Source organism: Drosophila yakuba, chromosome 2R, assembly GCF_016746365.2.
Source record: "Drosophila yakuba strain Tai18E2 chromosome 2R, Prin_Dyak_Tai18E2_2.1, whole genome shotgun sequence".
NCBI classification, from domain to species: Eukaryota; Metazoa; Arthropoda; class Insecta; order Diptera; family Drosophilidae; genus Drosophila; species Drosophila yakuba.
This window is the reverse complement of record NC_052528.2, coordinates 19,942,235-20,078,067: the sequence shown is the minus strand read 5'-3', so window position 1 is coordinate 20,078,067 and position 135,833 is coordinate 19,942,235. Positions and strand designations below refer to the sequence as shown.

General features: G+C 45.2%; 5 protein-coding genes and 1 long non-coding RNA gene across 27 annotated transcripts; 2 read left to right on the top strand and 4 right to left on the bottom strand.

Moving 5' to 3' along the window:
* Positions 1–7,221: 7,221 nt before the first annotated feature.
* On the bottom strand, positions 7,222–8,311 carry LOC120321070 (spaetzle-processing enzyme). 2 transcript variants are annotated; one of them, XM_039372396.1, is made up of 4 exons: positions 8,061–8,311; positions 7,951–7,996; positions 7,748–7,884; positions 7,222–7,685 (listed from the first exon to the last, which is right to left on the bottom strand). In XM_039372396.1, exons 1-4 carry the CDS (start codon positions 8,284–8,286, stop codon positions 7,243–7,245), a joined length of 852 nt encoding a protein of 283 aa, XP_039228330.1. In that variant the 5' UTR covers positions 8,287–8,311; the 3' UTR covers positions 7,222–7,242. The 2 variants fall into 2 exon arrangements, with proteins under 2 accessions (XP_039228330.1, XP_039228331.1); XM_039372397.1 differs by lacking the exon at positions 7,951–7,996 and having other exon boundaries at positions 8,061–8,235.
* A 15,449-nt stretch (positions 8,312–23,760) lies between these two features.
* LOC6531527 (actin cytoskeleton-regulatory complex protein PAN1) lies at positions 23,761–59,309 on the top strand. The gene is made up of 7 exons (XM_002092290.3): positions 23,761–24,308; positions 28,467–29,358; positions 31,520–33,453; positions 52,853–53,037; positions 54,804–55,032; positions 55,668–55,760; positions 57,971–59,309. The coding sequence occupies exons 2-7, from the start codon at positions 28,543–28,545 to the stop codon at positions 58,485–58,487; spliced, it is 3,774 nt and encodes a 1,257-aa protein (XP_002092326.1). The 5' UTR covers positions 23,761–24,308; positions 28,467–28,542; the 3' UTR covers positions 58,488–59,309.
* Positions 59,310–59,818: 509 nt separating this feature from the next.
* Positions 59,819–115,555, bottom strand: LOC6531525 (PDZ and LIM domain protein Zasp). Of its 21 annotated transcripts, none has more exons than XM_015195897.3 (16): positions 113,299–113,489; positions 101,600–101,726; positions 80,801–80,952; positions 80,570–80,726; positions 79,277–79,410; positions 78,519–78,613; positions 77,592–77,832; positions 75,931–76,125; positions 74,750–74,858; positions 71,916–73,043; positions 71,177–71,321; positions 70,391–70,597; positions 62,374–62,503; positions 60,895–61,078; positions 60,602–60,841; positions 59,819–60,525 (listed from the first exon to the last, which is right to left on the bottom strand). In XM_015195897.3, the coding sequence occupies exons 2-16, from the start codon at positions 101,708–101,710 to the stop codon at positions 60,448–60,450; spliced, it is 3,306 nt and encodes a 1,101-aa protein (XP_015051383.1). In that variant the 5' UTR covers positions 101,711–101,726; positions 113,299–113,489; the 3' UTR covers positions 59,819–60,447. The 21 variants fall into 21 exon arrangements, with proteins under 21 accessions (XP_015051383.1, XP_015051373.1, XP_015051388.1 ...); XM_015195887.3 differs by lacking the exon at positions 77,592–77,832 and adding an exon at positions 76,868–77,252 and having other exon boundaries at positions 62,374–62,704; positions 71,916–72,233; positions 113,299–113,488; XM_015195902.3 differs by lacking the exon at positions 77,592–77,832 and adding an exon at positions 76,868–77,252 and having other exon boundaries at positions 71,916–72,233; positions 113,299–113,488.
* Positions 82,631–100,324, top strand: LOC120320992. The gene is made up of 2 exons (XR_005560536.2): positions 82,631–93,072; positions 94,155–100,324. It is a non-coding gene; the product is annotated as an uncharacterized LOC120320992 (long non-coding RNA).
* A 1,847-nt stretch (positions 115,556–117,402) lies between the features above and the next one.
* LOC6531524 (chymotrypsin-like protease CTRL-1) lies at positions 117,403–119,814 on the bottom strand. Its single transcript, XM_002092287.3, has 7 exons — positions 119,583–119,814; positions 119,028–119,073; positions 118,827–118,975; positions 118,193–118,714; positions 118,073–118,121; positions 117,879–118,006; positions 117,403–117,828 (listed from the first exon to the last, which is right to left on the bottom strand). Exons 1-7 carry the CDS (start codon positions 119,785–119,787, stop codon positions 117,467–117,469), a joined length of 1,461 nt encoding a protein of 486 aa, XP_002092323.2. The 5' UTR covers positions 119,788–119,814; the 3' UTR covers positions 117,403–117,466.
* Positions 119,815–125,894: 6,080 nt separating this feature from the next.
* On the bottom strand, positions 125,895–134,231 carry LOC6531523 (paired box pox-neuro protein). Its single transcript, XM_002092286.3, has 5 exons — positions 133,855–134,231; positions 130,047–130,542; positions 129,318–129,458; positions 129,167–129,246; positions 125,895–127,285 (listed from the first exon to the last, which is right to left on the bottom strand). Exons 2-5 carry the CDS (start codon positions 130,057–130,059, stop codon positions 126,236–126,238), a joined length of 1,284 nt encoding a protein of 427 aa, XP_002092322.1. The 5' UTR covers positions 130,060–130,542; positions 133,855–134,231; the 3' UTR covers positions 125,895–126,235.
* Between the last annotated feature and the right edge of the window lie 1,602 nt (positions 134,232–135,833).

Below are 135,833 nucleotides of genomic sequence, written 5' to 3'. Positions count from 1 at the left end.
TTAAACGAGTGGCATAAGCACAATCTGGCAAACTCGGATTACCACTAATGCCGCACGTATGCATAGATATATACATACATACATACGATTCTATCTGGAATCCAGAGTATAGTGCATATATGCCAATGCTCCGGGAATGACTTTATCGGTACTCAATGGCTCAATTGTTGGACCAGCCTCGGTGACTTTCGCTCTTAGCCCTCTCGACACATATTCGCATATCCGCACATCCGCATAGCCACATCCGCAGCTGTCAGTGGAGCCAACAGCAAGGGCACTTCGAGTGCAGTCAGTTCAGGTCGAGTGGTCATTAAGCGGGATCGATGGGTTGGCATATGGTCACCGCTGCTTGAAGTGCTCGAAGTAAGTAGTATTCAGTAAAAGGACGTACAAGGTATTGGTGCAATTATGTGTCCACGATTTGATTTAATTATACTACTTCAAGTATATTCACATACTCAACATTTTAATAATTATTCATATTTTATCCCACCATATCCGTTTCAATAGTACGTTTGAGCTCAGAAAAATGTATGTAGAAATCTATGGAATGCTTGGGTTTTGATAGTTATTGTGCTTGGACCTTAAAGATTTATCTTTTATATTTAACATCACATTCATGCAAAATTGGCCAGAGAACAGACTAGTGCTGAGTATGGATTAAACTTCCATTAGGAAGTGTCCTTTGTTTGCTAGAAGTTAAAGCCCAGACACAAGAAGATTTGGCTTCGCTTCAATTCACTTCACCCGAGTTTGGCTGCGAAATTGGCATATAAGTGGTTGAGCGACTAACAGGGAATATCAAAAATATTGCCATAAAATATGCCAAGACAAGCGCCGCAGCCCCATTCCCATCCGCATACACATCCGCATCCGCATACACATCCGTATCTACATCCGCACGCTGGAACCACAAGCAGTGCAGATACGAGTTTCAGCGTCTTGACAGCCAGCGATTGACATGGAACAGAGTTGGGGGATGGGGCACTAAACTGGGGTTCCGTTGGAGACAAGGTAATGAAAAATATTTCCATATTGCAAATAAAGTCAGTTTGCCAACGTGGCAACCCTAAAACCTATTTCTTAACCCTTGTCGACAGGCCGCAGGACGAAGAACGTAAAACGAAGGACAAGGGACGTGGAGTGGCCCTCCTTTACCTGCTGCTGCTTCTCCTGCTGCTGCCGTTCGTTGGCTTTTGTTTTGGCAGCCTGGCATATTTCAATTTGGGACTCAGGACGACGGGGCCCGAAGTTTATGCAAATTCATTTCAAGTTTCCTGACGCAACAGCATTATTAAGCGCAGGACTGGCGACCTCCGACCTCCGACCTGCCAACCTGCCGACCTGCAACCTCCGGCCACGACGATGATGATGCCGATGATGGAGATGTTGCACTTGTGCACACGTACACATATATAAGGTACATACTTACTTACTTGTTGACCTGCTGCCTGGCTGTGTGCCAGTACGCAGTTGTTGTCCGCAAGTGTCGGCATCTGTATTATTACAATTATTACGTTGATGTGCACGGCTTCCCTTTGTAGCGGTTGCTTCACGTGTGTTTGCCTGTTTGCGGTTGGCAGTCAGTTGCTGCACTCGAGTCCAGCACGGCGTATACGCAATTAGCCATATTGGTCAATATTATGCCAAGTTACGCGCAATTTCGCGGTCCTGGCCATCATTAGCTTTGTGCACAGTAGCACAGTAGGCAGCGCAGTGCAGTGAGCTCAGTGCCATCAAATATGTGCTTATCCAGCGGATATGTATTGGCCCAAGGGAATGATCCGGGCGCTGTAAATTTGCCACTCGCTTCGATTCTATATATTTTTTTTTTAATTAAGTTTGGAGCTGGCAAAGTTTTGCCTTGGCTTAAACAATGGACGGCCACTCGAGACTTGTTTTCTTTGTTGGCAGCCACCCTGCCAGCCAAGCAGTGCATAACTTGATTAAATTTCACTCCTTCCCGGCGACTGCAGCCATAAACCACGCTCGTTTAATTTCAATCCAAAGTCTAAGCAGTAACAAGAGCCAATTCAATAAAAATTAAAAAGGAAAGCTACCATGGTGGGTGGGGGGTGGCTTAGCGAATGAAAGGGATGAAGCAATCACAGGAAAGCGGCAAATAAACTTGAAGAAAATTAAAAGTGGCAGCCAAGAGAAGCAGACGAAGCACACTGAAGTTGCCATCCAACTTTGATGGAGGCAGCCCCAGGATGGGCAAAGGACCACGGCCTCGATAGCAAAATGAGAGGGGGTTGAAGAATGGGGCTTGGGGGGCAGAGGTTCCGGAAACGTATCGACTTAATTGAACAAATCGCAGTAAACGAGCCGTAAATTTTTAATATGTTTCGGTTTGCGTAAATAAAAGCTGACGCAAACTTCCTTTTTGCCTTGCCAAAGGACTACCGCAAACGAACGGATAAGAGATCGAGTCCGACTTCGTTTAGGTAATCGATTGCGTCAGTGAAGCCTGGCGAAATTAATAAATCAAATAAACGCCGAGTGGCAGTGGCAACGGGCCGAGGTAAGCTCATTCAATTAGCAACTAGCTCCTGCTCCAGGCTCACTTAATTACTTCTGACGTCTGCTGACTGATTAAAACACAAGGCTCGGGCTAGGAAAAACACAGCATTACCCGGATTCGGACCCGGACCCGGACCCGGACACTACGGACACTCCTACTTTAAGCTTTGACATTTCGGCATTAGCCGGAGGGGCAGGAACAATATTTTCTTTGCCCAGTCTAGCGCAAGTCGATGTGTCTGGGCTGCTGGTTTATTTGCCTTGGATTTTTCCTTTTCTGCCTGGAACTCAAGTGTTAATCCAGCCAGCTGGCCAGACATCCGGCTAACCGGAATGCTGTTTTTGTTTTCAGACATCACTCCTCCACTCTTCTCCTGGCATTATAGACATCTTTAGGCACTGCCACTGGCTACTGGCTATAGGCTAATCCCGCAGAATCTGAACAACGTGATCTCGCATTGATCTCGCGTGATCCCGCAAAAAAAATGTGGCACAAGATATATGCATCTCACACATGTGGAAAAAGTAGAAAGGAAAATGTAACCGAAGCGTAAAAAATGCCCGACAGCGAGTGCGGGTCGAATTGTCATTGTAATAGTAATTTATTGTTTGCAAAACTTTGCCAGCAGCTCGCACATGTCGACACCAGCGGGTGGAGGCAATGCTGAGCAAAAGCAATGCTGAGATGGAGAAAAATGGCTGTGGGACAGCGTTTGACATTTGACATATGCGAGTCGTTTGACATACAAGCAAATTACATGGAACTATTTGTCTTGTCGGCTAAATCGCATAAGCTGCGAGCGGAATCCGGAATCCGGAATCCGTAATGCGGCCACATAGCCAAAACCGAGCTGAGATCCTGCATCTTTGCACGGCAAAACACATTGAGTGGCATACGGGCCGGATGAGTAATGTTGCAAGTGTTATTCGAGGCGTTTGGGCAGTGTAAGTGTTTTACGAGGCGTATGAGCAATGTGCTTAATGCTTATGGCACCCACTATCGGCCACTCGGCACTGGCAATTCATAATTAACCAGCAGTCTGCTGTGTGCCGCACACGGGGCGTATGAGCGATGCGTTGCACTTGGCCGACCAAGCAAAGTCATTCAAAATGTCCAGCACATTTTGCCGGCGCAACTTTTCCCATTGTTTGGATGTTTTCGTTTTTGTTGTGCTGCATTTTGCATTTTGCATTAAGTTAAATGTTTTAATTAAAATGGGCAAACTTTTCCAATTACGGGGTGGACCGCATAAAAATTATCAATTCAAAAGCAGTGGTCTTATTTTCGCTCTACATTTTTTCTTTCGACAGCACATTACGCTAAATGTGCCTTTTTGGTCACTGTGACTGCGACTGTGACTGCTTTGCCGGCTGTCACAATTCGCGTCACTGTGAAGTTCCTTATTGCGAGAGGCAAATTAATTAGGTGCAAGAGTGTTGGCAAAACTTTCATAAACTCGGTAAGTCTGCTAATTGCATCAGAGAGCGTGTTTAACTTTCGAAAACTGTAACTTAAACGAGGCTAATTAGTTGAAGCACAGCCATCTTAAAGCTCGCAGTAAATTCCGAACTGGGTAAGGAAACTGCATCGATAATAATAATAAAAATAATAATAATGATAATGATTAAGAAAGGCATGTGCATGGCTGGGCATTCATAACAGAGCTGGAAAAAGGTCCTTCCTGTTTCGTCCTGCACTTCGCTCACCTGGCGCAGAGATTAAGTTTATGTGGCGCCGTGTCGTCCATGTGATTAAGTCTCGGCCGCACTGCAAATTGCTGGAGGAAGCCGTGCGCTTTCGTTGCAATTAAGCCGCAGCTGCCACATAATGATAAAAAGAGGGACCTCCTGGCATAAAGGAGTGGCGACTGGCGACGGAGGAGGGGAGCACACTGTGATGGACTGCGTTTTAAGCCAGCCTGCGAGCCTGGCAGCCCCAACAAATCCACTCTCTTACTAGTTACGGCCAAGATTGCCGGCAGTTCCCCGGAGGCTTTATTTTCTTTTTATTTTGCATGTGGCACAAGGACACTTTTGGCTTTCTAACTGGGTTACCGTCCATCGTTGTGGCTCGTGAAAATTAAAGCCATCATCGTGGCACCAGTCCTCGACTCAATTGTCAGGCATTAAGGCAATGTTGCCAACTTTTGATTGCTTCGCAGTGCCAGGCAGTTGCAGCTAGCATATGTGCAGTCGAAAGTTTTTAATAAGCAGCCAAGTTGGTGGCACATTTTCGCCTGCATTGCGATGCCAATGCCCACGCACCTGAGCCATCCGCAATGGCCTGGCCTTAATAATAATTAGCACTTCAGCTAGCAGCTCCCGCTGCTGGCCATTTGGCATTCCGGCCGGAATGCCGGAGTGGTCAAGAGCCATCCTGCATTGCAGTTCTGGCCGTGACGTGGCACGGAATGTGTTATATATAGTACTCCTCGTACTGGGTGAAATCTGCGCCTGTGTTTCAAGATTTCGCTGCCCATTTATCAACCAAGAATGCGCTGAAAGTTTTCTCATCCCTTCTCCACTATAATTTTTTTTTTCCATTTTTTTGGTTTTTTTTGATTTTTTCCCCGCTTGCAGTGAATTCTTTTTATGCTGCTCGGTTATTTTTTTTGTGCACTTTTTGGTGGGCAAATGGTAACGGGTTTTAACGGATTTGGCTTGGGGAAAAGGCAGCGCATTGCACAATTTTAGAGAGATGCCTTTTTCGGTTCGCTTTGGTGGCAGCAACGTGCAGATTTATTGCATTCAACTTTCGTGTGACTTTCACAACAAACTTTTATGTCTTGAAACTTTTCAAGTTTACTTAAGCAACAAAACTTTGTCCTCGCCCATTCAGATTTTTCCCATTCTCGTCGAATTTATTGCCAAAAACACAGCCATCCAAGCTTAAGCGTAGCCCAAAATGAAGTGTTCGTAATATGCCATGAATTATGCGCATTAAATTTTCCAGTGTGTGCCATAAAAGTTTGCGGTTTTTCCGCTGACTCCCGCTGATTCCCGCTAATGAGGCGATGATGCGTGTGGAGTACGTCTGCATCCGGCGGAAATGGGTCTCTCGATTGTCATCGTAAATCATTCGATTGGCAAGGCGAAATATCGATTTAGTGTGACTGCTACAACGGGCATAGCTCGCAAACTCGCAAAGCTCGCATTAGAATTATTAAAATTCCTGCTGTGGTTTCTCCTTTTTTTTTCCACATGCCACACACACAAAACCCACAACCACTCCGTGCCGAAGTATCATGTATAGGTATGGCTTTCACTTGGCTGACTGTGCCATTTGGCAAATTAAAAATATTGCCACAGGGACGGAAGGGGCACGCTACTCGACAGGCAAAAAAACAAAAAAAAAACCTTGCAAAAAGAAGATGAAGAAATAATAAAAACGTAACCAGAGTGGAAGTGGCAGCCACAACAGTGGCAACAAAAAGGAGCAAACATACCATATTTATGCCAAACAAAATCAATATCGAAAGTGGCACACAAAATTGCCGTAAAGCAGAAAGCACAAATTTCAGAGCAGGGCAGTCGGATATTTGAAATATTAGCCAGGCCCAAATATTTTCGCGGTGCTCCATATTAACCAGCATTCGATTCATATCTCCTATGCACAGTCAGCAAATGAGAAATTTAATGCAAGTTGTAACTTAAATATAATATAATATAATGTACTTAAGCAAATTAAATTCGTTTGTCCTTTCCACGTGAGATCAATCAGCCAACTTAATTGTGAATCACATCGATACAGAACATTGAAGTCTGTTGCCAAAGTAACTGCCAAGCCATTTAAATGCAGGAAATTGAATTTTGAAAGGCTCCCATCGAACGCTGGATGGATGCTGGGATGCTGCTGATGTGAATGATACGAATCTGTGGCAACAACTTGTTGTTGGAGTCGGGAGCGGTCCTTCAGTGGCTTCGTCCTTTTCAATTAGGAGCTCCCATCTCGACAATTTCCCGTTCGTTTGCAGCACGGCGGAAATTATGGCACGCCCATTTTAATCATTCGCCATTTCCGGCGCACAAATACACCGTCGAATATGTCGAGCGAAACTAACGAATCTCCGGATCTCCTGGATCTCGATCTGCTGAGCTGGCAAAGTTACGAGGGCAATTTGGGCATCCCACCTGGCTGACTGGCTGGCTGGCTGCTGGGTTAGTTGGTTGGTCAAAAACGCAGGCAGGCCAGGGATTTGGCCTCTTTCAGGACGGCGCTAATTGCACTTCTTAACAGGGCGAAGGTGGCCGAAATGGAGGTTAGTCGAAACTGAAGGGGGGCGGAGTGCGACAAATTCCGTGGGCACAGAAACCACGCAAAATTTATGGTTTCAATTAAAAGTTTCACCATTTCCGTTCATTTGCGGCACAAACAAGCAGCCAGCGGCAAGTGGCAAGTGGCAGCCAGCCCCACTTGGAAGGTTAAGAGGGAAGCCGATGGGGAACGCAATACGGTAATGAGCCTGGACAAAAGCGAGCCCCAAAAAACTTGTTACTTTTGCAGCTCAGCGCTTAGGAAATGGACAAAGTTTTGACCATCCGGTCGGCAATAAAAATGTGAATTATGAGAAATTTCTAGCTGCAATTTACGGCTTTGTGCCAAAAAATACAGCTCATCAATCGGTTAGTTTTTTCCTTTTTTAAACCGATAGTACTCGTACTATGTAGAATGTAAATAAAAGCCGCAGTGAATTTGGCAATATAATATTTATTTATATTTTATTTACCGAAAGATCCTCTTCGAAACTGGATCTTCGGAGGACTGCGTACCGTGTAGGTGTTTACCACCATAAGAATCCAGTCAATAAAGCTTGATATCCGGGTATAAACTCCTCCATTGCGGCAATCCGCACTTCCAAAACTTGTGATACCAAGTTGCACGTATCGCAGAGACCCCTCCATATTCATCTGATGAACCAACGGACCTCCAGAGTCACCCTCACAGGTGTCCCCGTCCGGATGTCCTGCGCAGATCTGGCTCTCGAGTAAGTTCATCCCAAATAAATTATAACACTCGGTTGCATTCAGTTCGTTCAACTCTATGGTTTTCAGCACGCTCGATACTTTCTCGTTTTTCGTTCTTCCCCAACCGGCAGCCCGAAAGGTTTTGACATTGGGCACTTTTGTGGGATCCGTGATGATGCACACGGGTCTGATGAAAGCTTTGTGAGATAACTTGTTAGAAAATCTTTTTAAACAAAACAATGGCTTTGACTAAAATTACCATTGAACTGCACCTCTGGTTGTATTCGAAGTAGCCCTATATCGTTACTGTAATCATAAGTTTTGAAGTTCTTGTTCCGAAAGGCCTTGGTCACTGCATAATACCTTGCTGTACTATGTTCTCCTAGACGCACGCCACTAGAACAAACAAAATTTTATATAAGAAATGTTTTTTATTCTGTTTTGATGTTGAAAAGGACTCACAGTGTGTGGTCTCTTGCGATGCAATGGGCAGCACTCAAAACGAACTCTTCAGAAAAGAGTGACAGAAAGAGTGAAATGAAAGCTGAACTGAACTAATGTATTTGTCTTACGTTTGTGAATGAGAGTTCCCCCGCATACGAGCTCAACTAGATCCTCATTATTATATTTGAATACATATGCCATCCAAGGATTATTTATGATTTCACCATTCTGACCATTCATTATTCTGTATGTAATGCCAGGGTAGCCGCAATACGACTCAAGGAACTGTGACATAGCCCCTTGCCAGAGCAACATGATATTGATCGTGAAAAAACCCAACTGGATGGCCAGCATTACTTATCTCGCTTAAAACACGGATGGTACTGCTGGCACTTTCATTGAGCTCATTGAAAATACCCTCGCATTCAGCTGCTTATAGAGTATAGTATAGAAGTAGCTGACACTTATTTTATAAAAAGTATAAAAATATATGTATTTTGATAATGTGTACTCTTTGTAATCGAGCTCAGTGCATGTATGTGTGTGTCTGAAAATGCTCGGATGTGTAAGCACTGTTTGTCATATCGTCACTAATTGAAGTGCAAATATTGATGAGTGCCTAGCAAGTGCAAACGCGCTTCGCTAATTTGCACAATTCTCGCGTTCCGCCGCATAATGCGCCGCAAAGTATGCCACGCCAAGTCAATGCCACGCCTGGCAAACCACCCGCCCACATTCAACATTCCACCGCCCACCGCCAATGTGCCACGCCCACTGACTGAGAAGCAGATACGAATGCAGCTGCAGAGATCCAGAACAGCCAACAGAATTGCGATGGGCGACAAACAGACTAAATGCTGGCACAGCCAGACTCAGCGGAATTTCAAATTTATTCAAATCAACTCGTTCGAGGGGCGGAAAAGGGTGAGGGCGGTAGCGGGGCAATGAGCAACGGCAACCGAATGAATCATTCAATTAGGCATCAAATATTTACAGCAGACGTTTAAATATTGCGACAGACAGATCAAGTCGGCTTGATATGCCCGCAAAATCTCGAGCTCCAACTCCGGCTGAGCTGAGCTGAGTTCAGTTGAGATTTCGAGATTTCCTCGAGAACTTTTCTAATTGGCCGCTAAGTGCGTTCGTTGGCCCTTGAGCTCTGTCTTCCCCATTTTCCAGGACTCGACTCGCTGTAACTGGAGCAAATCGGGGGTAAAGAAGACAGCTGCATTTTGACGAGGGCACCGAGAGTTCAATATGCACACAGCATAAATAAGCAAATAACTTGCCATTGTTTCCCCCTCGATTTTCCAGCCCAAAGGCAGTTGCAGTCCCAGTTTTTGTCTCGATTCTCTGGTCTGGAATAGTTTTCTTTTAGATTTATGAGTTTCTCCAATACAAAATAGTTGTATGAATTCCCCTCCCCTGTGTGTATATATGTGTGCGCTTGTGCGCTTGTTCAATTCAAATAGTTTGATTACAAAAGTTTTTCCATTGAACATTGCTGGCATTCGAGCAGGTGGAAATGCTGTTTTGCATGGAGACTGCTCTTTCAGCATTTCTCTTTTTGGGTTGAAAATATTAATTTAATAGGAGGAATAAAGTGGAAAACGCGCTCTCCTATTTCTGCACATTTGTGTAATTTAATTGGATTTGATTTGCAAACATTTTACAGGCAGGCAGGCAACCAGTCAACGTGGCCACGCCAAGTTGTCGCTCAAGAACTTGAGCACTCCAAATATTTTCATAATTTTTATCACGATTGTAATTCTCGCCGAAAAGTTTTTGCATTCCCAAAGTTGCGCTGGGCCAACTTTCGTGCCCGAGAAAACTTTTGCCTGCTGACAATGAGCTCACAACAGATTTCTGAGTTAATTTCCAGCATCATTTTGGCTCTTCATCCGCTCCCAATTCCATTCGCCGATGCTGTTGCCATTGCTGCTGCTGCTGCGCTTTGTATTGTGTGCAAGTTTGTAGGCAATAACAATAACAATTGCCAGAACACGCTGCACGCAATGTTAATAAGCCAAATTATAGAGCCGCAGAATGGGCTGAATGCCCCACGTTGGGCGCCAGCTAATTGGTGCTTAACGCGGATACTTACGAGCAAAGTTGGCTTTAAGCCGCCGCGCCTTATCAATGTCGGCCCAAATGGATCTCGCTGACAGACAGCAGAACAATGCCATTAATCAAGCGCCCTCAAGGTGCTCGCTCAGGTTCTGGCTTTCAGTCCCGTTTTCTTTTTTTTTTGTGCTCTACTACTCACCGAAATCCCCAACTCACATGTCACATGCATGGGTTTGGGGCCCGATTCGATTCCGCCCACTTTGGATACCGCATGAAGCGACAGTTTTTCCTGCTCCTCGCTTTTCACTTCCAACTAAAAAAACAGAAAAGAAGCAAAAAGAGGGAAGTCCAGCAGCGGCGGCAGGACTTTCCCCGCCCCTTTGGACCCACAAGTGCTGACAGCGATAAATTCTAATGCCGGGTCAGCACTGCCAGCGACCACGCCTTCGATTCCAGGGCGCGTATGTGAGTGTGGGCGTAGTTGACCAAAGCATGAAAAATGCTTTCGTTTCCTTTGGTTTTTTCCTGCTCCTTGTTTTGCCGGAGAAATGAATGAAGAAAGGAAGTTAACTGGCATTTGGTTTTTGTTTGCCAAGGAAATATTTTTAGCACGTGTTTGGTCAATTCCTCCTCCTTCAAGACCCACCCACACAACCACCCACTTACAAGCCAGCCACATTTGTCACTTTAAATGCAATTTGACTTGTGCCCAATGCGCATAAGTTTTCCCAGACTTTTTTTCTCGACCGCCATCCCATAGCCATTTCTGTAGCATTTTCCTAAGGCATTCTCCCGGCAATTTGTCGTGTCTTGTTTGGGCCAGCACATGGGCAACTTGGAAAGGAGCGGCTAACAGGGAAAATAGGTAGCCATGCACTGGGGAGCGCTTAGAGAAGAGCTCAGCAGAATCAATTTTAAAGTGCTTCTCCGGAAGCCTGCGCAGATATTTATTGTCTGCCCTGGAATTGCGACAATTGTCGACATACCGAGTCCGGCGGGTCGAACACTTTTCAATCTGCATACAAAATCAGCGGCGCTGACAGTGGCCAAGCCAATTATTCCAATAGTTCCCAATAGTTATTCCCTCTAGTTTCATGTTCTTCAAAGGCAGCTCAATCACTTCATTTGATTTCTATGTCTACAAAAAAGGAAAGGAAACGCGTTTTATCATTGTGTTATGAGTATGTATCTCTAAAGTATTTGAACTCCAATCCTAGCAATCCATCCCCTGTGAACCCATAACTAATTGCCACCTGATGAGCAATGAACTCGACTGTTAAGCTGTCGATTGGCGAAAAGAAAGAGCTTAAGTTATTTAAATACGCACTGAACTGGCAGCAAATTACCCCAGCCCATGTGCAACGCTTGTGGCTTCATTAGGTTGCGTCGTTGAACGTAGCTGTATCTTGGGTGTTCAATGAGCCGGAAATGTCTTCATTATGATTGCATATGACCCCGGCTAGTGAGAGCGGGGGGAGGGTGGTGAGCGGAAACGGAAGCGCCAAACTTCATTTGTTGTCTGGCTGCTGTTTTTGCTGTTGCTTTTGCCACCGCTTTTGCTGTTTACCAGAAGTGCGTACGAGCGTGGCAATTCGCTGAGCGCACAATCTCAGCCAGCCATGGGGGCGTATGAGTGATGGCGGCAGTCATGCAAACTGACAGTTTATTTACCCAACGCCATCATTACCGGGGCCAGTCAATGTTTGCCGCAGGAGTCAGGCAGTCAGGGAGTCATGTGTGTCGGCTGAAATTATCGCACGGTATGAAAAAATGACTGTGATTTATGCAATTATGTTAACAAAATATTTACTTGCCCACAATTGATGGGCAATCCCTTTTATGCCCCACTGCCAGGATAACCATTAGAAAGACATTAGCTGGCAGCCCCTCTCAATACTCAATCTTGTGAGTTGCACGCAACGCAAAGCCACAAAAAAAAAAAATATAAAAAAAACAAAACCAGCTTAGCTTTATGGGGTCGGATCATCCGCTCGCCTTTGTGGTCAGGAGCTAGTTGGCCATAATGAACTCCCCTCGGCGGATCAGCTTCGGCAGCACAGCCGCAAAATGGAAAAGGGGGGAAAAACTTTGTCGTGCTTATGAGTGAGTGCTAGAGCCCCAGTTTCAGTTACAGTTTTTCCGACAATCCCCTGGTCCCGGTGCCCGGGTATTGATGCCACTTCACATCGACTTGTCAGGAACAGCCGCTGGCAAGTTTTGTGATGTGTCAGCCGGTGGAGGGGGAAACTGGACAGGAGGGTACACGGGGACGTATACGTACAATCTAATAAACGAGCTGGCGAAAAAGAATAACAAACTTTCACTGACCTTTTGTGGGCTTGGGGTATGAACTCTGATGAAAAATCTACCCGTACCTTTCGAAGGACCTTCAGCCCACTCACACACGCAAATTGAAATGAATAATAGAACGCTGTGAGCCAAGAAAAACAACCCAAATGAGACCCATTGTTGGTATTTGGCCGGGATGCCTTTGTTCTGCCCAGTATCCCTGGGGTGTGCGTGATGCAGGGCAAACAAACAAAGTGAGAAAAAGTTGACACATTCACTTACCAGATTAAAATGGAGCCAAGGCCACACCGGGGAAAAAACGAGCTGATAGAGTGGGCAAAAAATGGCAAATGCATTAAGGCATCCATATTTATATCAAATCGTTTTTAGTCTGCACTAAGAAGTCCCAAGGGCTTGGATTTCTCGTTAATAAAAGTGCCTAAAAGAATGTAGTGAAAATGAAAAGTCTCTTTCTTTTACTAAAATACCAATAACACAAAGTTCGCATAAACAAATCATTTAATCAGTTTTTCTCTCTGTAGAAACAGCACCTAGATATTAAGGAAAATCGAAAAGCCCAAAAACACACACCTGTGTGGAAAATGGCTTTTATCAAATGAGGCGGCTCCAAAAGATGGATAGAGACCGATGCCTTTGATTTATGGCCGCAAAGTAGTTTTGCACTCCAAAAGTGCGCTACATCAATGTCAGTTAATTGTCACTTATTAAGCCATCAATTGTCACTGTAGTCCGGCAGCGAAATCTTCGACCCACTGGCCCACAACTTAGCATTTGGACAAGGCCAAGACGACAGACGGCCAAGTTCAGCTAAGTTGGCTGGCGAATTGCTCAGCGAACTGTATTAATCGGGGTCATATGCGCAATTATAAAGAATAACGGCGGAGCGGAAGACTCTGGCTTCAATCCCCATACCAGAACCTTCAAAGGCAGCCAAGTTTTTCATGAATTTTCGAGGCATAGCAACAACAACAGAGGAACAGAGGCAGCTGGAGAGACGGCCCAAATTCTCGCATTCGTCATGGCTGGCTGCTGCGTCTGTGGAAATTCACTCGAATGGAAAGCGGAGTTTTCCGAGTGCCAAGCCATACAAATGGCTGTACAACACCACAGCCCAACCCCACAGCGCTGTGCTTTAAAAACTGCGGCCACTTCATTTAAATCGCGTGAGCTGATGCGTTTGATGATTTGTTTTACGCTATTTGTTAACAAATTGATGGCCACAAGCGGCAAAGACAAGGGGAAGTCATAATTTGTACACCCCAACTAGATTTATCATCCACTTCAAAGACGCTCTTGGATTCGTGGGGTTGGGTTGGATTTGAAAACATATCTAATTGCAAATTAGATTCCGGCCAGAGGTCACGTGTCGTGGTCGCCTGTGTTTGCACATGGTAGCCCGAGCCAATCGACTATGAGCCGTACTAATCCCGTAATTACAAATCTACGGCTCGCCGCTCGAGTGACTTTTCCAGCTCTATATTCGCCATTATGATTTCCGCCCTGAACTTGAGCAAAAAATCGATGGCTCGTCCCTGTGGAGCGCTCATAATTTTCATAACGTTGCCATTGCCCGGGATCGATTCAATTCCATTCGATTCGATACGTCTGCGAACTCTTACATGGAATTTCCTGACGATAAGAAAAATGCGCACAAGGGGCATTGAAATTTATGCCCTGAATTTATGCCCCTTCGCATTATATTTCCTCCGGTCCGATTTTCCGATTTTCCCGCTTTTCCTCCTTTTCTCAGAGCCTGCCAGCTTGCCTGCCTGCCTGGCAGGTTTAATAATTTGCCGTTGAAATGCAGCAAGTTGCGCAATTTTCCCGACTTCAATTCGCCGCTGCTGTGGAAAGCGAGATAACGAGTCCTGGGGGAAAATGAAAGGAGGGGTTGTTAAATGCTGATACATCCTTATCGCTGCTAATGCAAATACAGTCCAAGTCAAGTTCAGCTCCTGAGCCCCTGAGTTAATTTATGCAAATTACTCATTTTGCGATTAAATACTTATTCCATTGACAAACACTGACGGCCAGTGCTCACCACAAGGGTAATTTGCGAAATGTAACCAAACCGTACACATCAGCCGCACAGCGATGATGAGATCCTTCTTGCTGATGGCTAAGGACCTTTGGACTTTGGACTTTGGACTTTGCTTTGGTTCCTGGTCTTCGGTCTATAACCTTTGGCCTTTGGCATTCGAGAAATGCGACTAAGACGCATGGAAACCGCATCAAAAGCAACTGCCCAAACCCACAGCAAAGTGAGCCATGGATTGTCCATTTCAGATGTCCCGAGTATCCACATAAATCCGGTTTAATTAATTTAACCTGTCAAGCCGTTTGATTGCATTTGAATGGCTTCAATCGAATGAAGTTGAAGTGTTACATGGCGAGCGTTCGGTTAGTGAAAATGCCTGAAAAAGGGAGAGAGAAAGGGTTTGTAAGAATGTCTTCTCTGTCTGATGCACTCGTGACGAGGAAAATTGATTTTACTTCGCTCGCGCTGGCATTTCATTTCCCTCGCGTGCAGTTCGCCGATTGTTTTGGAATTGATATTGAAAGCTGTCAATTTGCATTTGACATCGTTTTCCATTTTTGCCAAAACTGCACTTTTTCCCTCGACATTTTTGCCTTTTACTTTTTCGCTGCCATCTACGTTTTTACTCCAACGTCCATACATATATATTTTGTTTTTTTTTTGTTGGTTTCTGGCACTTTTTGTTGTGATTTTTCAGTTGATTTGCCTCCCATTTGCATAGGAGTGGGCGTTTTTCGGGTTGGGAAATCGCTGCTTGACTTTGATGTGTTTGACATTGTTTTCGTTTTTCGCTTTTTCCGGGGCGAATGCGTTCCGTGTTCTGCGTTCTCGCACTGCTCCATGGGATGTTTTCATTGCGATTCGCGACTTCCACTCGGGTTTGAATTTGGTATTTGGTATTTTGGGGAGCTGCAATGCCGCATTCGCTTGTTAGTGTCAGCCTGGATGACTTTGTCGTGTCACGGCCCCCATTTATGACGGAGTCCACCCATGAACCCATTAACCCATCAACCCATCAAACCATCGGCAACAGCCCACTGGCCACTCCCATTAAAGCGTTTTAGCCATGAACTCGAAAATTGTCACTTTTAATTATATCATAGCCGGCCGGCCGGCCATCCAATTATTATTATCGCATTATCCGACGGCAAATTACGCGTGTGTCGAACTATAATAGATACTTATAAAGCTGTGCTGCGGCTGAAAAATATAAACGAGCATATCCCCTTTAAATATTTACCGCTCTGAAGAGCTCCAAACGGGCTCATAAATATTTAGGATGCTGCGGGCCCAAAAAAAGATGAATGGCTGGCGTCGCGGAATAAATTGTTAACACGCATGTGCCGCGAAAATAATGCGAATGATGAAAATTAACTGAAAACTTTATTAAATATGCAAAAGTGGGGCGGGCGTTTGCTGGGCGGTGTGGGAAAATGGAAAGCGAGCGAAAGAGCGGGGGACGACGACTGCCAAAAGGAGAGGTAATGAAAGTTGAATGTTTAAACAAAGCGAAGGTCCTTGCCAGGGGGTGGTTGGGTGGATGGGCGAATGGTCGGAGAGGGGGGATGGGAGGTCGGCCTGTTTCAAATCTAGGCTACAACTTTACTTAATGCAATAACCGTGTTATGGGCCCGCCACAAGAAGAGGAAGGAGCCGCCGGAAAGGACAGGCGAGGCCAGGGGTACATGTAAATGGGAACACGGCAGCAACAATTCCCCGGGAAGTCAAGTCAACGACACGCACACACAGACACAGACACACCACACACAGGCACAGATACAGACAAAGACACCACCGACACCAACACCAACACTAACACCATTACTCAGCACCCCACCATTGTGTAGGCCAACAAACACAATCAAATGCATTGGCCTAAGGACACTGCCATGTTGCCAACAATGGAAATTCGCCACGTGCGAAAGGAGCGGGTAAGGGGAAGTTGGAGGGGCTTGGAGCACAGCGGGCTACTTCCCTGTCATTCACTCATTCACTCCCGAACTTCCCGCCGCGGAATTCTCCATGGGTACGAGTTAGTTCCCAGATACCAAGAAATAGCTGGGTAGCACAATGGCTGGCAGACCGACGCGGAATTTACTCATTCGGCGGAAAATATTTCAATAGTTGCTAGGGACAGCATGTCGCAGGCGTATTTATGAAATTAAGTGCTACAAGAATTTATAAAGAAAACGGTTTTGAATAAGGCATTACTGACTCTGAAGTTGGCGCGAGTCAGGGAAACCAATAAGTAAACCAAATGAATTAAAATGTAATATTAAGTAGCAACTTGAAAAAAAATCTTTAAAAATAAATATTTATTGTTAAGAAATATGTGTTGTTTTATAGATACATAGTTAGCTATGTTTATTAGCAGCACATAACAGCCTTTATTTTAGCTGTGCGGTCATTTATCCGATTCAAATATCCGATTTTTTACAACATTTTTTTTTTTCGATTTCGTGATAAAAAATAATCCGTTTTTTTTCGATAGCACTAAAAATATTTGTCTAAAAGTGGAATGGCATACCTTGTTGAATTCGTAACAAAATTCCCTATCGATCCATGTACATACATTAAAATGCTAATTTTTGGCCATTTTTCGTAGATTTTGATGATGGTACCCCTTATCAAAAATTCAAAAATTTTTCAATTTTTTTTTTTCACAAACCGAAAATGTAGGGATATACATATTTAGCTATGTTTATTAGCAGCACAAAACAGTCTTTATTTTAGCTGGGCGGCCATTTTTGGCCAAGTTATGGCGAAAACGCCGATTGAAAATATCAGATTTTTTACCAAATTCTTTTTTTTTTTTGATTTTTTGATACAAAATAATACGTTTTTTTTCGATAGCACTAAAAATATTCCTCCAAAAGTAGTATGCCATAACTCATTGAATTTGTAACAAAATTCCCTATCGATCCATGTACATACATACATTGAAATGCTAATTTTTGGCAATTTTTCGCAGATTTTGATGATGGTACCCCTTATCAAAAATGCAAAAATTTTTCAAATTTTTTTTATTTTACAAACCGAAAAAGTAGGGATAAACATACATTGTTTGAAATGAATATATATGTATTTTTAAGGCATTTCTGATAACTAAACTGAATATAATAACGAGTATTTCCTAGTAGGTGCAAGTAAACAGTGGGATTTGAAACAATTTTGTATTAATTTATATTATTTCCCATCCGTAGAACCTTGACCCCCAGTGCGATGTCAACCGCTTTGCTCGCCATGAAACGCTTTTCGGCTTGGTTATTTTCACTTCGCAGCACCCAATCCCCCTTTTGGCACTCCGTTTGGTTTTTCAGCCCCATCTCCAGTTCCAGTTCCAGCGCCATCTCCAGTTCCATTTCGATTCACGCTCCACTGGCAGTTTGATATATGTGCTTGGCATGCGTCGTCTGCTGTTATATTTCTGGGCTGACTCTGACTTATGATATGGCCATAGCCAGGGCTCTACATAGCCAACATATAGCCACCATATAGCCTAGACATTCGTTGCGAGGAAATGAATTATTGTCGCTCTGTGCAATTTTCAATTTCATAAGCAGGCGTTTGTTGGCTGTTGTTGTGTGTTGCGTAAACGATCTGAACTCTGGGGGCATACCAATTAGGTGGGGACTCGTGGTTGGCTTCGATTTGCTTGGCTCCGCTGTTCGAGGATAATTGCCAAAGTTTGGGGCCGTTGGGCGTGCGCTTATCGGCCGTAAGTGGGATTGTTTTCGACCTCGTGCGAAGGTGAGTGTATTCGTTTGGGCAAATATTTAAATTTGGAAAAATAATGTATTATATCATTATGCTCGGGATGGCGCAATCAGCGGGTGGGTGCTGATCCTGGTCTTGGTTTTGGTCCTGGTCCTGGTCCTGGTTTTGGTCCTGTGTTACTGATTCAGACCGCTTCTGGCTTCCCGCCAGCCTGCCAATTTAATTCGTTTGCATAAATTTTCGTTGTTTTTGTTACTGTTTTCTGCTGTGGGTCACAAAAACGAGCCCTGTGGCTTTTTTATGCCCTCCAAGCTCCTCCTTGTGCTCGTCTTTCCCTCGGTGTGGTTTCAATTTTATTTTTATTATTCCGCTGTTTTGCTATGCAAAATTCGATTTTAATGTGCTGGCAAATGCTTTAAATATTTTCTTCTGCCAAATGCGGGGTGGAAACGCTTTATGTTTTTGTTGGCCAAGCGAAATACACTGGCAGTCGTTGAAAAACATGAACCGCTTGAAATTCGCTTAACTGTCCGGGTGGGTAATTGACAATTAGGCAGCAAGTTGTGGCCATCTTAAAGTTGATCAATAATTCATTAGACCATTGTCGCTCACGGATCCCTTGACCCCACGCCCCACCCCCGCGCCTCTGACCAGTGACCCCTTGCTGACCCCTCAGCAATCGCCGTGGCTCCGCTGGACCTCCTTCGAGGGTCATAAATCATCATTTATATTATTAACAAGGGATCAAAACAGACAAGCCAAACTTCACACACACATAGCCACACGCACACGTGAACACTTTCATATGCATATGCATGTGTGTGTGTGTGTGTGGAAGTGCTACTGTGTTAGTGTGTATGCGTGTTAACCGGAAACCAGAGCAACCGCAAATGACAAGGGAGTATGTCCGTCTAAACTGCTTCCCTTCGCAGCGAAAACATCAAAGTGCGGGGTTGTAAGTGAGGGGGTCGAAAGGGGCGTTGGGGCCTACGGAGGGTTAAGGAGTGGACGAGCCAACGCCAATGTGTAGCATATTTATGGGCGCAACATAAGAGAAATTCCAGACTATGCTACGAGCCAGTACAGTCGCAGCCAATTCACTGATAGCCATCTATTGAGAAAGGTATTTAATTACGATCTTCAAAGGCAGGTTTTCGGGGCAGACCTTTCAGGAGTGCTTTCTGGGAAACAGTCTATGCTTTAAGAGCCTACTGAAACCGGGTAAATACTTGTTGAAGCTGGAGCAATCACAGTTTCTCAATACATTTATGTATAAGCCATTTTTATCAAAGGGAATTTACTGATAAACCACTTAATAATGGTATATATTTTCTGATTTTCCTATATAGTCCTATACATTTACGTTTATGACTCACGGTATTTTTGCTTTATTTAATATTTTCAATTTTCCACTAGCCAAATGACTATAAAACCACTGCACTGTGCTGTACAACTATGATTCAGCAGCTATCTCGCTTCCGGGTTAAACCCTTGGTCGAAATCGTAGTCCGAGTCGGTTAACACTCGCCGGGTGTTTGTTTTCGTGATGGACTGCCTGCGTTTTCTGCCCTCTGGCCAGGATTCGAGGTGAGGCTGCCCGGCAGCTTTGCATGTTTTAAACTTCTGACCTTAATACCTGCGGACCCACCGGTAGCATGGAGCACGTACACTGGAGTTGGGAGCTTGGAGCTTCGAGCATGGTTCCGGACACACGGACACACGGACAGTTAAGGACTGGAGTTGAGCGTGTGAAGCTGTTTTTGTCTTTGGAACTGCTGGCGCTAAGCTTAAAAGCAAACACAGGTGCTCGTGGGTATGAAAACGAGTTTCAGGTTAAGGAAAATCTACTCCGTTTATTCGGTAGTTGGGCAGTCAAAGTTGGTTATATAATCGAGCCTGCCACGATTCTTATAAATGTATAAATTAATGTTTAATCAATAGCAAGCCATAAACCATTACATGTATGACATAAATTTGCGTGCAAACAAAGGATTGCATTTAAAGCTTTAAAGGCTTTAAATTTTAATTCCACTATAAAACTAATTGTGGCAATAAGCCGTTGCTATTTACTTAATACACTTTAACAATATTGAATGCGGGTAAGGATCATAAAATCGATTTAAGAGCGCTGTCACACAGAAAATGGCCGGCAGCCCTGAGCAAACATGGCCGGCAAAGAGCAGCTCGCATTGAAAGCGACTGGCAAACACGATGAATTATGAATATTCTAATTTGGATCTTATCGCACTCATTAACACCTTAAGCCCCAAAGGCAGCGCTTTAGAATTTCCCGCTGAGACAGTTGCCTCCCATATGGATGGGTTAACCCATAAGTTGATAATGGTTATCTCCGGGGAAGTGGAGCAAAAGGCTGAATGTTAGTCAGTTGCTCAGTGTGTCAAGGGTGTGGCGATGGAAAAATGGGTGGTGAAAGTGGCGCCACAGTGGGTGGCATTGGATGCAGTGGCGCTTGTATGGCCCAGCGACAATCGACAATTGTCAATTGGCAATTACCAATTGCCGTTCATCAGTTTTCGGCTTAAATTGAAAGCCTTACAATTGGAGCTCAGGCATGTAATGAAATAATGAAACAAAGTGCAGCTCGAATGGCTCGACAAAGGATGCTATATGAGCAGAGGATGGGGAGGTGCGAACGCAGGACACTTGTGCAGCTTCAGCAAATTTTTAATTAAAATCTTTGTGCTGCCACTGTGCGTGCTTAATTAATTGTGCTTTAGCTGGCTGGTAGCCGCAGAAAGGATTGCCATTCTCAGCACAGGACACTCCTACTTATAAGCCGCCTTTATATTGTTCTGGACAGAAAGGTCCTTTTTTCACATTGGACGTTCAGGTGAGGAAGTCTTATCAAGAATACTTATCACTCGATCTCCTATATTTACTTCTTACTAATGATTATGATCTACTACATTTTTTTGAAAAGAAAACCTTTTTGAACATATGCTTAGCCTTAAATATTTCTAGTATAGAGCTAGCAAATATTGTATTTAAATCGCCAAGACGAACAAAAACACTGAACTGAAAAGCGGAAGTTTTTGCTCCGCACTTCCACTTTCCTTTCACTCTTTTTCTTACCCTCTCACACACACACACACACATGCACACACACAGTCCGTGAGCGAAGTGCTTTCAGCACAAAACAAGTGTAAATCAAATAAAACCTAATAAAATATATAAAGGGGCGAACGCAGGTTGCCACGCGCCCCTCTACACGCCCACCAACCCTTATGCCACCCACACTCACACGTACGCACACCCGCACACACACACACACACACACGCACGTCAGATGGCCCAGATGGGCCATGGAAAAAAATGGAAAACGAAACCTAATTGGCAAACGAATTGAAGTCAGCAATTTTATGTTTTATTGCAATTCTTGCCTTTCAGCCCGCACCAGCGCCCCTATTTCCCACTTCCCATTTCCCATTCCCTTTCCCATTTCCATTCTATTTTACGGTTACCTAGCTGCCCCAGACTCCACGCCCCTTCCACACACTTTCTTCAACTGCCACAGTTGGCTGTTGAGCGAAAGCGTGGATCTGCGGATTCCGATTCATATACAGCCATTTTCCATGCAACGCCAGCGACAGCGGCATCAAAAGGAAAAACTTCTTGCCCCAAGCAGGCGAAATCGCTTAAACCGAAGATTTTTTTTGCCACTGCCGCTGGGGGCAGGGGGTTGGATGGGGGGACAGGAGCGGGACGAAAAGGGGGTTGGAGTTGTCCTGGCGATGCGTCTGCCGGCTGCAGGCCCTTCTACTCCTCCACTGCCCTTCGACCTGCGCATATGTCATAAATGGGGTCTGGGTCCTTCGGCTCACTTGCAAGGGCAGGGTTGTAAAAGCGAAATGGAAGTGGTTAAGGGTACTGCCCTATGAAGGGGTCACACCCACCTACAATCTGCCATATTCCTTTTCCCTTGCTAAGAAACTTATTTGATCCTATATCTAAAACGTTTTTGCAAATACTCATTTAAGTTTTACACCCAAGCAAGGTTTATTTTAATCAAGCCATTTAAGAGATGCAATTCTAGTTCCTAAAGTGTACTTCTCGTGTATATTTTATTGAAATATATAAAATATAAAATATCACATCATAAAGTGGATAGATAACGTTGAAAATACTGCATGTCCTGAATTATAGGGTGTTTCGCGAACGTTTGTACCCCAAACGCAAACAGCATTCCTTGTTTATTCTTTTATCGGTCTTTCCGCGGCAAGTGCGCTGCAATTGTGAGGCAGTTATAGATACGGATATCTGTCTAAGCACACGTACGTGTGTGGCTGTGTGCTTGTGTGCGTGGGCGGTCGAAAGTGCGTGTGTGGTTGTGTGCGTGTTGTGGGGAGGCATTCGTGCGTGTTTGTTTGGCCGCCTCATGCGCTTAGGTCTTTCTATTGAAATTATTTCCATCGATGCCATTTCCATGCGGCGGTTGGGGGGTTAAATTGTTTTGAAGCACGCATAAATTATGGAAAATTGTTGAATATACATAATTTATGGCGGGCAATATCAGAGTAATTCAATAAAAGGCCTGTGCTAAATAATTTATGTTCCAGCTTGATCCCGATCGAGAACCTCGAACCTCAAAAAAGCTCATCTTTGGTGTTTTCCAAACAAGAAAAAAATTATAAATTTGTAGCTTTAGGCGGTGCCCGGTGGCAATAATTCAATTGGAAAGTCAATAATTTATTTTCTGACCCGAGTGTCGAAAGCGAAATTAAATCCAAATTTCAATTGCGCTAACTTTGGGAATAACTCATCGATTTGTTTGTTTTTGGCTGTGCTCCATTGTGGTTTTACTATCCAGCCCATTCCCTATTGCCTCCCCTTTGGATTTTCCGCCCCGCATTTTCCTTTTTCCATATCGGATCCCGGAGGCTGCTCACGCCCGGGCCATAAAACTTTTATATCAACTTATGTACACTTACAACGGCCATTATAACGCATTAAACATAAACGCTGTTTCATGGACCTTCCCTCTCCCCTCCTCCTTCTCCAGCTATCTAATTGCCAATGCCGGCAACTGACACACACATATACACACTTTGCGCTTTGGACTAAGGACTTTGGACCAAGGACTTTGGACCTTGGACCTTGGGCTCCGACATCCGTGGCCTTTGGAAAAGCTAAGGGGGCGGTAATAAATCATTGGCGATGACTGCTGCAGCAACCTTGGCCAATGATTGCGCCCTTCGTGTTCATTAATGATAATTAAAAAAGTTTTATCCATCAGCAGCCGGCGAGGGCAGTTCATTAGATGGATGGCAGCCGTGTCAAAGCTGTGTCGAGAATCGGTTTTAGCCCGGCTTACTAACGCTTCCGCTGGAACAGCTGGTTGCAGGCCTTTAGGCCAAATGCAATTGCATCTCCACTTCGATTGCAGAAGTCATATTTCACAGGCCCAAAAGTAGGCAACATCCAATTGGGTCCTGATTCCTCGGTCCTTCCGCCTCATTCTCCTGCAGTTGCTTTCTGCCAAATGTAAACAAACATTTTGCACACATTTCGTTGGGAAGCGGATGCGGGGCGATTTTCCTGGAAGTGAAATGCACGTGCAGATTAAGTGAGCGCGGAAAAGCGTGCGCAGACTCACCAAAAATCGCAGAGAGCGCGTGTTGAGTTTTCCAAGCCGAGCCAAGTTAGCATTGAAAAGCCCTTGTTCAGTTTCCCAGCCAGTCAGTTCGTTCGCGTTTTCCGTCGCAAAAGCCTGTGCGAGTCCAGTGTTTTTCCGGGCTTCAACGGGACAATTCCCAAAAGTCGTAAGAAGTGAGAAATGGCAGCGGCTTCCAAAAGTGTTGCAGGACATTAAAAGAGTTTACGAGCCGCGCAAATAAACGTTGGACTCGAAAGTGATCTGTGAAACACGTTAATTAAATCAAATCACTAGCATTGAATAGTGCCAAAAGATACATATCGGAGTTCTGTTTACCCCTGGCACTGCGACAGTGAATGGCTTTGACATTGGCGCCACATTTGCATCCGGGCAGGTGTAAATATTCATTTCTGTAGCTGGCAAAGTTGCTGCCTGCTTTTAGCATAATTAAGCGCATCACCACGCCCCCAGCCGCCGCCCCCGCCATTCGCAAAGGACTCGAGGTGGACAAAAAACTTGGCCAGAGCCTTGAAACTTTGAAGAGCAGCCGCCAGTCAAAGCAGCTTTAAGGTCCTGTTTTGTATTTGCCCCTCACATCCGCAGGATCCGCAGGGGCAGGCGAACTGCATGGTAAGTGGAGAGCACCTAGTGCTGCAGTCCTTCTTTGTTTTGACCAAGTTAGCAGCTTGTTTATAGTTGGTTAATTGAAGCCCTGGGAGAAGTAGAAGTAGGAAAAACTTAAATTGAATACCGCACTTGCCGGACTTAATTATGCAGTGCACGGGCCTTGGCAATTTAAGTATCTCCCAAACCCCACCCAAAAAAAAATATCCGAGTTTGGTGCGGATTATTGAGGCATGCCTCAGAAGTCAATCCCCAACACTGATACTCCAGCTTTCGCCAACAAATCTCCCAACTACAGAAGTAATCTCTCTATCACAATTTCCCTGTTCCTTGCCTCGCTTCAAAATCGAAACGAAACTTGAATGGCTTAAGTGATTTAGCAACTCGATCGCATTCGTTTGCGCATTTCGATGCCAGAGCAGTGAGAAAAATTGCATTACTCATTTGTAATAATTTTGTAAGGCAATAAGATTCCTTATTAAAAAACACAATATTTAAGAATTACTTCCACAATTAAAGACTTAAAAGTCTTAATATTATGACTGTGTTTTCTGCACCCAAAAGTTAATGCAGAAGCTAAGAGCATACGCCTTAAATTTAATTTTATTTTAAAATTAGTGAATTTTTAAAGTTAATAATTTATTTTTCCTTCGATGACTGAGCAAGTGCACTAGTTTTCCCACAGTGCATTAACTGGCACGATTTTTTCCCATATCCGATGCTGGTCGGGATTCGTTGCCTACTTTCGGGCACTGGGAAAAACTTTTTAAGTGCCAAAGCAAAAGGCGCCGAATGAAATTAAAAATGGGAAAGCACAAGAAAAAGGAATATCGGCTCGTGTGCAAATAACAGCGAAGGAGCCGGGCTTCAAATTCAATTTGAGGAGTATACTCTCCGCTTTCGCTTTCCTTTGCCACCAACCTCCCGCCCCCCCTCGATCCCTGAAACCCCTGCCACCAACAATAGTTAAGCGGAAATGTACATAAGTCCCTGGGGGCAAAGGCATCACGGAGCCTTGGAAGTGTGTCAAAGTACGTAAAGCTGAGACGAAGGAATCAATCGAATCGAATTGGATGGATTCGCAAGGAAGTGGCGACGAAGGCGTAGCGAAAACCAAACAGCCACGAGCCATAAAAATGGGCCAAAATGAGCGGGTGAGACGTCAAAAGAAATTGAAATGGAACTCAAGCAAAAACTACTTTGTTTGCGATTAGCACTTGGCCGGATTATGGCCAAGAGGGGGGTGGAGGCCACACTCGAAGGACTGGCAGTGTGGCAGGCGTTTGGAAAGCCGAGAGGAAATGAAATGTGTGTCAATATATTGATTGAATAATGGTCTACATATTGACAAACAACTCAAAAGACACTCGACAGTGCCAGACTAGAGATGACGACGCTCAGTCAGCCGGAAGAGGGGGACGATGACAGCCTAGGGGGGGCACAGGAAACGGAAGTTACGCACACACGCACTCATACAACCACTCACATTCACACACGCACACACACTGAGAAGCTGTCGAATCGGCAAATGCAAAGTGAGACATCAAAAGCATTTCGAGTGCCTCGTCATCAATGTAAAGCAGCTGCTGGCATCCCAGCAATATTCGGACGGAGTTATAGACCTCGATCCCCAAGACGGCAGCAAGATGCTCCCTAGACGGAAAAGGGGGCGTGTTGGGTAACACGTGTTCCTTTAATTAGATAAAGTTTGTTTGCATTACAAACATACTGGCAGCAATTTGCCACTGTGCTCAGTTGTCGATGGCAACGATGCTGCTGCTTTTGCTGGCAAGTTTTCTTTTTTTGCAGCACCAGCTTCATCTTCCTGGGCTGAAATAAAAATTCCCCAGCGGCAGAAAGTTCTGGAGCATGATTGACTGACGACGCACGTCTAGTCAAATAAAAATGGCACATAGAAATAAAAAAAAAAATAAAATAAAATATGCCGGCAACTTGGTCGCTCTGTGAATATTTATGTAAATAATTCCATTGAATGGTGCAGTGCTCATTTGGACGACGTTTTCCGCAGACTTTGCGCAGACTTTCCGCTGTGTAAATATTTGAATATTTCTCTGCTTATTTATTTCCTTTGTGGCGATTTTCTCTTTGAATCAAGTTACAAAATTGCTGCAAAATTCATTCAGAACTTCGATATAATTAGGTCTCATTAGTGCTCAAAGTGCTCTAAATTGGGGGAATGTCATTTAAAGCTGCTGCAAATCCCACATAATTTGCAATATAATATTCAACAAACACAAATTCCCCGCACACAACAAGGCCTTTTTCGAATTCAAGGCTTTCTTTTTGCTTTTGTTTGTTGTGCGGGGATTGTTGTTAATTAAAAGCGCACAAAAGTAGGTAACATGCATATTACACACACTCACTCATTCAGCCTCACTCTCAATTGTTGCGCATACGTATTAATTCGGCCCCAAATGCCTTTGTGGGTGTGCACTTGTATGTGTGTGTGTGAGTGTGGGGCTTCCTTTTCCTTCGACACAACAATGCAATGGCGAGCATTGAGAATGATAACAATGAAGGCCGCCACTGCACATAAACTTGCCAAACAGCCAAACAAACACAAGGAAAGTGCGCAAGGCAGCAACAAAAAGAATAAGATGAACAGCAACAATGAAACACACTAACACAAATCTTTATTTAAGCATAACACAAAACACGACGAACGCAAAATAAAGAACGCCAGAAAGAACCCAATTCAATGGTGGAAGCCCACAAACACACTGAAGCCCTGAAAGGAAGGCCGAGAATGGCTGACGGAAAAGACGGCAAGGGCCGGAAGAGAGGGCCAACTGGGTGGCGAGTGAAAAAATTAGAACACTCAAGCGCCCCGGGATATGCAACACATAGCTGGAGCAGCGACTTCGAGGGCCTTCAACTTGGCCCACTGCTGCACTGGCAGATGCATTGTCACACTTAAACTACTACTTGTGGTTAACTTGCAAATGCAATGCAAAATTTATCAGTTGCAGCATTGGTAACTGCTCAATATTTGCTGTGAAATGAAATATATTGCATACTTTTACACAGCTTTATAATTGGTTTTCCAAATCTGTTCATAGTATTGGTCTTTGAGCTTAAGTCATTATTTATTTACCGCGCTTTGTATCATGCAACCAGACCTTTTTAGTCGCATTTTCTCGCAGTGCACTTGCTGTTGTGGCAATGCCATTGCAGCAGTCAACTGGATGGCCAGCCATTTCCGTTTCGATGTCTCCCGTTTAGTCGTACGGCAGTCAAGCCATTCCCTTCCACTCGATGCCAGTTTAAACTTGGCTTGGCACGGCCTAAGCACGCACACACACACACACACACACACACACTCGATTTTCCCCCCTGTGCCGCAAAGTTTTCCCAAACTCCTTTGGGGCACAAGAGGAGGAAAATCGAGAGAGGACGAGTCTGCCAAAAACTTTGCATCGCAAACTTTTCTGTATATATTTTCCACAAAACGGATGCTTGTTTTTCATGTCTGCTGGCTTATTTCGTTTTGGGGTTTTCCATTTTTAGGTTTTTTGGCCCAGCCCATCCCTTTGCCAGCAAAATAAAAAAAAAAAAAAAAAAGCCAGCGGGCATATTCTATTAGAAAACCTCTTTCCATCCAACTCAACCGATTTCAAATGCTTTAATCGCAATTTATCAAATTGGAAGAGGCCGAGTTGGGCTGAAAAGTTTCTGGTCTCGAAATTGGGGCATGGTAAGCGCTTAATTTGTCAGCCATTTGCTTAGTTAAAAGTTTTTCAGTTTCCATTTACAATTCGAGCTGCCTGGCATGTGTTTTTTTTTTCTGGGAACATTGCTGTGTTTCGTTTCTCGTTCAGCAAGAAAACTGAAAGTCTGCATATGAGATATTCGCAAGGATTTGAGAAAGGATATAAGTCCACATGTTTTTTGTCAGTTAGAAAGGCCACTACGGTAACCAGGCAAAATGCTTTTGACCCAATATGAACAAATTGAAAAGTGATCCCAAACTCAGGAAGTGGGTACGATTTATTGGAATAGCTTTGAAATTGACTTGTTCTCAACCAAAGCAGTGAAGGGTTTTTAATAATAATAGTGATGTGAATATAGTTTAGTTAGTTACCAGCTTACAGTTTTTTCTTTTGTAATATAAATCTTTATCTACATATATGATATTATTTTTAGGATACCGCACCATGTAAGCACCTGATGCGGAACAAAGCGTCGCGATGAGGCGTCGAACTCTGGCCACCACTGCAGCATGTCCTTGTCGGAACGGAATACACCCAGCCATGGGCAGGGAGCGGGGGCAGGAGGTGGGTCGGGGGGACTGGCGGGTGGAACGCACCGCCAGCGACCGCCGGACGTGGAGGAGGCGCTCTCCTCGATGCTCTGGACGCCCTACGAGCGCACACCCCTGCCCAGCTCATCGGAGGAGGAGGCCGAGGAGGAGGACGACGACGAGCGGCTCAATCGGCAGCTGCGCAAGTCGCACAGCAGCTACGAGGCCTCGGCCTTGAACCACCCCCACCACGCCCACCTCCCGCTTTTCGCCCACCACCAGCAGGCCCTGGACAGTGGGTCCGCCCTGCTTCTGCCCCCCGTGCCTTCGTTTCCCCCATTTAGTTTAAGCGCCTTCGACGCGGCCATCGCTGGCTACGACCACCTGGCCAAGGTGAGCTTCTCCGCCGGCGGTGAGGGTGGCCGGCGGAACCGTTACTCGTTCCCCGCCTACCAGGGAAGCCCCACCCGCACATTGACCCAATGGTGCTCCACGGCCGCTACTTCGATCAAGGAGCCACCCTCCTACGACTCCCTGTACAACTCCACCAGCTCGAAGATTGGAGCGCCCGCTGCCTCGTCTTTGATTCCCAAGAGCAGCGGGGAAGTGGGCGTGGTGGGTCTCGAACCATGTGATAGATCGCAACGATCGCCAACGAAAGCAGCAGCAGTGGATCCGGATCAGGATCAAGATCGAGATCTGGACGAGACTGGTTCCAGGGCTGCACCACTAACGGCTAATGTTCCCGCTGGCTTGGGTCTAAGGCGCTCCTTTACGGATGACTACATTTCGCAGGTGAGTGAAGTCCATTTCCCCCCAAAGACAATCAATTTGTTTAGGACTCTTTGTTGGCAAAGTATGACCTGGTTTCTATTTAGTGCACCCTTAAAAGTGACACTTTTTACGGGGCATTAAGTGCAACTTCTTTTAGAGATACCCAGATTAAGCTTACCTTTCTAGCCATCACCTAGCGCCCGCTGCAGGTGAAAATGGAATATACCACCAATACACCATCCCTCCGATACTTTCAGCTGCTTAATGGAGCACCATCAAATTTGATGTCAAGGGCTCAGCTCGAAATACTTGGCGCCGCCAATGGGAAACTGTGGGACTCGAGCGCGAAATGGGAGCGCCAAGTCGAACTGTCGCCTTATCGAGCCCATTCACAGCCCCGTACTCCGCGCAGCTACATACATATATCCCCCCGCACCGCACCCCTACCGCTCTATTGTAACCCCGATAAAGGCTAATGCTTCACTTAGGCCCTTAAGTGCCGCAAGCATCCCTCGCCGATAAGCGCCATATGTTGCCTATCAGCATCGAACGTTGGTCTTCGTTCGCAGATGGAGGCGTGGCGGGGGCTGCGAAATAGAGGAGGGGGCGGGGCATTGTTTCCACATATTAAATTTTATATGCATATGCATATAAAGAACGGCATAAAGTACTCGAATAGGGGCTCACATGTGGCTGTGTTTTCCGTGCACACTTCATAATTTGTTTATGTGGCGTCAGCGAAACGGAAAATTGACCGCACAAAAATGACAAACAAGCAACAAAGGCGGTGGGCTGAAAATGTGGGTGGGGATGGGGGTGGTTTAGAGTGCATAAAAATGGTTTCACAGCAGGGGCGGGGGTAGGGAAAATAAACAAATATATCAGTTTTCATTTTGGGAAATCTTATACAGCTATCAAAATACGTGGAGTCGTAACCATCGCACAAAACACCACATAAAAATTACATATTATTAAACGCTTTTACAATTTGTACCTAAGTATGTAAAGAAGAATCGGTTGGGATTTTAAATGGCACACGGATATACCCTACTTTCTTATGTAGCTGTAAACAAATCAGGTATACAGTAAACTCGATGAAGTAGCGATAGCATATAAAAAGATATTTTTATTCTGATATTTGTAATCCAATTAAAGGAACTTCTGTTTCCAAATGAAACATCCAATGTTCTTGGAACTCTGGCATTTCTAATCCAATTCCAGCATCAATCTGTTCATGGCTGGCCGAATCTAATAAGCAGTGACAAATGGCTCAGAGCGACTACTTCTTTAATTCGTGGGGGTACACGAATGTGCTCCACATTTTCCCCCTTTTCCGGCACATATCTCTGCTTATATGCGTAGCTTTGACGACTGACTCATGACGAGAGGTTTATGGACGAGACGTAATGAAGTTGCCGGAGCTTTTCCACTGGCAGGCACCGTTAGCCGAGGATGAGTTTGGTTTTTCGGCACCCAAACCCCCCTCCGGAAAAACCCCCTTCCCCATGAAGCACGCTCGCATGTTGCTGCTGTGATTGCAACGCACTCGAGAGCAACGCAATCGCAGTGCACAAGAGTGAGCAGCATTAGAACAATAAATTCGAGCGGGTTCGAAGGGGATGGCTGGCTGGCTGACGCTAACAGTAAATCACATTATATTTCTGTGACGTAATTAATGCAAGTAACACAGCGTAACATAATTAGAACCCACACACACACACACAGTGCCGAGCAGAGATGTGTGTATAAACATATATCCGCATTTGGCTTTTAACCCACATCATGTCGATGGGGATTGGGTTAGGGTATGGGTTAGGCTATGGGTTAGGGACCAACAGCTTTATCAGCACTTCGCAGGCGGCAGCAGCCACAACAACACCAGCAATTACTTGTGACGGTTTTATGTTTATGCGTTGGCTTAATTAATTCAATTAAGCGCACATTTATGCTCCGCCCGAAGGATCCCGAAACGGGTACCCAGTCGCCGCTACCCACCTTTTTGGCGGGAAAATGCTGGCGGAAAATGAGACCGACTGGCAGCGGGTAATCCCCCAGCAATTAGCATTAATTACGACTGGAAACGTAAATCTTGTCATTCGCTATATGCAAAACGTACTCATGCTCATGCTCATCTCTCAATCTCTTTCTCTCTCTCTCCTTCTGCTTCGCCTCTCTCCCGCAGAAGTGCGCTCCATTCACGCCAGCAACTGCAAGGCAGCACAACAGCAACAACAGCAACACTGAGACAACGGCAACGGAAACACAAAGCCCAGCAACGAATGCAAGATCACAACAAAGCGAAGAAAACCCAACCAGCAGCGCAGCGAATTGCATTATCAATGAACAGAGAGATGAACCAGCAACTGCAACATCAGCAGCAGCTGCAGGAGCGGCAGCAGCGGCAGGGAATGAGGAAACCAGCTCGGTGGCAGTGCAGGTCAGTCAACCTGTTTCCTGTGCCGCCAGAGAGCGGAGAGAGCTGCTGAGAGCCAGCAACACGAGCACGCCAGGGAGTAGCAGCAGCACTAGCAACATCAGCTACGTGAGCAACATCAGCGGCGAGCGCTCGGCGATCAGTCTCTCGGCAACTTTCGGCGGGCCAACATTGTACAGCGCGAACAGCAGCAACCGGAATTGCTACAACAGCAACAGAAGCAGTAGCAACCATCGCCCACTGTACGATTCGAGCAGCAGCAGCGTGCTGCGGCCCAACAAATGTTTGGCAGAACTCGAGCGTCTCTATGCCGAATTTCGCGCGAGTGAAAGCAGATTCGAGCGGGGTCTGAGCCAGTGCCAGTTGGACATTGAAAACGCCAACGCCACCGACACCGTTAGCGAAATGCGTCTAAATGTGCCAGCCACTGCGGCAGCAGACACTAGTTGTAGTAACTCCAACAGCAGCAGCAACAACAACAGCAGCAGCAGCAGCAGCAGTGTGTTTCTCAATGTGTCCGGCAGCAGCAGCACCGACAGCGGCGACAATCAAGTTGTCGATGAGGCTAGGAGCATCAGCAACATTGCTGTGCTGCCAGCAACAGCAACAACCACAACAGCAACAGCCACTTCCAAGTCCTGCCAGCGACAGCCGAGCCTAACGATCCAAGTGAACAACAACAACAGCAATAACAGCACTAACGGTACTAGTAACGGCAATCGGGTCTCGGTGGCTTCGCCCACTAGCATCGTGAACAACAACAACGGCGTGTGCGTTGTCAACTGCAGCTACACCCCCAGCAGCAGCAACAACAACAACAACAACAACAGCAGCAGCAGCAGCTGCATCAGCAACACCACCAACAGCAACATCAGCAACAATAACAGCGTGGTCGAAATCAATAAGTGTGTGCCAGCAGCAGCCAAAGTGTTTAGTGCAAGTGTTCAAAATCAAAATAGGCTCAATAATAATGGCAGCTGCCCAAATGGGGATCAGCAACATGTTGCTGCTGTTACCACGGCCAGCAATAATAATCATGTGCAGCCCGATAACAGTGTGAATATAATCAATGTGAATGCCAGCAGCAGCAGCAGCAGCAACAGCAACAGCAACAATAACCACCCACGCACCTTCACCTCAACGGAATGCCAAACGGATGATCTGTCAGCCAGTACATCATCCAACCTGCAACAGCAGCAGCAGCAACAACAGCATCAGATCCGGACACGCGAGCAACGTCGCAAGGAGCGGCGGGAACGCCGGCAGCAGCAACAGCAACAATTTCAGCCGCATCATGCGCGACGTCACCCGCCCCCACCTCCACCGCCCCAACTACACCCACCACCGCACCTGCACCACCCACATCCCCACCCCCTTCCCCACCCTCATCCGGCCGCCATGGGACTGGCACGCGCTCTACTGCCAGACATCCTCCACGCCCACTACCCGCCGCCCTATACCGCTCTGCCCGTTCCCGTGCCCGTAGCCATGTCCGCTGCTCCACCCCCGGCGACTGCTGTTGCGGCATCTGCTGCGGCAGCGGGACAGCAGCCAGCACATGCAAGTCCGGCTCCTCCGCCAGCGCTGACGTCCGTGATATCGACGGTGCCACTGCCGGGTCCGCTGCCAGCGCCCCTCATGAACGACGGACGCTTCACGCTGCCGCTGCCCATCATGCGCAGGTGAGTTCCAAGCCCACTAGCACTGTCCCCCAATCCCCAAGAGCAACTCTCTTCCCGGACAGCATCGATCACTCATCCGAGCCGTTACGTTCGACCAGGCACTCCTTTGTCGTTTTTGGACAGTCTCGAATTTCGTTTTCCTAGCCCGGTGAAAAGTGCACTGAGAAAAATGTGGGGCAGTTTTAAAGATAACAGGATGCGATTTCAGGACCTCTGTTAATCCTTAACATGAATCTGTTTACAGAGTTGTTATACCGAAAATCAGTTCACGTTATATGTACATACAAACATACACATGTTTCCATATGGTTTGCTGAAATAGTTTTTGTGTTTTTGAGGCGTCTTCAAGTACAGTACACTTGAAAACACTCAAAAGTAAACCCACTTATTTTGGGATAAACATTTAATTCCTTTATAAATATATATATATAAAAAGTAACATAAGCTAGAAATAGCGAAGAAAATAGTATCTTACTAAATGAGATAAAAATGAAATAAGATAGCATTGGTTACATGCTGACTAGATTTATAAAGCAAATTTCGCACTACTTTTAATTACTTGAATTCCATGCAAATCCGAAATGCCTGGCATTTTTCTCAGTGTCCATTTCGACATTTTCTATTACCACATACTGGCTGTTGTGCCGCTCTTCCTGCTTTCGAGTGTTCGTGTTCGTGTTAGACGGGGCCAGACATTATAATGATGGTAATTTTTATGTCAGTAACAAATTTCTTGCATGATTTGATTCTCCACCTCGGCGAGGGACCAGCCCCAAGCCCCAAGTCCCAAGCCCCAAACGAGGAAACCAGGTTCAGGTCCATGCCGGTCCGCCGGGTCGTTTGGTCGCTGGTCGCTGGTGGTGTAAAAATTAATTCTCAACGTTGACAGCTTCCCAGAAATTAACCAAAATGTAGAAAAATGAATGAACGATAGAGAATAGAGCAGGCGAGTGGCTTTAATTTAAAGTTGGAGCCAAAAACAAAGGGCAAGAGTTCGGTACATTTGGCCATTACTCTTGGCTAGTTTTCGCCGAAAAGTTTTGGGTCTTCAGTTTGGGGCTTTAATAACTCATTTTTATTATAATGAGTTCGGGCTTATCTGTAATTGCACATCTAGCGCCGTAGTTTGGCTTTGTGCTAAGCTGACTGGCCATAATTTTGCGATACTGGCAGATCGGACTGGCCTAGTCGCTTTCCCACGCATTTATTGCCTGGAACACTGAAACACTTATCTATAGTTGGGCACTGGCAGAACCAGTTTTCATTTGAGACCGCCACACAAATAATCGATGCCGCGTGTACTCGAACTTGTATCTCTGTTTCGCCATTTGTATCTGTGTCTCTTGCTGTTTCAGTTTCTCAGTTGTTTCATGCGGCTAATGTAGCTGTAGCTGTTGCTGTTGCCGTATCTGACGGATGCGCTATCTGTCTAATGGGCTCCCTAAACGTCTCGAAATGAAACAAGAACCACCACTTCAACTCCCACCGCTTGATCGTTTGACATTTTGCGACAGACGCTGCTCCAGCAGTCAAGAGCAAATCGTGTTTCACAATTTTAATTATGTTTGCCCATTGATGAATAATAATTGCAAAACTGTGTCAGGCCAAACTGAGCGCCAGCATTAGCTATTCTTTGTCTAAATTGGAGGCGTGTTCGCCGGTTGATTAGCATATTTATGAAGAACGAGTTCGAGTTCAAAGTTGGCCCATTAAATTAATTGTTTTTTCGAGGCAAGGGTGGCGTGGAACTACATAAAGGTTGAGTGATTATTAGATTCTACTGCGACTTATCACATATCATGCGGTTTTAGTTCTACAACCGAGCCTTTAAATGGGATACTTCGCTCTAAGCCGCTTACCTTTCTCCCCAAAAGATTTACAGATAATTGGGTCGCTTAATAGAGATTCCTGCCAGTGAAGTGTGAACAGCATCCCTCAATGAAAGGGTTTATATACAGACATATATATAAGGAAAGCGAAGAAAGAGCCCAAACAACAAACCGCAGACATTATCTGCACTTTTAACACCTTCTGCCTTCGTCCCAAATTAACATGCTCTTACACAACGTTTTTTTGCTTTTTTTTTTGTTTTTTTGTTACTTTACCTTACCTGCCCCAAAAGGTGTAAAAAAAGCGAAAGTTTTTCAGCCTCAGCTTTTTTGGGGGATAAAGAGGAGCAGGAGCACTTTGTGCCGACCGGGACCAGGAGTAGAAGGGTCGCCTGGTGGACCGTGTATAATCTTGAAATCATTAAATAACCGAAGGAGAAAAACACAGTCAGCCAACCAACTCAGCCAACAGTGAACCCAAAATGAAAAATGACAACAGCAAAAATAACAAATTCAGAGAGCAATAAAAAGGAAACGTGATGCCGAACTCACGTATAAATCGGTGTAATCATTTCTTTGTTGCTTTGTTTTTCTTTGCGTTTAATTTTATTTTGAAACTCCGACAGAGCCAAAAACAAGAGCCAAGTTAACACAGAGAGACAGAGACAAGAAAGGCGGTAATAAAATCACTCGAGAAAAGCGACGCGGGATGGGAAGGAGAAAGAGAAAGAGAGAGAGATCGAGGACTGCTGTCTTTTTTTTCGACCACTTTCACTTTCGCATTCGGTTTTCTTAGGTTTTTTATATTTTTGTTGTATCTGTATCTATATCTGAATCTGAATCTCCGGCCTGAGGCTAACGCAGGCCGAATGGCCAACAGCTTATCATAAATTTGGCTTAAAGTTACCCAGGCACTCACTCACTCATGAACGATGTGAACTCGAACTTGAGGCATAAATCAAAAACAATTTAGTTAACATCATTTGGACGTGTGTTTCCTTTATTAATTATGGCGCTGCGACTAATTGCAAATTGAATGGATGGACTGCTGTGGATTTTGCTGAGCTGACACTGAAATCGGTCCTGTTAACGGATGAGTAGGGGAAACCAGTTTGCTGGCGAGTGCCAAATACAGAGTCCAAATACCCCGAAACTGGCTAAAATACACAGGCATTTGTATTTGCATTTGCATATGCATTGGCGTTTGCGGAGAAGTGCAAAAGTATCTGCCAGATACGCCAGCTCGATATCAACATCGATGATTCAACATTCAACTTCAACCATGCAAATGGAAACGAAACAGAAACAGAATAAGAAACAAAACAGTCAGAGAGAGACAGATGCACCGGGAGCGAGGGAGACAGCGAGACGGAGACAAAAACCAGATTTCAGCCGAAAACCACCAGGTAAAACCAGCCAAGATCGAGTTGCAACTCCGTGTCGAGAGTCCAAAGAAAGAGACTCGGGGCGATCTTGTCTGGGGATTCTGCAACAATTCGGGGGATGACACACTTTTCCGCCAGCTGGAAAATTGAGTGATTTTTCATAAATTTTCGTTCGCATCTCGGCAGCGAGAAAATCAGAGCCCAAGAGCCAGCACTCGACACTAAATGCTGCCTGCTGCTGCTGTTGATGCTGCTGTTGGTTGTGGATGTTGTCAGTAGAACTGACCAAACAACTTTCCAGTTTTACGGTCTTGCAACTGCCAGCTTCTGTCCTGCTCTGCCCTGGACTCCTGCTGTCCTTCTCTCTCACCGATTTGGCGGCGTTGGGTTTATTTATTTTTATAAGCGAATAAACACAGCCAGCAATCAGAGGAGTTTACTAACACTAACCGACTGCCGGCATACCCTTTATAGGATGTACCTCCACCCATCGACAAAAGTTGTCGCCCGTTCAAGAAGCTCTGGCCGCAAAACGAATCGAAACGGAATGAAGTCAACCGGGAAGAGAACTTACCAAAAGTCAATAAAGCCAATAAACCAAAAAGTTGCCATTCTCCAGTCGAAATGATATGGGTAAAGAGAGGGACTTTGTGCACAGGAAAAATTATTTAGTAAAAGTACATTTGGGTAAATGCTAGTAATGGAAAACACATCCTAGATTGTGGCGTAAAATTATACAATTAATCATGGATAAACTCAGAATAAAATAAAAATGCGCATATTAGATGGATTAGGGATTATCTTTCTTTATAAGTTACGGGGTGCCTTAATTTTTCTCTCTGCATTCTAGCCATACCCATGCCCAACCGAAATGCGGTTGTCTGCTTCAGCTCCGTCTGTTTGTGCCTCAGCTTCTGGGTCTGTCTGTGTTTGTATAGAAAATGCATTCGGGCCAAGTTGAAATGAGCCGGCAAAATGTAGCAGCAACATCGGATGAGGTAGCTGCAGCCAGCAGCAGCCACATCACAAAATAGACGGGCCAAGTCGCAAACAAGTTGCCAACAAAGTGGAGAGAGTTGTCGGACGATGGCCAAAGGGCCGAGAAGAGACAGCCCAATCTTCTGGCTTATTAAATTGTCACCCGAGTGCATTCGATTCGATTCGATTCCATTCAATTCGATTCGATACGATACGATGCGATTCGCTTTGATTTGGGTTGACTGTGGCCCAGAAACCGCAAAATGCCAAATCTAATGGGGTCTCGGCCGTAATTGTGCCACTGCAATTAAGTCCTGCTAACTGTGGTCAAATTGTTTTAATAACTTTTTAACAGCCATAAATGAGCCCGGCCTTGAGCAGTGGGAAACTGGCAGCTTTTTCTCTTTTTTTTCGGTCAATTTTCAGATGGTTTTGGCTGTCTGGTTTTTTTTTTCTTTTTTGTTGACTTGTACGTTTTGGCCATTACAGTTCAATGCCTTGGGCAACGCCGCAAACAAAGCCCGGCCAGCTCATTGTAAATTCAGATTCAGAATTTCGCACAAAAGCCCAAACAAATGGCGGCGTTTGATGCAAATTCGAGGCACACAATACAATTATTCCCATGATGGGCATCATTTTAAAGCAAGCGCATAAATAAACTATAATCATTTGACTTGAAAACCAGCGCATCCAGTGTTTAAAATACTAACTGGAAAACACGTGTCTCTTAAGGTAATTCTATATGACGAGGGTTTCCGTGACAGGATGGAGAATGTCTCGAGTTGAATCCCCTCTAGTGGTTTCCCCTTTCGATTCCTCACCTGGGGTATCGCCTGTTCGAGTCGTTCGTTTTGCTTTACTATATACTTTTTTTTTATTTTGTTTATTTTTGCGGCTGCTGCGGTTTTAAACAAAAGTCCATAATTTATGTTATGGCTAAGCTCCTCTCTCTCTCTCTTTTACAATTTTATTTTGTTTCTGCGGCGAGGCTTTTGTGCAACGAACTGAGTTTGATGGGATTGGCAACAACTGGGCGTGTGTGGCATTGATTTGGGGAGGGGCTATGCTATAAAGTTCAGCTAAGTTCAGGTTTGCGAAAGCACATTGGCTGTAAATGCACTAAAATTGGCATTAAAGCTGACTCAGGAGCAGACCACTTGACCCGCATTATGGCCGGATATGTGGGCGCATTTACCCGTCGTTTGTCCAAATTTGGTTAAATAATCGCGCCATTGGCACATGCTGCAATTAAACCTAAGGCCTACAGCTTACAGCTGCCAGCTCTCGATAATTAGCCGCACATTTTGGCTTTTCAACCTTTTGGCTACGGCATGAGGTAATATTTGGCGAACCAGTTTCGTTTGGCCGACAGATTTTCGGGTGAAAGTTAACGATTTCTCAGCTTGTTTGTTGCGTAGATCTGTGGATCTGTGGATCTGTGGATCTCTTGATCGATGGTCAGTAGGTGGGTGCACACTTACCTATCGAGCGGAGAAACTCCCACTCGCCATGGATCCATTTACGATTCCCTCTGACGCTCGACCTGTTTGGCTTCAATTACCCCGTTCACAACAAATGCCAGTGCTTAAATATTTAAAACCAATATATACCAAATGCGCAAGTGTAATGAGGACGTACAGGAAGTTGACTGGGGAAAGCGCATTTTAATGGCAGCATTTTAGCTTAAACAGTGTAGCGCTTACCGAAAAAACCAATTGCCAGGCAGGCGAGTAGTAGCAGGATGCTACCATCCATCCGATGTCTGAATCGCTCTCCTTCCCCCCGACTGCAGATACTGAAGTCCTGCCATTGCCACTCTGCCACACAGAGCACTGTGTCAACTGTCAACCGCAAAATGCGCGCGCTAAAAAAAGGACAACCGAAACCGAAAAAAAAAACAAAAAAGTAGCAGCTTCCAAAAGGATGCCACGAATTTCGAAAGAGTTTGGGAGTTGAGTCAAATGGGGTGACCTCTGTATCTCGCACTGATTTCAATTTAAAGTGCAATGAGTTTTGCAGTTTCGTGGCTGTTTTGGTGCTGCTGTAGTTTCGCTTGTGTTGTTGCCGTCAAAGTTGTTGCCAAAGCTTATTTGTTCGTTGTCTGCAAATCTGCTTGCCACATATAAAAAAAAAGACACGGACAGAAACATTTGCACTTGTAATGCTTGTAATGTAATGCGCATTGCTGTTGGTGTTTCTTTTTGGTTTTTTGTTGTTGTTGTTTTTGTTATTTGTAGCACAGCAACAAAAACAGGCAACGAAACAAGCGCGTTTCGCAAATTAATTAAAACATTTAACAAATGCGCGTGTGGCTGCCGGGTATTCTGTTCCCGTATCCTTTTTGTGTGTCCTCAGCACTTGAGCAAATAAAATGCATAATTTATGTTACTCCTTCGTGTTTTCGCCCAAAAGCACCCACTGCGTGTGCGTGTGTGCGTTTCTCATAATTACTTAGACATACACCCAGCATTTACGGATGGAGGACAAGGGCAAACAGAGACTTACAATTTGTTTTGGCCTCCCACGCGGCGTATGCGTGATATTTGCGAGTGGAAGGGTTGCGCGCACGTTGCCAGTGACAACTATAAATGTCTTGAAGTTCGAAAGGGTGGAGGATTGGAGGTGGGCGGAATGGGATCCAGGGGTCATAATTAGAGAGCACCAAGCACGAGCACTTTCATAAGCCAAACTAATGGAGAAGATGCTGAAAAATCACCGCCTCAGCCGCATGGTAAACATGAGAAATGGGAAACGTTGGCCCGGGCAACCGCACGAGACAAAGGCGGTAATTTGACGCAGCTGGGAAACAGCAGCAACAGCAGCAGCAGCAGCAGCAACTGTTGCAGCCACATCTATATAGACACACGCACACTTAAACAAGGCCGCTCCGAGTTGACGGCCCAACTAAAAGTCAAAACAAATAATTTGCTATAATAACTAAGAGCGTAGCCAAACAGCTGAAAACAAAAGAAGAGGGCGATGGGCAAAAAACGGAGAAAAAAAAACTAAAATAATACGAAGAAATTGGTTGAGAGATAGGCAAGTGGAAGTGAAACAAAGCAAACTCTCATCTCTTAGCCACAAAAGCCAAGACGTAGAGAAAACTTTCTCCTCGGCTAAACGCTTCATCTGCATGAGTCGCTGCTGCCGCTGTGTGTGTGTGTGCCAGCTGGTGTGTGTGTGTGTGTGTGTACGAGTGTGTACTTTACAAGTTGAGGAGCCCAAGATGGGTCTTACCCCTTTCGGGATCGGGTGTATCTTGCCTTGGAAGCCCTGCTCCCCAAGCCGCAGAGCTATTAAACGCACACTTGCGACGACTTTTCACACGCAGACACGCCGCAGTTTTCCCCTTTTCCCCTCGCTTTTCCACCACTCCACCTCCCGAATCCAAATCCCTTGGCCAAGTGGATGCAATTTTTGCATTTTACAAAGCAAGTTTTGCAAATCTCGCACAGCTGCGGTTAGTCTCCATTTACATGGGGCCCCGCGAAATCTCCTCCATTCCACCACAGTCAGGGAGTCAGGGGGTCTTTCGTTCTTTTCTGAACGGTGGAGAGATAGAGATACTACCCGCATGGTCATAATTTCGTTTGGTTTTCGTTCCGCTTATCGGCAAACTGCAATCAGCATATAATTTTTGCCCAGCCGCACATAAAAACGAATCGAAACGAAACGAAGGAAACAACATGTGGCCGGCTGGCTGGACATGAACACCCTCATCGTATCTCATGGCCACGGCCCCATAGTTCATTTGGCAGACCCTCGATAAGGCGGACGACCATCACAGACCAACCAATCCAGCAAACCAACCAAGCAACCCCTAGGGGTCTCATTCTGAGTCACAGTCTGAACCTAAAACTGGGTCCAGAAAGCTGACCACTTCGCAGTTCTCTGTGTCATTTGGGTGGCGAAAAAAAAAAAAAAGAGTCATGGAAATGGACATGAAAATGAAAATGTTGCTGAACGCAGGCTCAGGAAATTATGCGTAATGAAGTAAGCACTTTCTGCGGAAAGGGGATTTCGGATATCAGGAGGATGTGTGTGTGTGGTGTGACATGGTATGGTGTGGCATGGCATGGTATGGTAAGGGCCTTGTGTTGATAGCTGGAAATTGCTTGTTGGACAGACAACTCGGACCTCCCCTTTACTATCCTCCCCTTGTTACACAGTGCAAAATAGCCATAAGTTCAATCTATTGTTCAAGCACTATTTAGTTTGGGGGTATATAGCAAATATGAAGACGAGGGTGACACGGACATAATTTCCTAAATGAATCCATCGTAACTAGATTGCAAGTAATCATGAATGTCTCTTTTTAAAACCCAAAACTGTGTGTTCTGCATTGATAATGAATGCATATTTTATAGGTGACTAATGACTATAAAGATATTCCTTATTCAGAAAAGATTTCTTAGTCAAATTCCAGTAGAGTGGCATACCCATATGTATCGCATGTTGATCCTTTGGCAACTGTCGCGATTTTTCTGAGTGCAGATTGCTTTTTGCGGCCAGCTCGGGTAGTTTTTATTCGCTTCGTTTCCGCGTCAATTTCCTTTAATGCGCTGTGGCGTGATGTCCCTTGGCTCGGTCGGTCCGAGATACTCAGCCCTCGTATCTGTATCTGCGTGTTCATATGTATCTGGCGGATACATGCGAGTGTGCCGTACTGTGTGCCGTGTGTCTTCATATAACTCTCAATCAGTTTTGCGCTTTATGCGCATTTTTATGGCTTTTGCCCGGCTCAACTGGATGGGGTGTTGTTGTTGGTTGTTTTCTTGTTGTGCGCTTGTTGCTGCCCAGCACTGTATTTTATCTACGTAATTGAGTTCGTTTGCACATTAGCAGCAGAAACAACAGCCCGAGTTTTGAATGGCGGCAGACTAGAATTATGGCCAGAGTAATTGGCGAGTGCCATGTGTTTTTCCGGATTGCCAAACGCGCCAAACTGCCCAAATGATCCAATTTCGCTTGATTCGATTGCCTGACAGGCTATCGGTTTGATTCAATTCACGCAAATTAGTAAGCGCTGGCATTTTGATCCGGTGATAATGATAAATCCGTTACGTATTGCATTTTCCCCCCGTTGAATGCCTCATTAAGGTACACATTATCGTTATGAAAATTCTATTAAAGTCTTACGAACTCAAGAGCCGATTAAAACCTCCAGTCTCCAGTTATGGAAAACCATTGACGGTTATGCCAGTCCTTAAACACCAAATGACCCAACATCGATGCAGACCAATTTCCAGCGCACAAATAATCATAAACTAATTGCCAAAAAAGAGCGGTTAATGGCAAGGGTAATGGGCCAGTTGCGTGCCGAAAATACTTAAAGGTGCCTGCAGAATTCGGCAGGTTATCGCCGGCCAGCAAAAAGAGTTGAAAGAAACTTTAGCTGAATCACGACTTTGGTACACTTTTGTGGCCGAAACGAAACGAAACGAAAGCAATCCGAAAGCGAGCCGGGGCAGCATTTCAATCAGCTAACTGCCAACAGCTAACAATCCGGCAACGTGCCGGGGGCAAGGTGTCTTAGAAGCATCGCCAATCGCGTCCAGAGCCAAAGCCAGAGTCAGAGCCAGAGCTTCGCTGCAAATTAGCCACATTTATGAGCATGACCAAGTCGGATTGCCACAGTTCACAGTCGCCACAATGCCCACAATACCATACCATGGCAGCACTATAGTTATAGCAATAGTACCACCGATTTTCATTTCAAATTGAACGAACGAAGCGCACTGAACGTGTGAACGTGAATTGGTAATCGATGAGCATTGGGCATGGCTCTGACTTCGCTTTTGGCCTGGCTATTTCTTTTGAGCCAACTACTACTACTACTACTCGTACTGCCATCCAGAGCTCGGGGGAAAATGCTGCGGTACGTGCACAAGGTCAAGTTGTTTATGGCCAGCACTTGATATTTGATATCATCGCCAGTGCCTGGCCACAATTTGTATTTTGTATATTGGTCTTCGAACTTTTTTTGTTTCTTTCGTGTGGAGTTATGAATATGCATGGCTATGACTGTCTGACTGCCTCGAAACTTATTTGATATTGAGCTGAACGATCGTTCTCAGGTGGAGAGAGGCGAGTTCATGTGACCCAATCTCTTCTTACTCAAAATCAGGCGATACCTGTGTATGCTCAGGTTTTCCGTTTGAATCACAAATCGTTTGGCCATGCTTGAAGAAATAGGTAAATATTCGCTTGACTTTGAGTGCAAACCATGTGCTTTTTTATGATCAGTTGCATTTGGCTGGAGCAGCTGGCAGCTAATTTATCTACACACATTTCATTTTTTATTTCCCTGGTTTCGTTTCGTTTTCGTTTAATTTAATAGCTATCATTACCGTTTTATCAGCTATATTTGTATATGCTGTACAGACTTTTTATGAGCACATGCCTAATTGGTTTGAGTCGCTTAGTCGCTCTAGAGACTGTCTATGTGCAAACTAACGTTAAATTCAATAATAAATCATGATTTGTTATAGAATAATCCTTTTAATACTGAATTGCCAGCTATAAAGAGTACACTTTCTCTGATAAATCATTTACACTTGCATTTTGTATCCATGACAGACATTTAAATCCCTTTCCCTGCGATTGACTTCGTATGCTGGCCATGTTCGGTGTCTAGTAGGACATATGTACAATAGATATATCTATGCATCGGCATATGAATGCTGATGATTCTGGAAGCGAAGAGTTATAACTTCACACCCAACCCCCTTGAAACCAGTATACCCATTCGTCGTCTCGATTGTTTGGCTGCTTTTTGTTTTCCGTTCTGCCATCACTTTCCATTTTCGACATTTGCAAATTTGCATTTTGTCTGTTATTGAATATGTATGACATATAAAAAGCAGACATGGCTGCAACAAAAGCAAAAGTAACAGCAACAGCACAGAAACAGCAAAAGCAAAAGCAACAGCAACAATGTGGGCACATTTGTCCCACGTATTCATTTAATTTCTGCCGTGTATTTCATTTCAATCGGCTGTTGCTTTTCATTTGGCGCGACTTTCGCGCACCGAGCACCAATTTGCATATGCCGCAGAAAGAGGCCGAAATATGGTTGGCGAAAGAGACGGATAGCACAATAAAAACTATAGAGCGGGAAACTATGACAACGCCATTTGATCTAAGCGGCATCTGAATGGGCGTCGAATTAAAGCGGCCCGAAATTGAATATAAACTGTGTTAAAATTGAAAAGTCGAGCTGTTCCAGCGAAACGTGTCCGGATTTTCCGGGAATGTCCCAGTGTCCTGGTGTTCCGATGTCCTGCTGTTCGGGTGTCCGACGCGTCCGCAAAACTCTGACAAAAGTCCGTGCTTATAGATGGCAGGCACGTGACCTGGCAGAAACATCACCATGCCACCATTTGCAAGCGGAGAATTTAGAGCCAGGTGGTCCACGTCCACCTCTGGGTCCACCTCCACGTTCGGCGGGGGAAAAGTGGGGATAGAGGCCGTCCAGAACCGCCCATTTGAAATTGTTTAATAGAAAAATTATGCACTGATTTGTATTTGTCTTAATCTGCTCCTTTTTCGTTTCTGCCTTCGTGACTTCTTTTTGGCTCCCCATTGCCGTGTCGTTTTCATTGCTGGAAACTGGATGGGAAATCGTAGGATGCACAGGGGAAAAATTTGTATAAATAGAATAAATTTTCCGGAAATCTTACCCAACTGAAACAAAGACAGCTTAAGTGTATTATATTGTTTGGTGTAGTTCATCTTAATTGATTTGGCGGTGGGATTTGCATTCAATCGAATTGGAATTAGTTTTCCATTTTAAAATGTAAATGTGAAATTTCTTTGTGTGTAAGTGGGAGCCTGCGTCTGACTGGCGCTTATGCAAATCGCAGCCAAGGAATGGAAATAAATTGCCAAAGTGTCGTCTGCAAAGGCCAAAGGATCCGATTCGAGTGGGTGGACAGCGGATTGGAGTGGAGTGGGGTGGGGTGGCTATAGCTAAGCTATCGATGGCAGCAATTTCCGGACCGACCCGAAAAACAAAATGGAACCAAAGCGAAAACGAAAACGAATATGCCGCCTTTACATGGCAGAGTGGCTGGTCGTAAAAACAAACTCCAGGAATCCGCCGCATCAAATTGGCAATGGCCGAGAAAAACAAAGGAAAATCTCAATTGGAAGCTACTGTGAGCAGCACTCAAAGCAAAAACTCCAAAAAAAAAGCAAAGAAATGGGAAGGGCAGAAGTGGGAAAAGCCAGTTACGGTGTTACCGTTTTCCTGCTGCTGCCCCACGCAGCGAATTTCCGTTTGAGCAGTGAAAATCCATCCCTAAACTGCACAACTTTCCGCCGTAATGCCCCGTAATGTTCGAATCCGCAAAACCGAGTTCCAAGACACTGGGCGCTTCGATTTGTCAACGATTTGGAATCGCTTGCATTTTTATTGGCTCTGTCTGTGGAGCTGGAATTTCATTTCATTGGCCATTTCGGTTGACCTTCGCGTGGAGGAGGGAGTGAAATGGAATTCCTGGCTGGTGAATTCCTCTATAAATTTCTCAAGTATTTGTTTTTGGTTTTGCATAACTCGAAACATTCGTTATTATTGGCTTTGTGCGCGCATTTCTTGCATATCTGAAACCGAAATTCAATGCGAAAGATTTCCTGCATTCGCTAGGAAAGTTCTCCTCCTCCAGGCGGGATAATCAAATTTTTCACACCTCACAACATCGGAGTACAGCCCGAGGTCGTCAGGTGTCATAATCAAATAAACTTCCACTTCAAACGGCAAAGTAATTAGGCGTTCGTACGGGTTAAAGCCAAATGCGAGGAAAGGGCTGAGAAATCTGGCCTGGGAGGCCAGCGGCCCAGAAATGTTTATTAAACAACAGCGTAATGAGTTGTTGACCTCATGCCGAGAATCGACGGCGAGTGTTGCGAAATTCTTTTGTTTGCTAGGGGTAAATACACACACATTCCCTTTCCCATTCCAAGGAAACGCTTCGCGTTGTAATCAGAGTTCAAAATGGTTCAGCAGCTGGCTCTCCGAATGATTGAATATTAAATCCATCCACCTAATTGCAGCGACAAATTGAATGCTTCTTTAATCGGTGATACAGAATCTTTGGAATTGAGTATTCCCAAAAGTCTCTTAAAGTGGGTTATAAATAAGACACCTCTTTCGCTTTTAAAGCCTTTTACCCAACCAATTATGGTGTGTTAGCAATAAACATAAAGTCAGCTTTCAGCTTTTGTGCAGCGTAAATCAGATATTCCACAGAGGTTCGCTTAAGTGTCTCGCAGATACTTTTGTATCGTTAAATTTGACTCACAACTGATTCAGTGTTTCAGTGTTTCAGCCGACAAGCAACAAAGAACAAAGTCAACTGACTATCTGGGCACTAGTGCTGTCATCTCCACGCCGGGGCATTAATGTATTCTAATTAATGACAACTCCCCGATAACATCTCATGGGTGATGAAACCGAGCTAGTTGAAGAGCCCGCATCTGCGGTGGGTAATAAAAATATAAATATAATAGCTCCCCACTGGCGCACATAATTTTGTCCACAACTTTCCAGCAAAGACCCCTCGCATTTCGTTGAGACAAAAGCGACCGCCAAAGAGAATCCATTGGGTGCTAAATTAAATCACTTGAAGATGCCACTGCGCGATATTAAAAGCGCATAGAATTTGAGGGAAATCGCTGGGCAGCGCAAAAGTGAAACAGTGTGGAGTGTGAGGAGAGTGCGGAGTGGCCAGGGGACTGGGGACTGGGATGCGATGTGACCTACATTGTGACCAACATTGAGAAGTTGTTTTTGCTGTTGGCAGCGTGATTATTGTTATTGCAGCCCATCATAGACCAGCGACAGCAGCAGCAGCAGCAACAACGACGTTGCAACAACATCGAGGACTGCATGAATGAATGAGCAAACCTCATGATGGGCTAACGAGCAATTTAAGAATTTAATTTATGTACGTACATATAGCGACACAGATACATGACAGACCCAATCCCAGCAGCAACATCAGCAGCAATAGCAAGAGCAACTTGCAACGTGCAACAGCAACATCAGATCTCGCAGCCTAATGACGCAGCCACTTAAGCGGTCTATATGTGTGTATGTTTTTCGAGAGAGCGCGCCACATTGGCTGCGGTTCTTGCAGCAATGTTGCTGCTACAACTGCGGCGTCGCGTCGGCAACATGTAAAAGTAATTGCCAACCCGGATGCTGCTGCTCCATGGCCATGGTTGCCTGGCTGCCTGGCAGCCTGGCTGTGCCACATGAAAGCCAGAAATTAGAAACGGATCTCAAATTAGAAATGCCTGAGACGCAATGCCAGTGCGACTCCAGTTGTCGTTGTCGTTGTCGTTGTCGTTGTCGTCACGATGTTTGGCACTTGTTCCCTGCCAACAACCCATTTATTTTCCGCCCACCCACATGTCCGCATATGCACATACACACACGTGGGTGGCTAATGCCTTTTTTTTACTGCTGAATATAGCTACGCCTGTCTGCTGCAGTTGGCCGCACACTTGGCATGCTGCCCTATATTCCAGATTTCCTTCTCCTGACAGAAAAGCAGGAGGAGGATCCACTGGGAGCCATGCGTGGGCGTCAATTGCTGGCAACTCTTGCGTTTTATGCATTCAAAAATTGGCAATAAACGTTGGCCAAAACTTTGTCTGCATTGCTGCACTCGAAACAAAAGTTTCAGCAATTAACTCGCAGATGTGGAGGAAAGTCGCATCCCACTTAGTTTTTACATTTTTATGTCTCTGGACGTACTTGCCATCAAATTGCTCAAGAATTTTAAATGCGAATGTCACCGAAATTCCTTAGAAAACCAAGAGATTTTCATAAAAGTCACCTATAAAAACGCGGGTGGTCATAAAAAATGCTGTCAATAAAAATGGTATTGCATTTATCTGTACCTACTGTCAGAGAAATCGTAATCGTTTTGTAAAAAGGTTGCTCTACAAGATATACTTTTTTAGGCAATAAAAATGATTTCTTAGGATAAACATAACAGTAATGTATGTAATGGTATAAACATACTTATAGAAAGAGAATCATCTTTGGCAGGTCATTCTGACACTTGAAAACTGAACTTTTTTGCGAGTGCAGCTATTTTCGCAGCCAATGGGCAGCGCCAAGTTTGCCATATAATCTTTTACACCCGCATTAAGAGCTCACTTGGCCCGACAGCATGGAGTGTGGGGAGTGGAGCCTGTCAGCCGCCGGAGGAGAGCTCCACCGACAACTCAACTTGCAGATACTCCATTTTAGGTGACGGGGGGCGAGGGAGTCGCTTTCGAAGTCGTGTGCTCGAGTTACGCCCCCCAAAAGATACTAAGATACTGAGATACCCAGTACACTGCCACCCAGATGGGCTCTTTAAGGTGGCAGCCTGGGCGCTGGGTTAAAGCAGGCCGGAGTTTGCCAGTTTTGGAGCTCTGGCATCAGTCAAGCGTCAAAAGCGTTTGCAGTTAACTGGAAAAACGTTGCCCAAGTTTAGAGACTCGCTCTCAGTCTTCTGCAGTTGTTAGTAGGTCAGAAGTTTCTGCGGCTGTGTGTGAAATCGTTACTCCGCCAAACGTACATATGTATGTGTGTACATAGGTATATATCTAGATATATGTACACAATTATATAGCACAAGTACTATACACCCAACGTGACTTTGTCTCTTTCGCTTGGATATTTTATTGCCGTCTGCGAGTCTCGCTGTGTTTGCTTTCATTTTTATATACATATGTACATCGCGGCATCGCGACAAACAAACAACAACTGCGATTTTAATGCTGGGTGAATGTCATGTTCTGAGTCGCAGTCTCTATTGCTACTGGTTTTCATTTTATTTCTATTTAACCCACACACACACACACACACTTTTCGTAAAAATAGAATCATGTTTGGGCATTTATTCAGTTGCCTTTTCTTTTCGGATTTTAGAAGTTCCAAGTGTCATGGAACTTAATAGAACACCTCGCACATCTTCTTTATGGAGGGGGAAAAGATTTATGGCAGTTTCCCATGCAGAAAAACTATCCATATACCGAACAAGCCAATCCATCTTGGTTCTATCAACTATATTTACGCGATTTATTAAAACAGAAAGTCAGAAATTACACAACCGGAATAGATACATACATAGAGAACAAGCTAGCAGATTTCTCCCTGTGCAGCCCAGATCTTGTGAACTCAAATCACCCAACTTTGGCCCGAAGAACAAGCCAGAGAATCCCAAATGTCTGGCAAATTAACACAGCTCGTAGTTCAGGCCCCCTTCCCAACAAAAAAAAAGAAACCCTTCTTGCCAAAAAAACAACAAAAGCCCGCAAAACAATGAGGGAACAGAAAAAAAGTTACTATTACAAATCAGAACTGCGGCAAAGTTGAAAAGCGCGCTGTAATTATGGCCCCATTCGGAATGGAAAATCGGGGAGAAGGGGAAACGCTGTGATTGAAAGTTGAAAATGGGTTTTGTGGCCTAATCCGTGCCGTCCTTCAGCCGGCAGCTGCAGCCAAAAAATTTGCTTTGTCAGTGGGCCAAAATGAGAAAATCTATGGCCAAGTTTGGCTGTGTATGTGTGTGTGTGTGTGCCAATGTGCCAATGTTAATATGCTTTTCCAGCTAATTATTTTCATTTGCTGCGCCCGCGGTGATTGCCTCATTTTCCACATTTAATTACATAAGTCGAGGTGAAAAGAAAGGAAAACTAAAGCTGAAACAATAACTGAAACTGAAATTGAAACTAAGCAAGAGCGAGAGCTTAAAGAAAAGAAAAGCACCAATGAATTAAATAAATTAACAAATATTCATGTAAATTAAATTCAACGAGCGATTTTCGCTTTCATTGTCCGCCGCCTCGCATTTAATTAGTTTTCCACTGCTTTCGTTTGATTTCTCACGAGCGAACGGAAAAGCCGCTGTTCGGGGAATTGCCTGATAAATAAAATTAAGTTTCCATTAAACTTTGATTAGGCCTCCTTCTTTTTTTCTCCTTCTAATTGGCGTGCGGGTGCGGGCGGAATTAATGTCTCAGTTTAACGAGCTTACATAAAAACATGAATCAACGCAGTTGCTGTTCTGGTTGTTCATGTTGTTGCTTATGTTGCTAGTTGTTGGCGGATGTTGGACTGATAAATAAATAAAAACAACAAAAAAGGAGAAAAAAAACGATAAAATCCCCACTGAGTCTTATCGTAATGAAGCCGCCTTTGTCTTTGACGCACTGAAAATTGCTTAATCAATTGGAAACTGTTCACTCGCATGCAAATGTCAAACTGACAGATGCCGGAAAGCAGAGGCAAAGGAAACGGAAACGCCATTTAAATGGAAACTCCGCAGAAATGAAAGTTCAGCGATAAGTGCGCGTCGATCGGGAAAATAAATAAATACGCTCAGCCGATGGAACTGTGTCAATGTTGGCAATTACAAATTGCAATTAATAAATGAAAATGAAATGCAGCCAGCCTGATTGAATAATTGCCACACTGACTGACTGACTGCCAAACTGACTGAATGAGCGCTGAGCTGGCTTACTGTCCGTCAGTCGCTGACTACTAGCTCAATACTCACTAGCTCACTAGCTCGCTAGCTTCTAAGCCTTCGCTAGACTTATAAAGCGAAAACTGACCCTGAACTACTTTGGATACACATCGCACATGTGTGTGCGTTTGTGTGCACTGAGGAAAACGAATGGGATATGCTTCCCAAGCGAACTTCTCTATATAAAATGTGTAGAAAACTCTATGCTCTTTGCTGATCATAAAATCATATTTTATATACCTGAACTTTTGCGACGTGTTGTAGAGATTCAATGTAGTCTATTCATCATATAGCAAGTGCGCAATTGCTGTGTTTACTCACATGCAATGGATTTTAACGAGTGCCCAGTTGGGAATGGGAATGCAAATGCTAATGGGAATGGGAATGGGTTCCAGTTCTCCGATTTGGACCGCCCTTAATTAGTGTTGAATCAATCATCTGATGCTTAGCAACATTCAATCACGATGGGGGGCTATCTGCAGCTGGGGAAGATACATTCATGTAGTTGAACTTTGTCGCCGCATGTGGTCGTGATTGAAATGCCGCAAAGTGCTGAGATCTGAGTTCTGAGAGATCGATGAATATGTGGGAACTTTGGGGTGTTTGCTGGGTTAGAGAACGAGATGGGAATGCGTGTCGCTAGAAGCATTTGAAAAGAGCAAAGAATACATAGTTATTGTTCGGAATGAACTCACCTTTTGGCATTTCTGCGAGCTCATTTCCGAGGGCCTGAGCGATGATGAGTTGAAAAGATCAAATTTATCATGACACGACAACTGATGAAACATTCATGCCGCCGCATCAACCGGAGTCAGAGACCTCAGCCCTTTTTACCGGGGAAAGGGAAGTGGGGAAAAGGGCAAACCTCTTCTTTAATGGCCCGTCATAAAAGTGTAAATCCCGAATACACGAAATACGGCAAAATCCTTTGCCAGCGAGAACGGCAGCAAATTATTAAACATAAATTTCCGGTTGCCCAACTTGTTTACGGATGTATGTTTGTGCACGTAATTTTCCAACAATTTATCATCTTTTTGTGGAGCGGCTTCGATGACACAAGCAACAAAAGCGCCAGACGCTTTTCCATCCCCTTAACAACATCAGCCAGGACTATAAATATATTTTCTCCTCTAATTGTTTGGCAAGGGTTTCGGTTTTGGTTCGTCTTGGCGTCGGGCGTAGAAAACGCTGGCCGTATCCTAATGAATTTACGCACACACGTCCTTTTCGCCTTTGTCGCCGTCTGTGTCGCATAAATTGTCCTTTCTCCGCAAAAATATTTTACGTCGTCTGCTTGTCTGCCTGCCTGGCTCTTTGGCTGCCTTGCCACCAAGGATGCCCAAGGATATGCGGAGGGATCCTTTCAGCTTGTTTCGTGTTGGCGGGCGGGCAGTGCGCAAATTTTTGGTCTTTCGCCTCATAAATCATCAAATTACAACAATTGCGCACTCGCTGCGCTTTTGTGTAGGGAAACCGAAGGATAAAAGGAAAAGGACCTCGCGCGAGACCGTAGCAGTTTGCCAATTTGCTGCGCAGCAAAGCATCTGTTGTCCTGTTGCCATCCCACCTGCGCGGCACGAATCTTCTGTGCCACCATTTTGTGCCCCACCATTTTGTGCCCTTTGCGATTTTCCAGCTGCCTTACTGAAAATCTGTTTTCCATTCTGCTCGATTCCAGATCCCCCTCGGAGAGATCGGGCAAAGGCTGCTGTGGCCAGTGGTTCGCCGGACCGCCGCTGCGCGCCCTCATTGCCGTCGTCGCCCTGGGGGGCGTGGCCTGCGCCCTGGGCGGAGCGGCCTTGGGCGCCACAGGACTCGCCGGACCGCCCAACTCCCACCTCACGGCCGCCCTGCTAATGATTGGTGAGTGAGATTTTTATGAGATGCCATAACAGTGTGATAAATATTTGTTAAGGCAAAAATTGAAACTTCAAAGAATAATGGGGCTCGTGCAAAAATATTTATGGCCTTTAAAGTAATTTACATTTTGATTCAGGCCAAAAAAAAAGTTCGTAATTATTAAACAAATAAGTAATGAGTAATGAAATCTATTTGTGTGTTTTTTCATATTTACTTTTTTGAGTGAAATCTTAATATATTATTTTTTGAAATGAAATGACACTGATTTAAGTAAACACGTTTTTACTGTCACAAATTTGTTCTTTCTGCTTTAATGCAATTTAGTAAACATAAATGGGGGACTTCTCCCCATTTATTGAAAATGTACAACCATTTGATTTTTCTGAGCTCAAAGCGAACTAGGCGATTACGTAATCTGGCAAAAATCGAGCAGGGAAAATGGCATTAAAGGCGGCAACGAACGCCTTTTGATGTTCACTGATGTTTACACAAGCCGCGGGAGCGACTGGAAATCCCCCTGGCCAGCGAAATGGCAAAAAGGCGAAAAGGCCTGTGTTTGCTCACAATTGTTACAATTATAAATGCCATTCGTTGCTGTCCGTCGTTCGCTGCTGGGTTTTTCTTTCTTTCGCACTGAAAAGGGCGGCGGCGGCGGAGGAGGAGGTACTCCAGTGTCTATTTGAGCACCTTTGTATCTCACTGCGTGTGAGTGTGTACCTGAGTATCTGGCTTTGTGCGATACCTCGTGCATCTGCTGACCCAGTTCGAAGAACAAACAAATTTGCAGCCAGACAAGCCAACTGTCAATATTGCCAGAGCATTTAGTTCCGGCTGCGATTTCTTTGGCCAAGCAGCCATCGCTCTATTTGGTCTGATCAACAGGTCTGCGCAGGTAGTTGAACCCCAGCCTCACTTCCACTGCCACTACCACTGCCACTCCAATATAAATGCACTTGGGAAAGCTCTTTTCCGAATTAAAACGTCATCGATTCGAGTGTGCCAACTTTTGGGGCCACTCATGAATCATTCATTACGCAACCACTGCCGCCGAAAGCGGGGCCAAGTGCAGAGCTCTACTCCACTACTTACTTTTTTGTGCACAGTCTGCAAAGTCTGAGTTTTGCTCTAATCAATTGCCGGCGCATTTAGTTTAGCGCTTGCGAAGCGTGACATTGCGCCATTTTCGGTGGCAATTACCCAAAAGTTTTCAGTCAGTACACTATGACACTATATAGTATGTGTATGTATGTGCGGCAGCATTTTACATAATTTAATGGCAATCAAGCCAGCCAGTCAGCAAATCTCCAACTATGTACAGGCACATAATGGAGCTGCTACTGGCGGAGTCCCACCATCATCGTCATCGTCATCATCATTATTAACATCAACATGAGGATGATGGGCGAGGTCGTAGTTGGGATCTTCGGCTTTTGTGCGGAGATGTCACAACGCTCATGACAATTTTCGCTAATAAAATCGTATGCCTAGCTGGCAAATTTGCCATGATGACATGCTCCACTGAATGGGCTCGTTTGGCCGGCAGGAGGAAAAGTGAAAGTCTGGCCGGCATGATTAGGCCTAGGCTGGATTTGGAGCTTTAAGTGGAGCTGTAATTGCGTGCCACGCCCCCCCTTGGGAGTGGGCTAATTAATGCTCAAGCTAAATGGATAATCGGGTGGGGGCACTTGAGGGGGCGTTAACCGAAGTCTAGCTCTGAAATTAAGTCCGTTTCCACCTCTCATTTTTGGATTTTTTCTTTTCGATTCCAGGAGTTGGCGTCGTTTTGGTGACTGTAAGTGGTGCCGCCTGGCGAATGACGGCGCCCGGCGGCCAGAGCTGCCTGGGAATCGGCCTGGGCACCAGCGTGGACCTTGGACGTTGTGGCCGGAGGCCCTGCAGTCGCGGCGGCGGAGCTCCGCATGGTCTGCTCTATCCGGAGTTCCAGCACCGCCCACCGCCGCCCTCGTACCAGGCCAGCATGCAGGAGTATCGGTTGAGGTGAGTTGAGTGCCAGGAGTTCGGGGAGCACCAGGAGTACCAGGAGTACTAGGAGTACAAGGACTACCAGAACTGCTGGTGCATAAATTACACGCAAGGACAGCAGTTGGTGGCGGACCTGCGGCTTTCGTCCGCCACTCGCATGTCCTGGCGCAATTAATTGCATTATGCATAATTATGCAGCGACCAGAGCGATTTGTAGCTACACTGAGAAAATGCCGTCTGTTTTTGATGAACATTTTTTACTATCATTAAACTATTTCTAAAAGAAAAAAACACACTTTAAAACTATTATGTGTGATATATGTAATTGAAAAATAAGAAATACAATATGGCTCTCATAAGAGTGTACTTTTCAACCAATATTGGTTCAATGTATGAATTTGCTATTAAGTTCATGTTTGTTGAAATTGTCAACAATTGTTTATAAAATATCCCTATATCTGATAGGTGTCTAATAGCAAGTATGCCTACTTTTGAGTAAAAAACCCCTCTGGTTGTCAGTGTATCTATTGTCAGTGTCCACATCCACACCATCACCCTTAACCCATTGGCTGGCCGCCTTTTTCCTGTCGTGCCATGCCACACAACTACAACAGCTACTCACCCGAATCCTTTCCGCTTCTCTCCCGCAGACTTTTGCTGTTGGACCGCGATCGCCAGAATGGCGTGGTGCGTGGAAATTCGCCGCCGCCCACTTATCGATCTCATGCGGGCAGCCTGCTGAGGTAAGTACTTCCGTTTCCGGCGCAATCCACCAATCCTGCCTGTAACCTACTCCTCCTCCTGCTCCTCCACCTCCTCACTAACTTCTCCCGACTTCTCCGTTCCGCCATTCGTGAGTTATTTGCAAAGTTTGGCGCCTGCCAAACCGCAAAATGTTTTCCAGACTGCCAAGGAGGTGGAGCGCGTTAAGGAAAATTGGGGATGTAGAATGTGGAAACATTGGAGATCTGGGATCTGGGGTAACTCTGCTCCGGCGGTTTGGCTTTTGTGCGGTTTCCAAGGGTGTCAACATTGACACATTGCTTTTCGGGGGCGCAAGTTTTCGGGTAATTTTCGATTTTTCCCATTCAAAATGGACGATTCGAATCAAAAGATTGTCTGATGATGGCAGCAAACACTCGCCAATTGATTCGGCAACTAATTGAAGAGATAAAGCCCCCGAATATATATGAGCAATCTGATTGCGTGTCGCCCTCCAAAAAAAAAACACGACTCAAGCGAAGGCCATTTAAATGACAAGGACTTTTCGGAAAAGTGGGTGGCGCTGGAATAATTATCGCCCGGAACGCATAATGTTGGGCTAATGAGAAAAGTTGATTTTTATGACCGACAAATTACTACACGAAGGGAAGACAAAGGCAGCTTAAATTTGGTATTTAAATAATATTTGCAGCTCGTTTTAGAAAATTGCCATGCAAAGCGTAACGTATTTATGTCAAATTAACTTACTTCACTCACACACTTGAATATTTATAATGTGTGTAATGCAAATGGAAAGGCAACAGGGAAATCTGATTTCGGGGCTTCCCCGCACACTTAGGTTAGCCAAAAATGTCAGCGGAAACGGAAGGAAGAGGAAGCAGCCAGGGGAAGTATGTCAAAAAGCAAAACTTATGCAAAGTGTGTGGCAAGAAATCACAGAATTCTTCAAGGCAGACAGGCGGGCAGGAACCCCAGTAAATGTGTGTGTGCCTGAGTTGCGTATTCAAATGACGTTAGTGTTGGTGAGGGGAAAAACTGGCAAAGAATTCTGGGAAATTTCGCAAAATATTTACACACACGCGCGCACATCTGAAGAGCCTGCCAAGCCGCATAACAAGCAGCCCATAAAGATGGAAGGTTAGGGGGCAAAACGATGAAAAGGGAGCAAAAGGGGTAAGGGGATAAAGGGGAAGATGTCCTGCGTTCCAAGGACGGAAAACTGTCCTTGCTGCTGGCCAAGTCAATTAAACCAACAAAGAGACGACCAAAGTGCTGCGAAAATTGCCTGTTATGCACAGCACATCACATCACATCCCAGACAATAGAGGCCAACATATAGATAGGCCCGATTGCAGGACAAATCCTGGACGATGACTTATTTTGCTGTTTCCGTTCGGCCGACATCTTTGTCGGAACAATTAAATGCAATTCTACATACTCCAAATTGCTCCATACAATTTGTGCGAGCTTCTCGAATTTTGAGAAATCAACCAGCCACGCCCACAGAGACTGAGCAACGCCCCATTGGAGCACTCGGCAGGCCATTATGTGCAGATGAGCGTTTGAGTGTTGACTTTTGTGCTCTGCCGACTGAAGTGTGAATTGTCTGTGATTTGGGTTTAGTTCCCCGTCGAACCCTCACCCTCTCACTCACCCTCACCTAAAAATAGCTCCTTTCAAAATCCTCCCCTTGAAATCTTTTTACCTATGGCCATGCACATGGCAACAATTGCCACAGCGGCCTTTTGTTATTTAAATTGACAAAGATGAGAATATAGAGAATAGACACACACGCTTATGTGTTTGAAAAGGAACGGAGTCGTCATATATCCTATACATACTTGTGACTGACAACGTTTGGGTGCACTGTACAAAAATTAAGGAAACGAAACTGAAAATTAATATGTAGTTATTATGGTTCGTGTTTGATTACAAGGTTCTTTAAAGTTATGACTGCATTATGTTATATATCGACACTAAGATGATAATTAAAAAAATAAATAATATTTTCAATAAATTAAATAAAAGATAATTCAAAATTATTGATCAGTGCACTCGGATAGACAAATCTCATAGAAATTCCACTTTGAAGAGACCCTATCTCATGGATGCAAATTTGTGCATTTGGTTAACATATTTGCCATCTTCTTATGCCCGAGAAGGGCAAACAGAACAGGATTGACTTTGGCTCATGTGTAAATAATTCATGCTTTGATTCACTTACTTCCAGGGCTCCATTGACCACCCTAAGATCCGGAATAGGCGGCGGAGGAGGAGGCGGCGCTGGGGGAACAATCAGCAGCAGCATGGGCGGCTCGGAGTACAGTTTGCCACCGAGCTACCGCTCCAGGAATGCCACGCCCGCCAGTCTCGTGTGCAGTGAGCGGAACATCGAGACGGCTCCGTCCGGACGACTGCTGGCCAACGAGGATCTGCAGCTGCCGGAGCCGTCGGTGGTGGAGCAATTGCCTGACTACACGGCGCTGCAGTCGAACACATTGCTAACCTCGGCCATTGTGGAGATAGAGTCCTCCAATCGCATTCCGGAGAGGGAATCCACTGCCACCACGACTGGTGCATCGACTGGTGCGTCGGCGATGAGCAAGAACAAGGATCTGGTGACCATTGTGACCATTTCCCAGTCACCCGGCCACAGCAGCCACAACACCCAAACGCAAACTGAAACGCAAAATGCAGCTGGCCAGGCCAGCGCCCTCGATCAGATCGATATATTGGCGCATCTGTAGCGATCTGAACGAACTGAACGGTTGCTTCGGATGCTTCAGATTCAGACACTCGTTAACCCAAAGGTATTTATTTGTACGGAACTCAAGCTGCTCCTAAATGAATGTAATGTAACCCCTATCTCTAACCTGTATCTGTAAGCGGCGTTAGCTGATAAGATGTTTGTTGTACTTGAATGTGTTGAATTTATTTTTGTAAGCATTAAGGAGATGCGCAGCGTAGTTATTACGAATTCTAGATACTTGCAATTCTACATATACGCCTAACCCATTGAAGTATTAATGTATCCAAAACGAAATGAAAATGTTAAAATTATAACATGAGAAACTCTGAGCTCAGCCAAACCACTATTGAACTGTAAATACGATGAAATTTAGAACGCATTTCTAGCAACTAAACTATAAACCAGGCCAGAAACGAAGAGCAAATACTAAGTATATAGTGTATGTAGGTATGAGTATCCTCGGGATATGCATAACTCGCAACGGAACGCTACGGTGACAAATTTGGCGCGCACTTTCGGAAACCACGAATATCCAACTGAATACTGAACTTCGATGTCGATTTCGATTTCTGAATGCGTTTCGCACAAAAACAAAAATAGGTAGACCTACCCCTAATGATATATAAGTTACGACTAATTGTACGCGTGTCCTGCACGAGTACAATACACAGACACACAAACAAACACACAGACACAACAAGAACAACAAAACACACACACACTCGAAAACTAACTTAAAGTCCTTTACCGTAATGTGCAAGGCAACGTAAACTAAACAAGAGAAATAAAACCCAACAAATCGTTGAAAAATGCCACAAAACCCCAAATTGTTTTTCTTTCTCGCACGAAGGGCGTGGCACATGCCTCCACGTCCTGATCCTGCTTAATCTACCGTGAATTTTGCTGCCATCGCCAGGCCTCTGAAGTTTTGTATTCAGAGCGGGGTAAAATTCCGAGTTTTTCGGAGCGGGGTATTTGCAGTCCCAGCGATTAACACCAAGCACAGCCCATCACCCACTCACTCACTCACACCTCAGGATGAAAGCCGAAAAAAATAAAATGCCAGGCTCAAATGAAACCAACAAAAATTGGTTAAGCATGAAATTGATGTAGAAGTGCGTGCCCATGTGTGAGTGTACGGTGAGTATGTGAGTGTGTGTGTGAGATGGCCGTACGGGCGGAAAACAAAAACTGTTGCATACTTTCAGGCTGTCGGGTGGAATTCGTGTGCCCAGCAAACCGGAAGTTGCCAACGATAATGACATCACACGGGGAGTAAATTATGATTGTTGTTTACGTCCAGCACAAACAAAAAAAAAAGAAAACTCATTTTTTAAACGCGAAAAAGATTTCGAAATTTATTCACTTGCTGATCATTTACAATTTACAATCGAATTATGGATAATTTACAACATAAATTTAGAAATTAAATAAGCAACTGCCTGCTGACAACCTCGTTTCACATCTCTGATTAGCCCGATTCTACGCCGCCAATCGATTTGGGAAATCCTCTCGCGCGATTTGTTAGCTTTTGGTTACGGGTTGATCAACAGTTTTCAGGCTCAACTAAGTAAATTAACTCTGGCCACAGTACATACATATTTATCTGGGGGATCGGTAGTTCGGTTATGATACGATGTTTGAATAAATAATAGTTGTGTGTGGGACATATAATTTGCTAGCTAATTCGATTTCGTGTCGTTTGCAGCTACTGTTTTGATTTAGAGCGAATCGATCATCAGTTAAAATTAGGATAACATTTGTGTGCACAATTCAAAAACAAATAGAAATAATAATAGTTACGCATTATTCACTCTGACAATTGCAATAATAAGCATTAGATACGAGTTGGGAGCAAGCTCCCATATCCAAGTAATCCGAAGATTGTGATAGATAGTTGGTGTTGTTGGTTAGTGTGCGTGATCCCTGAAGTCGAACAAAATCATCTGAGTTGCGGCTTAGCGTGCATGATTCTTGCAGAAGGGACGTCCGCCCTTGTTGTAGAAGCTCTGACCCTCCAGGTTCTGTTTGCAGAACTGTTAAACGTCAAGAAAAGTTGATTAAAAAGTTGATTCGTTATAAATAAGAGTTCAGATGTTAAGGACTACTTACCGTGCAGTTGAAGCATTGGCTATGGTAGTTGTGGTTCAGGGCCTCCACCCATCTGTCGCCAGCTTCCACGGGGAAGCCGCAGGCGAAGCACTTGGTGGTGAACAGCTCGTTCCAATCGGCCTCGCAGTAAGCGTTTCCATCCTCCAGGAAGAAGGGCCTGTTGCCAAAGATCTTGCCGCACTGGCCGCAGGTGAAGCACTCCGGATGGAAGTGCTTGCCAATGGCATTCAAACAGTCACCCTATGCAATACCATTAGTATGTTAAATCAATGGAGGGTAGCTTCAAGTCTCACCTTGATCTTGCCAGCGCACTTGCTGCAGGTGGGCGCCAGGTACTTCTCGAAACAGTACTCGCAGTACAGATCACCCTTCTCCTCAACGAAGCCAATGTCCTGCAGCGGACGACGGCAGTTGCCGTTCACGCAGATGAAGTGATCCGGGCACCATATGCGGCCCAATGCCGTGATGAAGGGTCCTCTGTGGAAACGAGTTATAAACAAATCAGTTTGAAAATTTTAAATATTATTATAAAAAAAAGAAATGAAATAACACGAACAAGTAGCAGGCTGTACTTACGAGGTGATCTCTTTGTTGCACTGACAACACACAGGTCGCTTACCCTCCTTGAGCAACTGACTCACGGCCCTTTCGTTCTCCTCCGACATGGTGGTCTGGTCTTCACTGTGAGGTCCCAAGGCTTTAACGGAAACACTGTATGTGGGTGCACTACTCTGGCTGCCATTCTGATTGGCCGCCTGCCCACCATTCTGATTGCCAATTTGAGTGCTTACGGAGGTGCTATTGTTAGCACCCTGCTTAGGTTCTATGTAGGATCTTCGATCAGCCGCATGGGTGGCGCCAGTGCGTCTCAAATTGTTCCTAAATGCCACCGGTTCAGGTGCGTCGATGGCCTTGCCACTATCGCAGAGATCAAGTATCTTGCCCATGGGATGCTGGGCCGGCAGTTCCATCTGTAGGGTTTGTTCCACCCGAGGAACCTGCGGCTGCGCCTTCTGATTTCCCACCTCAGCGGGCAGATCCTTCTGTGAATGTACGGCTATAACAGGTTGCAATGCAACCGGCTGGGTGGGATCCAGATTCTTAAAGTCATCGAGATCTAAGCGCTTGCGAACGATCATCGGACTCTTTGAGAGATTGGAGCTGCTATTGCTGCGCAAACTCAAAGAGCTACCCGCATGGGAAAGTGGACCATTCTGGCCACCATTGTTGGCCAATCGTGCCTCCAACATATTGGTAATAATTTTGCCAGCTTCCTGCATAAATGCTTGGGTTTTGTCACCCATATTAATCTTTCCAACAGATTCAGCCAGCATGGAAGTGGCATCCGACTCCAGTTGGAGATCCTTTTGCAGCTCCTGGGCGTGTGTGTCAGTTGCCTGAGGATGGGGGCGTGGCAAGGTGGCGAAGGTTTGCGGACTAGCATGCGGATTAGTGGACTTGGCAGCGCTTTGAGCTCCTGTGGGAACTGCAACAAAATGGGGGTAAACAGAACACAGAATAGCGAATGGGTTAGATTGGTGGCAGGCGAATTAGTATGACTGGGTGGTATCAAGCTTATCAGTAGGAAGCTGATCCCAAAATATAATATTATAACTTAGGAAAGATCAATATGGCAGAGAAAATCAAAGATCAATCTCAAGGTGTTCAGAAGCGGATTAGATTCATTCAAGGGCACAAATAAATAACAGCAATCTTAGTTAACAATAGAATCAAACTTTGAACACAACAAAACTCGGGGATGCTCTGTTCACCTGATCTGCACATTGCAGCTGTTGCACAGTGGGATGCGCACTCCGGGTCCGGCCGCCTTATTCAGGATACCCCTGCCCCTCTTGGGCGCCGAGGTGGCTCCAAAGGCGCCAGCGCTCTTTCCTCCGGCACCTGGGGAATTATCCACATTAGAGTTCAAGTTCAGATCGCTCAGGTCTGGCGGAAAGACAGCGGGCGCAGGCGGAGCAGCGGCATTAACGGCGTTCGCTATCACCGATTTTGGAACAATCGGTGCCTTGAATGGAGCAGTAGCTTTGATTGGAGCTGCCGATGGTGCAGGAGCAGGAGCGGGAGCATTTGCTGATCCTGGAGCTGTGATGGAAGCGATGGATGGCCGCGAGGCCAGATTAGGCTTGGTAATGCTGCCATTGCTGCTCCTGTAGGCCGTGGTGGCCTGGTTATTAGTGGTAGTAGTAATAGCAGAAGCTTGGGTTAGACTTTGCGACGATCTCGCGACGGATGCTGATGCTGATGCTGAAGCAGATGCTGATGCTGATGAGGATGAGAGCGATGAGGTGGTGGCTTTCGAGCTGCTCGCAAAGGAGCTCTGCTGCACCGATGAAGTGGTGGCTTGGTAGCCCGAGAAGGCAGACCTTTGCTGCTGTTGCTGCTGCTGCTGCAGGAAGCCCGGTGGTGGTGCTGTTAGCATCTTGGTGGCCGCCGGAACAGTTGTATAGCCGGGAACTATAGACTCCGCGGGAGCCGGCTTAAGTGGAAACTTCGAGTCAAAGGTGGGCGATCTCAGGTTGGGGAAGCAGCCCTCTCCGAGCGCCGAGGCCCGGGCACTGATGGCCTGCGATTGGCTGGTCAAGCTGCTGATTTCCTCCTCCATGCAGGACAGACGCTTCGCCTGACTGGCCACGAATCCCGTCTTGCCGTACGACGAGCGACGTTCTGTGTCCGACTGGTTCTGGGACTGGTATTGAGCCTGGCTCTGGGCCTGGCTGATGGACTGCGACTGGGCCCTTGACTGACTGACGGACTGCGAGCCAGTTCGGATCTCAATAGTCTTGGCACTCTGGGTGCGTTCGAACTCCTCGGTGACCTTGCGACGCCTCTCAATTTGGGTGTTTCCCACCTGGCTGCGTGTCTGACTCTGGGTCTGCGATTGAGCTTGCTGCTGCAGCTGGGAGGACTGCTCCCTCTGCTGAATGTTCAGGTTGCCCACCCTTTGTTCGGTAATCCTCTCCGGTTGCTGGCTGAAGCTCTGACTGGCCGACTGGGAACTCTGCTCGGAGTGGGCCAAAAGTTGTCCCTGGTAGCTCTGACCGGTGGTTATGGAGCCCGTCTGCAAGCGAGGACCTCCAGACACGGACAGAATATTGGACTTGGTTTCCGGTTCCCTCATCCTCGGTGCTCGAATGGCATTCAGCGGATTTGGCGGTGGTCCCGGAGCCGGAGAACGTGTTCTGTCTGGAAAAGGCGAGGCGTTCAGTTCGTTGTAGTTCCTGGCATGGGTGGCCGAGCACTCCTCGAAAACGAGCTTCTCCTCCGTCTGGTAGAAGGGCACAATTGGAGCCGGCTTGTTGGTCAGCGACGGGGTGTACGGCCTGGTGGGCGTCAGGGCCTGATCCGGTCGCACCAGTTCGTCTAACGGTTGGAAAGCCATCGTTACTGGACCCGATCGATCCTCAACAATAATGGGCACCGACAGCTGTGGCCGTCGCTCCTTCTCCCTTTCCCGGGAAGGAGCAACCACAGTTGTCGGCGCAGCCACCTGGGCTATGGGTCTATGTACAGTGGAGGAGTCACTGGTAACTGGTGCTTTCGGGGCATCCACGAATGCCAGCGGTACGTTCTCGCGCAGCTCCTGCGGTTCCGGAGTGCGAATGGGACTCTGGGTGGGCAGCACCGTCCAGTTGCGCTGGTACTTGGGGATGCTGTCCGCCTTGTGGAGGCCGGACTGTACGGCTTTGCCATGTTTGGTCAGGTGGCTCAGCGGGGAGGGCGGCGGGAACAGGACTGGCGAGTGCTCGAGCTCCTCGACGGTCTCCTCGATCAGTTCGTGGGCATCGAACTGGCTGTTGCAGTAGCTACTTTGTACAGCAAAAGCTGATGGTCGGACAGGTGTGCTGGTGGGAACTGGAGCTAAAGATGGAGCTGGAGCTGGAGCAGGTGCGAAAGCGGTAGAGGTGGTGGCAGGTGGGACTGTGGAAGAGGAGTTAGAGCAAGCAGTCGCTTTGGAGCTGTAGGAAGCGGAACTCTGAGATTGGGCATTGGCCTGAAGGGTTTGGGTCTCAGCGAGTGTGGTTTGCGAGAGCAGAGAGTGTTCTTGTTCTTGTTGTTGCTGTTGGGTTACTTGTTGGGACACTTGTTGCTGTTGCTGTTGGGTTCTTTGGGTTACTTGGGAGTGTTGCTGCTGTTGGGAACCCCGTTGCTGTTGCTGTTGCAGTTGCAGTTGCTGCTGTTGGTTAGCTTGAGGAGGTTGCTGTTGTGCCTTCTGGGTGAGATGCTGCATCTGTTGCTGCAACTCTTGGCTTTGGACGCACTGCTGCAGTTGCAACAACTTGGATTGCTGCAATTGCTGTTGGCTCAGCAGACTCTGTTGCTGATTGGAGAGCTCCCTCTGAAGTTGTGTTAGCTGCTGGCCCTGGAGACCCGAGAGCTCCTCCTCTTTCTGGTGGAAGTAGTCCAATCTTTTCTGGTTGCGCTGCTGCGCCTTGAGGTACTTCTGGTACTCCAGATCGGTTTCCTCCTTCAGGGCAGACACAATCGAGTCTCTTGGTGTATCGGGCACACTTCCAGCGTTCGAAACCGTGTTCGAGGACAGGGGTTCACGGGATGGCTGGAATGCTTGCATGGCCGCAAAGGCGGAGGATTTCCGTGGCTGATCTCTTCGCGTTTCGTAGAACTCCACGGACTGAGGAGGCTCTGGTCGAATGCCCAGCTCTTCCTCGTGATCCAGCACCTGAAATTCACGCTTCTTGAGTTCCTGTTGCTTTTGCTCCTCGTCTACGCGATGCATCGCATTCTCGGGATTCAGGGGAGTGTAACCACGTTCGGGGGCGGTGCACAGGGCATCACACATGCTCAGGTGCTCTTTGGGGGTGGGCAGGTCAATCATGTGGATGGGCACATCCTTGTCGAAGTGACCTTCGAAGGGACGATCGGGAGCGGTGGTTAGAGCACTCACAAATGGTGACTTGGGTCGGTAATCCTCCCTCAAATAGGGCTTCGTGTCAATGGGTGGTGGCATATAGGGCTCGGTCTCCTCTGGAAGTGGGATGCCCTGGTCAGCGGGAGGGGCGAACTTGAGCTCGAACTCGGGAGCAGTAACCATGGCTTGGGTGAGTCGGGATCCTCGGGGTGGAGATTCCCGCAAGGGTGCAGGTGATGGCTCAACTGGATCTATTGCCGGTTGAGCAGAAGAAACTTGAGGAGGAGGAGGAGCAGGAACCTCTCGAGCTTTGGCAGCCTCGGCGGCGGCGGCCTCTGCTTCAAAATCATCACCACAGGGCCGGGGAAAAGGACACTCCACCAGGTGGAAGGGAACCTCCGGGGCTGTGGTCAACACTCGAATCATGGGATTAATCCACTCCTTGGGCATTGGGTTGGGAATCTTGGTCGGAGGTATTTGGCGCACCGGGGCAATCTCGATCTTGATCTCGGGTGTGGGCTGGAACTTGCGTTCACTCTCCAGGATCTGGCACCGCTGTTCGATCACGAGACCCTCGCGATCCTCTACAGCTTCGGAGGCTTCCGGTATGGTCTCCAGTTCATCGGGTAGTTGGGGTAGCTCTTTGATCTCGGGCTCATCGTTGAACACAACGCGACGAGTCGAAGGAGCAGCAGGAGCAGGAGTTTGCGTGGGAGTGGTCACGGGACTGGGTGTAACCTCCCTTACCATATCAACCAGTTTGTAGGTGCTCAAGGGCACAGCTAGGGAGTCCACGCACTCCTGGGCACTTCTCCTGCCGGACGGATAGTCCTGCATGGAATCCTGGGTGCTGCCGTAATCCACCTGGTAATCGAACTCCGAGCCAGATTGCTCCTGCATTTGATAGGCCTGAACCTGGGCTGCGTACATTCGCTGATACTCCTCCGAAGTGGTGGTCGTGGTGGTCGACGTGGATGTATAGCTATCCGAGCTAGACTCCTGCTCCGCCAACTGGCGGGCACTAGCGGTTGTTAGCTGTGGAGCGGAGTAACTCTGCCACTGGGGAGCTCCGTTGGCCGAGGCTCCAACTTGTGGCTGCGGATCTAGTCGAGCAGTTGCTCCTCCAGGTGGCAGTGGAGGCACTTCTTGCACCGGATTCGAAACCACCACATGTTGCGTCTCCGGCGGTGGGATATAGAGTGGTGCGGCGGTGGGCGCCAAGTGGCTGTCATCCTGCGGCGGTGGCCAGGTGAAACTAGAGCCACGCTGCGATTGGCGACTGGCGGCCAGGGCCACCTCGATGTCCATCTCAAAGCAATCCTCCTCCTCGAATTCCGGCTGCAGTTCCTCCACAGCCTCTCCACCTTCCCGATGGGTCCGGGTCAAACAGCAGGGGTCAAGTGTTTTTTTGGGTGCAGGGTTTATTTGTATGTTTCAGGGTGCATATGTGCATTGTTAGTTTGGTTTGTTCGTGTTTATTTGGCGGACAGGGCAAATATAAGAGCAGAAAGAAACAAAAGACAAGCGCTTGTTAGTCCTTGGCACTGAGAAAGCGGCAGAGCGTTGGTGTTGTATCAGTTGGATCAGTTGGATCAGTGGTCAGTGGTTCGGTGGATCAGTGGATCAGTAGTGGTGGTGCAACGTTGACAGCGGCAGCGGATTCGAAGGCGCTTAGAAACTATGGGCACAACTTGTTCTAAAAACTACAAGGCAATTGGCGGCAAAAAACTAAAGCAACTCCGTCGTGATTTCGTTCAGTTTGTGGTGCTTAGTGTGGGTAATGGGCGCTGGAGTGGTTCGAGTGTCTCAAGTGGTGTATGGATGGTCAAGTTGAGGGCACACAGAAACGAGCAGGAAGACGGTTAAGTCAGGCAACTCAATCGAAGCGAAGCAATGAGTGGATCGGAAAAGTTTTACGCCCCAAAACCCCACCATTCACCCCAGCCCCATTGCAATTTGTTGACAGACAAACAAACAACGGTGTATCGCTGGCCGTATAAAGAGGGAAAATATTAAATGCGATTCAACAATAGCCGCTTTATGCCCCATGCCCAGGCAAATAAATTTTTTATTTCTTATTTTCAGAGCCATTTTCATGGCGAGCAACAATAAACACACGCGTACACACACACACTTGCACACACACACAGGGAGCTGGGAAATTCTCCTCGCTAGGCACGCATATTTACTTCCATTTTTTATGGGACCACGTCTGACTCCATCCCTCCAAAAAAAAATAAAGAGAAATACAACAACAAATGGAGGAGCCGCCGTTCAACATTGGGAAAATGGCGTCGACAGGTAGTCATTGGATTTTATTATGCATAATTCGGTATTGGCTGTAATTTCGCAGAAATTGAAAATGGCAGAAACACACGACCAACACGAGGACACAGGACACAAGAGCGTTTCTGTGGCAGAAACAAACGGAAAACAAACAGGCCAACGAAACGAAATTATTGCCGCAAATATTTTGTCATATCAAAAATGTTGGCAGCAGCAACAGAAAGTTTTTCGGCCATAATAAGAGGCAAAAGTTCTTCTTTATGTTTATTATTTTTGGCCCTGTTTTCACCCCCATTCTATTGTTTTTTTGGTTTTTTTTAGACAAAAGGCATGCAAAGTTGTGCAAAGAAAGAAATTTCTTAGAATAGCAGGGGACACAGTTCGATTAGTATTTATGTATCTAGACACAGATATGTATCTCAGAATTCTATATCTTAGAGCGCTTTAAGCAGTATGCGGTTAGGCACGAAGCATTTATACTATGGTTCTTATAAAGATCTTCAGGGAGTATTTGTTTGAAGTATATATTCGCAGTTTATTGCTTAAAACTCATAGTATTCCATTCAATATAAGAAGGTTTTAATATGTTTAGGTATTTCGTAGAATTTCCAGAATTTCGCCAACTTTGCACGCCTTTTGATTTGTGTGTGAGGCAATGGGGATTTTCTAATACGTGTAGGGGTAACCGTAACCTAAAAGAAGCAGAAACCAAAACAAACGTTATTCGTGGAATATTGGCTAAGGACTAAATGGCTAATAGGCCCGGGACAATAGTTCCGCCCCATCACTGGAATTAGATGGTGAAAGTGCCCTCGATAAATCCTCCGCTCTGACGAATGCCAACCATTTGATGTATGGCCCCTTGGCACGCTTCAATATTCGCCCGCTCTCGCCAAGAAAAGTGCGGAAAATTCCTGGGTGAAACTGAGGCGGATGCTTGTTCGTATAATAATGGCTGGTAATTTATCTGCTTTCGTTTACATTTCCCGCTCCGTGTGGGAAAAGCTGCCTGTGCGTGCTGGCATTTGCGCAGAGCAAACATTTGTTTGCCAGCACATTTCTTGTTTTTTTTGTTTTTCCCCCGCACAGAAAATTGGGAACTGGATTTGCTCATATGACGCCACTCGATTTTTGGTTAGGCAAACGAAACTCTGAAACCCCGAAACCGAAAACCACAAATGATTTCTGCGGTTGTGCGTGATTTTCGCCTTGATTAGGAGATTGATTCCTGGCCAAATGAAGATTTATTGGAGCAAAGGGATGCTCAGCAGTTCGCGTCCCTGGCTAATTGCATTTTTAATTGCTTAACGAAGGCGGCACTGGCAAAAATTGCCCCATAAATTGATAGTGCGATTGCTGGCGCGGCCGTGTTTGTTGTTAATTCATTTCCGTTATGACAGCCAGCATGGCAGCGCGGTAATTGATAAACAAACAAACAAACAAACAAGACAGACAGACAGACGGACAAACAGGGAGCTGCAAGGATATATGTGCAGTTGGCGAAGAAAAAATACCAGAAATTGCCGCGAGAGGCCCCAAAGTGTTCTTGTTAAGGCCGCAAAATCACAGTGAGCAAGAAAATCCAACGCACATTAAGTTATAGGAGGGTATGAAAGTTGGAAAGGACAACATAAAATATACTTATTGATATTTATAGTCTTGACAATACTTCAATCCAATATTTTTGATATGCATGATTTGCATGATCTTTCCCGGCTTAGTGTGACTTTTGGGTAATTTTCTTTTACCACCCACTGTGTGCGGCCTTCTTCATTTGCCGCACTGGGATATTTGCGCTGCATTTAAAGCCCTATCCTGGTGAAAAGGAGCGCAGAGGAGGCGACCACAATGGCAACAGCCACGCAGGCTGAGGCAGGAATTGCAGCGGCAACCAAATACATTTTATATCATTTATTTCTGTGAACATGAATGGCTCCCGTTTCGTTGCAATGGCAACGCGTTACGTATACGCAGCGTATCGCTTTGGTTTGCTTTCATTCGGTTTGGTTTTTCGGATCGGTTTGGTTTGGTTTGCTTTGGTTGGGTTGGGTTGGGTTTCCACCCACTTTATACCCCTTTTCCCTTCGATTTTGCATCTCCATTCACAGTTCGCCTTTCAGCACTTTCGACTGGCACACGGAAGTGGAAGATGGCAATCGCATTGGCATTGAAACCGCCGATAGCACCGCCCCCGCCATTTTCCAACCCGCGGTTACATCGGCCATTGTCAGTTTTAATTTCCCGTCTGGGTACCATAATAATGATAAACACATTTTAAAATGCCACCCCCACCCCCTACCACCTATTGATTGAGTTTGTCAACAAAATGTTTCCATTATTAATGCATTCGGGGGAGTTGGATGGAGAAGGGCGTATAATCGGACCTGCTAATGAAATTCATTTGTGTGCTTCAACCTGAATGGGCTTACATACAAGTACGAGTGTATATATGGACTTTATGCGGGCATGTGATATGGCAGAAGTCTTTAAAGCAGCAACTTTCGGATGATATCGTACTCAACAAGTGAGTTAATCTACGGCTGTGAATTTCTAACTATAAACTTTGGCTGCGTGAGGCAATGCGAGTTTCTAGTTGCATTTCGGCAGCATTTTACCTCGGTACACATTATTATTATTGTTGTTGTTGTAGGTGCTATAGTTGTTGTTGTTGGTGTTGCTGTTGCTATAGTTGTTGGTGTTGGAGGTGATGTAGGGGGACTGACTCGGGGTGCTATAATTAGATCCCATGGGGTAAGAGTTCCTATACTGCTGCTTCTGCTGATTGTTGTACTGCTGCTGTTGTTGGTACCTTACATTACGACCTACATATGTACACAGCACAGAGAAATCGGTATATATACACGGGCAGCAGACAAAATATATAGGTATGTAGGTTCTATAGTACGATATATGTAGAGTAACCTAAGCTATGCTAAATGTTTTATGCAGCCACATTTGCCAAATAGTTTTCATTTAGTTGCTCACGTGGGTCGGGGTATAAAACGAGCAGAAAATGGTTTTAGTAAATTTTGCCAGAAGCATCTCGATAATTTCGATCATTTGAGGTCTGTTGTTGGTTAGTTCTTTTATTCGGTTTGGTCCACGGCTTTACGGTTAAGTCATGTGCAATTTATTTCGATAAATAAACGTATATATAAAACTCATTTTGGTTACAAAACAGAAATCCGGTTAATACTATACAACAATCGATCGACTGCCTCCTCATCTATCACTCATATATTTTCAGGCTAACAACAAGGGAACTAAATTGCGGGCTATTTTAAAGGTGGTTTTGGTATATGGTACAAAAATATGTTACAAAATCCCAATTGGCTTAAGCGACTAGACCCATTCACCTTCTGACAGACAGCCGTCGTCATCATCATCATTATCATCCTTACCTTGTTGGCCCACATTGCTGCGTGGCAGGGTGGCGTACGGGTTCTGGCCACCGGGACGCGGCGACTGCTGCTGTTGCTGCGGCGGATACGACACCGGCGACTTGGGAGCGGCGGCACCGAACGGACGAGCATAGCCCTGGTTCACCTTTGGAAGGGGGAGAAGTGGAAGTGGGCCATTAGTATGGTACTGCATTTTAGCTGCATTCACTTCGGTTTCATTCGGAGCTAACACATTACAACACTTAACACTGGGCAATTAGTTTCATTAGCGCCTGATCTGAGCGAGCTGCGGCGCGAGCTGAGCGGAGCAGAGTGCAAGGTACTTACTTTTTGGACTAGTCGATGGTCATTGGAGTGGGACAAGGACAGTGAGCAGCGGGGATTCGTGTCAAACATATATCCTTTAGCCAGGATATTTACTTAGGGAATATAGATTTAGCTAATTTATCGTTCTCAAGACTTTGCCTAGCATTCGGAGACAGCCTTTAAATAAAATAGAAATTTAACAAATCTTGTCTAATACTTAGAATCATAGATTCATATCCAAGATACGAGTTTTAGTTTTAAAGGGCTACACTGCTAGCTTTCATCTCAACTCTTATATTAACTTTGAAGTCCCAATTTGATTAAGATTAACTGAGTTATCACACTCCAACTGTCCTTTAAATGGAATTCCTCCCTGTTGCTCACTGACCTCGACCTTGGGGCCCATTGGGGGGTGCGGAGTGGGATGGTTTACCTTGTAGCTGGGGCACGCCCCCTTTCCGGGAGCCTGCACGCTGCGGATGACGTTGCCGGTGAGCGTGACGTACTCAAAGGGCTGATCGCCCCCGCCGGCGGTGGGTGGTTGTGGTGCTGGTGGTGCTATTGCCACCGAGTCGGCGCTAATTTGGCCATAAATCGAAGAGGGCTCATCTGCCACGTAGGCGGACATATTGTCTGATGATGATGCTGTTGCAACTGGGCTATCTGTTGCAGTTGCTGCTTGGGGTGTGGCTGCTGCTGCTGTTGCAGCGCTTGGTGCTACTGTTGCTACTGTTGCTTGCGAGCTTGCAACCTGATGTGGGTTAAATTTCAATTGATTAGCAAGTGTCGCCGTTAGCGCTGCCACAAGCGGCTGTTGCTGGTGTTGCTGGTGTTGTTGGTGTGGCAGGTGTTGTTGGGGTGTTGGGGTTGTTGGGGTTGTTGCTGCCACTGCCACTGCAAATGGCTTGGCCGTGTTGTTGTGTTTGAGTGAGGGTGCTGTTGCCGCTGTTGCTGTCGTGTGCTGTGTGGTGTTGTGGTGGTGTTGCTGCTGCAGCTTGTTGGAGTACTCTTTCAGCAGCTGGTTGTACGCATTGGGGCTCTTGTTCTGCGTATTCATGTCGTTCTCGTTCTGCGCACCCTGCAGCCTGTAATTCGTCACGGACTGAGCGGTGGTGGCCTGCGGAGGAGGCGGTGGCGGCGGGGAGGGCGGCGTCATGGTGTAATTATCGCCCTGGCCAGCGCCAGGAGCAGCCAAAGCCACCTCCAGTGACGTGGAGGAGCCGGATGTCTGGCGCGAGTGCAGGGGCGAACCAAAGCGATCCAGGGACAGAGTGGAGGAGTAGCTCTGCTGGCTCTGGCCCACGCCGCTGCCACTCCCACTGCCGCTGCCGCTGCCGCCCACTCCGGAGGAGGAGGAGCCACTGGAAATGGATGACAGGCTGCTGTGGGTGCGAGTGTGCTCCTGCTTCTGATGCTGCTGGTGCTGCTGCTGGATGGGGGACATGTGTTGCTCCGGAAGGACTTGCTGTTGCTGCTGCTGCTGCTCCGCCTCGTACTGCAGCAGCTGGGTGGGCGAGGGGGGCGGTGGCAGGGGCAACTCCTGGCTGCTCTCAGACTCAGGCTAAATGGGTTAATGCGGGCAGGCGGGGGTTAACAAAGGCGGTTAATTAAAATGCACGAGCACTGCAAAGTGGAGCACAACCTACGGCTGATGAACTAAAACCCCATTGCGTATACTTAATTTTGTGTGTGTGCTTGTGGTGGTGTTCTAAAAATGGCTAATAGGTCAAGGTCAATGGGAGGTCTAAATAAAAGCAACACTCCCACAGGGGAATGCTGAAAAGAAGCCATATTCCTTGGGTAATCCACTTGGGTGATTGGTGATTATGCAACCTTTGCAAATCCGATTCGCTAGAAGAGTTCTCTTTAGCTGAAGTCACTGAATTAGAGTCGTTTCACTTGATTCGCTAATCGTTGATCGTTGGAGGGCTGCACGTAAACCGCTTTCTGGACACTTTACGTGGTCACCGCGGTCGCTTCTCCGTTGTCCGCTCGCTGCGGACACAGTTACGGACACTTCGCGGACACGGATACGGACACGGACACGCACACGAACTCCGTTGTTGGGAACACGAGATGCGCACTGAGCACAGGGCGCAAAGAAACTGCGGCCACGGCGGCCAAAAAGTTGCCAACACGCTGCAGCTGTGTGTTTTTTATAGATGGCCAAAAGGCAAAAAATAAAATACAAAAAAAATAACCGAGAACGAATGAGTAAAAAGCAGCGCTTGGCATATATATTTAGCTTCTAGCAGCCATTGCACATTTTCGCGAAATGCGCTGGCCGCGGCAAAAACAGAAAACTAGTAAAATAGACTCGCCAGCCGTTCACTATTTATACCGCCGCGCAATCAATCTGGTGATGTCGATCGGATTGATTCGCCTATCCGTGCCAAGGGGGAAGTCTTCAATCTGTCAATGAAAGCACACCCATCCCAAACCCTTGATCTGCTCACCCAATCAGCCGTAGGTCGATGCAACAAACATAAACAATAAATCCATGCAAGGCGAGCAGAGGACTCACGCAAAAACACAGAGCAAAATACATGGAAACACAGGCAAACACACACAAAAAACAATGAAAATGGCAACGTGTCAAATCAGTTTAAATGAATTAACCATTTGATCAATACATGAAAACACTTGATAAGGTCTGTGAAAATTATGCTCTTTATGTCTTGCAATAATTTGCACAAATAACTACACAAAGTTTTGCTATCTGCTTGCAAATGCATACAGCTCTTGCGTTTTCATTTGATCGCTTTGTGGCAGGGAAAAGTGGAAAAGTGCGGAACGGCAGCCAAAGAAAACAGTAAACAAGAAGCGTTTTCTTGATAAAATTGCACAAGATGCTTGAACTTCTTTGCTGGCAAAAACTTTTTGCATTATATTGCATTTTTCTCTGCCGCCCTCCTGTTTCTGCAGATGATTTTTAACATTTTAGCATATGTCGGATGCTGGCGCTTCCGGCGAAATGTGCTGAATTTAAGCAAACATTTTCCCTAGCAATATGATAGAATTGAATGTTGAATGGTTGCGAAAGCAGATTCAGGTGCACAAGGTGGCTGTCGGGGTGGAAAACCCTCAGCAGATTTTCCCCAAAAACCCACTGCCTTTGCCTTCTGATTGTGTGAGTTTGGCTGTGTTTCTATCTCGATACATCTGTGTTTTTCGGTGAGTGTCTGACATTGTTTTTAGCCACGGCAGGGAACACTTAACACTTGACAGGTGGGACTTCTATGGCCACCTGGCGGAATCTGTACTTACCGGTGCCGGAGCAGGGGTGGAGTTTCCATTGGAGTAGCCGTTCGAGTTGCCACCGTAACCGTGCGAGTTCAAGGCCGACGAGATGGTGGAGGCACTCAGCTTGGTGTTGCTGTAGTCAGTCGTAGGCAGCGGCAGTAATGGAAAATGGCGAAAATAGAAAAGATAGAAAATATCTTAGACAAGTGCCACATAAATCAGATTCGCCAGCGGTAATTGGCTGTCAGCAGCCGTTCGCCTAATTGGCCCCCAGTGCCAGACCTTTAATTTGGTCCGGCCAACGACATTGTTTTAAATTAAGCAAACAGCCACCAGAAAACCCAAAACCCAAAACAAATTCCAAATGCCAAATGCAAATTGCAACTGTCACTGGTCGTTTGAACATTTTTGACACACCAGCAATATCGCACACCCTCACCCTCAGGCGTTTTTCCCACATACTCCTATAGGTGTGTATACATGTGTGTTCATATTACAATCGCAATCGATTGGTGGAAAAGTGGGGAAAGTACTGGCCCATCGTTTTAGTTGGCATGCAAAGTATGCGGCACACACATATGTTGGCAATTCATTTATTAAAAATTTGCGGCACAGCCGATGACACGTCAGCAGAGCAATCAGTGTCGCCTCTTTCATTTCCAAAAGCGCCGATTGGCCAAACAAAAATAAAACAAGGCAATGAAAACGCTAGGGTTGTTGAATTCGAAGTTGCTTATACCCTTCGTACCTATAGACCTTTTTAAGAGTCTTTAGCTTTAAAAATCTAGTAGAAGTTTTAAAGAAGAACTACCTATAATTCTGCCAAATAATCATCTATAACTTCTGCGCAACTTATGCAATCTTGATCTACGTTTATGTACTTTACGCCTTGTAGTGTAGAAAAGTAAATTTTAAGTCTTAATTCAATGCCAACTTTAGTTAACTAACTTTTTCAAGCAACCATATATCTTTGAAGAGTATTTTCCACTGTAAATACTCGGTTGAGCATGGGCGATTTTTCGTCGCCGGCATGTCAGTTGTATTTTGGCATATGCGAATACGCTGAATTTATTTATATTTCATTTTCATGTGAGCCCAGGACCTTCTCTACCCGCCCCTCTCCCGCCACCGACCAATTGGCCGTGTAAAGGCGCACGACGTACAAAAAATCTGATAAAATATTGGCCATAACTCCGATCACTTACGGCTTGATGGGGACGGGGACGTAGCCCTCGGTGCCGGTGGGGGGATTGTTGATGGCGGCCTGCTTGGCGTGGATGTCGCAGTAGAGCTTGTTGTTGAAGTTGTAGTAGCCCTGGTTCTTCAGCGAGGTGCCACACGTGGCACACTTGAAGCACTCCACGTGCAGGTTCTTATCCTTGATGCGCACGAAAACGCCACTGAAAAATTGGTGTGGAAAGAGTGGGATTATTAGCGGAAGTCAATGAGAATTCGAGAAGCTCTTCAGGGGTCATTGATGGTCATATGTGATTCAATATGTTCCCTTTTTCAATGGCTTTAGGTTTCCTTTTAAGTCAAGTCAAGTATTATCTTGTATTATTATGGTTACTACGGTTGCTGATAGCTTAACTACTTAATTTTTGCACATCAAACCCATAGAAGAGCCTCTTAAATACAGACACTGAACGCGATGATTGATCGAAAAGCACTTGATTACTGGATTACTACTGATATAGAGTTCTCTGTGCATTTGTGTGTGTACATTGCAACGTGCAACAGTCCCCAAAAGGCAATCAGTTAGCCGTGTTGCAGGTAATGCGAGAAATATGTAAAGAGCTATAATGCATTATTGAGTTAAGCTCCGAGCGGCGAGCCAATTAAATTGGCATACAAATTAATACAAATGATGGTTCCCATGGATCTGCTCTGGATCACGAGCTTTGTTCCTGGCTGTTGCGCGAGTTGGAGTTTGAGTTGGAGCTGGAGCTGAAACTGAGGCTGGTGGCTCAGGTGCTTGGGAATATTGCGTGAATGGCAAACAATTGACTTCGCGGCCGTGAGTTCGTGGAATAAATGCGAATTAAAATGCAGACACACGGGGTGGAGGTGGGGGTGGTGTTGGTGGGGCATTGAACGGCAGACGAATGAATTATCATTGAACGGCGAACAACGCATCCTTACACAATGCCCACGCCGCACAGCTGGCAGGCCGGATGTCCGCTGGCGGCCAATGGACGTGGTCGTCCATCCTGGTCGGTGGCCAGTGCCGCCGCTGCCGCCTCCATTTCGGCCTTGTACTCGGGACCCTGGAGGCCGGGGCAGATGGGCAGCACAATGATGCGCGGATCGGGCTGCTCCTGCTGATCCTGTCTGGGCTGCTCCACGCCATCCTTCGGGGCCACCGGCAAACTGGGCCTGTGTGTGGCCTCCGGCGCCAGGGTATTGGACTGCAATGGTACACCAATCCGCTCATCCTGCTGCTGCTGGTGGTGCAGTGGAGTGCGTCGCTCGTTGCCGCCGATTGCGTGGCTCTGTGTCCAGTAGAAGTTGGCGGGACTGTGTGGTTCTTTGTCATTGAAGCGGAAGAGCTTAGTGAGTTATTTGGATAAATCATGTACTACACAACCTGCCTAAAGTCTGCTCCAGGAAACTGAACCCACTAAGCACCCCACTAGTTGTCGGGAATTAGTTAATAATGCGAAAGCAACGCGGTTGTTCTGGCTGTTAGTCAATGTGCATACACAAATGCTAGTTTACACACAACACAGAGGGTATTTCATGGGTCCAATAAGATGATCTGCTGGATCTCTAGATCACGGAATACCATCACTTATTACCCTATCAGTGCAGGTCAATACCCTGTATGCTTTTCACAAGGAGGTGATGTCCAATCGGAGGCACTTACGTAATGAGGCGCTCGCATTCGGTGCAAATGTTCTGGCCAGTTGGGAGTCCGCCGGTGCTCGGGGGCTTGGGGGAGTTCACGGGGGCGCTGACATGGCGAGTGGCGCTCGATTGCTGTTGTTGTTGTTGTTGCTGTTGCTGGTGATAGTGTTGCTGGTGTTGGTTGTATTGCTGTTGTGGTTGTTGATATTGCTGTTGCTGTTGCTGGGGTGCATCATGCTCGTAGTGGCTGTTGCCGAATGCTGTTTGTGTGTGTGTTGTCGATAGTTGTTTGTTTTGGTGCGTATGAAAAACAGTTTAAATACAAACATGAGTTAGACAGATAGATAGACAGAAGGTGGCTTGGCAAATGGGTGTGTCTTTAGGTTTTCCATAGCAATCAATGGGAGACAGAAATGAGCTGGCAAGACACAAAAGTATAGCTCATGCTTTAATCGAAACTAATCAGATAACTAAACTACATGACCCCTTCTATCGATCAACTACAAAGTGATTGCTCCTAAAAAATCTATTGCTTCTCACTAAATATAATACTTTATTATCTACGACTTATTCCGTGCAGGTGACTTTGAAATTGTTGGTTAATATATATATATATAAATTTAACGACATGACTGTGTGTGGGCACTAGAAATGTGTCTTCACATAGAGAAAACGAAAGTCCATCTCCTTCTGCTTGTCTGATGGGTTAAACGACAATAAAAAACAAAAAACCATTTGGTTACATTGGAATCGTATCGCGTTCGTTAGATCACCCATTTCAAGGTCCCTGCTGGGCGTTTTAAAAAAACCATTGGCTAGCATCTGGCAGACTGCCCGCCCACCTCGCCCAACCCCTGCTAATCGCCCAGCACATCGCTCACGAACGGATTGGCACAGTCGTTCAGGATGAGCAGCAGGCGGGCCAGCTCATAGTTGGCGTCATTACCTGGAGTGGACTGGCCGGTCTCCTCCTCGCGCAGGAACTTCAGCACCTCGGAGCGATCGCCCTGGTATTCCTTCTCGTTCTTCTTGAAGTTCACGCTGAAAGCAGAATAAATTTATTAAACTACAATTGAGAAAGCTCAGCAACTGCGGATGCTGTGCGAAAACACTACGAACAGGAAACAAACGGGAATGGAAAAGGACCAGAATCTCAGAGCAAGCAAAGTGAGCTTTAACGATTGGGATAAAAACCCGAAACGCAGGAGTAAATGAAACCAAGAGCTCTTGAGCTCAGCGCGTAGCATACTTTCAGGCGTGCACACAGCACAGCCCGAAAGTATGCTCCACTAAGTGAGTGAGTGGCGGCAACAAGATTGTTACGCATCCGCCGCGTTGGCCAGCAATCCCCCAAAGAAATTAAGCGCTAAAGGCGCGGGCCACGGTCCCACGCGTGCGTTTTGGCCCGCAAAAGTCGACAACTGGCACAAGCCGAAGCACTTGGCCCGACTTCTGCAGCAACGGCTATCATTTGCCAAATTGCACTCTCCGTTTCGACCGGCCGGCGGTTCTTTCTGCTTTCTGAGTGTGCTAAATTTGTTGTATTTTTTCTTGTGGTTCAGCGCAAAGCAGAGCTGGGAAAGAACACTTTTAAGTAAAACTTTTCCTGATATTTTGCACTGTCACGGCTGCGGCCCAGACAATTGTTTGTTGCCCAGTTGTTTTGCCCAGCTTTTCGCCCAGTCTTTTCCCGGAAAAACTTACCCGAGCACACCGCCAGCCAAAACCTCCGCCTGGGCCGAGAGTGTTTCCGCAATAGATTCATCGCTGTAAATGCCAACCGGGGTGTTGTATTGTTTATTGACAATGCTCTTCACGCCGCCATCGCCGCCGTTGGCCTGAAAAAAAAATAAGTGTGAGATGTAGTAGGAAATACATGAGGCTCAGAAAGTGTGAAATTAGCAAAGTTTCTGGTGAAATGAATACAGGACAAGCGAAGTCCGCCCACGCACTTATTGTAATTGGAAGTTATTTTCTTCATGTTTAAGCTCTCCTTTGCACTTCTCACAATGCAAACCTAACTGAAATGGATCCTAAACATTTTTCTGTTTGTTATCTGTAACTCACTTTCAAAATATCAATTGACTATTCAAAATAAGAGAATCAATCTCGGTAAGAATACATTTCTGTTCCAGATTGAGTTGTGTATCTGAAACACTAAAATATGAGTGTGTTTGCAGTATTTCAGTACCATTTCAACTATGATAACTTACACGGCTCTAAATCAAATTAAGTTGCTGCGCTTCCCAAAATGTTGTTCCTGAAACTTGGCACATAAAATGATCCCAAATCAATTTCATGTCCGTTGTCATTGGCTGGAGCTATTATTATACAAATTCATAACAATAAAATCTACGTAAATGTATGCATATCACACACACAGACGCACCAAGAGAGACATTACTATGCATGGCATGGCATAGATACAGATGCGTGGGTGTGTGTGTGTGTGTGTGTGAGAGAGACCTTTTGCACATTAATTCTTGCCAGGCAAATAATCCTAGCACTCATATTCATTACTCATTCTGACACTTTTCAAAACTACGCACAAACAAACTGAGCGTCAGACAGACAGACATCGTATAAATGCAAATGTTGTCAACTCATACCGAGTGTTTGGGGTTGGGGTCTACGGGATTTCTGGTTTGGGGTTAGGGGCTATGGGTTCGGGGTTAGGTTACCCAGCCCAACAACCGAAAATGAAATGAATGAATATGAAAAGCCACAGACAGACAACAAAATAAACGCAAAGTGTGAGGCGTGTGGAATAGGGGGATGGGGGATGGGAGGTGAGGAGTGTTGAGTGTGGGCAGTCAAGGACTAACTATCAACATCATTGGTCATCATCAGGACGTCAGCATCAGCTGGGCCACTAAAACTTTCCGCATTCCCAACTTTGGGCTGCCAGTTTATGAATTTTATAAATGATGTGGTAGTGCGAGGATGGGTATGGGGTATGGGACTATACTCTGCGTGATTGCAAATTAGTACACTCACGAAGGGACGGGCCGCGTTGTTGTAGCCACAGCCGATGTGCTGGCTGTCCTGTTGTTTGTGAGCCAGAGAGGTCTTCGTCACCGTCTGCAGATACGGCGAGTTGGGCTGCGGCACATTGCCAGTCGGTGTCACATGCGGCCGCCAGGTGGAGCCACCGCTATAGGATCGCAATAGAAAATTATGATAATATTCAGCACTTAGCTTTTGGAAAGTGTGGTTCCATCTACTTACCGCTGCACTGTGATGACAAAGTTGTTGCCGGAGCGCACCACAATGTCCTGGGCATCCTTGTGCCGCAGATTGAAGACATCCACGTCGTTGATCTTGACCACCGCATCGCCGGGCTGGAGGCCAGCCTGCTCGGACAAGCTGCCGGCGTTCACCTGGAAAAAATCGTAGAAAAAACAGAGACCGGTTAGTAACCATTACTCAACTCAACATCGATTTGCCATGGCCATAACTCACTACCCTGAAAATGCCTAGTTGGCCGAACCGGGCTTAAAATTTATTATGCTGCAACTGCAAAAATTATGAGCGGCACTCCGAGTTCCAAACTCGCGCTGACTTTGGCCGAATATATCCCCCATGTCCATCGAAACATGCAGATAAAGATATACATATACATATACGAGTATATGTATATATGTATCTGTGTTTTTTGTGGCCCACAACTGTTGGCCAAAGTTTAGTTTTATAGGCGCTGCTTTGTGTGCGTTTTTGGTGTTTGTTTTCATCATTTATTTATTTCCGAATATATGCATGTTTTCGGGCGCTCCGACGTCCACGGGGAAATCGTGCGGGAAAATGCCATAAATTTGCACGATTAAAATCGTAAAAGTTACGCCGGAGATTCTACTATATGGCCAGCGGCTGTGTGGGAGGCACTGACGCATACAGCCGTCAGAGAATTTTCAAATTTCAAACTTAAAATTGAAATTGAAATGGCAGGCGATGACTCAAGCACGAAGGGTTTCGAATGACTAGTCAGTCAGTTCCAAGTTTGGTTTGCGGAAACAGTACTCGCAAATGTAGAATACGATAGTAACTGATTATAAATTGCAGAAAGTGGATTCTATTATCTATGTTTCTTGACAAATTGTAATTATAGTCCCTACTGAACATTTAATATTGCAAAAACAAAGTGTCTAAAAACATACCCTTCAGGCCAGCTTTTCAGCTCCATTTAAACTCGGCCTTCTACGGGCAAATTTAAAGCCGCTTAGTATGAAAGTCACTTGGCCTGTCAATGTCGCTTCATCAGCCAAACTAACCAACTAAGCACACACTCAATCCCTGGCACACATAGATACACTCATCAGGCTAAAGTCCACAACCACAAAATACAGCCACAGAGGAGCGCGGAGGGCGGGGCTCCACTGCTCCTGTTGCTCCACTCGGGGTCTAGGCCAAAAGCTTTTGCGAGGGGGCAAGGGGGCAGAGGGGTACTCCGATGTGCGAAAGGAGGTCCGAACGGGGGCTCAGGTGTGCCCCAAAATTATACGCGCCATGCACGTATCCACTTTGGCAAATTGTCTGTTTATCAGACAACTGGCAGGCCCAGTCAGTCAGTGCTCGCCAGCCCCCAGAAAGCCCCCCTCTGAAAGTCCCGCCCCCTGAGAACCCCCTTTCGACTGTGGTCGGTTTATATTTGCACAAAACGGGCGACGCTCGTGCAAAAACAAACACAAACAGAGACACTCGCACACAGATACGCCGCTCGGTGTGTGTGAGCATAAATATTTCATTGGCGCACTCACCAAGCGAGACATCTAAATTTTGTAATATTTACAAAGTTGCCAAAAAACGCCGAACCTCCCCTTCCCTCTAAAAACCGAATCGAATTGAATCGAAGCGCAGCGAATCGGAGTAGCCGAGCAGAGCCGACAGGTTAACCGAGCCACAAAAATGTACACTGAGGAAAAACCCGAGGATTTGATCTATATATGTAAATTGCTAAACAAATAACATTTATGTGTGAATTACCTTTCTAAGGAGTTAAGTGCGATAACAGGAAACATAAAGATAACTTTTTAAATAATAAAATGGGATATTAATTATAATATTAATAATAAATAAAAAGTAACTCAGCTGAGTGCAATAGAAAAGTATTATTATTTTTGACAGTGCATGCAGCATACCAGTGGCAAAACCAAAACCAAAACTAAAGCCAAATCCAAGTCCATATCCGACGTGTGCCGTTGACATGTTCATTTTCTTGTTGTCGGCTGTGGGGAAAATTGAAATTGCTTGGCCAAGGTGTTTTCCAGACAGCAACAAATAAGTCCTGGCTCCTCGTCCTGCTCATGCTCATCCCCCTGCCCATTCTCCATTCCCCCTTCCCATGCCCTCATCATTCAGCCAACCGAAATCAAAGTGAACGCGGCTCGAAGTGTATTTTTTTTTTTTGGATTTTTCGGTACGGCATCGTGGGTCTGGGATATTGACATTTGGACAGTTTTATGAGTACCTGCGATCCGTGTTTGTATCCCCAGTCCATGCGAATATCTATCTGTGCGCTGGTTCGACATTTGTCAGCTTTATAGCATTTGCGGCAGGCCGACAATTGACAGAGCATTTGTTTTTGCTCTTTCGAATGACTTATGAGCGGACCATATGTACTATGTACGAGGAGATGGACAAGGCCCAAATGGCATTACCAGGAGCTTTGGCCCCGCCCTGGGCCGCATTATTAGTTTTGCTGGCAGTTGCCAGATCCCTCAGGTCGAGCTCATTGCCCATTTGACACTGTTTGTTATGACGAACCCACGACGCCATTTGCCGTGTGGGGTATATCAGTTGACAGAGAGCATTTGTCACGCTGAGGCCTTATCTAAGTTCCCTTATCTGAGCAAAGTGCCTCCTATAGAATAGAAAGTTAATTTTAATGCAGCAAAAACTAATGCGCACAGCTCTTGCAACTTAAAGCCTTCTCTGCGCTTCTCATAAAGTCCAAAAGCTAGGACTTCACGCCCACTAAGCAATGCCATGTTTTTATGTAACCCTGTGGAGGCTCTTTCCGCAGGACATTAATGTGGTGTCCTGGCGCATTACATGTATGTGTGTGTGTTGGTGTGTGGGTGCGCACAGGGACCAGGACAACTAAATGAGGAGGAAAGCTGCAGCAGGCAAATGATGATTTATATAGCGAGTGGACAGAGCCTGGGTGAAACATGCCCGCTTGAGAGTAAATGTTGTAAAAATAATTTCATTTGCATTATCATCAGCATTTTCCAGGCTTGTGTATATTTAGCATTTCGCATCTGCATATGTATGCTCTCTGCTTCTTTCGACGGTCCCACTTGAGAGGAGCTCTTGAAATTATATGCGTTATGACAAATACTTTCAGATACGGCGAAGTGGCTTTCGTTGCGATGTTGGTTTGTCGCTGGCAGCTTGACAAACATTTCCACAAAAGTATGAAGAATTTCTTCTCGTCTCGTTTCGTTTCGTTGCTGAGTTGAGTTGTTGAAGTGTTTGATTTGCCGGATTCAAGGGAAAAATGGTTTCGGTCATCCAACATCCAGCATCCAAAATCCATAAAGCAAATGAAATTCTGTGGACCGAACCGAACCGAAGCCAAAGCCAAAGCCAAAGGCCCGTAATCAAGTCAACTAAGCGCTGCTCAAATCCATTCAAGTGCATTAAAATTGAATTTCGTTCAGCACACACACACACATACACATACACACACACATCGATGGATGGATTGGAGACAAAACAACAACAATGGAACAAAAACCCAACCAAAATGCATTCTCTTATTGGGAGGGAGAGCGGGTGTGAAATCGGGAAAGATAGGGCCATGCTCACACATTGTATGCAAAATATTTATGTTGATAAATCAAGTTTGCTTTTGTGGATTAGGTGTATCTCAAATAAATTGAATTTGTGGCGTAAATTAAGCCAGAACCAAGAGCCAGGATACACACTTGCAGGACTCTAAAGTGGATGCCTAACAGCCAAGTTCTGCCAAGTTGTCGGCCAAGTTATGAGCTTGTTTAATTGAAAATAAATCTGCTTAAAGCCCCAGCTGAGGCGAGCAATATGACAGCGACACACTCCCATTTGCCACACCTCCCCCCATCCTCGGCCTCTTGAGGGCCGTAAAGGGCGTAAAGAGAAATTGCGGAAAAGTCGTAAGTAGAGCGAACATGAACAAAGCAGATAAAATACAAAATACTGCGGAAATGCAGGGCAAATACAATGAATCTCAATGTGTATGAATATGCATGCTGCATCACTCATACGCCACGTTCGCCCATTCCCCCCTCCAGAAGCCCTCGCCCGCTAGTAAATCACTCTGGAGTCCCCGAGAACTCCGGCACTGCGCTGATGCGGCTTTCTGGCACAAACAAATGGCAACCACAACACTTGACCAGCGCGAATGCGAACGGGAACGGGAATGGAATATGGTATGGGTTATGGTACTGGTAACTGGGAACTGGATCCCGATGGGCAAACAGTTTGCAACTAGTCTGAGCTGGCAGCGATTAAAACGAGCCAAAGAGTGAATGAAAAACAGCAAACTACCGGCTACAGAAACAATTCACTCTGCCTGGCAGTTTAAAGTGCTCTTTGCCATTTTCTCACTCTTTTCCCTTCCCTTCCCTTTGCCATCCATTTGGGCCACACTTCAGCTTTAAGCCCTCGACATGCTTTTGTCCCCTGCCGCTGCACATTCAATTAGATTGGAAAAAGTCACCAAATCACTTGCTAATGGCTTCGGCTTTGAACGGCGCTCCTCTAACCATCATCATCGGTCCGTTTTACAGGGCTGACCAGTCGGCCATCCAGTCACCCATCCAGTCAGCCAAACAGACAGACAGACGGGCAGAGGGACAGACAAATAATATTTATTTATTGATGGCGAAATATGGGCGGCGGCAACTGCAACATCGTGGCACCCGCCAAACTGTCGGCAACATTTATAAATTATGATTGCAATCAACGTTCAACAAAAGCGCGTTCCACCATCAGAAGGCTGGCTTCGTTCGGTCCAGGGTTGTAAATTGTAAGTTGCAAGTTGGTTGTTATACTCTATAACTTTTGGGTATTAGCAGCCCCAATGCGAATACTTTCATTCTCCTTCCTGACGTGGAACATAATAATAAGACGATTAGAATAGGTTTACCATTCTAATTTATAATATTTTGTAAGACTGCAGAAACTGTAATGTCAATTGATTGATATTGAGACGTATCAAGAGTTTGTTTTCATCTACCTTCGATACTTCCTCTTCTAAGTATCTTATAACTGAACTCAAGTGCCAAGTCTTGTAAAACAATTCCAACTGCGATTTTTTAATAAGGGTATTACAACATAAGTAAGTGTTTTGTAACTAGATCTCGCTTTTTGATTTGGTAGAACGACAGATGCACTCACACACACACACACAGCCGGAAAATTGCTGGGGGAAAGGCGGAAAAAGCGTGAGAGTGAAACACGAAACACAGTCTGACTGCAATAAGCGTGACAATTTATATAAATGTTGCATATTCATAACGAGGAGCAATGGGAAAAAACGTTGCCACAATGCCGCGCATTTTGCGGCAGTCAGCTCCCGGCTAATGAATGTTGGCCAAACGGAGTAGGAATTCCCATGTGGAGCAGTCACTGCCGGCGGGCGGATTCCAATTCCGTTTCCCCATTTCACATCCCAGGGATTTTTCTAGTCCGCTGCGTGGGCGCAGCCAGTATGCCGATCATTAATCTGCCGCTAATGCCGGACTTCGCTCGCAGGTCTCAAGGAAAGATTCAGATACACACATATGTTTTATATGGCGGGATGGATGTATCTTTGTATCTGCGTAGCTGCTATCTGCGGATCTGTGGGCTGATGTGTGTGTGTGAATTTCCTCGACAGCTGAGGCAACACCTCCCGAGAAACGACAATCGCCTTGAGGGGCTTGGCTTTGGCTTTGGCTTTGACTTCAGCTTCAGCTTTTGCACACTGGACAGTTGTGAGTTGTGACAGCAGCAAAATGGGTAAAAACGAGTGAGAAATTGCCAATTGCATTTGCGGAGCTAAGCCAAGTCACGAATGGTCCAAGTCCAAGTCCAAGTCCAAGTCCAGGTGCAGGTCCAGGTCTAGATCTCGGTGAAAGTGCCGCTCACGCACGAGCTTGTGATAGATTTGCTGATTACTTCGGGGACAGGTTTTCCTTCAGTCCGAGATACAATTTAAACGATGCCCACTCACGCATGGCATTTCTGTAATTTCCGCTGTTTTTTATGGCCCGTCGAGGAAAGTGTTCAACTGCATTTATGCACACGACAGACTTTCAGGATCTGCGCCAAGAAATTGATGTAATAGGTTTGCGATTCCACTTGCTTTTAATTTCTATAATTAACTCTCAGTAAGTGTGTGCTATTTCTCAGATATGTTTCCAAAGATAGTTTCCTTAAACAGGTCCCCATCTTGGATCCAATTTAATCAACCCCACTTGCTGCTCACACAAGCTCATCTGGCGGCTCATCTTCGCGGAGCAATTTACGACACCAGCTTCTACTTTCCGTCTCAGTCTGGAAATTGAGTTTAAATTGCTCTCAGCTGATGCCGCGGCTTCCTCTTACAAGGATAAACTAGAATTTCAATAAATGTCACATGTCCCGCGCTCGCTGCCTGCGTACGCAAATTGTTGATTAAAGCGAGTGGAGCGGAGCGACCTGAACCTGATCCCGATCCTGAACACCGGGGCCAAGAAGGGGTTCATTAGGCAACGGGATATCCAGTTCCCCTGCACAAATATATATATGGGTTAATAAGGCGGCAGGATATACATACATATATATATATATATGCGTAGTAGGTACAGGATGTGTGCTGGTTCCACCTCGGCTGACATCTTGTGCCCTGAATGTCATTAGCGTGGCTTGGTGTTAGTTGCCCCCAGAGGCGAATCCACCGGCGGATGAAACCCCCAAAAACCCAGCAGGGGCGGAGGTGGAAAGGGGTTTTCAGTGCTGGCAGACAACTGCCAACTGCCGCAGCGCAAACAAGATTAATTAAGGAATGTAAATTTCGCAAAATTACGCGCCATTGTTTGTCTCCATCTCGCTCTGGCTGCGTCCCCCGCAGTAGATTTCCATCTCTATCCTGCTGTGTGTGTCTGTATTTGTGTGTGTGTGTGAGAAAGGGTGTTGAGATTTTTTCCATTAACAACATCATCAATGGGCCGCCGGTCGCAAGGTCGAAAGGTGTCCTGCCCCACCCCCCAAATCCGCCCTGTTTGTTTTTGTGCGACGGGCTGTTGTTTGGGAATTTAGCGGATTTCTACTGACTGCGGCCAGGAGCTTAGCCAGCTTTTCAATTTCAGCCCCACAGCCGCAGCTCCAGATCCTGCCCACCTCCCCAGCACCTCACCGTCCTGCTGCTCCTCTGGTTTTGACCAGAGTTCTGCGCTTGTCAGTCCGCCGCATGAGCCATTTGAAGGGTTGGCCAACATTTTTAATTAGTGTCGTCAGCGTCGACGTTGTCGCTGTCGTTTGTTGCTGATTTCACCCAGTAATTTGCGATTAAAAGGGTATGCTGTGTGTTATGACAGAAGATAAACGCGAATTAACTGCGCTTTCAGCTCGTAAATATGATTCCCATTCTTTGTTATTTCGTTAGGAATAGAGCAGGATACTATTTAGTATTCAAAATACTTCTACACGTATTTACATGCACTTACATATGAAAAGTATGTTTGAAATTCCCAGGGAATCTCCGTGATTTTTTGCTGCCATATCACAAGTACTGGGTATTTTCAATTCGGGATTCCCGCGACACTCCAGCCAATCCGTTTGTTATTTCTTCAGCTGGTTGTGGCTGCGGTTGCCTTGAACCCTTTGTGTATTGTGTCAGAAGCATGCATAAATTATATTTTCTGCGGGTCCGGGGAAATTTCTAATGAAGCCCGAAATTGGCTGCGGGAAATAACCAAGACGTGTGGGCCACACTCTTGCAGAGCTCACCAGTGGATTGGGAAATTTTCGGTAACAGGATACTTTCCCAACCTGCTGCTTGCTACCTGCTGGGCGGCAATGTGTTTTCGCATTTTCCGCCACGCATCTCGACCAAATTTCCCCGCGTTGGCCAATGGTTTGGGCCATTGTTTACGCACTGCCGATGGACGTGTCGAAATGCGAAGCGTGTGAGTCAGCTGCCAAAGTATCTGCATTCGTGTGTACATGCTACATATGTGGTATCTATGACTGCAACTGGACTGCAGTCTGGCATATTTGGGTCAGCCTTTAAATAAACTCTATGGCAGCGCAGGAAATGCCTGCTTGTTTGATGTTTCAGTAACACATGATGGCTCAATAGTGCTCCAGGAGAAGGCCGGGAATGGTATTTGGAATGCTGGTTCCTGGAAATGCCAGATATGTTCTCCGGCATCCATCAATCCTGGGCGCAGCTCTGACAGCCGTGAAATCGTGTTAAACGTAATCTCAGACTAACCAAAAATCACCCTCCACCTTCCGTTTGCCAGAGCTATTCGAGGCATGAATGATGGCACTCAAATTACATTAAATGGAATTTCGATTGCACCCCTCCCGCGCCCGCGTCCTCCAATCGAACAGTTCACCAATCCTCCGATCTGGGAATGACAATGACGATGACAAGACAATGGCGGGGCAACAGAAACCGAATTCGAAATGGAAACAGTAAATGGCATTTACATGTTCCTGTCATTAGGCCGAAAGGGGAGCCGGCAACCAATTTAATGAATCAGCATCATCACCATCATCATCATCAGCCAGCTCCAGCTCCAGCTTCAGCTTCATCTCCAGCTATTCCACTTTGGATAGGCCTCTGGAAATGCAGCATTGCAGATATCGGAGAAGTTGCAGCTGCAACGGGTGCAATCAGACAAATGCAATTAGGATTTGGCGACGCTTTCGTGTCGGCATTCTAAGCATGCCACATCGTCATTCTTTTTCGGCTCTCCTCATTTCCCGGGGGAAAATGCAACAAGCCCAAGCTGAGGCACAGACATGAAGCTGGGATCCAAGGTCCGACGTTTGTCCCCGGGGATTTGACATGAAAGGCGCCGAAATGTCGATCCACGAGGATGGAGTGAACAGCTCAAAACTGTCCTAAATGGGAGGGGAAAATACCATGGAATGGGCAGTTTTAAGAACATTTAAGTTTACTTTCTTTCATCATGAAATCATGAAATACGAAACTAATAAAAGCCTGCATTAACGGCACACTCAAGTGAAATCTCTTAATTAGGTCATCCAGTAAACACACTGTCTAAATGGGAAATACTTGTTTAAAACACTATCCCTGCAATATAAACAATTTAAGCTTATTTTTTATATACTTAGTACAGAGCACATTACAAAGGTTTTTATATTGAATATGGGAATTGGGTCACAGGATTCCATTAGTTTCTATTACGCTTTCGGCTGAAACAAGCGTACTCAATAAAACTTTTAAAGGCTTTTCATATTAAATGCACAGGTTTCCGGATGGAAGGCTTTCTGAAATGCTTAAAAACCCACTCTGCCCAAACTTTTCCCCAATTTCCCACACTCTTGTGTGCACTTGAGCAACTTTTGAGCCTTCGCCGGACTGCTGATGATGTCCGCTCGGCTTGCCGGCTCTCAATTAAATATTTAACTTTAAGAAATGTAATTTCAATTAGCGCCACAGCATTTGGCCATTAGCGTGGCTAGCGCCGAGATTTGTGCCAATTGCGAATACAAAAATGCGGAATACAAAAACAAGAGCCGCGATGAATGAGCAAACAGCAAGGAGCAGGAGGAAAATCGCAGGAAAATCGTTGGTGGGGTTTGGGTGGAATTTGGACACCCGCGCCTCTCGCTCACTCGCTCAAAATCATTACGTGATTAAGGTTGCCATTACGGCCGGGAAAGCAAAAATAGAAAACTAGAGCATGGCACGCAGACAGCTGCAGAGGGGCTTTCCGCGGGGCGGAAAATGGGGAAATGGGAAAAATCGGGACAGGGGAGGGCAGACGCTCTGCGACCGCAATTGCGCTCGCTTGGTTTGGCGGAAAATAAAATGAAGTGAAAGAAAATAACACGAAATAAAATAAAATAAAATAAAACGAAATAAAATAAAATGATATAAAGAACAAAAAGCAACAAGAACCAGCTAAATAACAGCAAATAAAAATAAATAAATCAGCGACACGGCAGCGCAACTCTGGGGAGGATGGGTATGAGGATGGGGCCAAAGGGTCGTCTCCGCCGCACAAAAACAATTAAAATGAAAACCCGTAAGCACTCTAACTCCGGGCGGAAAACGGTCGGTACTTTCCCGACTTCGAATTCGTATTTTCCGCATTTGTCCTTCGCACGAGCGAGCAAAATGGTTCGAAAACAAATTTGCCGATCTAATTAAAAGCTAAATTGTGACCATTAAACGGGGTTCACAACGCCACTGCCTTCTTTACATATAAAAAAAAAACCGAATTGAACCATAATCATAAACAAATTGAAGGGAAATAAATGTTATACTCAAAAAATGAGTTTAATCTAGCGAAGCAGCTTTAACATCGATTTACCGTGTCTAAAAACAAAAGGGTGTGAAATGTCTTTCTAAATATTGCCATTCGAAATAATAGTTTTTTTTCCCAGTGAACTATCTGTGACCTTAAGTGGGTACCACGGCATGGAAAAACATTGAAAAGCATTTAAGTTCGCTCCGCCTTTCAACAAGTTGGCAAGCAATGCAATTTACGGATGCAGAGCTCGGCGAAATGGGTGAAGTGGAACGGGTGCGCCAGGATGCAAGGACATGGCCATTAGTGGGCCACGGGCCACGGGCCACGAGTGGCATAGAAAAAGTATGCCAAGCTGACCACATAGCGCAGGATAACACAGACCAGAATAGGAACGAGCAACTGAAGCTGGAGCAGAAGCAGGAACTGGAACTGCATCTGGACCTGGACACAGACGTCTGGCAAATTGTAAATTAATTGATGAAGCCAGCGTTTGGAAGAGGCAGGGACAAACTCTCGGACTTCGGAGTGCCAGGGCGGTCGCTGGAAATATTCAACAGGGATGGCGCTATTCATTCGTGCTTAGAATGAATCATTTAGACCAGACTGAGGTGAATAACTCCATAATATGGCATAGAAATCCTTGTAGACCTTTTTAGAACGAAAAAATCTAATGATGAACTCTTAACGTTGAAAATTACAATTGAATATGAAGAATTTCGAATATGCATCCACTGTGAGCTTCTTGAGCCCCATTAGCTCCCCCCAAACGGCAGCCCCTGGAATCGAGAAACTCGAACTGCAGCTGACATCTCGAACGGTAAGAGATGGCAATACGGAATGGAGCGGGATGGAGCAACGCTGACAAATTGCTGGTAGCAAGATTAATGCCTGCATTATCTTTCCTCATTTGTCGATTGTCAATGCAACTGGGCCGCGTCCGCAGCAGAATAGCAACAACAGCAACAACAACAGCCGAATCAACAACAACAACACCAATAAATGGATGCAGCAACAGGGACAACAAGAGAACGCCCCCGGGGCGTGGCAGTTTACCTTTGCCTTTGCGTTTTACCTGTCCAGTGCCGCATTGTTCTCTGATTTCCCATTTTCCTTCTCTCTATCGCTGACATTTTTCAATTTGATGATGCACAGCGAGAACAACATCAACAACAACAACAACAACCGAGTGGGCGGCAATTTCGTCCTCATTTTCCGAGCGCTTTTCCTTCTGCCGTTCCTTTTTTTTAATGGCATCTGCTGCTGCTGGACAAGGTAATTTCATTTTTATATTAATGACAGTATGTTTGATGCATGTCCCTTTACAAGTCCCTCGTCTCGCGCGCTTAATCACTTAAGACTCTTAAATGTGAAAAAAAAAGAAACACATTGTGCCATATGGGTACACTTAATGGCCAATTGGTCGGTGGCGGAATATGTCACGGTTTTGTTCAATTTAATGCCTGTGGAAATACAACTCTGAATATTTGCCAACATGAAACGCGAAAATTGCACTAATTAGTCAAGTCATCGATTATTTATCGATGGGGTGAGCAGGCATCGCGTGGCAATCGATGCTGGTGGAAAAGTTAATTTTGCATTGTGTGTCGCAATTGTAGTGGGCTAATTTGAAAATGCAATTACCAAAAATTAGTTCGATAATAGATAACGCGTGTTTTTGGTTTCCATTTTTAATTACTAGCATGCATTTCAATCAGATCAGTGCTCAATCGATAGTGGATCAGTAATCCGTGTCATCGCTAGAATTTAAAAAGCTCATCCCTGATCTTTTTTTGTTCGCAAATATTTAATGTTCAAGTGCAAATTTTATATTTTAACACAACATAGTGAAATGCAAATAATTTAACACACAACCTGCATTGATTGATGTGTATAAAACCAAATAGATTTGATTAGCAGAAAAACAGCTTAGACAGGTAAGTCTCCATTGCTAATGGTTTCAAGTCAGTTTCAAATATTAAACTTTTAACGCAGGTAGGCAAAAAATTCAGATGAATACAAACACACACATCAAAATCAAAGGCGGTAAGTCTTGAATTTCCATATTTTCCATATGCCCTTGTACTTCGCACCTGCACAATCGACCATTTGGAGCGGAGCTCCCTTTCAGGCTATTTGTGAATGCCACCAATTAGTAAAGTCCTGCTCCCAAAAAAAGAATGGAAAAAAGGAAAATGGCGAGACAATATGTTCAGCTGAGCCCAAACAACTGCAGGCTAGAATCTAAATCCTTGCAGTCCAATAAAAACAGTAGCATGGATGTGGATAGAGGAGGGGGGGATGGGTTCCGTGGGCAGGGGGTCTAACATTCCGGATGTGCCTGTTGGTCGTCGAAAATCTAGCGAACTTTGCAGACAGAACAATGCCCTTCGGATTCCGAGTTGAGTGGAATTTTAGGTCTAAATCCGGCAGGGTCATAAAAAGTGCTTATTACATTATCACCTCAAGCGTGGCTGAGCTGGCTGTGGGCAGTGCCACGCCCACACGCACACGCTGGCCCGTCCACAAAACGCAATTCACTCTCTCTCTTTATCAAAGGAACTGTGTGTGTGTGTCCAGAAATGCCCTTTCCTTCAAAGGGTATGCCGATTTTAGCATCCCTTGCATCTTGCTATGTAAAGCAGGACCACAGAATTGGCCTCAATATATAAGCGGAGTACTTCAGATCTTCACCCTAATCTGAAATCTTTCAGCAATCTTTAAGCCTCTAAATAGATAATTCGTATAGGTGTATTTTTAAGGTTTAAAGGGCGGCATTTCTTTAAAGATTTCATTTTTCAAGATTTAATCTTTAGGTATCCTCTGATTAAACAAAATAGGATTATTTCATCCTAAGTGCCGAATTCCAATCTATCTAACGATCTACACCCAACTGTTGATATGTCATTATATTTTTGCCACAGGCTGTGTGGCTCTTAGGATAATTAAATGAAATATACATGTATTTCCGTAAATCGATTTAGTAAATAAAAATAATTTCACAGCCTGCTAGAGTATTCTGAAGTTCAGTGGCCGCAGCTGGCTCCCCTTTTCTCGGTTTTTGCTGCGTGTTTTGGGGGCTTTATTATGGCCCTGGCAGCTGCGTTTTTCAATTTTCGCTTTTTTAGGCCTGCAAACTCTCACCTGAGCTCGTTGAGCCCAGAGCCTTGAGCCGATTTGTTTCGGTTCGGTTCGGTATGGTATGGTTTGGTTTGGTTCAGTTTGGTCGCTTCAGTCACTTATTGGCAAATGTTTCGTTGCTGAAAAACGGAGGAAAACTCGAAGGAAAAACGGGGCGGAATCTGGTGCAGAAATGCGAAAAATGTGTAAATTTGCGCCCGCTTTTATTTTTCGCATTTGGCCCGGATGATGTGTAGCGGCTGATCCGCTTTGGCAGCGCTCCCAGGTTCGAGTTCATTCAATTTGGATTAAGTCGTTCGTGTTGATTAACAAAATTGACTTTTTTGCAGACTTCCCGCCAATCGATTTCGATTTGGGATCGATGGAGAGTTGGCGCAGCTGTAAACCATTTAGCCGACGATGCCGTAGACGTTTAGTAAATATTCAATCAATTTGGATGGACAATAAATCACCAGGAAATCAAGAGCGTCTCAATTTCTCCAAACAGATATGCGTCATAACAATAAAAAAAAAGCATCCCATTTCCCACACTTTCCCCCCAAAGTGCGGCAAATAAACAAGACAAGGCGACAGGCCATAATATATCATGGCCCCAAGGCGCCTAACGACACGACACGAAGATGGAGATGGAGAGTCAGCTTCGAAGGACACTGATGCGTAATGGCTGCCAGGGGATGACATCGATCCGGAGCTTCGTCTTCTTAACTGCAAATCAATGACATATATTTACGGCAAATGCGTTTGCCCGCCGGGGCCACATCGACGGGAATAATAGGTCGGAATAAAGTAATAACCCGAATAATAGCATATGTCGGCGGAGCCATTACCTGCCGCTAATTGCCGTACAAACTTCTCCTGTCGCCGCATAAGCCGGTCGCCAATTAAAGCCAAACAAATGCTGTTGGAGCGCTAAAAGCCCTCAATCCGGATCTCACGGCTCCCGAGAGCCAGCCGCAATGTAAGTGCGGCTCATAATTTATTTCGATTACGCCGCAGCACGCAATTTGCGCCGGGCACATCCTTTTCGAGCACACGGACACGCACAGGAAGTGAGATATCCAGGAGCACCGGCTGTGGAGCGAGTGGAGAGCACCAGGGCCAGAGATAAGTGTGCGCTGCGCGCAATTTCCGTTTCCGCTTGGTTTGCCCTTATCCAGCGCTGATGCTGCGAAAATCCACTAAGCAACAATTAAATCACAGACTCCCGAGAGCAACTCGTGAAGATAAAAGCGTAGAATGCAGCAGAAACAATGTAAGGAATCGGCCACATACAGTAGAACAACTCTAGGCAGCTATGGGAAGATGATGTTTAAAAATAGTAAAGGTTTTCATGAATCGATTTGGAATGTAGTATAAGACCCATACTTATGTGACAGATCAAAGTCCGCGCTACAAGAGTCTCACTGTACGCCTTGAGTGACTCAGAGGCATTAATTTGAGGATTGGAGGACAGAAACAAAGACAAAGGCTACCTGAAGTGAATCATTCCCAATCGTTCCCATGCAGGTAACAAGAGCCCGCCGAGCATTACCATTACCATTAGCTGACTAATCGGGGCCTTCAAGAGTGGCAGCTCCAGTCCGTGGCACTCCAGAAACAGACCAAAATCGATTCGCTTTAAGCGCTCGCTCTTTACGCTTAGAAGTTATAAATATTTATGGCGCACATAATGCAGCGCGTTGAGCTCGGCCAATAATTTCTCCGCTTACAGCTCTGCGATATCTGGGATCCCAGGCTAAATGTCGGGATGTGTGTGTGTGCTCCAGATGCAGCGAAGCGAGCATTTTCCACTGAAGGATTTATGCTCGCTGACATGCAACTTAAAAGCAAGGACAACAGCAAGAGATAGCACAAGCGGAGGGGTTGTGCAGAGGGGGATACAGATGCAAGCAGCGGCAAACTTTCCTTATGCGGGATACTTTTCTTGTGCAGTCGGAACAACAATCGGCGAAGCGATGCTGAGCACAAGGATTAGGCCACAAGGAGAATGGGAGTCAGCAGCAGAAAGGAGCCGAAATTTATGTGACTTTTGCATGTGGGCTGCAGGATGCAGGATGTGGCTCGCACTGGCTAGACATTAGTACAATTTCCGGTCCAGGCCACAAAATATTCAATAATATATTAAAGATATAGCCAGCAACCCGAAAGAGATATCACACAAAAGGCAAGGAGCAGGGCAGGAACCGGCAGATACTGGCGCACACCAGCAGGCACGAATTCGACAACTCAACTGAAGCGTAGCAGGCAGGATAAATCTAAATAAGACGTGCTTCGACTCCGGCCTGGCCTACTCCTCTCCTCCGCCTCAACCTCCGCCTCCATCTCCTCTATTCTGCGGCAAGGTAGCTGGAGCATGCACCATCAGCCGGAGAATTTGTGCAATGAAGTGCAAGTGAACTTAAAGCGTCTAAAGATACTCCCAACTACCTGACCACACGAGAGATGAGCGCGTGAGGAGGATGAAAATGCAGAGTCCGAGCACGAATTCCAGGAATTCAAGATGTTAAAGAATATTGAGCCATCGGATAAGTAAACTTTTATAGTACACCATTTGGCTAAATCATAAAGATTAAGTCTTTGATACCGAACATTGTTATGAAATGAATTTATAGCTAGTCACAAATGAAGTGCCTATCATTTAATATGATATGACGAAAGGTAGAATGTGATCTATAAAAATAAAGCATACAATTAAAGAGCTAAAACGATACAAAAACCAGCTACTAATCTCAAACGAAATCGCTTGATGTTTGACAAAAGTAAGAGGATACCTGGACCTACAAAATTTTAAATAACATTTGATATGAACAAAATGATTTGGCTTAGCTCACGAACTCACATCCCCTCGAACTCCCTTAAAGCAAAACGGAAGTGCCACTCGATTCCCTGGAGCGGAAGTGGATATGGGGGCTACCGGAGGAAGCAGTCGGGTTTATGGGTATATGGGCTCGTTCAATAAATTTCAGCACTCTTAAATTGGCAATGCGTTGCACTTTTAGTGGCAGTGGCAGTGGCAATGGCAGTGGCATGCACCGATGTCCATGGCGTCCAGTGCGGAGTCAGTAGTCATGGGTCCGTTAAAGCGGGCACGGTAAAATTGATAATCAATCAAATGCGGCGCTGACGCAGCCAGGCACTTAATCACTGTCTGGTTATCCTTTTTGTTTCGCTGGCTTAACTTTTATCAATTACGCCTTTTTGCGACTGACAGAGATGAATCACGGGAAATCAGCAATGCAATGCATCGAGTGAAGTTGCTTACCCCACCGGCTGACTATCTCTTTATTAATTCAATTAACGTTGCTCTGGCAATTGGTGTGGAATTAGCCGGCGACTCGAGTCAAAAGCCTGCGGATCAGGTGGGACTCACCACCTGATGGCCCCATAATCAGCACACTTCTGTGGTTCCTGAGCCCGGCCAAAACCAAGGTACGTTTCTGAAACATTGTTTCGTGCCTGCCAAGTGCACAAATGCAATTTTCATGTCTCGTCTTCGAATGAGCTAGCACAACAGTTGCTCTTGAGGCATTGTTCAATTAATAAAATGTCCGAGTGCATTGAAAGCAACCGCAGACCTAGATGCACTTTCCCCACTTTCGCCCCTCGTCCGTTGACGATGTGGTCGAGAAAAGTGCAAGTTCAATCAGCAGCTGCAAACTGCAAATGGCAAACTGCAAACTGCAATCGAGAGTCAAGAATCGAGAGTGGAGACCACAGCAGGGTGTCGCCTCCGCCTGATTCAATTACACAACAGCCCGTAATCAAAGCAAAGGAAATTTGTCTCTATTATTTCGCTTGCATAAATCAGTAAGAATCGAAGACCTTGCGCATTGAGTAGCAGACAGTTGATACCCTGTTACGAGCGGCCCACCAAAAATTGGCTAGAACATGGCAAACGGCACGGATATACCTCAAAGTGGTAGAGCAATTGCGAGTTATGAAAAGTCCACAGTTTGAGTCAAAGACAAAGGCAAACACGGCTACCAACACAAAGGCTGCCCCCAGACAGGAGTCAAATAATTAATGGCCAGCCGGGGAAGGCAAACAAACAAGCTTAAAACGAGCAAAAACACAACAGAAACTGAACCGAAACGAAGCGAACCGAACTGAAACCAGAAAAAATCTCGAGAGGAAGGTCAACTGTTTCGAATACACTTTCGCGGAAAAGAAAGTTGTATTCTTGTGCGATTAAGTGTCAAGGCAATCTTATATTTGCTACTGCGTTATTCAAAGTACTTTGTATTTATACAATCATCTGATGGTTAGGATTTCACCGTAGGCGGAACTTAGATAAATTTTACTGTGATGTAGCGAGTGTTCCACGAATTAACATACCTCCAGCGAGGGTAGCGAATAAAAGCAAGCCATGAGCGGATTTGCATGAGCGAAGCGCGGAGTTCGGCGGGAAAAGGATACTGGGCTGGAGGATCATGTGTGTGGGACTGGCGGCCACGTCGGTTGCCTTGGATGCCGTCAGTAGCTTGTTATGCACTGTCCTCTCCAGTGTTCCCGTGGTTGTCTAGACTTTAAGTTGGCTAATAGCCGACACTGGCGCTTTTATTTTTTTTTTATCTCTTTGGTTGTTATGATATGGTATGTGGACCGAGGGCTTTGGTCAGAAAGCCAGAAAGCCAGAAATTTGTTGTAAACCGAATTTGCGCTCTTGTATTACTTATTTGGTCCATTATTTGTGTGCTGCTTGGCTTTCGCTTTTATTTGACTTTGGCCTTTTGTGCGACGCTTTTTGTGGCCCAAAACGAACCCTGCACTTGATAATGAAATATATAAACGTGGCTTCCGCTGCAAGAGTGGGTAAAAATCCGTGGCCATAAGGCTTATAACACACACAGGACGCAGGACATAGGGCGCAGGACTTCAGGAGAACAAGAGCAGCAACAGGGGATAGGACTTTACACGGTTCGGGGTGCGAGAACTGAACACAGAAACTCGCTGCGAGAAATCATAAATTAATCCGATTTAAGCAGCTCAGTAGCTTATTTTTATGCCAACCAACTCGAAACCAGCAGTTTTTGTTGTTTTGTTGCTCGATGAAAGCGGTGGGAGATTTACTGCTGGCCATGTCATGTGTTGCATCTTGATGAGTTGCGGCACGGCAGCATTTAAAGGAGACCAATTTGTTTGGCACTGGCTCAAGAGCCAGGAAGCTGACATGATTGGATGCTGACGATGACTAAGATGATGATTCGTTGTCAAGGTAGAAGGGCCCTCGACTGCCAGTGCTCAGTTGGGCAGAGTGGCGGAGTTCATTCGAGTTCGTTGGGGCTTAGTTCCGCTGCACAGCTTGTGTCCTGGCAGCCAAGGAGCTCAGCTCAGCTCGGCACAGCGAAAAATAGCCTAGAAACGTTTCATCAGCATTCATTCATTCATTCATGGCATCTAAGTAACGTATATTTGGGATGTTATAAGCTTCCTTAAAATATCATGAATGTGGAGAGAAAGGCTTTCCACTGGACATTAGTTAGCCTAACTTTGCTTGTCTCTATATAATTGGTAGTTTACTATATAAATATAACTATTTTTGTGTCCAATTAAAAAATAGTTGATGGGCTGATGTTTCTTTCTGTGTGGCTCATTACGAGCACAGTTTTTACGCAAAATCCTGCGGAGGAGGATGCGGCTTAAGTGCGCCATTCCAAATTCAATTGGGCTTGAAGTGTTCGAAAGGCAAAAGGCATCCAGCCAGGAGATGTCGCACCGCCGCAAGGCGGCTCAACTCATCTTGGCTTGGACTGGTTGGATTTATGGACGGGAAAAGTACGTAGAGTGGCCAACAAATGATTGAGATTTAGTTGGCTTTGTTTTTCGTAGTGTAATCCATCAAGATTTCCATTTCAAATTGCGTTATGCATGCTGACTGATTTTCGCATAAATTCCAAACAAATTTGCTTAGTCCATTTTTACAGCCATTAAATGCCAGTCCTGTTGCACTTTTGGCCAACATTGTTTAGTGTTAATAATTGACAGAAGTGCTCGAGTTTAGCCCATTTAAATTAATCGAAACAGCTCAATTCCGTGATAATCCGCACTGGCTGTATGGTGTTTTATTTATTTTCTGTTTTAAATAGCTCAGTGCAGCTCGGCGAAGAGAGAAGCCACATAGCATTGACACAAATCCACAGCTGTTTAAATAGAAATTGCGCATTTAGCGCTGGCCACGCCCACACCCACACCCACGTACCGCCCACTCGAAGCCAAAAACAAACAGATAAAAAGAGCGCACAGAATTCGTGTTATTTTCGAACGAACAACAATATTTACAAATTCTTTTGGGGCGACTTTGCTTCAACTATCAAGCTGCAAATCAATAATTCCAAATTCCGAATTATTAGGGCATTGTATAGGCCCCAATAAAAAAAAAACACATCTCTTTCTGGCGAGAGCATTCTATAGGAATTCAACTGATGTTTAGCTTCCGATTAGAGTCGCACACAAACAAAGGCTCTTATCAGAGTGAGTTTGAGTCACAAACAAAGTCGTCAGCTTGGTCTGGCTGTATGATTCACAACTTGTTTCATGTTGAAGTCTCAGTAATATCTTTTCCACTTGATTAACTAAAATATTAGCTCGTGTTTTACTTTATCAAGAGTATGGCTGTTAGTCCGCGATATTATCGTTAAACGGAGCGAGCAACAATTAGATTAGATAGAACTATAGTTCTTGCAAAGTATATGGTGTGTGCTTTACCCATTAGTTTTTGGCCAAAAACGGAACTGCATTCATTAAAAACCCATTAATTAATTACAGCCTTACAGTTTCGTATCGGACTGCACATCAATATGAAACTAGGCATATTCATTTATTCCTTCGACATTTTCGCGCCGCAAGCGCTCATAAAGTTGTCAAAATGATTTAGCAAATTTTGTTGTTGCGTGTCGCCGCAAATGTAAAATGTTTCGAGATCTGTTATGAATGTTTAACAAATTTTTAGTTTGGTCCCTGTCCGTGTGAGCACAGTGAGTCTGTGTGGGTTTATATGCCGTAGTGTGTGTAGTTGTATATATGCTGGCATTAATATGGCGAGGAGAAAATTGTTGAAAATTGGGAAAAATACGAGTTTTATTTGTTTTGGGTAACGTGCGCAAAAATCGCACGGAAACGCCACCACAAAAAGTGAAACTTATATCAACGGATTTATTTTTAACATGAAAAAAAAACCCGCAAGCACTTAAACACATAAATAAATTAACTGCCCAACTAATATTCGCTTCTCGCGTTTGTTGCCAGCGTGAATTTAATTTCATTTTTCGGAGAGTGTTTACGAACACGCAAATTCCATTTGTCAATCGCCCGATAAGCGAATTGTTCCTGATTTTCCCACATGTTTGCTCGCCGGCCAGTTGGGAAATGTATGTTTATATGGTATATATACCCAGTAGTGGGTAGCGGGTGGGGTAAGAGTACCCTGACTTACCTTTTGCACCAGCAGGGGCTGGGCGAAGTCCGTGCCCCCCTGGAGGCGGAATCCCCAGGGCTGGGCATCGAAACGTGACAATTTCACTTGCAGCAGCTGTGGTTGGGCCATCTTCTTTTAGCGCTGACTGTAACGAAACGAGAAGTAATAATCATGAGAACATGGCGTATACTTGATATCACGTAGCCGACTAATTAATGAAATCAAAACCCCGACCGACGCACACGAAACCAACGAAAAACAACACAGACAGACGAGTGCGGATTGCTCCTTTTAGGCCACTAATAAAGACATTATTCAGGCATGTCCAGGCTAATCCTGCCAACAGTCAGACGTCCCTTCACATACCCTCCCCGCATCCCCCCTGTTTGCTGGCCCGAATCGTGGAACCCTAGAGCAGCCCTGCCCCACTTTTGGGCCACCCACAACCAACCGGTTGCCACATGCAGCTGCATGCGGAAAAGCTTCTGCGTCGTTTTGTGTGCCAAACTGAGCCAACATATTCGGCTGACTGAATGCAGCAGGCAGCCAGGAAAGTGGTTGAGTCGCAAGACCGAACTGGGCGATATCCTGGGGATTTAGGGACACTGAACAGGAGCATAGAAGCGAAATGTTAAAGTATGTATTTCCGGCTATTTTCAAAAGCTAAATCTCTACGGTATTAGATTCCTTTACTTAATGGTTCTCAAATATAAATCTAAGATCACTTAGTTTTTACTTTAAGGAATATCACAACAAATGTTCAGTGTGCCCTATTGCTTCTACCCAATTATCGAACCATTCCATCATATCCCATTTGCCCGCCATTTCTGCAGGGTGCTGGGACATAAAACGAGTTAAACTTTGTTAGATATCGCCTTTTTTGCACACACAGAAACTCACACCCCGGAAAGGGGACTCAGTGTAGCACCAGGACTTCGAAGGACCCGCTGCATCCCTCGTCCTGGCCACAGTGAGTGCTGTAAGTAAGCGCACCCCAAACGGCAGATGGAGCCGTGTTGTAAGTGTGGCTTACACGGCTTCCCATCTTTCTGTGCGTCCGTACTCAACTACCCCACTGCCCCACTCCACTCTCCCCCTATGCTGCATGTCCTGCCGCACTTTTTTCCCGTCATAGCTATGTAATTTGTACGTGCGTCACAGGAGGGGGTGAGGCGGTGAGGGGGTGGGAAAAGGGGTCAGGCGAAAATGGAAAAGTGGGCGGGACATGGGAGTCTGTTGATTTAGTTTGCTGCATAACAATTTTGCTGAGTGTTGTGTTTTTTATTAGCAAAGACACATTTGCCCCGTGTTCCTTTGGTCTCTTTCCCTCCACAACTGCCCTCTCTCTCTCTCTCTATCTCTCTATCTCTGCCTCTCTCTCGCTCCCTTTCTCTTCGCACCGAAGACACTCAAAGTGGAAGTAACTACATTAAGCTATTAAAACGACAGCAGCTGCCGGTGGGTATGGGAATTCCAAGGGGGGGAATGGGATATCCGCACACATATGGAAAAGAGACATTTTAGCACACACAGCAGTTTAATTAACGTTAAGTGCGGGTGGTAATGGCTCCATCTCGAGTCCAGGTTGCAGGATTCAGGCATCCGGCTCGAATTCCCGCCAAGAAGCGTAAGGGAAGGCCAAGAGCACAGGCCGTAACACGTTGACGGCATTTGCATGTAAATACTTTGTACGCCATGAAGTTGGGCCATTAGACGCCCCGGCAAACCAACTGCACATGCACGGGAATAATTTAATTAAAATATTAAACAAATGCCGAGTGGAGTGGAGTGGAGTGGAGTGGAGTAGAGTGAAGTGGATCGGTGCGCAGGCGGCCAACTCTTTCATGGATTCAACGTGCCAGACTGAAAGAGGCCAAAAGCGCAACAACACGAGAACGCAAACACCAACGCTTTCCGCCAGTTCAAATATGATGGCATTGATGGGAAAACGGGGGTAAACCTGGTAGTTCCGGTGCGAAAGGCGCCATTTGGAGTCCTGGCTAATTACTGGCTAAAATGCTCCTGCCACAAGGATGCTATGCGGCTGACAAAACGTCATCGACAATTTGGCACACTGCAAGATTAAATTGCCGAATATCGTGCAGTTGTCCTACCATTTTAGTACTTGAATTGGATACATCAAATGGTGTGAAAAACATTAAAACTTATACTTTTTCTTTGATACAAGAATCCCTAAACGCCCTTTCACATTCTTATTTAAACGACTTACTTGTTTGGTAGCAGTTGGTAATATATTTAAAACGCAAAAAATATTTACTTGCCCTGCTTGCTTATAGTAATATCAATTTTACTTTCCCTATCATACATTATCTCCTTGACAAACTTCAAGTTCGGACCTATCAAGCCCGTTTCTGCGACGTGAAGAGAAGCTTCTAACAAATGGCGAAATTTGTTTGGCCCAGGATTAAAGTGCTCCCTTTTCTTGAAACCCTTTCCGTCTTCATCCTGCCAAGAGACCGGGGACCTGACCCACTTTTCAGTCTTTAGGTCGGCCTTGGGCAAACTGCGGCACAAACTTTCCATATGCAAGCAATTTGTAAACAAATTATTTGATCCTCAAACAGGCAAGTTGCTCCAGCAACTTATCAACTTGACGCCACACAAACAACAACGAGCGCCAACAAATCCAAACTTGGTCAACCATGTATCATTAACAAAGTTGTCCAGTTGGCAATCCCATTGCAGCTTTATGACTAATAACCAAATGCCACTGGATGGGTGCGTTTTCAGAAGGGGGTTCGACGGGGCGGGGAGGAAGGAAAAGCCATTGGGACACGTAGCGTTGTAGTCCGCTTCCGGGTACAGTAAAACATCGGTATTGAGAGCAAGTACTAAACCATGGCTGGGGCAGTGTCAAAAAACGAGTTATCGCTAATAACTTTTACACACACAATTGGCAAATTACAATTTATTTATGGGCCGCTGATGGTGCCCCTTCCCAACCCGCCTCGATTTTGGACCCCCCTTGAAATGCAGTTTGCATTTGATTCGGGGTGAGAGCAACAAATCAATTTGCATGCGGTAATTCCAAAGATTTATTGCCAACATTTTGTGCAGAACGAGCAGAGGGCGTGGTGTTTTGCTTGCTGGGCATGCAAAAACTGTAAAATATCCCGAATTCAAAAAAAGTTCTTGTGCGTGGAACTGTAAGCCGATTTCCTGTCGCAGAAAGAGCCGCATAATGGGAATCACGGCCAGCTCATGAGTTGCCATTACCCCAATGGCAGACAGAAAGTGAGCAGGAATCAAATTGATTTCAGAGCACACACAGCATCATTAGCAGTTGGCCCCCGCCATAAAAGCCAGAATAATAACAGAGAGTTGAGTAGAAAGCAGACGACGGCGAAAAAACGGCGAAACCGAAGCCAAACTGGAACCATCAGCAGTCAAAGTCGATGGTGATGGCGATGGTGATGCTGATGATGATGCTGATGATGATGGCCATGGTGGTGATCATGACGATGCTGCTGCTGCTGCCTGCCACAGATGATGTCATGGTGGCTATGGTGGGCATAGTACGGAATAAAAAGAAAAACGAATCGGAATGGGAGAGAAGGGGTTTTTGGGGTCGACAATTCGATTTGGCCGTTTCGCACGCTTCTTTAAAGTACACTGCGCGAAAGTATCCGCAGTTGGTAAGAGGTCACTAACTCAGCACCTCAACCTAATAGGTTCATTATATTCTATTGGAATTTAAACAAAGCTTTTTATAGGCACAGAAATTCCTTTTTACTTTCCTAAACAAATAATCCAATTGAATTATTTTTTTTAAATTTTCGTATATTTATACAACTCTCTTTAATTTCCAAATGCCATTCCTAACGTGCAGCACCAATCGAAATCGAAATCGCTTTTGTAACATAGATTCCCAGTCGTCTGTTTATTCTGGAATATCTGTTTATCAAACGGAACAGCTTCAATCTGTAATGAGCCAACTAATTACGTGCGGCAGACTCTAAACAAATCGGGAATCAGACAAACATTGTGCATTTGGTTAGCTGGCCATTTCAACACATTAATAAACTGCATAAGGGAACAGCTCATTAAAAGCCACTCGAGTGAGGCAGCAACAGCTTTTCCATTTCCCATATCCCACATCCCATTTTCCATTTTCCACATCCCATTTCCCATTTGACTGCTGGCTGTCAAGTGGTCGAGGCCCAAGAAAACTACTTCAAAGATCTTGCTGCTGCTGTTGCTCCTCCTCCTGCTGCTGCTGTTGATGTGCTGGCTCTTTGGGCCAAACAAAAGTGAAGCCGGAGCGACATATTCACCCACTAACTGGCAGAAGTTGGTTGAAATTAGGAGTGGAAAAACGCAGTCAGCAGACCCATCTGTCGGGGAATAACAAGCCATGCAAATGCCATGCCCTCACATCCCTCTCTTCTCTTCTAGCCCTGTATCCCTGTATCCCCATGTCCCCATATCCACATATCCACATCCACATATCCATATGTGTGGCAAAGTGCTTGGTAGCTCCTCCGGGGAATCGAAACGGAGGGCAGCGCCAAGTAGTGAACGCGTTGATTTCGCATTTATGCAAATTTCACGTACACTTCAAACTGCTCAACGTTTTTTCATCTTTATTTTTTTCTTTTCGTGGCTCCCCCGCTCTCTAACTCTTCAAGTTCTTCTTTTTTGGCTTTTTTTTTTGTTGCTGTAGTTGTTTGGCTTTTTCCACAGACGCGCTTTTGTTGGCCGGGCCGAAACTAAACTTTGCTGAGTGAAACTGAAGTTGCCGTTGGGGAAATGCAGGGGGGATCTGTGAATGGGTGCGGGGAAACTGGCGAGTCGTAGAAATTCTGCCTGGGGCCGAGTGATTTCTGAATACCTTTCAGACAGCCCTCAGCTCGGGTGTATCGGATTAGCCGAGGGGTGGACGAGCTGGGGATCAATCATTAATTGGATAGTTTCTGAGCTCTTGGTCCAAATTGTGGGAACACAAATATGTGTTTAATGCAAGAGCTTTTATGCATGATGTACAACATTTGTATATATTTAATATACTTAATGTATCTTCTCTATGGTTTCTATATAAACTAAAGCTTTTAGGAAACATTTTTCTAAAAATAAAAATCCATTTCGATGTTATACATTTAAATCTAAAACCTATTGATTTGCGGAACATGTCTATACATACAGCATTTAATCATAGCTAAACTATATATTATGTTTTATATAAATAGAAGAGTAGTGTCAAATGAATGCAGTAAAAGGGATATTTCAAAGTGTTCATCAGTTATTGTAGTGGAAGTTGTTTATTAAAAGTGGCATATATATGTTGCGCTACAGGGTATCCCCGCTGTCGCTTCAGCATTCACTTAAGGGGTGCCTGCTCTGATGCAATGTGACGTGACGTGACGTCATGTGTGCGCTCGTGCTTGCGGCTAACAGGACATGTTTTCCTCCCGCCTGGAAACAGCGCACCACCCCCCGGGAAAAGCCCGCCCCGCGATCCCCCGCTGATGATGACGACGCTGTTGCTCTTCAGTCTGTCTAATGCAATGCGCGTGCTAAATGGGCGTAACTCAACGGCTCGACGACTCGACTTTTTTCTCTTTTCAAGTTTTCCCTTCGTATTCTGTATTTTTTGTTATATTTTTTCGCGGCGCTTATCAAGCGCTGAAAGCTAAAAAAGTTTTTCACTCGCAATCACACTCACACCAGCACACGTCTGCAACTGTCAGTGCATCAAAACACTTGAGTATTTTGAAAAAAAAAGAAAAATAGGAAAAAAAAAAATGAGGAAAAACAACAGCAGGAGGGGAAAAGTTTTTCTCTTTGTGCTGCGTGTGAGCTTGTATGATATTTTTAATATTTTTGCACTAGGCGCAATGGCAAAACAAGAACCGAGGGAAAAGCTGACAAAAGTGACACTTTGCATGCATTCTTGCCGCTTCTTTTGTGATTATTTTCCTTGCTTTTCAAGTGCGAGAGAAAAAGAGAGTGATGTGCAAGTGACATTGAATGTGGCAATTTTCCGCCGGCCATGGAAAACTCAACTCTCCCGCTCAGATACAGATACAGATACATATGCAGATACAGATGCAGATATAAATAAAGATACAGGTACACAGATGCGATTGCAGTCGCATTTTTTAGGTGCCAAAAAGTTCAATACCACAATGGAATCCCCAACGTTAATAAACCAAAAACTCTTATTCCATTATATAAATCGAATATTTATGGTTACATATGTGCGTATTAATTCAGAGCAATTTTTATCAACATTTTTTCTCAATTGGCAATTTCCAATATTTGTCCGTAGTTGCATAAATTTACACAAATAAAATATGTAAATTCTGCAGATACAAACACATTGCATACCCTGGCAAATGGGGGAGCTTATGCGGCAATTTGATTGCTTGGATACGGGATTTATAATTGTGCGAAGCACAAAATGCTGTGCACAAAATTGATTAATATTTCCTGAATGCTTTCTATGAGAAACGTGAGATGCCATGCGAATGCAAATATTAATCAGAGATATTATGGTTCGATGGCCGTTGCAGTGAGTCAAAAATGCAATTTCCATGCGTTCACCTATTTTCGGAGGATTTTCGATTAAATCAAAATAGACAAATGAAATATTTGACAGGTAAATATTTATTAAGCTGTGTGTCAAAAACCGGCGTTTAAAGCTGAAGCCGAATAGCCAGATGTACATAGATATTCAGGAACATATCTGAAAATACATATACTACCGCTTTTATCTAAAAGTTTTTATCCGTCTCGATATCGATAAGTAAACGGATTTAAAGTGGGGATAGTTAAGGGCAATGGCCAATAAATGCCACCATTAATAATGCAAAATATCACATTATTCGCCAGCACAAAATGTAATTAAATATAATAGAAACAATCAAAAAACCAAATCCCATAAATTAAACTCCCAGCTTTGGCGATTGAACAAACAGCAACAAAAAAATGCATGTGCTGGGAAAAAAAGTAGTGAAAATAATGCAATTTTAAATCTGTCACTGGAATAGTTAATGCCATATTAGTTGTTTTGAGCTAATAAAGCGTAATTATCAACGCATTTATTTAATTAGCCGCACAAAGTGCGCAGAACAAAGCCCTCAATCAGCCGCCCATCTCCCTCTTCAATTTGTCTACAAATTGTGTGTGGCATATATAATGACAATTTAATGGGCTTGTCAGTCGGCTGCTGTTTGTGCGGTAATTTAATTTAATCCCTGCCCAAAAGTCGAACCATTGATTTTAGAATTAAAAAGCTAGAAGGAGGGAAATAGCTCAAGTAGCTCAACTTTAAAAGACATTCTCTTCGTAGGCATCTACATATGTATGTATATATGTCAATTTATATATTCTATCCAATCGACCGAACGCATTATGCAGTCAATAAGATTATCGGACTGAAAACTGCAAAAACAGACGGACTGCGAATGGATTTGCCATTTGATTTAACATTAATGAACAAAATGAAATTAATTGAAAACTATTTTCATTTTCTGTCTTTGTTTTTTCCTTTTTTTTTGCTTCGTTTGTTTTTTTGTTGTTTGTAATTACCTCTTGTGCATAATTGGTAGGCTTTAATGGGTTAACAAAATGCGATTAAGCGCAATGCAATTGCGAAATGCAAATTTTTCCTCATTCGGATGATTGGAAAGTATATATCGCCTGCATATGTATATCCCCTATTCACTTGGGCTAATGACAGGCGGCAGATTGAAACTGGCAGATACAGTCGACACAAAGGACGGGCGGCCATAATTCTCCATCAAAAAATGGGGACTCCAGGAGGAGACACACTTGTTGCTGCCCCGCCCCCTTTGAACGGCCTGCCCTGTGACAGTTTACAAAGTGCTGCAATTAGGGCTGACAAAGTGCCCGGCTCCTGGGCTCCTCTACTTCTCTACTCCTCAGCTCTCGATTCCTCCTCGACTCCTGGATGCTGAGAAGAGAACATTGTGCGAACACCCAAATGAATTTGTTAAAACCTCTGCCGCCTCGGCTGGCGGTTTCATATCTGTTGGATATGAATTAATCAAAGACTAAATAAAATGCTTAGCATTTGCATTTCACCCCGTTTCAACAAACAATTTGTCAGCCTTCGTAATGGACAGAAGCAAGTGTCACAGGCGGATTCTTCTTTTAAAAATACTCGTACCATCAGAAATGTACGAGTATATAATTTTTGTTTGGCCGTATTTCGGTGACGGACGCACACGGCCGCTTTTTTTCTCATTTTTGGGGTAATTGGAGCTGCATTTTGGTCAGCAGGGGTTAAGGCAAAGTAATTTTCATTGAGATGCCGCCCTACCTTTCGCTTTCGCTTTCGCCTTTGCCAATCACATATATTTGATATTTTTGATATTTGTGACTTTGGCATTGACGTCTGTCTGCAAGGGGCTGTCGATCGAAATAGACTTGGCGCAGAAATGCCCCTCGAATGAATTTCGTTGGTGGGCGGAAGGCCAGCGTTTTGAACTATTTTTCCAAGGAAAACTCGATAGGAATGTCTTATTTTACATATTTAAAATCACCAATCGCCCGTTTAAACGCTACCAAATGTCGGGCAATTAATTCTCGATCTCTATTCCTATCCCGAAAAAGAGATGCACGTAAATGCTGTTGTGATTTATGAGCGCGCGCCGCACGAGATTTTATAATTTGTTCAGCGCAACGTGCATGGCCAAAATAAATATTTTCCCTTCGTTAAATTCATAAACAAAACTCGGGAATGGATTGGGATGCTATGCGGGTTTCCCCAACTGAACCCTATCCCAAAGTGTCGACTCAATCGCAATCTCTCGATGGGTTTCTGTGGCTTTTGCCGCGGCGATGAAACCAAAAATTGTTTGCCAGTCACGTTTGTGGTGCAGAAAGAGCAGTGGCAACAGTGGTACCCATTACCCATTTAGCGCAAAAACAAAAAATAAATAAAGGGGTAAAGGGGGGGTTCAGACAATTCGAGTTGAGTTGAGTCTGCACTTCTTCGTCGAAGATTTCGCGTCTGTGGGCGTTTATTTTCAACGCACTGCGGTTATGTAATTGCGAGGCGTCGGATACGTGATTACTTTTAGTCAAATTGCCGCTCGAATATTGTGTAATTTCGCTCGACTCCGCTCGCCTCCTCCACTTGCGATTTCATATCTGTGCGAAAGTGTGCCATCGGAGTTGTTGGCCCGGAGAAAGTGATCAACTCGTTGGCAGAAGTTAAGGTCAGGGTTGCAGCTCACAGGTGCTTCTCAAGTGTGAGCAATTGAATCAATAATCATTGTATCAACAAGTAGAGGTGCTAAAATTCAGATTGTAGCAATCAATGTTTCTTAGTCGATTAATAATACTCTACTACAGCATGATAATGTAGTTGTTGATGTAGAAATAATTCCATCTTCGCAGTGAGATATCAGAAATATTAGGAAGTAAAAGTTTTTAATTGATTTCTAAAAACTCACATACTATTATGGGTAATCGTAGCTATTCAAATAGTTATGAAACTTTTTAAAAGTACTTTATTAAGCCAAATAGCATATGAGATTCAAGATCAGAAGGTCAAAAGCGGTCATATCACAGTCTACTTCCCCCAACCTTTCCCAGGGATGAACCTCCCATTAAGGTCGGTTAAAATATTCTTTAATCATTATCATCGCTCTGGTTTCGCGTTGTTTCGCCAGCTTTTTCGCTGTGAATGACATACGAACCCCGAAGAATCAACAAAGATACGAGAGAAGTGCTTGTCTCAGCAAAAGGAAAGAGAATGCAATCTACCATGACAGTTCACGAAGGTTAAATTCTTGAGAAATGATTTGGTGGCACAGAGTACAGACCGCAGAGAACTGCAACCAGCCAACGAGAGCGAACTAATTAAAATATACGCAAAGCTGTTTGAAATTTGTAGAGCACATCTCCCCCCTTTTCCCCTTTCACCCATCGCACAGTCCCCTCGATTGTTGCAATATGTGCACGAATCCGATTCGGCGTCAAGTGAAGCCAAGCCATGAAATATTGTCACGCACCCAGGAACGGAATAGGAATAGGATGTGAAGGAGAAGTGCCATTCTAATGAGCTCAGCTACATTTCCGCGACGGCCTTAATTTACGATCCCCAGTCGAAGAAGAATTTGCTGGTACTTTTCAGCAGTGAGAAAAATTTTTGATAAAAGTTTTACTAATTTAGTTTGCTAAAGATACCGAACTTATAAATTTTTATAATATTAACTTGATTCCGAACTATATTATCTAGATTTTGCATTCCTGGCTAGAACAGTCAGTTCTATGTTTTCGGTGTATTTCCATGTGCACCCATCCTTTGGGCAATTAATGCCGCGCTGGACTGATAAACCTCAGTGTAAACAAAGACATTTCATTCATCGGAAAAGTGGTCAGTGGCAATGGCAATTAGCTCATTCAAGTTTATAGAAGCACTATCTTATCGCGCATTGATTCATGGATGTTGTGAGGCGTTGTAAGATGGATTCGGCAGAAGTGGCGATTGCTTTACGGCTATTATTGGTGAGGTGACCAAACATTAGTTTAATCGCAAGATAACAAGGTGGGTGATTAATCGATTTCATCGTTTTGTGGGTTCAATGAACCGCGGCCAAATGAAACCCGCCAGATAATCGGGCTCAAGAACAGGGCGAGCAACAAGAAGTTTTGGTCATGGCTAAATTACATCACAGGCAGACTGCTGGTGGCCTGGCGGGAATTGGAAATGGCAAATGGAAATGGAAATGGAAATGGAGAGCAACCACTGCGTATACATGATGTCAGAGATAGCGAGAGCGAGCGAGAGATGTGGAGGCAGGCAGAGAGAAAAGGAGAGAGAGAGAGTGACTGCTGAAAATGGCTGAAAATAGATCATCCGAAGAGGAAATCCGAAGAGCAGAAACCACGAAAATCGCAAAAGAAAATTGCCAAGATAACGAAAGACACTTTTCGAGGAGGCGACCTAGAGAGCTGGTCTGGCTTCATTAATATGCGATGCCCACTGCTGCCGCCGATATGTAGACTATATATCGCTCAAAACGTTTTGAAAATGTCTCAGAAACTGTGGCGCCAAAAAACGCAGCAATTCGAGCATGGGAAGGAGGCGCAGGAGGTGGTGGCCGCCACATCCGCAGCACTTTCGCAATTTGTGTATCTCTGTATCTGTATCTGGCAGATATTGTATCTGGCGGATGGTTGCTGGCGAACTGCCGCTGGCGCTGACTGACTGACTGAGCGAGAGTATTCGGAAACAAATCCAATCCGCGCAGCCATTTCGAGGATCTAAAAATAAACTCACCTTGAAAAGTTTCTAAAAATTTTCTCGCTTTTTGACTATATAATTTTATTCAATTTCAACGAGCCGAAGATCTACGACGTATCTGTATCTTTGTATCTCTGTATCTGTACCTCTGGCCAACAAAATGTGATATATGCGTCAAACGAAATTCCCTGGATCGGCGTGCCAAGAAAATTATTTACCAATCGAATATATTCGCGCTGAGTCTTCGGTTTCGTAAGGGATTTTACTTGTTGTTAACCTTCACAAAATGCACACAAGTCACTGTTTAGCGAATGGATGGATGGTGGGTTTGAGGGGGAGGAGGAGGAGGAGGGGGTCTGTCTCTGTTATTGATTCTGATTCATCAGCGATCCTGGCGAATCGATTGCGGCAGGCTATTGTATAACCAGCTGATTTCCACCCAACAAATGGCTGATTTCACATGCGACCTGGTACTGACCGATTTATTCCGATCGGGTGGCTTTCTGCTGGGACTCGATTCGGTATCGGTTTCGGTTTCGATTTGATTTGATTTTTTCTGATTTGGACTTGAATCGGTTTCGTATATTCGAGGCGTTTGTGGTGCACTGCCAGTTCAGTTCTTGGGCGACGTTAACTAAGCGACGATTTTCTCTCAACTAAAGCAAAAACCGAAACCGAAAATTTTTATGTGCATTTTGTGCCGTTTTCGAATACAAAAATCTTTTCAACCACATCGCTGGCGTCGCAGTCGCAGTTGCCGTCGCTGCCAGCGTCGCTGCTTTTGGGCCGTGCGAGAGGCAGTGGCAGTGGCAGTCTGGCTATATAGCATCTATATAGACATTGTCGGTTCTCAATTCCCAACCGATTCGACGGCAGAAGCTACACGGCAAAGCAAAGCTACAAACGCCAGACGACGGCAACGACGACGGCTGCTAATGTCTGTCTGGCTTTTGTGGCCCACTGTTTTTGTTGTTCCTGGTGCGGTTTATACTTTTTGTTATTTGGCTAATTGTTTGTATTTTGTTTTCATTCCCAAGCTTTTAACGGCACTGCCAGCGAAATGCCCCCATGTGCAATCAGTCCGTTTCGGGGCTGTATCTCATGGTAATCCTATAATTGCATCTAGCTAAATGGGATAAACAATTTATAAAAGGGCTCAAATACTGTTTTTTATATGCCTTAAAAAAAATATCATTTATATTTGAGATATACTAATGACTTAATGACTATTTTCTTTCAAAACAAATGATTATATTTGTCGCTAGGAATGAACTATGCTTATGAAACGCACATTTGGCACGTCTCTTTGAAGTTGAAAGCAAGTGCAGGTGCTTTGGGCTGCCGCTATTCAGTTTCTGCTGCTGAACCATTTCCCGTGATCTGTTTTCCTCAAAACCACAACAAAGTGTGCATCCGATTGGGAACAACAAACTCGAATAGTCTGGGGAATGTGGGTCACAAAAGATCCTGAGTGCGTGAATCAGCGGTGGTGACTCCATTAGAGCTATGATCCATCCGATCCATTATCCATTTCCCAATAATCGATTAATCATGCCGTCGAGGTCACCCATAACCCCTGCCCTTTTTTTTTAAAGATCGCAGGTCTAAAAACATACTCGCGCTAAATCGAAATTTTCATAAATTGAATTTCCAGTGCATGAAAAGTGAGCCATAAAACATTAATATGTTAAAATGTAGCCATAGCGCAACGCTTACAAAAATAAACGCAAATAGGTTTTTGCCAGCGCTGATGTGCTCAATCAAGCAGCGAAATGAAACGAAACGAATTGAATCGAATCAAGGCAAACAATCCACCAAAAAAAAGGCGCAGGAAAACATGGCTGACTATGTAGATAAATATGTATAATATAATATAATATTTGGATGTTTTATACCGCGTGTATTTGTGACTACATCGCATAACACCGCGGGCGGCATAAAAAGCTCAGGCGGGTTAAACAAGAACAGCAAACAAGTACACAAATAATAATAAACCAGCCCGCCGCCACCTAACTATGCCGAAAAAACAATTTTGGCTTTTTAATTAAATCATGTTGAGTGGCAAAAATAATAATAAAGAATCTAGAGCTCTGCGCAATTCAATCAGAATCACTAAAAAACAAAAAAAGAAAACACTGTTCTTGCGGTTTTTTATTACGCATTTCGGTCAGCCGATTAAGATACGGAATACCGAGATACGGGCGCAATTAAGTTTAAAGACCGCATCTCGACGATCTTTCGTGTTTTTAATGACGGTGACAACGGTTAGTTACACAATAACTTGCGGTTAACACTTTTGCTTTTTATATCAATGCGTTTAATTGCTTAAATCTGTCTTTGATATTCGGGGATGCTGAGTCAACGGTCAGTTTTTGGAGTTTTTAGAGCCATGAATCACACAATTGAGCCCTGTGGCTCGAAACCGGCTCTTCTCGGCCGTTTCATTTTATTTTTTTGAAAACTTTTTGGCAGGAGGCCAGCACAAACAACAAACCACAAACAACAAAGCGGCAAGAAACTGGCCAAGACACTTACACTTCACTCGCACTTGTTGGATTCGCAACGTTCTCTCTGCGAAAATGAAAAGCGATTGAGGGGACCGTGACCGGGAGAGTTGTTTTCTGGATCTTTTGAGCTCTTGAGTGGGTACGTTTGAGTTCCTCGACACTTCTTGGTTTTATATCTTTCGTTCCGGGTTTATATCTTTCTGCTGTTCTGCGAGACAACCGCGCGCGATCGTTGCGTTCGAGCGAATGAGGGCTGGGATCGGGATCTCGACGACGACGGGTTGTTTGGAGTCGCACTGTAAGACGAGCGACTCACACAGATACTCCCGCTCACCCACACACCCGCACGCTGCGCTCTCACTCGCTCTCTCCTCCGCTCAATCAACAGGTAAGTGTTTAGCCAAAAGGTGCGCAAATGTATCGGTTTGTGTATCGGGCAGTGTAGCTGTATCTGTATCTGTGCATGTGTGATACTCGTGTGCGGCACTTGCTGATAAGATAAGGCCCAAAAAAGCCGAATAGAGCAAACGCAAATATAAACAAACACCGGGCGCAATCATAAGCCACGAATTTCGCAGCCAGTGGTAGTGGCATTCGAGCCATAAATTCACTTTACTGGCCTGGATCAATAATTTGAGCAAGCTAATTTGCAGCAAATAGCGCGGCTTTTGGCGAACTGCAATTCTATATTTAGGTTGCATGCCACATCGCACCGAAACTGGTTCCTCCAGTTTCCTGATAATCTGGGTGACGGCTACACAACCCAAAACAACAGCGGCCCCAACACAACACCCTGATTCTGGACACGGGCACAAAGTCTGATTTTCCTTTTTAGCGCCAAACAAATATCAAAACATTCGACAAAACGCTGCACTTTCCGCACACTGGCGTTGCACTGAATGAGTCAACTTAGTCCACTTGTCAGGGCTTATTCATAGAAAATGTCAATATACTATGTCTATATTGATATACTCGTATATATTTTACAATTTTCAAAATGATAAAATTGAAACTTTCTTTCCAAATTGCTAAAACCCTTTGTGAGGGCAACAATTCAGCAAATGCAGTTCCTCCAAAAAAAAAAAAAAAAAAAAAAAAAAAAAATAAAGAAAGACATGAAAAAAGCGATCAAACTGCGCAGTTGGCCGAAACCGGTTGCCGCCTTGCAGATCGCCTGCCTCATGCCCTTTGCAGTGATATTGTTGACCAAGAGCGAGAAGCGGGCCAACAAAACCCCTTCGTCTCCCTGCAACTGGAGGTGAAAAGAACAAACAGAAACCAAAAGTGCTAGCCCTATGGCTAATGCACGCGAGAGCGTCAGTAAATCATTTGCCAGCTATTTTGTTTGATCAGTCCACGGACCGGACTTCTGGCCCAAAGACAGACTGGCCAACAGAACCCGGCCAGAGGAAGCGACATCGCAGTCACTCTGAAAATGTCACGCATGCGCTGTCGGCATGCGCGTAATTGCATTGAGGATGTGCGGCGACCAGGAGGATGTGCCAACTATATAATCTAGGGGGGGCGCACTTGGGTTTACAATTTAATGAGCGCTTAAATAAAGAAATTGCCTGGGAATAGCCCGCAAAAGACATTAAATTGTGTGCTCTTTTGTTAAGGATAGTAGTACGTGGGCATTGCCAAATTATATTACCATGTCAACAATTCTTCTTTACTAGTTATCGATCTTTTGTAATCTGAAAGCAAATATTTCAATTTATTGTTAACTATGCTTCTTTTGTTTAAGTTTAAGTTTGCTTGTAGTTTAAACTTTGTGTTGGACACCTGGCGTTGACTTGCGGAACCGCCTTAGCCTACATAAACTTTACACAAAAACAGCGCCACCTATGCGGCCACCGCTATAAGCTACCACATTTTGTTTTCTTACTTTTTCTAAGTATCATGTCGATACTTACTGCAGCTCTTATCAGCTTCCTCTTAAATTTAAAAATACATTTATCAATTTAATGGCAACTCTTAAGCTTAAACTTGGATTCTTTCCAATTCTTTTAAATTTTGTTGCCATTAAATTATTTATTAATTTTACAAGGTACTATTTTTCAAGAAATTCGAAATTTTAGAAATGTTTATGAAATGCAGTTTTATTTGTGTTCACTGATTTTTATTGCTTATAAATACTTAATTATTATAAACTGTATCCATTATCCAATCCGAATAGCTTAGTATATTTGTATACACCACTATGCTGTTCATAACAAAGCTCGTTATGCCAATAAGGCAGTACCTATTACCATCGCCGATATTTTTAAGTGTACCGATCATTGAGCCTGGGGCTGCAAAGCTAAGATAACTAGACTTTTCGACACAAAATTGGTTACTTTTCAGTGGCATTCCAATTCTTCTGGAGCATTCGATGTGTTTGATGGGGTTGAAATCAACATTCCTGACTCCTTTAAATTCATTCGTGGTCTCATCCACAAGGGCAGTTAGCATCCTTGGAAATTTGGTACTTGAGACAATGCAGATCGGCTTTACAATATCTAAATTAAATAATTTGTGAGATCGAGAAAACGTTCAAAATCTGTGTTACCTGAGTTTGGCACATCACGAGCCAATTTAAGCAAGGCAATATTGTTATCCATTGATGAATTCGTGAAATGGGGGTGAGAATGGATCGATTCCACGTCGAAGCTTTTGAGATATTTGGTTTCCACTTTTCTGTATGCAAAAAAAATGTATAAATATTTTAAGTGCTTAAACACTTATAGAAAGATTAATACTTACATTACTTCAGGATTGTTAGGCAGATCTTTGGCCACCGTCAACACAAATCCTTTGATAATAAAGACAATTTCGAAATTATATAACGTAGTTTAGGCGTAGTTTAAAAAAAAATGTACTTACTGTTCGTGATCAGCACGCCAGAGATATTATTCTGAGACAGAGATACCTCCCATAGGCGAACAAGGACATCATCAGCCCAGTCGCTCTTGCACTCTTCGTACAAAACGCGATCCCCTTTAGTTTCGAAATCTCTCACAGTATTATATATCCAGTCCTTGTAGGCCACTACATCTGTATAGACACTACTTGGGCTGCACAACTCGCTGCCGTAGCTCACCATTCCAACCTGAATGGTTATGTTTTTTCCGCCGTACGTGAAATCGGCCATCAATGGACTGCCTAAGTTAGCCCCGCAGGAACTTCTATCATTACTGCCGGCGCAGAATTGCCCTTCGTTGACGGGCAACTTCTGGCCATTTCGATGGCACTCAACAGATTTCTTCTGGGATAGATGATGTATGGTCTGCATCAGTAGATTTGATGGTTCTGCTGCTTGACGTTGCCATCCAAAGGCTGTGAGCCTTGCAAAAGGTGATGAACTTACCACATTATCAAATATTATACAAATCGGTCGAATGTGCGCTACAGGCGTAATAGATATATAGATGAATAGTTAACAACACAAAGAATAGTGTTCTTCTAATGCTTTAATTATAGTATTTGTATCCCTAAGATCAAAATTGTTTTTTCTTACCATTATATGTCACTTCTTCATAAAGTCTCAACAGACCTATATCATTTGCGCCATTATTGGGGTGGAAATTGGGATGTTGAATAGCGAATGCCACGCCATGCTGTTTAATTGCATGGAACTGTTGGCTGTATGTCCCCAAAAGCACATACCTTTGGAAAGATAAAGATTAATCGGTGTGGGTAGCAATTGAGTTCTACTTACAGTTGGCTATCTCTCAATATGCAACTTGCAGCCGTAAGGACGAACACTTAAATTAGAATATGTTAACTCAATTTACATATTTTCAATCGACGTTTTCGCCATAACTTGTCCAAAAATGGCCGCACAGCTAAAATAAAGACTGTTTTGTGCTGCTTATAAACATAGCTAACTATGTCTATCCCTACTTTTTCGGGTTTCAAAAAAAAAATTTGACAAATTTTTGCAAGGGCTCATCAAAATTTGCGAAAAATGGCCAAAAACTAGCATTTCAATGTATGTACATGGATCGATAGGGAATTTTGTTACGAGTTCATCGAGGTATGGCATTCCAATTTTGGACAATTATTTTCACTGCTATCGAAAAAAAACGGATTAATTGTTATCAAAAAATCTAAAAAAAAATTGTTGTAAAAAATCTGATATTTTCAATCGGCGTTTTCGCCATAACTTGGCCAAAAGTGGCCTATTGTCTATTTTCGATAAGGGGTACTATCGTAAAATCCTCGGTCCCTTGAAAGTTGCTATAACCGGATTCTACTGTATTTGCTAACTTACGTTTGTGAACAAACGTTCCATCGCAAATAAATTGGTTATTATTGTATATGCTTGCCATCCAGCGCATAGCGTTAGGTGCACCATGATTGAAATTGGTTTTATTTGAAACTCTGCTATCGTAGCACTTTTTATCCAGTAGTTGGGCTAAGCCCTGACACAGCAATAACGCGATCAGAGCTAAGAAAAGCACTTGAGACTGAGACATTGTTCTCCAAGAAATACTCGTATATGACTGACTTAAGAAGGCTTTACATTTTTTAATAAATGCGAAACCGGCAACCTTATCAGCGCAGTACAGCTACTTATTCTTAAAAACTTTATGAATTATGTATGCTATTTATAACTTTTAATCGAAAACCCCTCAGAGATAAAACAAGGGAAACAAATAGTGTCTCGACTATCATATACCCGTTACTCCGCTAGTGGGAGTGCTATGGAGAAATTTCAAGATCCACTCGGCCAGTGATCTTGATCAAGATAAAATATAAAAATATTGAAAACCCCAATTACTTTCCGTTACATGCTTTCCAACGAATCTTGTATACCCATTTACATTACGAGTAATAAATAAAAAGCATTACAAGTGGCGCTCCTATCGGTGATTACATGAACTATGGATGGCCTTTTGCTTGGGACACGCTTTGGGACATTCCGATAAAAATGTAGAGTTAATTGTAAAGTACATGTATTTATGATGTATACACAGTATTTTTACATATGTAGTTTATGTTTCGGAACCAGTGAAATCCGATGGCATGGACATGTCCATGGGCAAAAACCAACCAAAAACTATACTAACATAATATGAACGCTATTATATAACCTAATCTATTTTTATACCCGTTACTCGTTGAGTAAAAGGGTATACTAGATTCGTTGAAAAGTATGTAACAGGGAGAAGGAAGCGTTTCCGACCATATAAAGTATATGTATTCTTGAGCAGAGACCCTGCAGACCTCAGAGTCTCTGGACCCCAAACCCCATCCCTTCCATATGTCTGAATTCTCACAAAATAATCGATTCACCAATTTTTTAGGCTGTGTAACCATCGTAACGCAAAACTTTGAAATTCATACAAAAATTCGGAATAAATATGAATTTTGATCGAAACAAAAAATTATACGTATTTTTTAATTTTCTAATTAATTTTTTTTTTCACTATCTAACATTAAATATTCAATATGGCTTTATTAGAATATAAATTTCCTAAGTCTGCATGGTTTTAAAATTTCTGCTGGCCTACCTTTTTTTATGGTATATTAAAACTTTGGGAAGGATCATTATTTGTTAAAAGCGAACTAAAACATATTCACAAAAATAAAATACTACTATATTATTGTACAGAAAATTAAACATATTATATTGAAGAAAGAGCCTTTTGCTTACATCGTAGTATTACTGAAATTCTGATCAAATTATACGGTATTATGGACTGAAATATCGGGAAGAATTTGTAACAATGTAACAAAGTTATTTCGCGTTATTACAAATTATTGTTCAATATTACTTAGATAACGGGCTGTTAAATATGTACTATATTGCGCTATTCGGTATTCGCTCCTATATCATCCGCTTGATGGATCGATCGGCTATTTACTGTTGCACTTGTCAACACGAATTACACGAATTACCGTTATGAGCGGCAAAGGACGAAAGGATGATGTGCCCAGAGAGCCGGGCACGTGCCCATGAGGACATCGCGATAAGGGGGGCAAACAATTTGACAGTTTAATGTGGCGACAGTCATCAGGCTGCAGTTCCGAAACTGAAAACTCTTCCTCGGTGCTAAAAATGAAACTGAAACTTAGGATCGGGCAGAAACTCGTGCTCGCTGGCGACATTAGCAGCGGAGGAAGCAGGGCTATAATTATAATTCCATTACCGCGGAGCAACAGGACCGGGAAAGGAAAAAGGAACAGGAACAAGAAGCCATTGGCCGGGTAAGGTGCTGCTGATCCTGCGCCGAGATCCTGTGCCAAGTCAAAGACAATTGAGTGGCGTAATTGCCGAGCCGCCAACTAATGATGGCCAAGGATAATGCGGGCCGTGTTAATGTGGCCAGAACGCGCCAAGCTGGCTGACGAGCAGGTGAATCGCTAAGCGGCCACCAAAATGCGGAAGTATGCGCATTTCGCCCGATTCGCAGCGCCTTCGATCCGATCCGCATTTGATGGAATGTCCGAAACGAGCACTTGCCTGCCCATTCTCCTCCGTTTTCCCCCTCGAGTGCTGCCAATTAGGATGCCTCTCCGCAGCTGCACAGCTCATCTGCTTAGCCGCTGGAATCGCACCTGAATCGCGTGGAGGAGGCTTGTTCCTAAACAAACTAAGCCCAAACGCTCCCATCGCTTTTACGGGCCGCCAGGTGGGGTCGACGCTCGTTCGGCGATAAGAATGTCATAACACATAACACAAGCTCCCAATTAACTGCATCGCCCAGCGGAGGTGGAGCTGTGATTCGAAATTCGGACACCATCCGACCGGCGGCTCATTTGCATCGGCGGGGCAAGGAGCAGGTCCAGCTGCCATTGATCCATCCATCCATCCATCCAGCGGAGGATGCCACTGTGGCGGCCCAGCGGGTGATGGTGCGATGTCCCAGCTTCACAAGTAGTACCATCAGCGATGCATGACAGTGCTGACACAATTCTAGCAACCTCAAATAAGAATATAAATTCATATTTATCGTAACAAAATATTTGTATAAAATAATTGCTGTTATAAGCATTGTTGTGCAAGGCAGGACAATATATATTCTTACTGGGCGAAGAAAATGTTTTCGAGAAACTTTCAAGTTGTTCAATATCAATAAACGTATTGGAACGAGCATTTTGGAATAGTTAAAAGTAGCTAGTTAAACCGGCCACGCTGTTCAAGGAGAGCCGCGCAGGGAGTCGCAAAGATATCCATCAACGTGTGGCGTGTTTGGCTCCTGTAAGTTGTTAACTCGACTTTTATTGCCGCACAGTCGGCGGCTGGACCACCGAAGGGTCATTGGCTTCGACTTGCCAGCGATCCATGGAACCATCGATCCATCGATTGCCTCGTTTGCGAAAGATCTCTCGAATTCGGCCGGTTCACACCCAGGGCCAGTTCATTTCCGCCCCTGCGGCTCCAATCAATGGCCACAATAAAGGTTAATTATGTAAATGTCACACAGTTGCTACTGTCTGTTCACTTGTCGGTTCCATTTTCATTTCCATTTCCATTTCCCATCCCCATTCCCATACCGCTGTATTCCTACATCGATTCCGATTTCGAAACGCGCTCAAAACTCACAATTTAATGGTCTCGAAACGTTTCAATTTTTATTAGTTCACATTGGGTCCTAACCTGTTGTCGAGAGCGTTCTAAATGAGAACATAACTGCTTCTGTTGCCACCGCCAATTAACCCCTTCCTTCGCAACCATCAGCCACCAGCCATATGATGGCCCTTCGCCGTGTTGCCGCTTTTTACGGTTTAATTGTGCCCACGACCAGAGACAAAACAGAGAAATCAATCTCGAAATGCGTTGACAAGTGAAGCCGGGCCAAGAGCATTTCGAGATTTCAGGTCCCGGCCCAAGAGAAGACAGAGATTGCGAGGAGTCAAAGTAACCCCGAACCCCGAGGTGCATTTAAGTGCACCTTTAGGAAATTAACCATAAAAAATTGCTTCATTTAACAAGGCAGTGCGGCACTAAAAACCAACCCAGACAATGTCCCAATGCGCGGCAGAAGAAGCTAAATGCCAAAGGCAGCCAGAGAAAACCAGAGTGACGTCGGGTCACATTTCTGGGCTCAGGGGCCAGAGGTTCTGGCCTAGAAAGCGGAAGCTCTGGACCCACGAATTTCGGCTAATTGGTAAAGAGGAAGTCGGGTGACAACGGAAGATGGGGCTTCGTAAAACTTAGGAACAGTTTGAGTTGTCTACAGCTTCATTAGAAGCTGCTATTAGAAACATAAATAATTATATTTTATGTAAGAAAGGTTAAAAAAAAGAAACTAATTTGTATAGGAACTTAGTGTATAAACACATAAATTAACCCCATAGTTGTATTTAATATATTTTCGTTATCTAACTATTTTAACAGAAGACATTTCCCATTCACGTTTATTACTTATATGCTTTGCTTGCGGCTTGTTTCCATGTCCACCATCTTAATCCATAGAGTTTATCCGTAATTGAATGACATTAATTATGGTGCATGCTGCTGTCAAGCCATCACTATTACCATTACCATTACCATTTCCATTGCAATTCCCATCCTCAGCTGGGCAAATCCGCTTGGCGATGCCATTCCGAGCGCGATGTCGCCATAATGTCAAACATTTGGATCTGCTAATCGCGTAAAACATAACACCATTACCGCCATAAAATAAATTTTCTGCCATAATATCTGTCGCGCAAAAGGGCCTCGGATCGGCGAAACGTACATCGACGACGACATCTTCTGTCCCATTCCGCATCTACGTCCGCATCCAAGTCCAGCTCCAACCCCAATTTCCAATGCCCCAACTGGATTTTGATTTATGCCGAAAACGCAGAGGCGAGCTGGGCAAAAACCAAAAACACAAATCAAACGCAAACAGCGCGACGAAACATTGCAACAATCCATGCCAGCGCTCTACTCTGCTCTGCTCCGGCTGCCTAGCAGCTCCTCCAGATCCGACTCCTTCAGCTCCGGCCCACGAATGCCGGCCAGCAAGAGGAGCAACCAAGCAGGCTGGCTCAGCATGGCTAGCAAAAAAAAGAAGGCCAAAAGGCGAGCGCGAAATCCAAACGCGAGCGGCGCGCGCGTTTTTTGCCGCCCCAAATGTGCGCAGCAAAAACGCGTCTCTGTGTCTCTCTGAATGTTCCAGCCTCATTGATATTTCGAGCGCGAGCGTATAAAAATATTCTGTCGGCCCAAGATCCCGAGATCCCGATTCCAATTCCGATTCCCGATTCTGATTCTGATTCCAATCCTGGCCTGGCCTAAAAGTGTCGCCCGAGCGGGATCGTCGCTGCGATCAGCGATCAGCAAAAATCATCGTCATCATCATCATCGATCCGGCGATCCAGAGCCCTTCGACTTTCGTCGATTGCACTGAGAAAAAATGTATACTATGTTTTGTATATATAACAAAGAAATTGAATTGGGATGCATTCCTATAAAGTAAGAAATAGTCTTTCTTCTGTATGGAATTATATTTGAATGATTCTAAGTACTTATGACATAATTAGTTTCTTATAAACAACATAAACATTATAAATCTTCCAAATAATACATATTACCAATAGCTGAGAAATGCTTTCTGTGCCCAATGAAGGCTTTTTTTCTCCGTGCCCAGTTTTTGCGCTGTGACCAGAGAGGCTGTCAGTCATAGTCATGCCAGGGCATTCCAATCTGGCCATGATCAGGAGGCTTCTTGTGGCCGATACCCCGGCAAATGCCCTGCTGGCTGTGCATTCCTCGCCGTCAGTTTCCTTGCGCGCATCCTCAACGCCTTTTAGCATTGTTTATGAAGTGGAGTGGAGTGGAGTGCCTTGGATTGGAGTGGCAAGGAGCGTTATTGGCGGTATTGGTCAATTGGCCAGGATTCGGAATCGCGGCGTGCACGTGATACAATTATGGCAACGTGTTTTTTGCGCCTCCTTTTTTTTGCCCGCTTTGCATAATTTAACTGCGCGCAATTGTCGCGGCAATTATTTTTAGCCACTGATTTATTGTTGGCATATTCAGAGTATTGGTCTTGGGAAAGTTTCTCGCAACTTCACACCTTCGCCCAGGATGGCGATGTGCAGCTCCCTCGGGCACCTGTTTTAAAATTCCACTCACATTGCCTGCCGGTGCCGCCACACCATGCCGATTCCAATGCCATTTTCGCACTTCCAGTCGCCGCTTCAGTCGCCGCTTCAGTTGCAGTTGCAGTTGCAGTTGGCAACCATTGTCGCCTCCTTCTGGGGGCGATCCCTCCGATGTCTCCTCCGCGGGCGATCGATAGTTATGGTCGTGTCAGACATCCTGTAATTTCGCCATTCCCCCTCCTTCAGATCCAGCGTGTTGGCAACTTGTTGACACTTCATTGGCGCGCAAGTTAATTAAGAAGGAGAGGCGCAGATACAGATACAGATACCGACGACCACCGGCGAGTCGGTGCAAAACACTTCATTTATCATTTAAATGGGCATCTCGGGTACAAATTACACGAATTTCGTAGCAGAAAATTTCATAAAATTAAGCTTATTACACAGGCTTTTACATCAGTTGGTAATGTTAAGCATTTCTGATACCTTTTCAAAACGTAAATTGTATTTTAAATCCATGCCCTTTAATGCAAACACACACTTTTTACTCAGCACACGTATTCGTAATGTTTATTTAAATATTTTATTATATTATCACCCCCTTGCAACATTATTCATAGCAATCATAGTGTATGAAACTCGAATGAATACAATTTCACGGCTATTTCAATCCAGCTATTTGTTCATTTTAAAACATCATTATCGGAGATCCAGTTTAGGAGAAAAGAAAGTGAAATGATCGTGTGACCAAAGAAATTCCATCAGTTCAAGTTCCACCTTAGATTAAAGTAGTATTGGTTGAATGGGGCGTTTACGATTAAACTAGGTTGCTATATATACACAGATCAAAACTGGGTCAGTGGCAATGCGCATTCAGTGGATTCAGTTAACCACCTCAACGCTGTCCTCCTCCTCTGGCTCCTCCTCCCCCTCGGCGGGATCCTCATCCTCTGGAGTTTCCAGGGGTGGAGCAACTGGACTATCCTGGCTGCTTTCGCAGGAACTGGACTCCAGGCACTCCAGACGATTGCTGTCGAGTCGCAGCCGCTTCTCCGGTTTCTTGAGCAGTTCCTCGATGGAGTACGGATTCCGCTTGCGACTGTGGCCGAGTGTCGAACCCGGTGAAGCCTCTGGAGCTGATCCAGCTCCATTACCACCGCCAGAAGCGGTGAGGGAGAGCGCCGCCGGAGAAGATTTGCCGGAGTCGCAGTCGCTAAGTGCATCGCCAGCCGCTCCAGGTGTCGACAGATCGATGGAGCTCTCGGACTTGGTGAATCCACCCAGTGCGGATGTGGAAGATGCGGCCGCCGCTGCCATGGCATGGGGCAAATAGCCGCCGGCATAGGGCAGGAACTGACCACCCGACGCCGCCGCCTGGGCCTGAATGTGAGCCTGGGTGTAGTAGAGCAGGGAGGGATTCCACAGCCAGTGCTTGTGGAGAGCGGAGTAACTCAAGTCCAGGCCCGATACATTTGGGTTCAGGCCGTGACTGTGGCCATGTCCCATGCTGGGCGGCATTTTGGGAGCGGGTTTAATGGGCATCTCACCGGCGGTGTTCATCATCAACGCCGGCGGCTTGGTGTAACGTGCGATGGAGGGCGTGGCTGCCGCAGTGGGTGGAGCCACGGTCGCCGGCGGGGGCGGAGCTTGGTTGCCATATCCATTCGATGGCCCACTGCCCGCCTGATGAGCAGCAGCCGCCGCCGCCGCCGCCGCCGCTGCAGCTGCGGCATTTTGCTGACTGGAGGTCATCTCATCTGTCCACAGACCGCTGTTGCGCAGAATCCGGTTGATGGAGCTGATCGAGGGCACCGAGCTGGGATCGCAGACGCGCTGCTGCTGCAGCTGCTCGCGAATCTCCCACGCGAACATGCCGCTGTTCTCCTCCTTCAGCCGGATGATCTTCTTCACCACGGTGGGCGTGGCCACTTGCTGCAAACAAAAGAAGTTATGGAATTTAGATACAATTAAGTATGTTGTAGTTTTCGCATGTCCCATATTATAACCCTTTAACTAGCAACCAGCCCGTTTTTAAATGGTTATATTATTAAGTAATACTTTAATGGATGTTGATGTTCCCCTAATATTTAATGATAAAGGTGTTACTTTAAATTTAGTTTTATTACATCTTACGAATGGTTTCACATAAACGTTAAAGGCCTTTTGCGTGACTGGGTGTTTTTGTCCCTTTATGGTTATAGCCAACAGCTAGGCGTTTTAAACCCCTGCATTCTCAGGTGTCTCTGGTTACCCCGTTTTTGTGGCCAACGGCTAATTGCCGTGAAATTCAATTGTGCACTAAAATAAACCACGGCGCACTCGCAACAATTGCAAAGGTCGACAGCAAGCGCAGCCACGCCCCTTTTAAGCTGTCATGTTCGCGGGAAGATTTGCATCGCAACGACACATCCGTGTTGCAGGCGCTTTTGCATATGTTAATTTGTGCGAGTGCTTTGAAAGGTTGAAAGGACCTTCCTCCTGTTTTCACTGGCGCCCGCTTTTCACGTGTGACGCGGCAATTCATTAAAAATTCATAAATACGCTTAAGGGGAGTTTATCGAATGGCAGTGTGGGGCTTTCAGGGGTCGGATGTCGTAGCCCCTCCAGCGCGGCCAGCTTGCATGTCAGATCTTATCGGAAATCTACACGCGCGCTCGCTCTTTGCGGGCCACTGTCCTTGCGCCCGCCCCACCCCCTTTTCCTATGCATGCCACAGGGCCAGGGGGTGGGGGGCAAGGTGCAGGTGCGGGGGCAACTTCTTTATTGACCCAACGTAGGTGTTAAATGCGCGTTTTGTTCGAGCGAGTGCAGAGCGCTTATTGAATCACCATGTAAGCGGGTGGGTAACTGACGTGTGGTAATGGTCGTGGTGGTGGTGGTGTTGGTGATGGGGGTGGGGGGCGTACCGCCGGGTACATTGTGCACTTGGTGGGCGGTGCAACTACCGTTAATTAGGCGTTCTGTTCCGTCGGCAAATATCGCACCTGAACAAGTGTTTGCGCAGTCGAAGGGGAATCGCATTGGAAGGGGTCGCTTCACGGACTGAAAGTGGTGAAATGCCCATCGATATCATATAGGACAACATATTAAAGGACTAAGTCTGAAATACTTTTTTGCCAGTTTGTAGAAAATTTAATAATATGCAATAAAACTATAGCTGCGTGGACCTTAAAGGGATCTCCATTGGTACAATAGCCTTCTGGAAAGCGTTTACCAGGTTGCGTATGGGTCGTGATTCGGTGTTATCGCTGATTCCATGGCCCAGTACAATCAGCACTATCTTAGTGCCATTGTCGTCATTTTTTTTTTTTGGGGCCGTGAAGCGAGCAGCAGCGGCTTAAACGGTAGCAGCCACACTTGATTGGGCGTGCGAACCACGCAGGTGGCTCCAGCCCCATCCAGCCCAATTCAGCCCCATCCTGGTAGCCCACTTCCCGGTTATCATCCTCGAGCTGGGCAGGCGAGATTGATTTGCTGCGCTCTCTGCACTCGAACGCCCACACCGTTCACACAACACCCTTTCGCTTCCTCCACCTGCCACTCCCACTTCGACTCCCACACGTGGCCATAAAAGCTGTCATCGAATGTCGAGAACATGTAAACTAGCTGCTGGTTACAATGCTTATCTGGGCTATCTGCTTTCCGTGTATCTGTGATACTTTATGGATTTACTGCTGTGCGTTTGATTTTTATATAATCGTTTGTTGATTTCATGCACCACAGCGGACCACATGTGGTTTCCCGTCCCCCCCCCCAGATCTTGTTTCCATCCCCCCATTTCGTAATCCCATTCCCGCTTGGAGCCCCACTTACCTTGGTCTTGCTACCGCCAATGGAGCCCGGTCGAATGGAACCCGTCTCATAGAAGCGAGTTAGAATTTTGGAAACGCAGCCTGTTTGAGAAAAGAGCATAAACTATATTACCTTGTCTGAATTATAAAGCAGTTATATGTAATAAACTTACCATGGGAAACCAGAAGCTGGCGGGATATATCACAGGGCCTCACTCCGCACAGAGCCAAGTCGACGATCCTTCGACGGACGCAGTCCGGCAGAGGACGGCCATTCACAAAAACGCCACCCAATTGGTTAACACCAGCTTGACCTGAAGGATAGAAAACTTTAATAAACTTTCATTGCATTGCATTGGAAATAAATGTCCCACTACTTTTGTTCCTAAACAAATTAAATCCAGTTTAAGGCTTGGAAAGGAACTATTTGTAAATGCACTATATAAAAGATTAACCACTTCTGCAATAAGCAACTTGTCTACAGATACTTAACGAGTTTTGCCTCAACTTGTTAGTGTTGAGCTACATATATTTTGAGAGAAAAGTTTGCCCGACAAATGGAAATTATAGTGGGAATCTAAAGCGCCTAAGCTTCCCAATAAAGCGAATAAAGCCGGGAAGATTTACAGTGGGCACACGCGTCTGGGCCAAATACCTGTAGTTTGGCAAGCGCCGTGTTGACTTGGCTAATCTCTCTCACCTTCTCCCCTTCTCTCACTGGAAATCATAAACGCAGGCGGCAAAAGTGCGCCAGTAATAACCGTGTTTCTTTGTGGGATCTCGGGTTCTTGGGATTTCGAGGGGGAGCACGTGAAATGGGGGACTGGGACTGGGAGGGGAACTAAAGATTGCATCTGACACTTTCGTTGAAGTTCTTTTTGAAGTTCATTAGCGAGACTCACCTGTATGCGGCATGGCTGAAATGTGATCAACAATTCAATTCAAAGCGAGCCAATCCAATCCAATACAATCCGAAAGTGATTCGATACGATCCGATGCGATCGGTAGTCGCTGACTCGCTTAGCCTCCGTAAAGTATTTTGGTTTATTCGCTGTTGGCTGTTTGTTTTAAGTCTTTTTATTTTTTTGGTCTTTCGTCCCGTTGCTGCTGATACTGATGCTGCTGCTGCTGCTTAGTTAATCGCTGAATTTTAATCAAATTTCAAGCAAGAACGTCATAAAAACGCTTTGATGGATGTCGTCGTGGTCGCCGGGCTATTAGGATTCTCAGCCTCAGACTCGAATGGCGTCGCTCGAACTGATGTTGGATGATGCTGGATAATGCTGGTTGCCCACTCCCCGATGACTTTTAACGGCTTCCACGAATTCGGACAGCGTCCAGGCCCGGCCAGAACCGATCCGATCCAAGAGCAAAGCCAAACCAAAACCCGGTGAAAATCTAGTAAGGAAAATACATAAAACTTAATTATTTTATAAAACTACGCGGCAGCGGGTTTAATGTGCAGTGGTTTATGTGCTCAATGGCCATGTCCAGTGACCAGTTACCAGTGACCAGTTACCACTGGCCACTTGCCTAGTGGCACTGGTGGCAGGGAGTATCTCAAATTAGCTGCTTATCAGGCACATTCCGGGCGCAGCGTGAACTGCTGCCCCATTATCGAGTGGTTTCCCCCATACCATGCCATTTAGGCCAGGTCGTGGTAGTGGTACTCCTAAGTATAAGGTACTCAAGTGCCGGGAGCAGGGGTAACAATTAAATGAATTTTGGCCAATTGCTCATTTCGTTAAATATGCAACGGGCTCAAAGAGATATGCAAATGGGCTTTCAGCACCACCAACTTGCGGTCGGTGGTTTCCGCTTCCTGTTTTTTTCTACTTAGTGCTTTTTGGCCAGGATTTGAGCCTGTCGCCAGACTGTCAGAGGCATGAAAACGCGCTGAAGAACCGTATAAATCAAAAACTGTAACTGCCACTGCCGGCCGACGGTCCACACACTTTGTCATGGCCATGTTATTATGGAATTCACATTTGATTTAATTGCCGAGCCCGAGCCCAGGCCCAGAGTCCTTGCCGCTTTTCAGCTCGTAAAACAACCGAAATGCGCGTGTTAAGCCACCGAGCCACCGCACGCACCACACACTCCCCCCTTTTGAAATTCAAAAAAACGGAAAAAACACCAAACAGAACAAAAAAAAAAAAAAAAGAACTCGAAATTAAGTTGTTCATTAGGTTTTTTGGACCCTCGCAGTCTCAGTCTCCATCTCCATCTCCACCGCCGTCTCAGTTTTTCGGTTACCACTCACCGCGAACGGGAAACTCGTGCTGGCCGTTAAGGCCATAAAGTTCGCAGTTGGCCCGGGGCCAAGATTTGGCCGACAGTGCGATAAGGATTCCAATCCACTCGGTTTTGTAGAAAGTGAAATAGACATTCCGGCCAAAACCAATTTGGCCGCAATGAAAGGGTTAATTTCCCCTCTGGCGTGCTACTCGCCCATTTCACTCGAATTCTCTGTTTTTGTGGCCCAATCGAGGCCAGTGAGCAGTCAAAACTAAATAGTTCCGGCCAAGTAGCAACCCCTAAAAATATGCCACTGCTGGGCTTGTTTTGCCACTTCTATACGTGTTAATTATCAATTATTGGGTTCTATGCAGCCTAAGAATGCAGATAAGTTGGCTAATAAGATGGCTAAAACAAAAACCTTAAATTTAGGCATTACTTGTGGAACATTCTGCGGTATTGGGCGTAAATTTAACATATTAACAAGCAGTGATCCTAGGTATCTGGTACTTAAACGAGACCGAAAAATCCCCTGTAGTTTTAAAAAAAACGTTATAAAATGTAAACGCGTAGCAAAGGTTTTTTCCAGAGCTACAACGGCTACAGTTTTAATGTTGAATGCGATCTTGAGGCCAAATTGCGAGTTATATATAGAGATGTGGCTAATCTGGGTTCTCGAGAAGCGCTTTCAGGTTTTTAGCTCCCGTATATTAACGAGTATAAGTATCTCCTTGAAGTCCTACCGATTTCTCCACAGTCCTCAGGTCGTAAGTCTCAATTAGCTACGTGCACATGTCAAGCGGAACAGACATAAAAACCGATAGAAATTAGTTAAACATACAATAATTTAAATTCGTGCGATTACCGAAAGTGGAACCGACAGGTTGGCCGAGCTTCTGTTTCGGAACCCAGTCCCTTGATTTGATTTTTTATTATTGGATGGCCTGCTGCCTGCCCCCCCGCAGATCAATGGATCGATAGATCGAAGCCAGATCGAACCGGGGCATTAACAGCCGCTAATTAAAATAAAAAAATTATAATAAAACGTACGCTTCACCATTTGAATATGATAAGCTTGCTCTTTCTGGACCACGCTTAAGTAAGTTGTCCGACGGCTAGTTGGTTTGTTCCCTCGTTTCCTATGGCTGAACGCTGAAAGCCGGTGGCTTTGGCTTAGAAAGCAACCAAATCAATGAGCCATAATGGCAGCCAGAAACGACGGCATGACAAAGAATTAATTAGCATACGATTTTTGACTTTTGTCGCTCGCCGTAGTCGTGGGAAAACTAAAGTCTGTGGCCAAAAAGTCACTCATCGATCTGGCCAACGATCGATTGGGCCGCTTTAAATGAGTTATCTTAGTGCGGCGGATGTTCAATTGGCCTGGCCATAGTTTTGCATTGCAAATTCGTTGGATTAGCCATCCGGTGGCATCTTCCACTTCATTCACAACATGAATATTATTGGAATAATCGAATCTTGGCCGAAACTAACGCCGCCGCTTGAATGGAGATCGCCCCGTTTGCTGGTTCCGTTCCGTTCAGTTCAGTTCAGACTCGATCCGTTAGATCAGATCGTCGTTCATTAAGAAATAAGCCGATCGAAGGCAGTCGAAGGTGTGGAGGGTCTGGGAGGGGACGAGGTTGGACTTGAGACCGATGTGTCGAACACGATAAGCAAATATCGTTATTAAAGTCTTTCAAAAAAGCCGCAACCTGATCGGGAGCGACTCGATTTAATGATTTAGTTGTTGAGAAAGCAAATTATGCGCAAACAAATTGATTACGATCGTTTATGATGGTCATTATGGGCAGGTCGATGGATGCGACCAGGTCTTAATTAAGACGTCGATAACTCATCGTCGTTAGCTTTTGTCAAGTGTTTGAATAAAACTCACTTTAGGAAATAGAATATGTCTGCACTCTAAGTGCAATGTGTGCACTTTTCACAAAGTTCAATTTAGCTTATCGCGTCGCGTGTATAAAACCAGATAACGCATCTGGCGTAAAATCCTACAAAGCAAAATATGCTGCTAAAAGCCTGTTTAGTGAACTAATAAAGTAGTCATCTAATTTCATTAAATAAAGCAGGTTCGAGATCCAAAACAAATTTATCTAATATTGATCGCTTAATTTAAACGTTCTATGGAATATTTCAACAGATACTTTAAATCACAACTTTATTGGTTTCATGCCCGATTCTACATAACTTTATCTAAGCAGTTCGATTTGAAATATTCTCCTGAATTCGTAAAGGTCTTCTAAACTTTTTTGATCTATAAAGTCATATCTTTATACAATTATATTTTGGATAGCGAATGGTCACTAGAAATGTACCAATTCAAATCAACTTAGCTATGTTTAGTTTAAATTTGCTCAAAGCTAGACCAATCATTAATAATAACTCACTAAAGAGGGTATTTTTCCTAGATGGTTCTACTTTTGAAGTACATCATTTAAAAGATGTGCTCACCTCAAACTTAGAGCACTGTAACTGCCGGCTATCCAATAACTGGGATGCGAATCCTTTGATCACTTGAGCACAACACTTTCCGCTCGAGTTTTGCATGCACTGTGTGGCTTATTCCGCGGATAATGGCCGATTACTCAGTTCAGAGGCGCGACGGCTAATGGTTTCTGTATGATTCCTCGTTTTTTGTTTGGGAGTTCGGAACGCGACGCACCTTGTCACTCGACCGTCAAAAATTCGACTAACTGCACGCGAATCGCTGGGCCGGCGCATCGATTCGATCAAATTTTGTGGCTATAGCTGTGGCTGTGGCAGTGGCAGTAGCAGTGGAAGTTGAGAGTTGGCTTCGTGCCTCGCCCGCGGTCCATCAGCCAACAAATTCTACTGAAGCGCCGCCAAGCAGAGCGGCCTAAAACGCCACCGAAAACCCATCGCTCACTTACACACTCGTATTCGCGGCACGCACACACTGACACAAGCCTTCACGGACTCACGGATGAACCGTTTTTCTGGTGTAACCGGTTTTTCACGGCTGCGACGTCCGCGGCGGTTCCAGCCCCATTTGGCCCACCGCCAACCAATGAGAGCCCATCACCGAACTGGCCCGGTGCGCATGCGTCGCCCGCTGCGCCGACGGCGCGCTGCCATTGGCCAGCGGCAGTAGGAGAGGTGGGGGGCCAGGTGACACGTCCTCCGGGAGCGAAATCGACACGGGCACAGTGGGTCAAGTGTGCAGAGGCTAGTGGGCTAGGTCGGCGCTCAGCTGGATTTCAACAGCATGGCAAACCACATTGAAGTTTGGATCATTTCGTAAAGCTACTCTATGTTAACTAGAGGTTAACTAGTGCGCAGCTGCGTTTTTAGATAAACATTGGTTTTCTGGTTAGTTGACTAATAAGTTTAAATCCTGATTATACTGCAATGCAGCTTAGCAAAATAGATCTACGATTTAAGAGGCTAATGGGATCGTTAGGATTTCAAACCTTATTATTGAAGGAATTCTTAAGGAAGCATAATACCATCTTCCTACTTGTTGTTTAAAGCTCTTTTATAGTTTATTTTGAAAAATATATAAATTATTGATATTGTGAGTTCTTGATTTAAGTACAGAGCCAGCAGCTTTAACAGCTTGAAGCTTTGTTTTAATAACTTTTATGGATTGAGCACAAACACGCAGCAAGTTGGTATATATTTATGTCTTTTTGCAGTACATTCCAACTTGCAACTTTGCACCACTGTGCGGTTGCATGACGTCCGTGCAGTCCGCCTCCGCTCTTCGAACGCTCTGGGGGTAGTAGTAGTAGTCGAAGTCGAAGTCGGTGTGGATGGTCGGCGAGTTCCGGGCAGAGAGCGTTGCGTCAGAGCGTAGCCTTATCCGTGGCCGTTTCCGCAGCCGATGCGTTGCCGTTGCCGTTGCCGTTGCCGTTGCCGTTGCAGCCACGTTCCGGCCAATCGGCGGAGGCAACGCAGCACGCAAACGCTCTCACTCCCGCCCACGTCCTGCATCACAGATACTGTGTTGATACTGTGTGTATATCCCACTCCAAGGAGCCCCATCCACATCCGTATTGTGACACTGCATAGCCGTTACCCTGGCGAAACAGCCACAGCTACGGCCACAGCTACGGCTCGTCCTTGCCTACCCGCTGGAAACTTCCAGGGGAGTGGGGTGAAGTGAAGGGAGGGGTGGAGTGGGAGCGGGAACGGGAACGGCAGGAGGCGGAGGTCGTTGGGTGGGTGGCGGCGTTAAGTAACGCTCGGTGGTGCCGCAGGCGTTAATTGAATTCGACAATTGTCGCTCGGCATTCACAATTGGAAATGGATTTCCACTGCGACGGCGACTGGTGCTGAAAGATAAAGCTGTCACATTGTTTGTGATTGTTCCGTGGGAGGAGTCCGGATTATTGATTCATTTGAGGCACCGAACATGTTGAATGGAAATTAGTTGCCATGACTAGGAAATCAATGGTGCCGAGCAAAAG

Bases quoted from the DNA above. Each gene is read 5' to 3' on its own strand.
- LOC120321070 (XM_039372396.1), bottom strand. From the start codon at position 8,286: ATGCTGGCCATCCAGTTGGGTTTTTTCACGATCAATATCATGTTGCTC. The intron at 7,885-7,950 runs GTGAGTCCTTTT...TGTTTGTTCTAG, and splicing joins ATCGCAAGAGACCACACACT to TGGCGTGCGTCTAGGAGAAC. The intron at 7,686-7,747 runs GTAATTTTAGTC...TATCTCACAAAG, and splicing joins ACCAGAGGTGCAGTTCAATG to CTTTCATCAGACCCGTGTGC.
- LOC6531527 (XM_002092290.3), top strand. From the start codon at position 28,543: ATGTCCTTGTCGGAACGGAATACACCCAGCCATGGGCAGGGAGCGGGG. The intron at 33,454-52,852 runs GTGAGTTCCAAG...GCTCGATTCCAG, and splicing joins CCGCTGCCCATCATGCGCAG to ATCCCCCTCGGAGAGATCGG. The intron at 53,038-54,803 runs GTGAGTGAGATT...TTTCGATTCCAG, and splicing joins GGCCGCCCTGCTAATGATTG to GAGTTGGCGTCGTTTTGGTG.
- LOC6531525 (XM_039372091.2), bottom strand. From the start codon at position 101,710: ATGGCCCAACCACAGCTGCTGCAAGTGAAATTGTCACGTTTCGATGCC. The intron at 76,126-76,867 runs GTAAGGATGCGT...CCAATTTTTCAG, and splicing joins CTGTGCGGCGTGGGCATTGT to TGGCGTTTTCGTGCGCATCA. The intron at 61,079-62,373 runs GTGAACAGAGCA...TCGTTTCCACAG, and splicing joins AGCTGCAATGTGCAGATCAG to AGGACCCTTCATCACGGCAT.
- LOC6531524 (XM_002092287.3), bottom strand. From the start codon at position 119,787: ATGTCTCAGTCTCAAGTGCTTTTCTTAGCTCTGATCGCGTTATTGCTG. The intron at 118,715-118,826 runs GTAAGAAAAAAC...TTACGCCTGTAG, and splicing joins TGAAGAAGTGACATATAATG to CGCACATTCGACCGATTTGT. The intron at 118,122-118,192 runs GTAAGTACATTT...TTATTATCAAAG, and splicing joins TGGCGTGCTGATCACGAACA to GATTTGTGTTGACGGTGGCC.
- LOC6531523 (XM_002092286.3), bottom strand. The intron at 129,247-129,317 runs GTAAGTTTATTA...TTTCTCAAACAG, and splicing joins CCAGCTTCTGGTTTCCCATG to GCTGCGTTTCCAAAATTCTA. The intron at 127,286-129,166 runs GTAAGTGGGGCT...TTTTGTTTGCAG, and splicing joins TTGGCGGTAGCAAGACCAAG to CAAGTGGCCACGCCCACCGT.